The 144,179-nt window shown below is 30.5% G+C and overlaps 2 protein-coding genes, 1 long non-coding RNA gene and 1 pseudogene across 8 annotated transcripts; 3 read left to right on the top strand and 1 right to left on the bottom strand.

Moving 5' to 3' along the window:
• Nucleotides 1-12,364: 12,364 nt before the first annotated feature.
• LOC142322776 (uncharacterized) lies at nucleotides 12,365-15,036 on the top strand. The gene is made up of 3 exons (XM_075361852.1): nucleotides 12,365-12,585; nucleotides 13,903-14,055; nucleotides 14,842-15,036. The coding sequence occupies exons 2-3, from the start codon at nucleotides 13,906-13,908 to the stop codon at nucleotides 15,034-15,036; spliced, it is 345 nt and encodes a 114-aa protein (XP_075217967.1). The 5' UTR covers nucleotides 12,365-12,585; nucleotides 13,903-13,905.
• Nucleotides 15,037-38,621: 23,585 nt separating this feature from the next.
• On the top strand, nucleotides 38,622-49,708 carry LOC142323282 (ras-related protein Ral-a-like; annotated as a pseudogene).
• An 18,865-nt stretch (nucleotides 49,709-68,573) lies between these two features.
• LOC142324160 (uncharacterized) lies at nucleotides 68,574-79,638 on the bottom strand. Its single transcript, XR_012756230.1, has 3 exons — nucleotides 78,426-79,638; nucleotides 75,914-76,324; nucleotides 68,574-68,765 (listed from the first exon to the last, which is right to left on the bottom strand). It is a non-coding gene; the product is annotated as an uncharacterized LOC142324160 (long non-coding RNA).
• LOC142324159 (uncharacterized) lies at nucleotides 77,567-139,752 on the top strand. 6 transcript variants are annotated; one of them, XM_075364875.1, is made up of 5 exons: nucleotides 80,166-80,454; nucleotides 94,492-94,675; nucleotides 105,375-105,503; nucleotides 109,456-109,584; nucleotides 137,822-139,750. In XM_075364875.1, exons 3-5 carry the CDS (start codon nucleotides 105,426-105,428, stop codon nucleotides 137,924-137,926), a joined length of 312 nt encoding a protein of 103 aa, XP_075220990.1. In that variant the 5' UTR covers nucleotides 80,166-80,454; nucleotides 94,492-94,675; nucleotides 105,375-105,425; the 3' UTR covers nucleotides 137,927-139,750. The 6 variants fall into 6 exon arrangements, with proteins under 6 accessions (XP_075220993.1, XP_075220990.1, XP_075220989.1 ...); XM_075364879.1 differs by lacking the exon at nucleotides 94,492-94,675 and adding an exon at nucleotides 133,189-133,259 and having other exon boundaries at nucleotides 80,167-80,454; nucleotides 137,822-139,752; XM_075364878.1 differs by lacking the exons at nucleotides 80,166-80,454; nucleotides 94,492-94,675 and adding an exon at nucleotides 77,567-77,588.
• The last annotated feature ends 4,427 nt before the right edge of the window (nucleotides 139,753-144,179 follow it).

Genomic DNA, 144,179 nt, shown 5'->3' with positions numbered 1-144,179 from the left:
AGAGGCAATTTCTTAATTAAATGCAGCTTTTAAATCTGGTTCATGTAGGATATATGTTTATTTTTATATATATATTTATTTTATTTGATATTTATTATTTTACATAAGTTTTTTCTTAAATTGTTTTGATAGGTGTTACTCAAATTGAAGGTTAGAGCATTTTTATATCTAATTACAGTTTAAAAATTTTTTTTTTCTCTTATTTGAAATATTTTAAATTTTGAATACCCCTTTGCTTTCCCCAATCAACGTTCAGCCAGCCACCTGCTTCAAAGAAGATGCATGCTTGCATGTTAGTTTAATTTTTTCAAACCAGGGTCAGCTGATTTTAGAGGTGCCATAATAAATTATTTCACTTTATTCGCTAATTTTTTTATTAAAAAAATTAACTTGCAAAATTAACCATTTTTTTGTGGTAAAATCTTAAGTAGAATGTGAAAAAATTCATCTAGCATAACACTGTAATCCAAATTACTTCAAGATTTAATCATTTTTATGTGTAATATATTTGCCTTGCATATTAAAAAGGCATGAACTGACCCTGGTTTTTAGTGTGTAATTATTTTATCTTTCACATATTTTGAAATTGTGGGGGAAATAAGTGATTGGTGTAAATAAAGTGTGAAATTAAAGTGCGATCAAGATCAAAGTGTGAAATTAACGTTATCTTCCTCACTACAAAAATTTACATACTATAAATAAAAATGAGACTAGAAATAATACAGATTACCAGATTACATTCCACATCTCATCAACTCTTCACTTCATGCTGCATCCTATTTCTTCAGAGTACCAGATCGACCGATTTTTTCAGCTGCTCGATGGATTTGATCTTTGGATTAGTCGTGGCGATAAATGTAAAGCTGTGTTGCCAAATGGTAAAATATTAAGGTACTACTAACTCTTTACTACACCATATAATTTCATGATAATACTAGTATTTATTAAGAGTCCATCAGTTTATGTAATGTTTAGCTTCAGTTAGAGCAACCAACTAATGGAGCTACTCACTCTGTGAATTCAAACAGCCATTATCACGGCATTAGCCCACTGTGGCTAGTCTAGTGGTTAACTCGTCATTCCAAGTCAAGAGTTCTAAGGTTCAAATCCTAGTAAAGGCGTTTAAATGGATTTGAATACTAGATTGTGGATATTAGTGTACTTTCATGGTAGGGTTTCAATTAACCACACACTTCAGGAGTGGTCGACATGACACTGAACAAAACTACACTTAATTTGCATTCATACATACCATCCTCTGAAGTAATACCTAATGGTGGTTCCAGAGGCTAAACAGAAAAAGAGGGTCAGGCCATTAGTTTAGACTCCAGTTTACATCATTGATAGGTAACTTTCTCTTTTGATACAGCAGTTACTTTTATTTTTTAAATATTTTATTTGAAATATAAACCACCAAAATACAGTAATTAGATAAGTTAAACTTGCCATATTAATTTCCACCGACTGTTTTTTGCAGTACCCTGCATCTCCAGTATGTATTAAATTCTATTTTTATTACATTAAAAGTTATTTGTTTTAATGATATCACTTTTTTATGATAAATTATAATGTTATCTATTGTGAAATTTTAAATGATGATATGAACATAAATAGGGTATACAACGTATCCTATTCTACAGGTACAACGTATACCAAAATGAAACGACTAGCACTAGGTAGGGAATCTTGGAGAGCTCCATCAAAAACCAGTAAAATGACAGAAGACAAAAAATGAACATAAATGTACTTGTGAAAATATTTATAATTTACACAAAAATAATACAAATAAATTAAAAAGGATAAGATAGAATTTAATAGCAAGTGAAGGTGCAAGATACTGCACAAACTGGTTATTGGAAATAAATAAGGTAAGTATAAATAATCTAATTACTGTGTTTAGGTGGTTTATATTTCATATAATGTTATTTATATATACATATATATATTTATATATATATATTTATACATTTTTTTATGAATTTTGTTAGTTACAGCAATGAAAATTTATAAGCTTATTATGTACATTTCTTGGCTTACGATATTTCAAGACGGCTGTTCATATTTTTTAACCTTTCTAATAGTATTTTGAGTATTTATCAGTTAACAGTACATCATTTGATTTTTTTTCATCATTGTTAATAAAATTGAAATGCAACATTTACTTATATATTAACTCAATTATTCTTTTATAATGTAAAGAATAGCCATGAAAAGCAACTGATTTTGTTTCATAGTGTAAAATAAATGAAATAAGAATCAAATTATTGTCGTGACAGTCATCTTTTCACTTAGATACCCCCAAACTTTTAATCATAATAAAAATGAATTTTATGTATGTTAACAGATAGAGAATGGGTTTTGATAGATGAAACAAAGCAATATCTTCATTTAACGTATTATTTTAATAGAACATATACTGTGTAAAAATTTACAAGTGGTTTCACAAGTTATTTCTTTTTTGACATGGAAATTCTGTATAGCTTTTCTTGTGACCCTACTTAGCTAGCGATTCTATTTCTGTAAAAAATGCCTATGTAAATACTTCTACCTCAGGTTAAATATTTAAGGAGTAAAAATGGACCCCGTAATCATCCTAATAAATATTTTTGTTAGAAAAAGTTCAATGCTACCATACATGAAATAAATTTAATAACTAAAACAAAGCTATATTAATTTCACAACCGCTAATTGAATTTGTCTTACTTTCTTTTGTTTCAGGTAACTCAACGGTTCATTTAATATTCTAAGGGAGAGCTGCCATGTAAGTGGCCCTCCTTACATTGTGGTACCCCCTTTTATTGTAGTTTAATTTTCTACTAAAGGTACTTACTTTTGTTATTATTGTTTAATATTATAAATTTTCATGTTAAAAATAAGTTGTGTAGTTTTTAAGTTGATAGTATAATATTCTTATAAAATTGCGGTAGGTGCCTTGTCCCAGTAGGGTCCCCTGATAGGAACTTTCCTGTAGGGAATTTTTTATGTCTATTTTTGTGTATGTGTATGTTTCTGTTTCAGGTTTAACATAAATTTTACATTAAAATTACTTAGATAAGCAGTGTAAATTAAGTTTTATGAAAATAGATATAAATTTTGTATATGCTGTGTATGTTTTTTCAGGTACAATGTAGATATTATTTTATTATTAGTTAGTTAGGTCGCGTCCGCGATCCCAATCCCTAATAGGGTCCTCCCTAAGGGGGAGGTTTTTTAGTCGGTGAGAGCCCGACACTACCGTCTGTTGCGGGCACAGACGGTGGCTGATACAGCTTTTTCCTCCTCCTACGCAAAACAAAAAAAAAAAAAAAAAAAAAAAAATTAACAGTTCATATTACGTGCATTACTAATCTTTTTGCAAAGTGATTTTGAGTTGTAGGTGCTGTACTGAGAGTATTTTTAAATTCATGGAAGCTGTGACAAAAAGAATGGTTACCGATTCTCAAATGTAATATTGAAAGCGGAAAATGATTATGGAAGATAAAGAAAATTTCAGTTAAACTGACTATCAACGTAGTTTCAAATCTGGATTGAATAAAAAGTAAGTACCATAAATGTCTAACATAATTTTTAAAATGCAGCAAAATATAAAAAAAAAACGACTATAATTTAGATACATACCATTTATTTACCAATAAATGCAAAATCAGTGTCATACCAATATTTCAAAAAAGTTAATATTTTTGTGTATTCATTTATAATTTGTTTAAATTAGCTAAGTTTTTGTTATTCAAATACAGATGAATTGTAATATATTCAATACAGTTTTTAAACGATTAAATCATTGGAACTAAATTTTTAAAATAAGTTGACAATTGTTTTCTCACTTTTACCATGTTTTGTCACTTTCTCTAAATAAAAACCAACAACAGTCATCAATCATTGTAGCATCCCATCTTCCTTGGTAGTGATGCTGACGGAAACAGTCTCCCTGCTCATCACTGACAAAGCACAAATTTTCAGGAAAAAAGTCTAGGTGAGACTGTAGGAAATGAATTTTTAATGACATCCTACGTACAAAATATTTGTAGTTTTTAAACAGTTTATTAACTATAAACATAGTATTCATGTTTTCTGTTGCCTAATAAATACAAACTGTCTCTGAAGAACTTCCATGCAGCTAATGCATGATAAACAGCAGGGCTCGTCATTTCCTGTTCAACCGTTCAGTTACTGAGCACGATATAAAAATAACATGAGGCACCCAGATTTTATCTTGATCCCTGAGTGCGAAACCAAAATTAACAGGCAGTTTTTATTGATTCATAAAAAAGTTTTTCTTTGAGATTTATGCGTACATTTACCTCTAATGTAACAATAATTGTCTTGATGATTTGAGCATTCACCAACTTTTACAGAGGCCATGTAGCAAATAAAAATGAGAAAAAAATCTCTTCAGTATTATAAAGAATTTATGAAAATATAGCAAAACACTAATAACTGTGTGAACACAACAAACAGTATAGACAATAGAAGCTAGACTGAATAAAATTTTAAGCTCTGTAATAGACAACAACAGATGTCTGTATGATATCATATATATCTACTTCCATGATGCAATGTAAACATAATTTATTTATTTTTTCTTTATTAGGCATGTGTGCGTACTGTTTAAAAGTAAAAATACAGAAACTATTCTTAATTGTAACGAGTAGTCCATCAAAATGAATTTATTATAAAAAAACATTACAAATTTATGATTTATGTCAAACCTTTACATAGTAGCACAATTTCAATGGCATATTGGAGATGAGCACCCAAATTACAGTGAGGAAAGTTGTGTAACATGTTAGATACAAATTTTGCATCGACAGTGTTATTTCAACGTTTGACAATATGTTTAAATTTAAACAATGTTTTATTTAAATTTAATTATTTAAAACAAATAATTTTTATTAACTATTTTACATCTGCAATGATATTAGATTATAAGAATTAATTACATTTTTAGTAAGTAGAAGCAAAGAATATAATGCGCTAACACCAATCAGCTATGCATAATCTAATTACATGTACCTTCATTTAATGCTAGTAAAAGAGTAATCGATGAAACACATGATGTTACTGTTCCCAACTGTGAGGTACATTTCGCGAATCATCTTCTGTGACGTAGCAGAAGTTGTAACTTCGGTTATTGAATTACATAATCTGTCATAATTACAATGCAGTGATGAATATAAAGCGCAAAAGAGGTAAGAGGTACAATTGCTTTCTATTTCATTAAGAATAATGATTTTCATACGCGACCAGTCCCAGTAGTGAATGGAGCGAAGGTGTTGCTTGTAGAGCTGAAAGATTTCCTGCCTTCATGTTTTAAAATAAATATCTAAATATCAATCCGGTTTAAGTAATTATTGATTACAAACCATTGTTTAACTGTTCTTCTGCAATGTTAGGGCAAATTAATAAAAACTCCCAAGTTTCACTTTAGTAAAAAAATCATGACTACGTCGCTCATAATATTAGTATAAACATGAGATTATAATCTACAGATTTTAGTTTCACTGTATGCTTGGTCACAAAAAATGATTACAAAACACATCTCACAGTTGGAAACTGCAATATCATCATGTCTTTCATCAATTGCTCCTTTACCACTAAACAGAATGGATAAGTGGTTGAACAAGTCATTACATTGGAAATTCCTGATCTGCGACTTCTGGGCTATACAAGTCATACCATATAAAGTTGATTTCTTTAAATTTATGATGACACTATACAACCAGTCAATGTGATGAACAGAGTGAAAGGACCAATTTCAGGGCTGAATATCAGCTGTAGTTAAGTCAGCTTCGTGCTGGTATGCAATAATTTTTGTGGGAAAGGCATCAGGAAAACCATTAAAATATCCATTTTCCTCAGAAAGCCTAACTATTGATGTTCAGTTTTTATTAAGAATGTTCAGCGTTTTTTTGGAAATAGATATGTCATGTCAGGTTATCTGTTGAGTTATGACTCCTTCAGAGACATAAAAATATTAATTATTATAGTGAACTAGATTCCTTGAGTCTATTAGAATCCCTTATTCCCCAAATAGATTCCACGAATATCGATTACATCTTTGAGCTTTGTCTTTGATAAAATTCTGGATTTATCTCTTAGGCTGAGGCAATAGCTACTTTCTTAATGGCCCCTTAACAGAGTGATATCTGTCTGCTTATGAGACTTATATCGCAGGCAAATTATTATATTAAAAGCACAACAGACTAAACTTAGATGTCTTGATGAAATTATTTACACTTCTTATAATTTAATTCACCAAATTTCTTCATAACAAAAAGCATAAAGTTAAATTTTATAATTTTAAGGCGGATTAAATTATGTGTTAACTAAATATTGGTAAACAAAAAATTATACTAATACAACTTACAGACTTTGTTACTTATTTGTAATTTAATCATAACTAAACTGGTAAGTTTTCTATTTCAGCAATGTCAGATGGAGGACTTTTATCCCAGAATTTAATCATAAATAGAATTGTCATTTTCATCAAATTAGATTGGGGAGGAAACTATAGGGTGAGTTTTCAATTTAATTATTACAATGTATAAAACATGCAATAAGTAAAGCGGTAACATCAATGTACATTTAAGAATGTCCATCAGCTCTTACGGAAGGGAAGACATGTGTAAGGAAAGATGAGAAGGGCTCTAGCAAGAAGAAAAAAAAGTTTCATAGGTTTTTTAAGTTGAAGCATTTAAAAGAATTAGGAAAACTTGGGATTAACTCATCTTCATGATTCTACTAATCTTTATTTATTTTATTATAATATTTAAGGCTTAGCTCTATGTAGGGCTTATGAATGTAATTAAATTCCATTGTATGAATAACAATTTGTCTTTAAAATCAATACAATATTAGTAATGAAGCGATTAATTTGGATAACATCTAAAGTTCCAGGTTAACTCTTTCAAATTACTTCATATAAGAGGTGAAGCATATTGTGGCAGGTTTTAATGTATCTACCAAAGAGATTAACGATCTGTTTAATTTTCATGAGAAAGTTTTTTATGTTTTTTGGGGTAAGAGTGACATCTCTACTTTCACTGTTGGGAAATGATATTTATAACCACCGATATTCTTATGCAGAATTTACAAAATTTGCTAGAGCATTAAGAGAAATTTGCTAGAGCAAAGTGTTACGAGAATAAAGCTCACACAGACGAAAACCCTTTAAATCATTAATTCACTTTCAGGTGTGATTTTTAATTGCAACTTACCTGCAAATTACGGTAGTAAATAATTTACTTTATCCACTAAAAATTTGTGTATTTGCACTTACATGTAGTTTCTGCCTTAACTTAAAATTATGTTTTAATAAAAAAATTATTCACTAGATGGATTGTAACCATCTAACATAACATTGCAGATAGAATGTCCAGAATTCCCATTAATGATACAGATACTATTTTTGTTGTCCGTAAAGCAAAACGTCTGGGTTCTTTATTTGATAAATTCTTGTGGGATGATAAAATTGATTTTGTTTAACAAAATGGAGTGAACCGTTTTACTCTGAAGAACCTTTACAAAACACTAAGCTTGTAATCATTATGAATACATATTATGATTAAATATTTTCGCGTATAATGTGTAATATCCAGTTTTTGGACTTCCTAAAAACATGAGCTTTTAAGAGAAAAAAAAATGGGCTTTTAGATCATTAGCGATGCATACTTTATGAGAAAGGTAACTGTACAATCAGTTTATTTTACAATTAAAAGATTTACTTTTTCAAAAACAATATTGTTCTGTTGATGAATTAAAAAAAGGACAAACATATGATTTATCTGCGATCACTTCAACATGTACAGATATAAGTATATGCTTGAAACAATTTTCAGTTAATTATTTTGTAGTAACATATTATTGATGTATTTAAATTAATATTATTTCATGTGTTTGATTAAATAATTAAAATGAACTTGAAATACAACTATAATTTTTTTCAAATTTTATATTTATTCAGATCAGAAAAAAAAACATTTATTTATAAAGTAGCAAGTTAGATTAAATAATTTGTTATAATAAAAAAATCACCCTTACCAACAATTCATATTATATCACTAGGGCTTTGGGTTATTCGACATTCCTCAGGAGACATATTTTTTTGTAATTTAAAACGTTAAAATTAAAAACGTAAATAAAAAATTATACACTACAGTAACCTACCTACGCGGGTCATTGTATAGGGAAATAAGTTAGGCAACTTGATAATTATTAATTTAAATAGAAAATCGTCTTCAAATTTGATATGTTCCTTTATTAATTTATTGTTATTACAATAATGTTTTGAGATTGCTAGTTTTATAATAATCGGTGGAAAAATCGAATATTTTAATAAAATTATTTGTAATTATTTTTATAATAATTAGTTGTAATTATGTTTATAATAATTAGTTGTAATTATGTTTATTTTATAAAATGTGATTAGCAATATTTGGATTTATCGAAACAGCCTTTCTTTATATTATTAATATGTTCTTTAGCTCTAATAGAAAAATAATGGTTGGTCATAACAATATATTCAAGAGGGAGGTTTACACGTTTGAAACTATTGGCTATAGTTTGAAACGTGTAGTTTCAAAAAAAAAAAAAGGCAAGTTGGCTACTTGCCCTTTTTTTTTTTGAAATTGACATTACACCCACGGGGTTGTTGTAGTGGCGATCTTCACAAATCAGCTGATTTCGAAGCCGCGAGTTCCAACATTCAAATCCTAGTAAAGACGGTTAGTTTAATACAGATTTGAATACTAGATCGCGGATACCGGTGTTCTTTGGTGGTTGGATTTCAATTAACCACACATCTCAGAAATGGTCGACCTAAAACTGAACTAGACTACACTCACATATCATCCTCAGAAGTAATACCCGACTGTCATTCCCAGAAGCTAAATTTGATAAAAAGAAGAAAAAAAGGAATTGAAATCAAGTTGTATACAGAGTGTATAAAAAAGTTCTCCCGGGATTTTCATAACATATTCTACACCTTAAATTTATGGAAAATTTCATATAAATGTATGCCCTAAAATGCTTCGTTTGTGAGTAACGGCTAATAACAGATTTCACTCAGACTTCAGCAACCCCGGTGAAACAGGTCATACTGAAATTTTTTGGACATTGATTACGGGGCAGAACTAGTGATTTCAATGGTTTTTTATCTTAAAAATTAAATAAAATACCTAGCAATTGTTAGCAATTGTTCTTCTATCTCTGTATTTGAACCCTAATTTTTTTTAAATGCTGAACATTTTATTCCAGTCTACGTTATCGAATGGCTTTTCTAGGTCTATAAATCCCAAGTATGTTGGTTTCTTTTTCTTTAATCTTTCTTCTACTATTAATCTGAGGCCTAAAATTGCATCCCTTGTCCCTATACTTTTCCTGAAACCAAATCTGTCTTCTCCTAACACTTCTTCCACTCTCCTCTCAATTCTACTGTATAGAATTCTAGTTAAGATTTTAGATGCATGACTAGTTAAACTAATTGTTCTGTTTTCTTCACATTTATCTGCCCCTGCTTTCTTTGGTATCATGACTATAACACTCTTTTTGAAGTCTGACGGAACTTCCCCTTTTTCATAACTATTATACACCAGTTGTATAATCTATCAATCGCTTCCTCACCTGCACTGCGCAGGAATTCTACAGGTATTCCGTCTATTCCAGGAGGTTTTCTGCCATTTAAATCTTTTAATGCTCTCTTAACTTCAGATCTCAGTATTGTTTCTCCCATTTCATCCTCCTCAACTTCCTCTTCTTCCTCTATAACATCATTTTCTAATTCATTTCCTCCGTATAACTCTTCAATATATTCCACCCATCTTTCCTTTTCGTATTATATATTGGTGTACCATCTTTGTTTAACACATTTTAAGATTTTAATTTATGTACCCCAAAATTTACCTTAACTTTCCTGTATGCTCTGTCTATTTGACCAATGTTCATTTCTCTTTCCACTTCTGAACACTTTTCTTTAATCCAATCTTCTTTCCCTAGTTTGCACTTCCTGTATATAGCATTTCTTAATTGTCGTTAGTTCCTTTTACTTTCTTCATCACTAGCATTCTTATATTTTCTACGTTCATCCACCAGCTGCAATATATCGTCCGAAACCCAAGGTTTTCTACCAGTTCTCTTTATTCCGCCTAAGTTCACTTCTACTGATTTAAGAATTTTCTTTTTAACATTCTCCCATTCTTCTTCTACATTTTCTACCTTGTCTTTTTTACTCAAACCTCTTGCGATGTCCTCCTCAAAAATCTTCTTTACCTCCTCTTCCTTAAGCTTCTCTAAATTCCACCGATTCATCTGACACCTTTTCTTCAGGTTTTTAAATCCCAATTTACATTTCATTATCACCAGATTATGGTCGCTATCAATGTCTGCTCCAGGGTAAGTTTTGCAGTCAACGAGTTGATTTCTAAATCTTTGCTTAACCATGATATAATCTATCTGATACCTTGCAGTATCGCCTGGCTTTTTCCAAGTGTATATTCTTCTATTATGATTTTTAAATTGGGTGTTGGCAATTATTAAATTATACTTCGTGCAAAACTCTATAAGTTGGTCCCCTCTTTCATTTCTTTTGCCCAGCCTGTATTCACCCACTATATTTCCTTCCTTGCCTTTTCCAATGCTTGCATTCCAATCTCCAACTATTATTAAATTTTCATCTCCTTTTATGTGTTTAATTGCTTCATCAATCTCTTCGTATACACACTCTACCTCACCATCATCATGGGCGCTTGTAGGCATATAGACGTTAAGAATCGTTGTCGGTTTAGGTTTTGATTTTATCCGTATTACAATGACAATTGTATTACAATGAGTATCGCTATGCATTTTGAAATATTCTACTCTCTTCCCTATCTTCTTGTTCATTATGAAACCTACTCCTGCCAGCCCATTATTTGAAGCTGAGTTAATTATTCTAAAATCACCTAACCAAAAGTCGCCTTCCTCTTCCCACCGAACCTCACTACTTCCTACTACATCCACATTTATCCTATCCATTTCCCTTTTTAAATTTTCTAGCCTACCAACCTTTTTTAAACTTCTAACATTCCACGCTCCGACTTGTAGAATGTTATTTTTTAATTTTCTGATGACCCCTTCCTTAGTAGTCCCCACCCAGAGATCCGAACGGGGGACTAGTTGACCTCCGGAATATTTTACCCAGGAAGGCGCCTCCATCATTGCTATATGAAAATGCAGAGATCCACATTTTCTTGGAAAAAAAGCAGCTGTAGTTTTCCATTGCTTTCAGCTGCGCAGTACTCAGAGTACTGAGTGATGTTGATATGGCCGTTTAAGTCATCCTTACTCCCACCCCTAACAACTACTGAAAGAGCTGCTGCCCTCTTTCAGGAATCATTCCTTAGTCTGGCTCTCAGCAGGTACCTCTCCGATATGGTTGCACCTTCGGTCCAGCTAATCTATATCACTGAGCACTCAAGCCCCCTCACCAACGGCAAGGTCTCATGATTCATAGAGGAGGAATAAATATATATTAATTTATTTATTTAGTGTATGGCTGCAACATGCAACACCAATTACAGTAAAAAATTACAAACAAACATTCAACAAATTAATATAAGCTACTGATTCTGGAATTGTCATCAGGAAATCTTCAGGATTCCCTTCATAAGTTGTCCTAGAGCAAACTTCTGTAATGTGTTTAACAGTATAATTTTCACCACACTCACAAAGTGGTGTCGGTGTTTTACCCCATTTATACAGGAAATAGGCGCATCTACCATGCTGAGTTTGTACTCTGTTTAGCGTTGACCAAGTCTTATGTGGCAAGTCAAAACCCGGCGCTTTTTAGTATTACATGGGATTTCGTTAGTCTGCTCTGTGGTCCCGTTTTCTCCTGGTCAGCCATCAGGACCTCCTGTGACTCCTCAAATGATCTACATTTTGTTGTTAGCACCCAGTCATCGGCCTTTTAAGCCGATGGGGAAGCGTGACACTTCTATTTTACTAGCATTTGGTTGGAGGCGCAATCTCCGGAAGTACTTTTCCAGTTTCTCCAGGTCAGCCATCAGGACCTTCTCCGACTCGTCAAACAATCTATATTTTGTTGTTAGCACCCAGTCATCGGCGTAGCCATGCATTTTAGATCTTGTCTCTGGCATGTCTGCAACACAGAAGCTGAAATGAGAGGCACAAGTACCGATCCTTGTGGCAGGTCGTTCTTGAGTTTCCTGGGTGAGCTTATATCGGATCCCATGATCCGACATACATCGATAAATCGAATTGATGCGATACAACAAAAACTAAAAATGACGTAGTAATTAACCTAGTAACCTAGACGTAGTAACCTATTTAATATTGAATATATTAGAAAAAAAGAAGGTAAGAAAAGTTTAGTTATTTTTTTGTGAAATAATGGGTCCGAGTGATATTGTAGACTGTGGTGTATGATTACGAACACCCCAATAGCACAGTAGTATAACTGATATGCATTCCTACCATGTGCTGTCACTGTTTACACCCTCGGTTATATATATATATATATATGAAATCTATTCTGTGATCTGTGTGGTGTTTGGTAGTCATTAAAATTATTTTTACAGAGTGAAAGATGTATGTATTATTTACGTGTCGTAAGTATATTAATATAACTAAATATAATATAGTAAACTTTATAATAACAGATTTAATAATTAATCATATTTGGATACCCAGAAGGTAAGAAATCGCTATGTTACTTTTTGTGAAATTACGGAAGCTCACCCGGAACGGAGTCAGAGCATTAGCAAACGGGAAATTAGTCGTGAACACCAAGAGAGAGATATTTAGAATTATTCTGTAGGCGAAATAGTTTGAAGTATTCTCAAACAAGTATAATTAAAGCATTAAACATATTTATGGAAATAGGCAGATTTCGATGTGCTTGTGTTTTTTCAGTTGAAATCATATCCTACATATAAATTATATTTTTGATTAAATTTGATGTACTTGTGATTGTTCAATTATGTAAAAGGTAGTTGTAGAAGGTTCTCATAAACTTTCTATAAGAAGAGATAATCTCATATTTTTATGTTAAATTTTTAACTTTTCCACAATGGCTTCTTTGTACCACAGAAAATTAATGCAGTCTGGCTTTACCAGAAACACTGTAATAAATTTAGATGTTAAGTTAATCGAATGCTGCTCCTGAATATTTCATGCAAAAAATCTGTAATGTGTTTATTAATGGTTGGTTTGGTTGATAATGGCATATGAGAGTCTGCAGTTTTACAAGTTTTCATGTCTAATGTGACAAAGTTATAACTAGGGTCAGGTTAGGACACTCACTTTTGACTCGCATTCTTCTAATAGTTCATGTTATATATCCTTATTTTATGTTACTGGCTTCTTAACTCATTAATTATGTTTTTCTTCTGACAATTTTTTGATTGTCTAAAAATTAAATTTTTGTTTTTAATACAACTGAATTGACTTCCACTAGTACTTTAAAAACATGCAATAATCCTTGTTTAATTTAGCATCATAGTCTATATACATAGCATATAGTCTATATTTAGGTTTTCTTTTGCAAAAAATTGTATCAATATAGGTAATAAAAAACCATCACCTCTACTGTTATTGCCTACTCATAAAGATTTTTTGGAGATTTAGAAATTCAGTTATACCATAAAACTCTGGTTTTCATGTTGTCTTAGTTATAAATATAAATTATATGTATAGCAAATCATTTCCATACATAACTGATGCATTTTAGTGCTTTAAAACCCAGTTTTACACATAACATATCTTAAATTATCTTTAACAATATATGTAGTTCCAAGCTCTTAACTTCATCAGATGTTATGTTTCAGTAATATTTCATTTAACATGCTTATTTTAAGTCACACTTTTGTAGTAGGATATTAATATATATTTATATTTTTTTTGCAGAGTATGGATGCACAAACTAACGATTCAGTTTTGGAAGAAAATCCATTATCCTTGCCCATTAAAAAAGAAGACATGCATGAAACTGGGCAACAAGAATATTTGTTTGTACATCTTGCCAAGACTGATGATGATAAATTGACAATTTTTAAACAAGTAACCTATTTTCTTCTTTATTTTGGCTTAAGTGAAAAACATAAAAGCTAGTTATTGTAAGACTTTTCAATTTTTCTGTTCGTAAAGATATTTTTATTTACTGTTTTTAGCCCACATATTATTGAGCATTCATGTCTAACAAGAGATATTTTCATTTATAGTGTAAAAAACCTTTATTAGTGGAGTATAGGGGGTTAAATAGCTTTGTTTAACAAATTGCATCTAACATTCTATGGTAGATAAATTTTGTACAACAATACGTAACAAATAAAATACAGTGAGCAGATGCCTCATGCCTTAAACAAAGGTGACTAATTAATTTTATACCCATATTTAACATTGTTTATATAAATGTTTAAAAGAGTACAAAGCTATCCTTGCCTTTATGAAGCATGTTCAGTTACAAGAAACTTTGTTATAGGTTTCAATAATCCTTATTCTATGTCACTGCAATTTTTGTTTCCAAACAAGGTTGATGTGCTTCTTTATATTTGCACCAGCAACCTGTATCTTTTACCAAACAATTTAGATTGTGCAAACATTTTTCTATTGATCTATTAATTTAATGCCAATGCCTCCAATATTTCCCTTTTCTTGCACTATCATGTGTGATTATATACTGCAAATTCCAGTTGAATATTATTGTAGATGTACTCACACAGATGAGTTATTTCTATGAAAATCAATTTATTTTATAATTGTAAGAAAAATAGATATATTATTAATAGATGTTAATTATATAAAGATAATAAATTATTATTATTATTACTTTATATTTTGCTGCAGAGTATGGATGCACAAACTGATAGTTCATTTTTTGATGAAGATCCATTATCTTCCAGTATTAAACAAGAAATCAAGCATGAAACAGAGCGAACAGTACATTTGATTGCTCCTGTTGCTATGATAGATGATAAACTGACAACATCTAGACAAGTAAGATATTTTCATTTACTATTTGATGGTTTACCTAATATTTAGCATTCTAAATAATATCTAATAATTAGTTATTTTGATTAAAAGCTTAAAAAAAGTGATACCAAAGTGTATGTGAAATGATAAAACAGTATTTGTAGGATTGAGAAGTCACACGTCACTCCAAAAGCTACGAAAACTCGTGGCTTTTGATAAAGAATAACCATTCCGAGTGAGATTTTATATGAGGTTTCTTGTTTCTATCTTTATAGTGTCAAAATATGCTGTTTCTCATCACATAACAAACCTACTGAAATGCAGCTGATATATTCTTGCAAGTAAATTTATAATCTTTTCACAGAAACCAGTTTTATAAAGAACATTATTGTCCTCAGAGAAACTACTTCATTGTGTCTCTTATGATACTGTAAATGTGGCACAGCTAGAAAAAATTGTTTGTTTATCTCCCAACAGACAGGATGTTGCATTATTGCTGTGAAAAATCCATAAAATCAATAAACGTAAGAAATATTGTACTTATTAATACCATTCCTATTGGTCTTTGGTAACAGCCATGAGCCTACTATTCCAAAATCTGTACTTCTTGTATAGTTTTTAGCGTGGTATTTATGAGTTTTCTGAGGGTTCCTTGGAATTTTTTAATGTGGTTTTATGCCATTTCTCTAGGGTTTTTCAGTACTCATTGATTGGAATCTTTTTTTCATGTGTATTAAATTATAATCTGTAATTATAATAAAATGATTATTCAATAGAAATATGACTATTGCATGATATAAATCTGAAAATTAGTAGAATATATTGAAATGCTACTATTTTTTAGCAAAGTATCAGCTTTCTCAAAACAAAGTTAATTTCTTAGAGTTTCTTTTCACAGAGAATTGAATTCATATTTAAATGGTAGTATAAATTAAATTTGTGCTTAAATAGTTGGCAGCTCACAAACATCCACTAGAAACTGTTGAAACCATTCCCAGTATTGAATTCTCTTTGCACAGTCTCTGGCCAATAACCTTTGAATCGCTTTATATGGGACAAGACTGAGCTTATTACAAATTGCCTTGTTGCAGCTGTTTTTCTGTTAAGCTAACTTTTGCACGGATTTGTTAAGACTACATCACATAGTAGTCGATACGTCTTCATCGAGTACTTATGGTCTACCACTTCACTCATATTTCTTTACTGATCCAATCTCCCCAAAGTCTTCGATTAGTGTTCTTACGCCATATCGATTAGGAACCAGTGTACCTGGAAATCTAATAAAATACTAATCTTTCATTGTCTGTATATACCCATTATGCTTATGAAGATGTATTAAATGAGAAATATTCACTGTTCAGTGTGCACATGGAAAGACAGCCTCAATCATTTAAATACAATGAACAAACAGTGACAAGAAAGAGTCGTATCTTCTTTAGTTGACACATATTCTTGTCACAACATCCTGATCGGGTCATGGAAGCTAACTGCATTCAATACAGAATTACAAACCTTTGTAGAAAACATTATTCATATTAACACAGAATAAAATCCCTCAACCTATAATCATTTTTATGTAGGTGTGTAGATACTTTTCGAATACACTGGATTATGAACTTCCTGTTAGAGCTCGCGCTTTAGAATGGTATATTTTCAAGTTAGATGGTAGCAATGAATTTAATTTAAAGAATGTGATAACTTCTGAATATTTTGTCTACAAAGATGCTAATCATGTTACTCAAAATTTTGTCACTAAAATAGCTGTGAAAAAATGCGTGAGTTCTTTGTGTGAGTTGTAAGGGTGAAAAAAATTCTCTCTCCTTCTTTAAAACGCAATCAACGTAGTGATTGATTTGCCCTCTTAACCAATTTTAGAGATCTTAGCAAAGAAATTTATATAATTTATTTATAAAGAGATCCTTTCATCATTACTCGAAATTTGATCAATATTGATTGTTGAAGAAAAATAAGTAACTTCATAATCTACTAATTTTTTCTAAATGATGTGGTATTGAATTTGGATCTCAGGTGTTAAATTACATGCTAAGATGCATTTTATGATGCGTTTTATCACATTTTATCACACATTTACAGATGTGTTTTATCACATTGTCTGGCCAAAATTGTGCAAGAGTTTTTCCCAAACCTTGACACAATGAACTGTAGCTTTGATACTACAACAAATCCACAATTAACTCGAAGTGATGTTTACTTTTTTTTTGTCTTTAGTCACTTGACTGGTCTGATGTAGCTCTCCAAGTTTCCCTTTGTAGTGCTAGTAGTTTCATTTCAGTATACCCCCTACATCCTACATCCCTAACAATTTGTTTTACATATTCCAAATGTTGTCTGCCTACACAATTTTTTCCTTCTACCTGTACGTCCAATATTAAAGCGACTATTCCAGGTTGTCTTAATATGAGGCCTATAAGTCTGTCTCTTCTTTTAGCTATATTTTTCCAAATTCTTCTTTCTTCATCTATTTGCCGCAACACCTCTTCATTTGTCACTTTATCCAGCCATTTGATTTTTAACATTCTCCTATAGCACCCCATTTCAAAAGCTTCTAATCTTTTTTCTCACTTCCATATAAAGCAACACTCCAAATGTATACTATAAAAAATCTTTTCCTGTAATTTATATCAATTTTTAATGTAAACAAATTATATTTCTGACTGAAGGCACGTTTCGCCTGTGCTATTCGGCATTTTATGTCGCTCCTGCTTTGTCAATCTTTGTAATTCTACTTTCCAAATAACAAAATTCTTCTACCTCCATAATCTTTTCTCCTCCTATTTTCACATTCAGTGGTCCATCTTCGTTATTTCTACTACATTTCATTTCTTTCGTTTTGTTGTTTATTTTCTTGTGGTAGTTCTTGCATAGGACTTCATCCGTGCCGTCTTCCATTATCATTGTTGCTGTTTGGTTCCTGTAAATGTTAGCAGTCATTCTTCTATCTGTATTTGAACCCTAATTTTTTAAATTGCGGAACATTTTATTCCAGTCTACATTATCGAATGGCTTTTTTAGGTCTATAAATTCCAAGTATGTTGGTTTATTTTTCTTTAATCTTCTTCTACTAGTAATCTGAAGCCTAAAATTACGTCACTTGTCCCTATACTTTTCCTGAAACCAACTGGTCTTCTAACACTTCTTCCACTCTCCTCTCAATTCTTCTGTACAGAATTCTTGTTAAGATTTTTGGTGCATAACCAGTTAAGCTAATTGTTCTGTATTCTTCACATTTATCTGCTCCTGGTTTCTTTGGTATCATGACTATAACACTTTTTTTGAAGTCTGACGGAACTTCCCCTTTTGCATAAATATTACACACCAGTTTGTATAATCTATCAATCGCTTCCTCACCTGCACTGCGCAGTAATTCTACAGGTAAATAGCCTATTCCAGTAGCCTTTGTGCTATTCAAATCTTTTAATGCTTTCTTAAATTCAGATCTCAGTATTGTTTCTCCCCTTTCATCCTCTTCTTCTTTCATCCTAAAATTGCTTCCCTTGTCTCTATACTTTTCCTGAAACCAAATTGGTCTTCTCCTAACACTTCTTCCACTCTCCTCTCAATTCTTCTGTATAGAATTCTAATTAAGATTTTTGATGCATGACTAGTTAAACTAATTGTTCTGTATTCTTCACATTTATCTGCCCCTGCTTTCTTTGGTATCATGACTATAACACTTTTTTTGAAGTCTGACGGAAATTCCCGTTTTTCATAAATATTACACACCAGTTTGTATAATCCATAACACCATTTTCCGCTGTATAACTCTTCGATATATTCCACTCGCCTATCGACTTTACCTTTCGTATTATAAATCTGTGTACCATCTTTGTTTAACACATTATTGGATTTTAATTTTTGTACCCCAAAATTTTCCTTAACTTTCCTGTATGCTCCATCTATTTTACCATGTTCGTTTCTCTTTCCACTTCTGAACACGTTTGTTTAATCCACTCTTCTTTCGCTAGTTTGCACTTACTGTTTGTTGTATTTCTTAATTGTCGATAGTTCCTTTTACTTTCTTCATCACTAGCATTCTTATATTTTCTACGTTCATCCATCAGTTGCAATATATCGTCTAAAACCCAAGGATTTTTACCAGTTCTCTTTTTCCACCTAAGTTCAGCTTCTGCTGATTTAAGAATTTCCTATTCAAGTTTACCCATTATTCTACATTTCCTGCCTTATATTTTTTATTGACACCTCTTGCGATGTCCTTTTCAAAAATTCTTTACCTCCTCTTCCTCAACCTTCTCTAAATTCCACCGATTCATCTGACACCTTTTCTTCAGGCTTTTAAACCCCAATCTACATTTCATTATCACTAAATTATGGTCGTTATCAATGTCTGCTCCAGGGTAAGTTTTGCAGTTAGCGAGTTGATTTTTAAATCTTTGCTTAACCATGATAGATTCTATCTGATACCTTGCAGTATCGTCTGGCTTTTTCCATGTGTATTTTCTTCTACTATGATTTTTAAACTGAATGTTGGCAATTACTAAATTATACTTTGTGCAAAACTCTATAAGTCAGTCCCCTCTTTCATTCCTTTTGCCCAGCCCGTATTCACCAACTATATTTCCTTCCTTGCCTTTTCCTTTCTTCATATACACTACATCATCATCATGGGCGCTTGTAGGCATATAGACATTAACAATCGTTGTCGGTTTAAGTTTTGATTTTATCCTTATTACAATGATTCTATCGCTTTGCATTTTGAAATACTCTACTCTCTTCCCTATCTTCTTGTTCATTACGAAACCTACATCTGCCTGCCCATTATTTGAAGCTGAGTTAATTATTCTAAAATCACCAGACCAGACGTCGTTTTTCCTCTTCCCATCGAACCTCGCTAATTCCTACTACATCTACATTTATCCTATCCATTTCCCTCTTTAGTTTTCTAACTTACCAACCTTTTTGACTTCTAACATTTCACGCCCCATTTTCATGATCAATTAATATAATTTTGGATCTTCAGTATATGACTCTTTCATTATTAACTTGATTCACCCATCCAGTACTAAACCTATTTTCTCTTATTTTTCATTTCATTCAGTTCTTCCAGCGGATGAAAATCTAATAAAAATGATAAACCGATCTTATTACTCTTGTTTGATTTTTTAAGAACAAATGTAATGACTTTATCTGGGGATGAGTTTGGAAAATATTTACACTTATTGCCAGGTTTCTATTTTCAGTTAATATTAACAAAACTAAACTACAGTAATTTTTTTTTTTATTTGCCATTATAAAATTGTCTGTTGTCAGACCAGTTTTAGTTTGTATGCTATGTAGCATGTAGTTTGGGGATTGTTAAATTTTGTTCCTTATATTTTAACTGTTTGTACTAATGAAATTTCTATTTTTGCTACTTTGAAACAAATATATTGTGCTTCCTTAAATATGAACATAAGATATTTAATATTAAAGTATAAAGTTGTCAATTTGTAGATTTGTCAATTCCGATAGATTTTTAACTTAACAGTTAAATTTTTTTTTTTATCTTATTGAAGAAATTATCGATGATGTGGAGGAAAGAATTACTGAAAGTAGTTTACAGACATCAAATTGTGTGGTTTGCAATAAATTAAAATATAATTGCATTTGTGATAATGTCATCGATGAAGAATATGATGATTTTAACAGTTTTTCTTTTAAAAAAAGTGCTTGCAAATTACAGAAAAACGTGTTAAAGAAAGGAATGTTATATCTTTTCATCTTCCTATTCACACATGTGTTCTTTGTCAGGAGTCTTTCACTCGGAGATCTATATTATAGTCACACTTATCTATTCATGTTGTAAAAAAAAACTTAAAATATAATTTTTCTAAAAAAACGTTTATTCGACGCAGTAAGTTAAAAACACATATCTCTACTAATACAAATGAGAAAGTTTTGTAAAAAAACTTTTAATGAAAGCTCTAATTAAAAAACACATCTCTCTGTTCATAATGGTGAGAAGAAATTTACTTGTAATTTTTGTAAGAAAACATTTTGTCACAGGGATAGTTTAAAAAGACATCTCTATTCATACGGGTTAGAAAATTTCATTTGTAATTTTTATCTAGAAAGTTTTACTGAAAAGTCAAATTAGGTTACAAAGTGGTATAAATTGTCTCTGTTACAGGATCTTTGCAGTTTGTGGCTAATTTTTTCTTTTTACATTATTGTATATACTACTCTAAACTAATTAGTTTATAAACAAGATCATTTGGAACCATTTATGTTATATATGTACATTCTGTTAATAAAGCTTTGAAATAACTTGCATATTACATAATTCGTATTTTCTTTATTTCCGGTTGTCTAAAAAGTACTGAGCCTTTGGAATCCAAAATGTAGAATACATTTATTGTTTTTGAAAAATTACATTTTGAGACTACCTGGACCATATTTTTTGATAACCTTCTTCCATTTTTCTGTCAACACCATAAATCCTACACTATAGAACTTCTAAGTTTTCCGTTCTTAAAATTGAGTTACAAGGTTTTCAAAGGCCTTTTTTGAAACTAATTTAACACCATTCAGGGAATTATTGCAGAGACTGAAACAAGTGCTATGCTACCGGTGTAGGTCCAGGCTATATGATGGACGCATCAAAATCTCCCAGTCAAGTTCTTGCAATTGTTGATAGGTTGTTAAAGATATCGCTTTCTGGCGGTTATCAGTATGGTGTATGACATCCTTTCTATTTACTAATTCTGGCCGTTTTTTTTTTTTATTGATAAGTGCAGTCACACTAAATGCCAACAGTACAGGTTTGAGTCTATCATACTGCTTGGTAGCACCAGACTGTGAGACACGATGGCCTTCCAGTTACACCTAACACAACATAATCTTCCTGGCCATCAGTGTGGGCTTTGTCACAGACTATGGAGTTTCTCCTTGCTTCAGTCACAATCTTTTTCACCATTGTGTTCTTAGGTGATCCACTTTTCATCACTGATGATCATCTGGCTTCAGAAATGGCTCAGTTTTATTACGTTTCAGTAGAGATTCACAAATAGAAATTTAATTGAGTAAAGTTTTCTCAGTCAGATCATGTGGTACTCAAATGTCAAGCTTCTTTTTGTAACCAGCTTTCTCTGATTGGACTAACAGTGTTTGGTGATGGGTGTTAGGCCACTGACAATGTCATGAAGGCTCGCATGGCTAGACTTTTACCAGAATATCACTCACTTTTTCTGTGATTTTGTTGTTGGTCTTCGACTGCAAGGAGCATCTTGGACATAACAATTTCCAAAACAAAAGCGACTGAACAATCTTTTGGCTGTTGTGTTTGATGACATATCTTGCCCATAAACAGCACAAGTTTCTTCACGGTTCTGCGCAGCATTTGCATCTTTATCGAAATAAAATTGTAAGATCTCATCAGTTTTGCTGAACATCCACTGATTTTCATAGCACAATACCTTACGTCCAAGTATAAGAATTGCAACATTTTTTGCACATCTAGTAGCTTCAACTGCCAGCTGTCAAATAACATTCGGCCTGACTCACTGCAACTCATATACCCTGAGATTTAGGACATTAAACTATATAGTGTGCAAAACATTCATTACTTTTTAGACTTCCTATTATTAATACATAACAAATGAAAACTACAAGTTTAAGACATTGTTACTAAGATGTTCATTAAGTTAAGAGTATATTAGAAGTAATTGTGAAAGAATATTAAAAACTGTATCCAAATATATGTATAATTATAAAATAGCATGAGAGTCATTTATAAAAAACTTCTAAAAATACCTGATGAAGATTAATTTGAAATTAAGGAAATTTGTATACATGTCTTTCTTACAATGTAAGTGAGCACTAAGAAAGAATTCTGTTAAATTTTGAGTTTAAAGGTTCAAATTGAGTTAAATGTAATTTATTATTTTTAGAATTTTTCTTACCTCTACTTGATTTTTGGTGTGTGTGTGTGTGTGTGTGTAATCTTCATGTGAATATCAAAAGTGCAGGCAGTATATGGCATGGCAGCCCAACAAATACAGCTACTGCCACTCTTATTGTATGTACGATGTGATTGGCTTTACCAGCCTCTGGTTACTTGACTAAAAAACATAATGTTTTAAAAAATAATTGTCTATTTCACAGAATGCGATACAAAAAAAAAAAAATATATTAAAAAACCTGTGTATTTTTATTAAAATTTTTAAAACGCCTTGACTTTAGAATAAGTTGTACGATACATACATATATTGTGTTTTTTGACCCTAAAACGTACAAATTTACAGAAAAAAACCCAATACCCTATCTTTGACATGATCATTTTACTTCACCTTTCAATATAGCTGTTCTAGCCATATTTGTCGGAAAAGTAATATTTATTTATAAAATAATGTTAAGCTAAAAACATAAAAAAAGGCCATTGTTGAAAACTTGTAAGTAGATTTCTTCACATAATTTAATTCAACTTTGATAGCTAAGATACTTTCTAATAGTATTTTATCTTAATCAAATCCCCATAAAGAGATGGGGGAAAAACTTGAATTTTATTATATCAATATATTCTGAAATACTGGCAGAGCAGGTACTACATATCTTATCAAAGGAATTTTATGTTTACATATGCACAAATTGATATCTGTTTCTATCTTTAATTTTTACTATTAAAATTCATAAAAACTATTGTTTAAATTTTTGCGCTAAATGAATGTTTACAAAGTTCATATTATATTAAATATATATATGTATTTATATAAATAATATCAATCTAAAAATCAATGTGATATTTGACATTCCATTTCATTGACCAGTGCCTCATAATTATTAGATCAGTATGATGATATTCTGTTCGTAAACACTCAACAGGATGCTCATCAGCGAGTTGAGATGTATATTTTATGTCTTCTGACACATTTTGATACTTTGATATTATTTGATACATTTTAATATTATAATATTTATTGTCAAAAATGATTCGCAAATATATATGGTAACTGAAAAATGATTCTGTCCTGCAAGCTACTCTTTTAAGAATGGAAACCTCTCAGTAGTGCAATACAAAAGTTCTTACCTGATACGTAGTATTTTAGCTTAATGTCATTACGAAGATTCAAAGTTGCTTGCCTCAGTTCTTACTTGAACAAGCTCTGCAAGGTGTGCACACATTCCTATTGTACTAGGTGAATAAAAGGGTCCATTAAAAAAACCATTGGCTTGATGACTATTGACTATTGATGGCTATGAACTTTTTTTAGAATTTGAAAAATTGTATGCCTATTTAAATTAAATGTCGCCTACCATTTTTTTATATATTTAAGTATATATATATATTTTTTTTTTTTTTTTTTAATCGATGTTGTGGAGAAATACCATTTATGTACCCCCACGTGGTGGAGGAGTGTTGGACTCACATGGGTTCGGCTAGATGTTATAGAGCCTATGAATGCCTGCACCCTACCGCCGACTAAAACTCCGGTTTCACTGTTCCTTTCCACCCAGAGCCGGTTTTGCAATTAAGTATATCACAACACCGGGGGTGACAAGATAGGGGGGCTTAGCAGTCCTGTAGCTTCATCGCTGCCCCCACCTGCACAAGCGTGGACAGATGGCGACTCCACTGAAGGCTGTCCCTCACCGCCTCACCTTCTGGCTCTTGACGCTGCTTCTGACAGCTACATTATTCTGACTGTTTCTTCTTGGGCTGTTTTAGTTCACTGCTTGCTCTAATTAACTATAGTTTAATCAATAATCTAGATAATATAATGACTTCTACCAACTGTACTCACTTTAGCTAATATTCACATACTACATCGCTATTTACCTTCCTTTTGGACATTGGTTTCACTTGCAACTTGCTCAGAGGCTACTGGAGTCCCCTCGCTTCATCTACCACCCATGCATGTAAACACAAACGAGCGGCAACTGCATGAGGGGCTGTCTTTCACTCCCTTGCGACACCTGACCCGGCTGCCAGGGTTCTGTTGTATATTCAACTCGCTTGTCATCTAACTCTTCTTGCCTCATCATTTTCTTTCTGTTGTAACACTCTACAGACAAAATTAGCCACAGCTGCAAATCGGTCGCTTCACATCACATTGTCAGGATTAATTTGCCCTGTTACTGGTGTGTACTCACATCTTTCCTTCTCCCATCTACTACAGGAAAAGATGATGTATTCTGATGTTTCTGTTTCATTGCAGTACCGACACTCTGTACTATCTGTTCTGTGTCTTGCAAACAAGTACGCTCTGAAGGAGCTGTGGCCGGTTAGGAACTGTGTAAGCCAGTAGTAATTTATCTCGCCAAATTCTCTCCCGATTCACGGTCCAATCTCACATATTAATCGTCTTGTGTATTTATTTTTACACGAAACAGTCCACCCTATCTGCCACTTGTCTAATACCTCACGATATGTCTCTTCTTTACTCATATCATCATCTATCTTCACCTGTGAATCAGCCAACTGCTGCAGCAGAAACACTCTGGCAACCACAAGTAAAAGCCTCTGTGAACACCGAGGAGTAGGCACATGTAATTCTCTGAGCTATCCTCCTTTGTACTCCCTCCAGCTGTGGTCTGTTATGATCATACCTCAGAGATCTGTACCATACCGGTACACCATACAGCAAATTTCCTGCAGATATATTTGAATCAGTTTTCTCAGGTATGCAGGGACATTGACTTTTTTTCAACACCTTGAATATAGCCTTCCAACTGAGAGAATATAATATATTGTGGCCATCTACCAATATGACTACTGGGATTTGACACGTACACAGAGTACCTTTCATTGCATTATCGACAGTTTTCATCACCTCTTTTACAGCATCAATCGCTGATCTCCTCGACCGGAAACCAAATTGCCATTGACTAAGGGCACCTCTCTCTTCAATGTAATTCCTCAGCCTGGCCTCTAACATTCGCTCTAATAACTTGCAAAGATTTTTAACTAAACAGATCGGTCTATATGGTACTGCGCTCTCCAGCGCCCCAGGTTTCTGTATTAAGACCAGTTGTGATGTCTTCCAAGAAGTAGGGATAAAATCACCCTTTGTCATTTTATTCATTACGTCTAGAATAGTAACTGGAGCTTCCTCTACCAGGATCCGGACGACTTCAACCGAAATGCCAGCCGGACCCGTACTCTTATGCAGCTTCATTTTTTTACCTGCAGTCTTAAGCTCCTGCATGGTAAACAGCGGTATAATGTCAGCTAGTATTTCTTCTCTGAAAGGCTCTGTTTGTTTCAGAAAGAGCTTCCTGACGTATTCACATACCTTATCCTTCACGATCACCAGTAAACTGTCAACCTAATCTTTCTGATACCAACTGGTAGCCTTTCCCCCACAGATCTCTGTCAATGTCCTCGTGTAGTTCCTTCCAACATTTGGTCTTGGCTTTTTTAATAGCTGATGCATACACGGTTCTGGCTTTAGCATACTCCTTTTTTGCACTGTTTGGTTATAATAAAGAGTAGAAAAAGACGAAACAATTGTAAAACTGAAACGAGTAAAAGATTGATGAGCCTTATCTAGCCTTTACTTTTAAATTGATGTATAAGAAATCAAAAGAAAAATTAAGATCATGAAAGCTGTTTTTTTAAATATTTTTATTGTGTATTTTCCATAGGATCTTTTCTGCCCTGCCAAAAACTCTACAGCAGGGAGGAAGCTTCGGCCTTGCACTGGGAAATACAAAATAATTTCTTTAATACACGTTTTAACACTTTTTTAGAGATTTACTCATACAATGCTTCTTAAAAACTACATTGTTTTATTTTGTGATGTAGAATTATCACAAAAGATGTACAACACTTTTCCCTTCAAAGTTAAGACGACAGGTGGTTTAGCAAAGCAGAAGAAATTTCTGGCTGCCTGGTGAGGGGGTAAAAATATTTTTTTTTGGTTCAACCGACGGCTCTTGAATAATATATTTTCCATTTGGAGTTAAGTGGTCTCATTTGTTCCACTCTTTGGTAACAATGTTTATCCCCAGCTGGGCTGTCCCGTTCGCAAAGAAAACACATGTACCTAGTATAGCCTAACTGCATGCCTAACAAAATAGCTGTAACTTTCAAATCACCACATATGTTTCAATTATGTTTTTTTATAATTTATTTTTTCAAGAACATCTTTCATCACATTGTATGTCTTTCAAATTAATACCATAAGCAATTGGTATCGAAGGATATTTATTACCGTTGTGTAGTAGAACCGCTCTTAAACTGTACTTGGATGAATCTATGAAAAGGCGCCAGTCCTCAGGTTTATGAACTTGTCCTCAGTGTGACATAAGCTCATCAATGTTTATCCAGTAAACTGAATTAATTTCATCAATAAACTATTAAAACAATTCTTTTTGTCAGTTTCGAAAACCCGAAATATTAGTATTTTTTTGAAGTAGATTCCAACCTTGCAGTCTTGATCCTAACAATTCAGCTTGATTTTTTGATAAGTTTAAGTCCCTAACAGAGTCGTTTAATTTACCTTGTGATATAAGATGTGGTATCGGAAGGTAATTCAAAATCAAAATCATTGTTGTCTTCTTCAGTACTGCCTGATTCTTCATCGCTGCTTTCAAAATATACATTCACAGGTGGCTCAGGAAATTGAATAATTTCACAGTGAGGCACAGGCCTAATTGCAGATTGCAATGAACGATATTTTACAGTATGTTTAGATTTTAGAAATGTTATGTAAAAAGTAGTGTTTTTTTTACTTGATTTTTTTTTTTGTTTAAATGATTTTTTAAAATAATGAATTTTATAAATTTAAAATTTCTCAAATAAAAGAATCAGTCAAAGATGATGTATTTAACTCGATGTTAAATAATGTAGATGTTGATATAATTGATGAAATTAGTATAATTAATGGAATTGTTGGTGCTATACAAATTGTTGATTTTATAATTATTCATTTTATTAAAAATCCTGTAGTTGGAGGTATACCTCTTATTGATAATGATGAAATTATTAGGGATGTTTTTGTTAAATTTGTTTGAGTATTGATTTGGTTTAAAAAATTGATATTATTTTTTTTTGAACGTGTTTATTATAGTTAAGTTGATTATGGTGTATATAATTAATAGAAGAATAAATTGTTGTTTTGAAATTATTAATGAAAAGATTATTACTGGTGAATTTGAGATTGATGAGTATGCTATTAATTTTTTTAGTGATGTTTGTTTTATTCCTGAGATTGGTGCCATAATTATTGATATTATTATTAGTTTAATTCTGGTTATTTGGGTTGCAATAATTGTGGGAATGATTTTTTGTATAGTTATCATTATTATACATATTTCTCATCTTATTATTTGCATAATTCTTGGTACTCATAGGTGAAATGGGATTATACTTATTTTTATTAAAATTCTCATTATTATTAAAATTCTTTCATTAATGGGGCAGTTAATGATAGCATTAATAATTATTGAGGTTATTATAATTGATGAGGATATTCTTTGAATAATTAAATATTTTATAGATTGTTCATTTATTTTATTTCTTTTTTTTAAAAGGGGTAGAAAAGAAATTAAATTGATTTCTATAGATATTCATGAGAATATTATTCTGTTGGAGGATATTGTTATGATAATTCTTACGGTTATTGTTGTGATAAATATTGTTTTTGATAAATTTATTTTAATTAAAAAGAGAATTTATTCATCGATGGGGTATGAACCCATAAGCTTAGTTTAGCTTATCTTTTTGTAAAAGGATGTGTGATGCATTAAGAATTTTGATTTCCTCAGTTTCAGTTTAATTCTGGATTTTACAATTTAGCATGAGTGAGGTTTCACTTAATTTACTTCATCAAAGTAATCCTTTAATCAGGCATCTTGCTTGAGTATAAAAATCAATTGTTTTTTATCCTTTTTTTTTATATATCATTTTTTTTTTATACGGTACATTATTTGCTTATTTGTTTTTTTTTAATTTTTTTGCATTTATTTTGCAAATTTTTGCAATTTTTGATTTTTGAGTTTAATTTTTCAACAAAAATTTTTTCGTTATAATAAGATATTTATATTATATCATTCAATTGATTAATTATTATCATTTAATTGATTAATTATTATAAAAGAAGGCCACGGAGATGGATTGTTGATTACCATATATAATATATATATTATAATATAACTATCTTTTTTCTTTTTTGTAACATAATAATTAATCAAATAATGTACCGTATAAAAAAAAAATGATATATAAAAAAAAAGGATAAAAAACAATTGATTTTTATACTCAAGCAAGATGCCTGATTAAAGGATTACTTTGATGAAGTAAATTAAGTGAAACCTCACTCATGCTAAATTGTAAAATCCAGAATTAAACTGAAACTGAGGAAATCAAAATTCTTAATGCATCACACATCCTTTTACAAAAAGATAAGCTAAACTAAGCTTATGGGTTCATACCCCATCGATGAATAAATTCTCTTTTTAATTAAAATAAATTTATCAAAAACAATATTTATCACAACAATAACCGTAAGAATTATCATAACAATATCCTCCAACAGAATAATATTCTCATGAATATCTATAGAAATCAATTTAATTTCTTTTCTACCCCTTTTAAAAAAAAGAAATAAAATAAATGAACAATCTATAAAATATTTAATTATTCAAAGAATATCCTCATCAATTATAATAACCTCAATAATTATTAATGCTATCATTAACTGCCCCATTAATGAAAGAATTTTAATAATAATGAGAATTTTAATAAAAATAAGTATAATCCCATTTCACCTATGAGTACCAAGAATTATGCAAATAATAAGATGAGAAATATGTATAATAATGATAACTATACAAAAAACTCTCTCTCTCTCTAGAGGTTTGAGAAAACCTCTAAGCATATTTTAATTTAAGTTTACAAGCATCTACTAATTAGCATAGCTTTACAATTAATAACAAATTTTCAAGAGGAAAAAATACATTTCAACATTATGGTAACAGCCAAGAATTAATTAGAAACAGCAAACCTCCTGTTGAAGTTCAGCTATGCTTCTTTCCACTGCCTCCTGTTGCTGACAAATATCTTCATCTGAAGATTCTTCACATTCTTCTCTGAATCCATGATGTACAACATGATGTTTTGGTGACAAAGGCTTGTGGCTCTGGAACGACAATAAAATATTTGCACATTCATTCTGGTTTAAAAAAATAAATTATCAATTACAAGGTGAAATATAGATATAAGAAGAATTAAATACCACACAATCCTTAATTTCTATTAGATCATCACTAAAGGAACAAAGATACAGATGAGTGAGTAGTGATTGGCGCTTCTCGTTTTCATTGTATTATGAAACTCAAGAAGCATTTTGTGATATTAAAAACAAACACATTATTTTTATGAGTACTTCAGCAATATTGAGACTGATAAAGTGAGTTCTAGAAGAATTTTTATAGTGATATAATTGTAAATCAGATTTTTATAATTAGTATACCTGATTCAAAATCTGTTGTTTTCCCATTACCTAGTTTATATGTTCACAACTAATACACACACACTCACTATATGGTCCCTTATATATATGGTTCCACTATATGGAACGTGGTGAAAGTAAAGAACTATATGGTCTGACAAAGGAGATAATTTAAAATATTTTTAGTTTATGAAAAAAGTGTGCAAAAGAGTAGCAAATGAAATTTTCCCCTGGGAGTCTTTAGAAAAAAGGAGCAAAGAATTTTAAAGGAAGCATTGCTTAAGGCAATTAAGAACATTACTTCCTGTAACCACACAAAAAGCAACCACAAGAAATAGAAACATAGGCATGAACGATTTTGTTAAGAGTATCATACCAAGTTTCTCCTTACCAAAGATAAAAATTACAACTTTTCTTCCTGTATTAAATTTCATAACCAGAGAATACTCTATATAGAATATTAAATTTAGCAGGAAAAATCTAGCGTTTACCAAAAAATTGAAAAGCCTAATACCTACAAAGATAACTTCTCATCTTTGGGAATTAAAATGTAAAAATGATAATTTTATCCATGTTTACATAGATAAAATTTGCATTTTAATAATAAATTCTGAGCTCTAAATATAACATATAATAATTGAATTTTTTGTTCCTAGCAATAATAAGAATGGTTTTGTTAAAATGATGTGTCTCATCTTCAAAATGGTTCAAAAGCCTGGAAATTACCATGACGTAGAGGAGCTTCTTAGATGAAAATAAAAGTTGATAATGATGATAGATTTGGTAGTCAAGAATCAAGTATGTTGAGGAAACCAAAAATTATTAATATAACCATCAATCAATCCATTTATGTAAGGCATATTATCTTTGAATCAATCTATTGAAAGATATAGTAGAAGCTCAATGATAAAGTTGGTGATGATTGTACAACTGATAAACTGAGGGTATGGAAATCAAATTAAATAGCATTTAACTTGCAACATTAAAATGTTTCTATATGAGATTATAAAAACTCCATTCCATAAACTTACACAATTAGCACTTACAATAATTAACACTGATTCTATTGTTTTTGCTATAGTTTTTTTTTCAAGGGATGAGGTATTTAGAATCAATTTTAATGAATATGCAACAACCTATATTCTGATTTTTTAATTAGTCCTTTACATGTAAACACTATTGGCGACAAATAATTCCTGTTATTTCCTTTGTATATTCATCTCCAAAATAAAATCATAAATTAAAGCGGTCAAATTTTTCACTGTAATATTAAGCAAAAAAATAAAATCTTCCTGTTAAGGCTAACATGTACTTCATTGTTTACATTTTTTTTATTATTATTTTACTGAACCAGCAATCCAAAATTATTAACAGTATTGTGAATTAGCATTTTAGTTATTTAGTAATGGATGATGTATGTTTTTTGAGAACTACAATCTCTCCAAATTCATTCATAGAAAGCAGTAGTTGTTTTATAGAATTTGTTTTTACTTACAGCTTTGTGAGCTGTAAGTAAAAACAATGAGAACAAATAAATTTCAATATTACCTTCCATGATAAAATAATATTAAGCATGTTGTGAAATAATAATTACTTGTTATTATGCACCTTCAATAAAAAATCTTTAAGGATATTAAAAAAAATTATCTTGTTCCTCTTTTAAAATAAAATGTTTATGAAATAAGTTATACTAATATTTTAAAATTAGTACGATTATTAAATGAAGAGTTAAATAAAGTTCGTAGGTACAAATATGTATTAAGATATACAAGTTCAGAAACAATAAAAAAAAGTAGTGTAACCAAACAGGTATAAGTTTAATTTTATTGCTAGTAAAATATTTTTGTCATTAGCAAAAGAGTATATAAAAAAATGAAAAAAGACTATGTCATTCATTTAACAGAAAATCAAGAGGTTTTTATAAACCATTGGCGAATCCATACACAAAATTCCTAACAAAGAAAAATTTTTAATTAATATACTTTATGAAAGAACAAAAAATTGCATAAAAGATACATAACTTAATACCTATCAGAATACAAAAAATTTCCCATACAAATAAACTGCTGTAGTTGTCAATTATCATTATCCTAATGGTTTAAAAAATTTAATTTTTCCACTGGCTGCTTTACTTTTCCCCTCATTATTAAATACTTTTACAGAGATCTCTGCTTTATCATAACATTTATATGGAGACTTAAATTAAAAATATAGGTTTTTTTTTTGTCTTCAGTCATTTGACTGGTTTAATGCAGCTCTCCAAGATTCCCTATCTAGTGCTAGTCGTTTCATTTCAGTATACCCTCTACATCCTACATCCCTAACAATTTGTTTTACATATTCCAAACGTGGCCTGCCTACACAATTTTTTCCTTCTACCTGTCCTTCCAATATTAAAGCGACTATTCCAGGATGCCTTAGTATGTGGCCTATAAGTCTGTCTCTTCTTTTAACTATATTTTTCCAAATGTTTCTTTCTTCATCTATTTGCCGCAATACCTCTTCATTTGTCACTTTATCCACCCATCTGATTTTTAACATTCTCCTATAGCACCACATTTTAAAAGCTTCTAATCTTTTCTTCTCAGATACTCCGATCGTCCAAGTTTCACTTCCATATAAAGCGACACTCCAAACATACACTTTCAAAAATCTTTTCCTGACATTTCAATTAATTTTTGATGTAAACAAATTATATTTCTTACTGAAGAATCACCAAAGATGCAAAAAAAATTATGATTTTGACCAGAGGAGGGCTAACTAGATTAGAAGTTAATTTTTTTAAATGGGACACATTTGCACCTCGAATTTGGATTCTAGAGACAATGATACATAAGTCTTGTCAGAATCATTTTTCCATAAAGTGGAATCTAACCTCTAAATAACCTTCGAACTTTACCTTTCTTTTCTTTTCTTTTTCCTGTTCAGCCTCCGGTAACTACCGTTTAGATAATACTTCAGAGGATGAATGAGAATGATATTCAAACTTTACCTAGTCCTGAATTCCTTTCAAAAACTCTTTTAAGCACCAAAAACTTTATATTTACAAAACTTTTTAATGTTTTCTATGCAAACACTATAAATAAATAGGATGTATCATTAAGCTCACCCGGGAATTTTGTAACCTATTCTGCATGTGAAAATAATGGAAAAATTCATACAAACATATGTCCTAAAACGGATTGTTTGCAAGTTACGGCTTGTGCAAAATTTCACTCGATTTCAGCTACCCAGGTGAAATTAGATCGTATTGAAATTTTTAGGACATTAATTAAGGGACGTAATTAGTGATTTCTTATGGTTTTTAACGTGAAAAAACTGTACTTATTTACAACAGAGAAATACACTGATGTGGTATACATTTTGGCTGTCTGTAATGGTAATGCTACAGCTGCAGCAGTAGAATATGAAATAAGTTTTCCGAATGAAGCCGATCGTCCAAGTTTCACTTCCATATAAAGCGACACTCCAAACATACACTTTCAAAAATCTTTTCCTGACATTTAAATTAATTTTTGATGTAAACAAATTATATTTCTTACTGAAGAAATATTCGTTTAGCTTGTGCTAATGATATGCATCATTAACTGCTAGTTCCATGTAAAGATTAAAAAGTAACGGAGATAGGGAACATGCTTGTCAGACTCCCTTTCTTATTACGGCTTCTTTCTTATGTTCTTTAATTGTTACTGTTGCTGTTTGGTTCCTGTACATGTTAGCAACTGTTCTTTTATCTCTGTATTTGAACCCTAATTTTTTTTAAATGCTGAACATTTTATTCCAGTCTACGTTATCAAATGCCTTTTCTAGGTCTATAAACGCCAAGTATGTCGGTTTGTTTTTCTTTAATCTTCGTTCTACTATTAATCTGAGGCCTAAAATTGCTTCCCTTGTCCCTATACTTTTCCTGAAACCAAATCGGTCTTCTCCTAACACTTCTTCCACTCTCCTCTCAATTCTTCTGTATAGAATTCTAGTTAAGATTTTTAATGCATGACTAGTTAAACTAATTGTTCTGTATTCTTCACATTTATCTGCCTCTGCTTTCTTTGGTATCATGACTATAACACTTTTTTTGAAGTCTGATGGAAATTCCCCTTTTTCATAAATATTACACACCAGTTTGTATAATCTATCATCGCTTCCTCACCTGCACTGCGCAGTAATTCTACAGGTATTCCGTCTATTCCAGGAGCCTTTCTGCCATTTAAATCTTTTAATGCTCTCTTAAATTCAGATCTCATTATAGTTTCTCCCATTTCATCCTCGTCAACTTCCTCTTCTTCCTCTATAATACTATTTTCTAATTCATTTCCTCCGTATAACTCTTCAATATATTCCACCCATCTATCAACTTTACCTTTCGTATTACATATTGGTGTACCATCTTTGTTTAACACATTATTAGATGTTAATTTATATACCCCAAAATTTTCCTTAACTTTCCTGTATGCTCCGTCTATTTTACCAATGTTCATTTCTCTTTCCATTTCTGAACACTCTTCTTTAATCCACTCTTCTTTCGCCAGTTTGCACTTCCTGTTTATAGCATTTCTTAATTGCCGATAGTTCCTTTTACTTTCTTCATCACTAGCATTCTTATATTTTCTACGTTCATCCATCAGCTGCAATATATCGTCTGAAACCCAAGGTTTTCTGCCAGTTCTCTTTATTCCGCCTAAGTTTGCTTCTGCTGATTTAAGAATTTCTTTTTTAACATTCTCCCATTCCTCTTCTACATTTTCTACCTTATCTTTTTTACTCATACCTCTTGCGATGTCCTCCTCAAAGATCTTCTTTACCTCCTCTTCCTCAAGCTTCTTTAAATTCCACCGATTCATCTGACACCTTTTCTTCAGGTTTTTAAACCCCAATCTACATTTCATTATCACCAAATTATGGTCGCTATCAATGTCTGCTCCAGGGTAAGTTTTGCAGTCAACGAGTTGATTTCTAAATCTTTGCTTAACCATGATATAATCTATCTGATACCTTGCAGTATCGCCTGGCTTTTTCCAAGTGTGTATTCTTCTAAAATGATTTTTAAATTGGGTGTTGGCAATTACTAAATTATACTTCGTGCAAAACTCTATAAGTCAGTCCCCTCTTTCATTCCTTTTGCCCAGCCCGTATTCACCCACTATATTTCCTTCCTTGCCTTTTCTAATGCTTGCATTCCAATCTCCAACTATTATTCAATTTTCATCTCCTTTTATGTGTTTAATTGCTTCATCAATCTCTTCATATACACACTCTACCTCATCATCATCATGGGCGCTTGTAGGCATATAGACATTAACAATCGTTGTCGGTTTAGGTTTTGATTTTATCCTTATTACATTGAGGGTTGTAAGGTTCAGTTAACCGTGCATTTTTCCGCAGTTTATTTTATTAACTCTCAAGAAAAATCTATGATTAAAAAATGTTGTGGCACATTCTCATAAAGTCTTTGCCATGATCCTGCCTCTGTTCTGCCTACTTGATGCCAGTTAATAATAACATAAAATCAATGAATTCTAGATGAAAAGTTCGAATTTTAAGTGACAAAGCCTAGTGACAATATCATAACAATTTTTTTTTTTTTTGTAACTTATTTAATGGAAAATTATAAGCAGAAGAAGCCATTTGGCATTCTCAGAGGTTAGACGTGGGAAAGGAGCACCTGATAATGTCAGAGTATATCTGGGTATAAGCAATTTTTCATGCAGTGCAACTTTACAAACTTCAATTGCCCTAAAGGTTGTCATCAGGAAGGGTACCGGCCATAAAATCCTGCCAAATTGCTTCTGCATAACCCAAAAGACAGGATGAAAAGAAAAAAAATGGAAATAAGAGTGCATATTTTTCATTGTTTTATTGTTCCAGACTCTTTTCAGTATATTAAAACATCATATTTAATCAAAACTAATGCCAGTTTTTCTTATTAAAATATTTTATTTCACGTTTAATATCACGTTTAACGATTAAAATTATTCCAGTTCCTAACAGGGAAAAGTGAATAACAAATACACTTCAACATTATAACACACCATGCTGTACATCATGATAAAAATTGAGTATTTTGGTCTCAAACATCTATTGTGGAGAGGGAAGCAAGTTGGAAATTTTCATTATTAAAATACAGCGTTTAGAACTATATTTCAGTCATTTCACAATGCAACGAACAACATGTGAAACGACCGTAATTTGTTTGCAGTTATTTTTTTCTTTATCTGTAAAAAGTCTTTTTTTTAATTAACTGTTTATTATTAGGTTAAATTAAAGTTGTTTTTTTTTTTTTGTTTTTGAACTCTAGTGAAATTAATATTGAATCAATCCAGTTATTTGTCAAGAAATTAATTATTTTATTTTGTCTGTATTTACAGCTTAGATCTTGTTATTTCTTTAATTTAATAATCTAACTATTATCAACGTATCTTTAGTGTAGGGGACCAATACCTTGCTTTGTCTGCCAATACTTATTAAAAAATCATGATGTTGGTACCACCATGTAAACTCAGTCAGATACGATAATACAGCAACCTGGAGGGCTATATTAAATCTGCAATTTGGAACACCCCAAAACCTCAAGGTAGGTATGTTAGTAGACAGCAGTATGTTGTGCAGGTAGTTGGAAATCAATGTCATGTTACAATTTACTAGATGGTTAAAACTGTATGGTTAAACTAGATGGTTTATCATGTTTTACACACGATAAAGTACAGTTTACCAGGCAACTGTGTGGATAATCATGTTAATCTTACGCATAGATATTCAGATGGATCATCAAACTAGTAAAGGTAACCCGTGAAGATGGAAAACAAGTCTGAACTGTTATAAATAAACAGAGGTAAGACTGAAGCAGTCCAACCTCTGTTTGTAAAATGATGAACACAGTATCAAAGTACGAGAAGATACACAAAATCATTTTGCAACAGAGAACGATTATAGATGATTGCAAATATTGATCAAACTTTAGTGAAATATTGGACAATACCTGTGTTCAGACATGAAATCAAGTAATGATTTCTTCTTTATTTAAAATTATTATTTTATCACTTATTATATCTTACACCTATCACTTAATTTTGTTACATTGTAATACTGGTCTAATTAATTAAGTTTTACTGTGATTTCTCTTAATATATCCAGGTAAATGTTGGAACAATTTTTTTTTATCTGTGGAATATCATATCTCTTTCTTTTTTCTGTTTAGCCTCCCAAACCACCGTAAGGTATTACTTCAGAGGATATTTATGAGTGTAAATGAAGTGTAGTCTTGTAAGTCTCAAGTTAAACATTCCTGAGATGTGTGGTTAATTGAAATCCATGTAAAGTAATTCCCTTTACTAGGATTTGAATCTTAGAACTCTCAACTTTGAAATCAGCTGATTTGCAATGACGAGTTCATAGAGTATCATATATATCCATCCTGTATGTGATCTATATAATATGTTATGTAATGATTACAATAAAAGAATTATTTTAGTTGACAACTACATTAAAGAACTTGTGTAATAAAATATTTAGTCGATGTTAATGGATACATACCCATACTTATAGATAAAATGTTATATAAAAAAACACATTTAACATGAAATATTTAATGTTATATATAGATTGGTTGTAAAGTAACTATTTTAAATTCCTAATAGTTTTATATTTAATAATATATTATAATGAAACAGTTTTGTTCTGTTTCTTAGAACTTACTTGGGTAGAAATAGAACAGTACCTGTTTATCGGAGAATATGCTCAACAATGCTTTATATCACTTCAGCTAATGCAGTTAGCCTTCCACTATGAAGTGCATTTAATGATATGAGTTCACCAATGGTAGCTGCACCACTCATCAAATCTTGCTGTATTTGATCCTAAGAATATTACGAACTGCCATGTAAAGCCAATATGATCTGTAGAACAGATCATAAAACGACCCAGATGCCAACCCTCTACATCCAGGTTGTGAGGTTGTATAAAAGGTGTGGGGTATATTCATAGGGTTTACTTGAACCTGAAGTCATACCCTGCAAAATTTTCTTAAGGAAGTGGATGTAGAAGTTTTATTAAATTTTTAATTCTTAGTAGAGTGTTGATATGAATTTGACGCATTCTGATCAATATTCCACTGTAGAGTTCATGCTGAAATGCTTTGTCATTCTCAAAAATTACAGTCATGAGAAATGCTGGTGCTGATGTTATGTATTAATAAAATAGGTGATCTCTTATATTGTAAACATCTCTTATATTATAGCAAATTAAAATATGGAGGTAATTTACAACCTTTCTGTATACCGATAAAACTTCATAAAGATTTTTTGTGTGTAACTTTCAAAACTACACACAAACAAAAAGATTTACATTATAAGACAAATCAATAAAACACTGTTGATCAAACAACCCATAAACCCATGAGTATAAAATTAAATTACAGTACCTGTAGTTAATATTACATGGACAGACTGAGTGTATATTTTCAAAATACAAGGGACATGCACAAAAAACATTACTTCATATAAATGAAGTAATATATATTACTTAAATATATATATATAGATATATTTAAAACAGGTGTCCTAGACCTCCCCCGTCCTCCTTTTCTAAAATTGAAGGAAGTGATTTTTCTGGAAGATGCAAAAAAAAAATTATGATTTTGACCAGAGGAGGGCTAACTAGATTAGAAGTTAATTTTTTTAAATGGGACACATTTGCACCTCGAATTTGGATTCTAGAGACAATGATACATAAGTCTTGTCAGAAACATTTTTCCTTAAAGTGGAATCTAACCTCTAAATAACCTTTTCTTTTTCCTGTTTAGCCTCTGGTAACTACCGTTTAGATAATACTTCAGAGGATGAATGAGAATGATATTCAAACTTTACCTAGTCCTGAATTCCTTTCAAAAACTCTTTTAAGCACCAAAAACTTTTTAATGTTTACAAAACATATTTAATGTTTTTACATTAAATTTACAAAACTTTTTAATGTTTTCTATGCAAACACTATAAATAAATAGGATGTATCATTAAGCTCACCCGGGAATTTTAATGAATAGTAGTGAACATATAAAGTTAAAATTTTATGTTTAATAATTATAATCGATATGATAAACTACCTGTTTTTTCTTTAATTATCAGAACATATTTATTAAGTGAAATAGAATATGGAATTTAGAATCGAAATTCAAAAAATATATCTTGTATGAAAATTTTAAAAGTTTACATGCTTCAATTTTGGTCCCTCCTCTTATGAAATTTTTTACTAAAATTTATCTTCAGTCCATTTTTATCACAAAAGATTGTCACTGTAAGTTGAGTTAGGGATATCCATAAAAAATTTCAGTGAAGGTTCTATAATATTTCATAATTGTACTATTGTTCACAATTATATTATTGTTGAATTATATTATATTGAATGGACATGTATCAAAATATTAAGCCGAGTCTAATCACATGAGTATACAAGTTATGTGAGAAAAATAATGAGATTGGTAACACTGCGAGCAATCTGGCAACACTGTGTCTACCGGTCTGTGCTAGACTGGTTTGTTCATCCCTTTCACATGCTCAGTTCGAGTTTCAACTCCGTTCAGCCAACACATTATCTTTGACAGCACCATCAGTAAAGTTGTGTTTTTGTTGTGTTACAAAACGGAGCATCGGATTTTAGAGCAACATTGTGCAATCAAGTTTTTTGTTAAACTTGGGGAATCCACGAGTTTGACCTTTGAAAAGTTGAAACAGACCTATGGGAACATTGCTTATCAAGAGCATAACTTTTCCGCTGGCACAAATCATTTTTGGAAGGCTTAGAACACGTTGAAGGATCAATCTTGCTCAGGGAGACCTTCAGCTTCAAAATCTGACGAAAACATTGAGCGTGTGAGATCAGACCGTCGTTTAACAATAAAAATGATAAGTGAACGGTTAAATTTAAACACTTTCCCCGTACATCAAATTTTGACAGACGATTTGGACATGCGAAAGGTTTGTGCAAAATTGGTGCTGAAAAATCTCACAACAGAACAGAAGGACAATCGAAGAAACGTGTGTGTTGATCTTCTTGAGAGGATTGACAATGACCAAGAATTCTTCAATCGTGTAATCACAGGTGATGATTACTGGATATTTGAGTACGATCCTGAAACAAAGCGAAGAGTGGCACACTCTGTCATCTCCTCGACCAAAAAAAATGCCTAATGAGCAAATCAAACATTAAAACCGTGCTGATTTGCTTTTTTCACAGTAGGGGTGTCGTGCATAAAGAATTTCTCCTCCTGGACAAACTGTCAACCTAATGTTTTACAAAGTTGTCCTTGTAAGGCTCGGGAAAAGAGTGATTCATGTGAGACCAGACATTGCATACAAGTGGATGCTTCATCATGACACGCCCCATGTCACACAGCCATTTCCATCAGGGAAGTTTTGACCTCAAAACGCATTCCCACGGTTCCTCAATCCCCCTATTCACCTGATTTGAGTTCTTGTGACTTTTTCCTTTTCCCGAAATTGAAACATGTCTTAAAAGGATGTCATTTTGGAACTCTGAAGAACATTCAAAAGACTGTTACCGACCAGTTATAAGCCTTACCGGTTGAAGCCTTCCACCACTACTACCAGGAGTGGGAACAACGACTCCACCAGCATAAAGCTGCCCAAGGAACTACTTTGAAGGGGATAATATTATTGTTTGAAAAAAATAAAAACTTTGTGGTAAGTAAAAAGTCAGTCTGATTACTTGTATCATACACCTCGTATATTATAAGTTAATTATAATTGTTTTCTAATTTTTTTATTGCAGTTATATATGTTAATCTTCCATAAATTAGTACGTTTCATTCTTATTTTATTTATGTCATAATACCGGCCCAGGGATTGGGGATTGAACTCAGTACCTTTTTTATTTTATCTATACAGTCTACAAATTATCAACATTTGTTTTACGCACTAAACATTATTCTACAATTACATCAACAAATAACAGAAACAAAAAAGAAATAGACACTTAAAAATTTATAAAACATTAATTCTAACAAAACTTTTAAGTTAGGCGGGTGCTGGGTCCACCAGCCAGAGCACTTAAAGCTTGGCGAGGTGTGGCTGGAAGGTAGTGTCCGTGCCCAACAGCTCTCTTGATGGGCTGACCGGGCCTGCTGCTGTGGTGGGGATGTTGGCATCTGCCAGGAGGTTCCACATTGCACCGGCCAGGGAACTTTTTCCTTAACAGATTTGTAAATGTATTGCATTCAGTTGTGCATAAAAAATTAATTTTTTTTTATTTTATTAAATCATTTATTATTACTCTGAAAACTAATTTATAAAACGTATGCTGTATGCTAATATAATTGTATCAATAAATTTAATTATACAGTTTAATGTATAAATAATTTTATTCTTTTTAATAATTAATAAATTTTGTGTGTTAATAGTTTGTTGAAGATTATGAACCCACAAAAGCTGATTCGTACAGAAAGAAAGTTGTATTGGATGGAGAAGAAGTTCAAATCGATATATTAGATACAGCAGGGCAAGAAGATTATGCTGCGATCAGGTTAGCATTGAATTACTGCAATGAACGTAAAAACTTTATTTCAAGTTGTATGTAATTTAAAAAATATTTTTTTTTTTAATGCCATTTGGTTCACTTGTAAGTACAACGTAATTTACGAGATTATACAGACAGTAACTAGATTGTAGTTATTATTTGTAATAATAAATAAATAAATGAATGGATGGATGAATGGACAATACAGTGTCCATAAAGTCTATCCATGATTACAAACATTTATTACAAAAAAACTATTAACAGTTAACAGCTGTATGGTTTGTGAAAGAAAGAAAAATTACCAAGTTTTTTTTTACCACGTCAGTAAACTTCAACATGTGCACCTTTTGTTGCTTGTCCAACAGATAATCAATTTCACACCATGTGTTGGTCAGCATTTCTTCGGTAACACTAGCAACAGCTTCAGTTATTCTTCATCTCAGTGTGTCCAGATCTGGTGCAGGTGTTGCATAGACCTCAGACCTTAACATAACCTCAGAGGAAAAAGTCTAAGGGAGTTATGTCTGCTGATCATGGTGGCCAGAGAGTGGGACCGTTGTGCCCAACCCATCTGTCAGGAAATGATTCATTCAGAAATCTCAAACTGGTAAACCTCAATGTGGTGGTGCACCATACTGCTGGAAAACCACCCTTGGTTGAGTCAGTTAGTTGAGGTATAGCTTATAGGTGTTGCAGCATATCCAGGTAAATGTTAGCTGTTATTGATTGCTTAATGAAAGAGAAGGGCCCAGTGATTCTATTGTACGTTAAACTGCACCACACATTCACTTAAGGGGAATATCTCATTTTTTCCCCGGTAAAGTATGGATTTTCTGAACCCCATATTTTCACATTATGCTGTTACTTCTCAGAGATATGGAAAGTGGCCTCGTCTGGAAAACACACGTTGCAGGTGCTCATTGTTGTTATCAATCCGTTGCAAAATCTTGGTCACAAAGACGGCACAAAATCTACAGCCGTAATCTGGTTATAGATGTTACAGTATCTGAACTTTATATGCGTACAACCTTAGTTTCTTTGTAAAATTTTGTGCACTGTTGACCGGGGAATCCCTAGTTCATGAGATGCATGATGAGTATTTGGAAGGGCTATGTAAAAATGCTTGTTGCACAACCTCTACCTTCTCTTCATTAACAGATGGCTGCCTTGTTCACAGAAGGTCGACTGCACTTCCATTCTCCTTAAACTTTGCATACCATGTAACAATACTCTTGCTATCAGGTGCTGGTCGTCTGTACTCCCTTCTAAAATTTCACTGCGCAGTAATCTGTGATACCACAACACACATTGCGCTTTCTCGTGGATTGACGCAATTTTACAAAAAAATTGATCACATTGCCCTTTACTCTGCTTCTACCTGCAACAAACCAGTATTTATAATTTTTTCTTTCTTTTGTCACAACCGCACAGATGTAACTCTAATAGTTTTTGTGTAATCATTGTTTTTATAAGTTCATTTGATATTCAAACCAAAGAAAAAATTTATATACAGTAAAATTCCTGTAACTTGAATACCTATAACTCAAAAGTTTCTACAACTCAAAATTTATTCTAATTCCCAGCCGTATTGTACTATGTTATTCAGAAATATAATTCCTTCTTCAGCAGAAATCCTATAAGTCGAAGTAAAAAATTTGATTAGTTTATTACTAAAAATAAAATAAAAAAATACTATGCGATAAAAAAAAAAGGATCAATTAACATACAGTCAAAAGGGAAGCGAAATCTTATACATCAGGCATCAGTATTCATTGAAACTCGTTTATTGTAAGAAGTGTTGGTCAGGTGTCTTTATAGCTGTCTCAACTCGTATGCATAGTTTTCATACGTTTGTTTAGGTTTTTTGCTACTGTAAACAAGGGTGTTCTTATTTTTTCCTTACCTTGCAAGATTTTTTTAATTTACATATAAAATTGTTATCAATCATTATATTGTGGCTTGGAAAAGCTTATGATTATTATTTGTTCTATTTGTTGTCCTTCCAAAATCTATAAAAAATACCCGTGGAATGTAAATCACAACTGTCCCATTAAGATGGGGTTCAGATGGACTTTCATGAACTCTGTTAGCTAGTTCAGAGGGAAACAGTATAGGACATTCAAGATGTCCGGGCCTACAACGAAGGCAAAGACTGAGTTAATAAATTACTGATTTAAATGTCTACGGGCATTTACATAGGTGGCATCCCAATGAGGCCAGGCTTATTACTATGAGATGTAAAAAGTCAGAGGACAATAGACGACACCTGTTAAAGCCCATCAGGGCTAGGAATGGGGAAAGTTGGCGACCGGAATGTCACTACAGGGTTGGGATGCCCCATTAAAATGGAGAAAATGTCCTTGTTTAAAGTTTTAAATAATTATATTGGCTTTCGTTTTCATCTGGAAACTGAAACTGTAAAATGCATCCTGAATGAATAAGTAACAAAAATCTATTTTTCTTTGAGATGAAGCAGCCTACTGATAAATATATCTCAAAAATTACTATCTGATGAATTTCCACATAAACAGAATACCAGCAATTTAATTTGTGTAAAAAAAAAAAAAAATACAAATACAAAATACAAATTGAATTAACATAGCCCTTTTCAAGTTAACTTTTTCTTTAAAAGCATTTTTCTTTAACCTTTCTTTTAATTTTGCCATACCACAAAATTAAAAGAAAAATACATAGATATATAGTACACAGTAAACAGGTACACAGATATGGTTGCTGCAAAAATATATAAGTCGACTATTTGTATGAGGTCATTCAAATACAAACCGAAATTTGTTTACATAGCTGTTTTTATATTAGATAAAATTACAAATAAATTACTGTACTTTTCTATATAATTTCTTCAACAGAAATACATTTCTCCACTGGGTAGGTAGCTTCCTGATTCATCTATCAAAAAAAAAAAAAGATAAGCTGCCCCAACAACTAGTTGTGCACATAACGCTTGATTGCAGTATTGTCTTTGAATATTTCCTCTCCTAAAGCCCATTTCAGGAAACCAAACATATGGAAATCATACAGTGACAAGTTGGAACTCTACGGTGAGTGTTTAAGATTTCAATGAAATTTAGCAAGTTTATTGCAAATCTGAGTTGCTGTCTGCGGCTGTATATTGTCATGGAGAAGGAGGCCTTGTGAATTAGTTGCCAATATCATTTGTTGTGATAAGCAGCTCTGATGTCATCCAATCACTGGAAGAAGTATGCCGCATTTACTGCCATTCTTTCATCTAGGAATTCAATTAGCAACAACATTTTGAGTCCCAAAAGACAGTTTCCAGAACTTCTCCAGCTGACAAGCGTTTTTGACTTTGATCAGTGCATCCTGCCCACTTTTTTGACAAATGGTCTGAATGTTGCCATCATTGACGCTGGTATGCAGATGATGTTTGGGATTTTCATTCTCCACTGCATCACAGCCACTTAAAATTTTTTAACCCAATCAAACACTTCTCTGAACTGTGCCTGGAGTCTATTCAGAAATTTTCAGAGGAATTGACATCTTCATTTGTAAGAAATCTGTTAAACCATTTGTGACCTTGTGGCTTCTGAGTTACTTTGACGAAGGAGAGGCATTTTTGGACTATATTGTGACCTGCAATGAAATGTGGGTTCACTACATCCCGGAAAACAAAAAACAGTATGGATTTGGGAAAAAAGTCAAAAACGCTTGTTAGCCGGAAAAGTTCTGGAAACTGTCTTTTGGGACTCAACAGATTTGTTGAATCTGTAAGAATTCTTTTATAATTTGTTATGCAATGGATGATGGTATCTCCTGCTCAGACATTCTGCTACGATGTGGAAACATGATCTACAGGTGTGGCTGGGCAGTTGCTCCCCTCCACACATATCCAGTTAATTACCTGCAGCATCCCACTATATTCACTGCTGTTCCTCAGTCCATGTGGCAAAATTCCGGTTTATATTTGAATGACCCTCATAAATTTGTGGTTAATAAAATTTTGTATTTAATCACTGATATATGAGAACAGTTTGCAGTTGGAAGAGTATGATTTTGTGTATTTTTTTAATTATATGAACTATATGTTATGTCTTGATTAAAAACTGTGATTTAATCTACGATCTAGAATACTACTATTTTAAAAATTACACAGTAAAATGTATAATTTAACACATTTTACTGTGTTAAAATTACACAGTATTAGAGTTTACTGCTCATCTAATAATGCGATTATCTGGATATTTTAGGATTAAATCTTTGAGTTCAATAAACACTTCGGTAAAAGATTCATTTTGATCTGCCAAATTATTCTGAGAGTTTACTGAATGTCTGAGTAAATACATTTATTCAAATCTACGTGCACATATTTTGATTTAAGTACAGATAAAATAATAATATTAGAAAACTTCATTTTTAAGTCAATTAAAAAATTATTTATTTTTTAGTCTATATGGCAAGTAAATCCTTTTAACTTGCATCCCATACAGTCATATGTCATACCTAAGATATTTTATTAAACATGCTCAGTTTTAGTGAAAACATTATTTGTTTTGAGGGAGGTGAAGTGATGCAGATTTATTTATTTTTATTAAAAAAGAATGTTGTATTTCATTGTTTATTGTTATTTCTTTTTTTAATTAAAATTTTCCTGCAGTTTGTAACTGCGTGATGTTTTTGTGTTTTAGGGATAATTATTTTCGCAGCGGTGAAGGTTTCCTGTGTGTGTTTTCAATTACAGAAGATGAAAGTTTTCAAGCGACACAAGATTTCAGGTAAGAATTTTATTTGATTTGATTTATCATTTTCATGGGAAAATTAATATATACTGAGTATTCTACTAATTCAATTCAGGTGAATCCAGACCATTCAGTCTCCAAGTTTTGAAACCTGAGTAAGGTTCTCCATCAAAAATTAAGAGGGACATCTTTCAGGAAACATGGGTGGGCCTCTAGATAAGGTTGAAGTTTAGAAAAATACATCTGTATGAATTGGTAGATTACTTCGTCGCTCATCCACTAGATAAAGTATGGTAAGCGATACCAAAAATGTATTTCTACTTGTATAAAGGTGGAACAGTGTGTGTAACTACATGCTTTTTTGCATTAAGCATCGTACTTCTATAATGCTATGATGTTAAATTGTAGCCAATGTGTTTTAACCGATGGTAGAGAACGATGTGGATGCTTGTATACAGATTCAAATTCCTTTCTCCATACTGAAAACGTAATATGCTTAATTTATAACAGTATACCACTGTACCTTTTAAATGCACACCGCATTTGCAAAGTACAGAATTCTTATAGCAATTATCCGTCTAGAATTTTTTTTTTTGTATTAGTAATTGAAATTTAATGTAATTATATGATTTAAAATCAGTTTGTATGATGGATTGTATATGTTGATAAATGTGTTAAAATATTTATTTTGAATGAATTAATTTTCAGTTGAATTTTAATTTCATTTCAGGGAACAAATATTGCGTGTAAAAAATGATGAAAGTATACCATTTTTGTTAGTCGGTAATAAAGGTGATTTAGATGAAAAACGAAAAGTTACATTGGCCGATGCACAAAGTCGTGCTCAACAGTGGGGTGTACCTTATGTCGAAACATCAGCTAAAACAAGAGAGAATGTTGATAAGGTTAGTTTTTTTTTATGTGTAATTTTAGATAGATAAGAAGCTGTAATGAATCCATCAAATTATAATAAACAGAAATACAGTAAACCATTTTTATTTGAATTTAACTTTGCAAGGTTACATCTGGATTATCAGAAATCTGGATAACTAGAAAATGAAAAAAAAAAACTTTTTTTACAGGGTGGTCATATCATTCTAATGTTTAATAAAAGTATGAAAATATAAAAAAGTAAATGTATTTCAATAAAATTAAAAAAATACTTAAAAACAGATACAATGTAATAAAAAACAGATACAGTATTTCATTACAAAAATCTAACAAGTAGAAATCTTTAAATAAAAAAATAAGAATTTATAAAAATTGTCTTAAGAGAAATTAAAATTTACTTCCCTACTGTTTTTATAAAAAGTCATTAAAAAAACTTATTTAAAAAAAAAATGAGGAAAACTTATTAATAAAAGAAAGAATTATTCAAATGTTGCTGATCGTCTTATTATACGTCAGCATTAAAATAATGAATATAGAAAACAATTTTAAAATAAATAATAAAATACAAGGTCTGTTAAAAAATGAAAGAGAATTTCTGAATTATGCACACTTATCTTGTCAGTTAAGTTGATCTTTTTTCTGTGTGTTATAGTAATGTCAGCGGATATACTTGTTAATTTTCAGCCAGCTGCAATGTGTTGTCTGAAGAGTGAAATAACAAGATATACTTACTGTGTTGGGTGATTTTTTTTGTATAGCAAATTTTGAATCAGAAATTTTGTGTTCAAAACGGAATTAAGTGCAACAAAGATAAAATTTTAAAGGCCTTTGGCAATGAATTTATCACTTGTAAAAATGCTTTCAGAAAGTCTGAGAAGATATCAAAGTTAATATGAAGTCTGGGGCATCCTAGCACATCAATCATTGATGAAAATGTTGAAAAAGTTAGAGTTTGTGCTTGCTAATCACAGAATTGCCATTGGAGGAGAGGTTGCTGAAGAAATAAGAATTTGATATGGGTCATGTGAAGCAATTTTTACTAATGTTTTGAAGATGAAGTGGGTGGCAGCCAAATTTGTTTCAAAACTGCTAAATTTTCAGTAAAAACCGCATTGCATAATCATCGCTGAACAAATGTTTACTACATCACTGATGACCCAGACATCCTCAAACACATCATAACTGGTGAAAAAAGGCTCTATTACATGACACCAGGAGATCGCATAACACCAATTTTACATGTGAGTAATAGTCGTTCATGAATCGTGAGGATTTTTAGCATTCCATGTTCGACAGGTTTGGCTGTTAATGTAGCCATCCAAATTAAAACTGTTTCTTGTCGCTGAAATAAACACGATCCAAAATTTCAATATCGTCATCAACAAGAGAACGAAACTGGCAACAATACTGTAAACATTTTCTGTGGTCTACTTCTTTCAGTTCTTGAACGACACCGATGCAATAAGCATGTGATTGTAGTTTTTCACCGGCCCTGAAAGCTGTAGTTAGTGAAAACCCATCCTGTGAAGAGATAACTTTCTGAATTATTTTCTGGGTGAGCAAGTCAAATATGTTTTTTCACATCCTCCAGAACTGTTAACAGTGACGGTTGACCTGTGCTTTTCCAATCGTGTTAATTCCTAGTCTCACGAAATTTATTAATCATATGCACTATTGTTGACTTATTAGGAACTGAAGAATTGGGAAATTTTGTCCGAAACTTGTCTTTTCTTCATAAGATTTACACGCACAATAAACACACATTCGTCCTTGGAAAATGCCATAGTTGACAAAATAGAGACAAATTTATACCGGTGTAGCACTAGCGCATAAGAAAAACATTTCAACCGTTACAAACTGCTAACCTTGTGTGTAATGTTGCCAACTGACATGTAGGGAGAAATAAAATTTACCTATGCGTGACTTCTACCTTCTTAATCTTACGGTTGTGTACTTTTTGAAAAACCCATTACTTTTGCACCTCCTTGTATGGGTTTAATCTGACTATATCAAAATGATTCTTACTATGTGCTTGTACCCCTTTTCCTTTTATTTGTGAGATAATGTTTTGTTTTTTTTATTTTTTTTTTCAGGTATTTTTTGATCTAATGAGAGAAATAAGATCAAGAAAAATGGAAGATGAGTAACAATAGAGGAAAAGATAAAAGCAAATGAAAGAAATTAAAGTGTGCTATTTTGTAAATAGAAAAAAAACAAATTTTTTTTTGAAATTGAAGAATAAAAATAAGGATTAAGTATGGACTTATTTGCTAATGTTTATAATTTATATATTATTATTACACACATAAAAAAAAATATATTATAATTTTCAGTGAAACAAAATAATTATTAACAAATAATTATTATTATTATTCTTATTATATATATCTGCTGGGTATTTATTTATTTTTAAAAATTTTAATTTTACAGTGCGCGCTTGTATTATTGTCTCATTTTAGAATTAAATTATTACATTAGTTAAGTATATAATTATATAAATTTTTTTATTTAATTTATTTTTGTTTTGGTTCTTTTTTTACGTGATTGTGCTTGATGGTATGTATGATATTTAATTAAGAAATTGTCTGTCGAAGGAAAAAAAGTTTTATATTATAAATAATGTATATACAGTATAAATTGAGTTGTGTACGAACAACTTATTCTAATAAAATTAATCGTATTATAAAACTGCTGTTTGTAATAAAAAAAAAAAGATTTTTATTATGCGCTTTATAAGGAAAACTCTAAAAACCAAACTGAATTTTACTGTTCTTTAAGTCGCTTCAGTAAAAAAAATTGTTTTTCTTTTTAATTTGCTAGTATGTATATATGTAGGTTGCCCTTATGTACTGTAAACCCTTTTTACCTATAATTTAAATCTCCCCACACACTCTCTCTCTCTCATTGATCAATTCTAAATACTCTAAGGAGTATTTAGAGTTGATCAATTAAGGAAGATTTTTTTTTTACCTTAACGGAATCAAGGTTTTTTTATCCAGATTTCATAAATCGTGAAATTTTATTAAAAACTTAGGTTTTATAATAGATTATTTTGTCGCTAAACAACTTGAAATTGTAGTTTTAAATAAAGTAATAAAAAGCAAAAGCAAATGTTCTTATTGAATTCTGTATTTTTTTAATGTAATGCAAAATTTTTTTGACTTTGGCACAAAACAATTAGTGTAAATTTCAGTTTATAATATGCTTTACTATATAAATAAAATTTACTTCCTTTTGAAGGTTGTTTTGGAGAATTTTAGTAAGTTGGTTTTTAAGTTAAATTATTAATAATATTAATTAAGTTAAATTATTTGTAATGATATTGCTGATAAGTTTTAGGCTTACACCATAAAGGGCTTTGGCAGCTCTCTGAAGTAAATTTATATGAGTATAACAAACTTAGAGTATTAGATAAGAGATTATATATACTTGAGTCCGTTTTAAGGAGATATTGTGCCAATTACTCCCTTTATATCTGTCAATCTGTTTTATTCTTCTTTAAATTAAAAAAAAAATTTGCTTGTCACTGCCATTTTGTTTTATTTTACAAATCTACTGATAACGAGTCACAAGAAGAGCTGTGAACATACTGGAGTAGCAGCCAAACATAAAAAATATAACAAAATATATGCACTACTATTAACATTGGCTTGACATACCTCAATCTAGTGTATGAAAATGGTTCACGTGAATGTTTCATTATTTTACTACCTTCTGTCATCATTATTATTTTCCACACCACCACCTGGTCTTAAAATAAATTCATCAGTTGCATTCTTCATTACTCCATCTTTTCCTGGTAATCACTTTTTATTTTTTCTACATGACTGAAATAAAACCGACCCGATTTTCTTTAGACATAGTTGTTATTCCTCCCTAAAGAAATTACTGTAATTTTATCATAATTAATTGTTAGCTGATTGAATGTAATATTTTAATTTAGCCTGATATAATCTATTGTTTTGAGGTCACACGTATATGTAGAAAGGAGCACTAGTCTACGACCAATTGTGGTCGTAAACATTTATAGATGCAAAATGTTCTTACTTTCTGTTTTTATTTTTTCAATTAAATTATATAATGGGTATTTTTTCCATTAACCACCTTTTAAAATTAATACTGTATGTTTGAATTTCCAACAGTGGTGGCCCATTCTTTAAATATTAATTTCCTTTTGTTTATGAATCCTTATCCTTAGATATTAGGTGTGATCGATTTAATCACTTTGCCGACAGATTTTGAAATTGAAGATAAAATATTGTACAGTTTTCTGATTTTAAATTTTTTGTAAGTACCTAAATCTCATATTTACAACATCATATGTCTTCAGTCGTTTGACTGGTTTGATGTAGCTCTCCAAGCTTCCCTATCTAGTGCTAGTAGTTTCATTTTGGTATACCATGCATCCTACATCGCTAACAAATTGTTTTCTGTATTCCAAACATTGCCTGCCTGCAAAATTTTTCCCATCTACCTGTCCCTCCAATATAAAAGTGACTATTCCAGGATGCCGTTAGATGTGGCCTGTAAGTGTCTCTTTTTTTAGCTAGATTTTCCAAATCCTTCATCAATTTGCCACAAATTCTCTTCATTTGTCACTTTATCATCCAACTGTTCAGCATTCTCCTAGTGCCGCATTTCAAAAACTTCTAATTTTTTTCTTCTTAGGTACTGCGATTGTTGATTTTTCACTTCCATATAAAGCTACGTGCCAAACATATGCTTTCAAAAATGTTTTCCTGATGTTTAAATTAATTTTTGATGTAAACAAATTATATTTCTTATTGAAAGCTCGTTTTGCCTGTGCTATTCGGCATTTTATGCCCCTCCTGCTTTGGCCATCTTTAGTAATTATACGTCCCAAATAAAAACTTCTGTCTCCATAATCTTTTCTCGTCCTGTTTTTATACTCAGTGGTCTACCTACTTTATTTCTACTACATTTCATTACTTTTGTTTTGTTCTTTTTTATTTTTACGCGGTAGTTCTTGCATATGACTTTACCTATGGCATTCATGTTTTTTCTGTCTTAAATAAAAATTACTTATTATTTCTTTCATTTCATATCTATCAAAGCCATATTTATTATTATGCTTTTACGGCCAACATGGGACCACTTAAGTCAATTTTAGTTGGATCTTTTCTGAGAAAAGCGTGTTATTTTACTCTTTCGAGCTGCCCAGTATTTCTTCATCCGTTCAGATCTTGCTTTCTTTTCTTCATCCGTAAACACCCTCTTCGTTGTATTTTGTCGTTTGCCTGTCTCAAAGCCATATATTATAGCATTTTTATGCTTTGAGAATTTTCTGTTTTTCCCTGATGTCAATAGAATTTTATGTTTATTGTACAGAGGATTCTTTTACTATAAATTTGATTGTTGATATTGAAATGTTACAGTAATTTAACATTTCATTTGATATTCTTATTAGAAAGAAAACAAAAGCTTTTTTTTACCTTTGTTATAATACATATTATGTGTAAAACAAGATTTTTTTACCTATTACAAATAGTGTTTTCATTCACTCGACATTGCACTTCGCTTAAAATCAAAAATGATAACACGTAAAAAATATAACAAATTTTATTCACCATAAAACAAATTTATATGAAAATACAGTACTGTGTACAATAGAAAAATCAGTGACTGGACCAGTGTTAGAAATTTATGGTTTGCACATGTGCTGTAGGACTCTTCATCTTCTTCACTATTTTAGAGTTCTTCTGACTATATATCAGTAATTGGTTATGATTTTATTTTTTTAGTTGTGTTTGGTGTTTTCATTTGTTTTTTAATGTGAGAATATTTTATAGAATTTTCAGTATTAATGTAGTAGGCGATCAACCACTGTAGTTAGTTATTTACTTCTTAGATGATGCCACTGAAATGCTATGTAAAGAAATAAGAAAATATAATTTAACTTAACTTAATCTATGCTCACTAGATTAAGTTTAGTTAATTATATTTATAATTTCATTTATTTATTTCTTTTTTCAATGTAGCATTTCCATGCCACTGAAAAAAAATTTTTTAAATTTTCAAATAACTGATAAAAATTTTTACATTTTTTTCTTAATAAGTGATGTACTGTATATCATTATTATTGCTTATTTTTGGGGGTTTTTCCCCATTCTGTGCGTGTATGTGTTTGTACATTTGTGTATGAATGTAATTGAAAGTGTGTAATTATTATAATCATTATTAATAAATAAAAAATTTAAAAAATGAACAAGAAATATTGGATTTATATATGGACTTTTAGTAATTATTATTACAATATGTATAATCATAACAACATGTTCAATCGCCGTGCCTGGTTTCATTTTATTAGTTTACAATCATAAATTATAATTATAATATTTATTATAAGTAAGTGTAATAGGTATTATTATTTTAATAGTTTTAATATTATTATTGTTATTATTATTGCGTAGTAAACATTATTATCATGCGTGTTAATTTACAAGATGCTACTCAAAATTTCCTGTTTTTTTTTTCAATAAAACAAAATACATTAACGGCTTAATATTTTTAACTCCTCATTAATGATTATCCTTTTAAAAATTAATATTTTTTGTCAGTACGTATTATGGAATATGATGAATTCCTTTTTCTTTCCTTAATGTTGGCGGCTTCTTCGTATATTTTATATTAATTTTTTTATTCGATATCCTTTTTTATTAATTTTTTTTTGAGAGGAAGTTTTACATTTTTACAAAAAATTAATAGGAAAACTACTATTTTGTATTTGTCTGAAAGTCGGATGAGTTTCAAAGTATAAATTTAAAAAAAATTAACAATTGCCGAAATATAATATTACTGTATGGGATTAACTGATACTTAATCTTTAAAATTTATCACTTTCAGTAAATATTATTAAATTATGCTTGTAATATGGAATAATAATCACTGTAATGTGTGGTGCACTGTGTTGGCATTGCCAACTAACAGTGCACCACATTCTTGCGGATTGTTATCTGTTATGCGGCATTACATCGCAAGTTTAACCTAGGGGCTAACATACAAACAATTTTAGGGGATAATGAAACAAATTTATCTATGTTTTATGATTTCGTAGGGCCATCCGTTTTCATTAAAAAATTTTAATTACTGTGTTTAAGCTATTTATTTGCCGTAAAGCAAATGGTAATTTTATTATCTTAATTTTTCATTTTAAGATATATTTTAATTGTTTTTAAAGATTTTTTTTTAATTAATTTTTTAAAACAAAGTCATTGTATTCAGACAAAGATAATGCGTAAAAACGTTTTTCACCTCCCCCCCCCGCAAAAAAAGAAAAGAAAGTAATATGGAATGTTTGTAGACTATTTCTGTTACATGACAGAAATTTTAATTTGGGGTTTAACATCAGAAGTATTTTAGGGAACGATATGACTATTTCATTGAATGTCTTATGATTTCTTAAGGCCAAAGATTTGATTACTCGTACGGTCTTTTTCGTCTCTTTATACCATTTGATGTATGCCAGATGGTATCTTTGTTCTGAGGTGTTAAGATTTTCATGGTTGCTAGTCACCCATTGTGAATTACATACCAAAAGAACAAAAACATAATCTTTTATTAATATGAAATTGAAAATTACAGACACTTAAAATATTCAAGAATAAAAAATAGTAAATTAATATTGCTACCTGAAAAATGTAGAATGTATATAAACGAATCTAAAAGAAAGTGAAAGAAGATAAAATTATAAATCCATGTTAGTGTTTACTTCTACATCGTATTTCATGAAACTTTAAATAGGAACAAGTTGTTTCCCACAAGCAAGGAGCTGACAGTGAGAACTCGCATATTACAGAGCTACTTTCTTTGATTTTTCATTCTTTAGCACCTCAATTAAGAAATTATTTCCTTATACATAAAATTTCCAAAATCAATCGGTTTAAAATAATGACGAAAGACTTGATAAAATGGTTATACAAATTAAATTGTAGCTGATAAACAATTAAATTTGAAATTTATGGGATGGTAAATTAAGAGAATGGGCTATCCTGTTTGAAAATTCAACCGGGATTGGTGCAGTAGTTCATGGAACAAGCTACATAGAAAGAAGACTCAAAAAATATTATCTTTTTCAATTCTCACTACAAAAATTTAGTAAATAAAAATTCACCATCATATTTGAATAAAATTTATGAATTTTGATCCAAAAATTTTCTTATTTTTTAGCTTCAAAATTTTATGCATATAAATTGTGCACCATCAGTAGTTTTAGTTGAGAAAATGAAGAGCTGAGATTTGTTGTAACATTTAATAGCAATTAGTATATATTAGTTTTTTTAACTCAATCCTGTTTTATGGCAGCACTGTCATATTTTTCTATAATTTATTACTGCATATATTAGCATATTATGCTTTTTATTCATCCTTCATTCAGTGTGTTTTATCGACAAAAGTGTAAGTGATTCTGTGAAATTCTGTTAACTGAGGTTTTCCTGTATTTAAATAATAAATTTGTTAATCTTAAAAAAAAATCGATAATTTTTTTAATTTGTTTTAGAATAATTTGTTATTTGTAGAAAGTTCTGAAAAAATTACTTGAAAAAACATAAAACTTTAAAGGTGAGTTACATTCTTTTAAAAACATTTTTTAAAAGAAGTTCATATTATTTACTGTTTGTATTCTTACTGTAACAATCTATTAAAAACAAAAAAAAACAGATTTTTGTAAAAGAATTGCTTTATGACAAAGGGCACTAGGAAAGTTTTGTAATAAAACTTTATTTTTTATGAAAATAATTTCCACTACACATTATACACTTCTCCATCCTTCAAAACCAGTCTTCAAAGAAACCGTGTCGTTTTGTCAGAGATCTGGGCACATTCGTTGTCCCATGTCCTTAGGATATTATCATTGTTTGTAAAATGTCTCCCTTTCAGTCTGCCACATGGAGCGAGGTCAGGACTGCAGGAAGGGTAATCTAACAGTTTTATTCCAGTACTAGTCAAATACTTGGAGCATTATCATGGTGAAAAAAAACGTTATATCTATCCTTGAGTTTGGATGCAGATTATTAAGAGCTTGACAACGCGAAGGCGTTCCTCATTATATCACTTCCCTGTAACTGTTACAAGTTTCCAACACAACTGCTCTAAATCTCCTGTCATATTAAAAAAAAGCCACATTCCCTTCATTGATCTGGATTTTTGAACAGCCATGAGGTTCTACTCATCTTCGAACACTCGCACTTCATTCTGAGCCTCGATCGGAAGCATAATAGAAAAGCCAAGTTTTGTCACTTATCACAAAACTGTTCACATACGGCGATATCATTTTTAAACTTTATCAGCATTTTACAGCACCATGAAACACATTGTGCCATCTGATCATCGTCAAGTTATGTGGCATCCAAAGGCTACAAAGCTTTCTAATTTGCTGATCTCGCAGAATAGCATGACCTGATGGTGCTTTAATGGCAGGACTCACATCTATACGTCTTAAGCATTTTTTGTACTGTAGTAATGTTTCTTTCACTCGTAGACAAAGATGGTCAACTTCTTTGCATCCTCAAGGTTAAAATTTTCTCTTTCAAACTCTTGGTACACCTAAATTTTGTTTTAAAATGAAAATAATCTTCTCCAAGCTCAGGAGTCATTTGCTCAAAAAACTCATCTACACTTACATGCAAAATTGCCTGGTATTCAGTTTTTGACCACGACGACATCACTACCTCTTTTCAGTAACAGCTAAAAAGCAAATGACACTTGAGCAGCTGCAGTGCAGATTGAGAACTATCTAAATGCACAGTAACTTGTAACTGCCTGTTATGATCTGTTCCATTGTATTGTAAAACTTTCCTGGTGTACCTAGAATGTATACATTTACATTATCCATGTAGAGTATACTTCAGGGAGATTTGTTATTATTACCTGTAAAACTTTTATTTTTCTGGCTATATAATTTTACTGTATATTCCATAAAGTAAAATTGGGTCCCATTGTTAATTGGGTCAAATTTTTCATGTCGTAGTTTTTTTGAAATCTTGTTTCATCAACCAAACTACCAAACAAAGGCATTATTTTAGCATTAAAAATTATGGAAGTGTGTGTGTGTATATATATATATAAAGACTGTATGTCATCGACCTGCTTTTAGCTTGATATCTCCAAACTGGATTGATTGTTTTAGATGAAATTTAGTATGATAATATATATAAGGGGCATTGATGTCATTTAATTTTGGTCATAATCAGTCAAAAGAACAGAAATCAAAATTTTTTTGGGTCCATTATCCCAAAATTTTACTGAAAAGCGTAAGTAATTTTTTTCCATATAATTTTATGCCTCTTAAATAGTTGAGATACTTTCTTATGGTGTTTGGTCATATTCAAATTCCCTTAAATGAATGGGGGTTATATTTTTCTGGACTTGGTCATATTCTTTTACTGTTTAATGATTCTATTAGATTAGTATATCATTTAGGTGATTTCATTCGAGGATAGAGGATAATAAGTTTATTTTTTTTTTAAAGACTGGATGATGTCATTTAAGCTTGGTTACAATCGGTCAAGGGGGTGAGGATATATGATCAGCAATGGGTGTTATATCTCTTGGCTAGCATTTGACTAATTTTAAACACTAGTATTCATGTTAATTTTATAATTATTTCTATTGATTGAGTAAATGGTAACCATTTTTATGTCAATTGGCTTATAATTTACAGTAATTTTAAGTTTGTAGAACAATTTTTCTTATATGTTGATTCAATTTTAGCGATCTGGATATCCCAGGTATTAAATTTCAATTAAGCTTGTAACCATATTTTTATTTGAATTTAAACCTAGATTTTCTTTATAAAATAGTGATCATCAGTAACGTTAAGGTAATAACTTAATTCTATTGGAATTTGATTCATTTTGATAAGGGGATATAGAAAAATTTTTCAAACTACTAAGATTTTATACGGTTAGATATAAGTAAAGAAATTTATACATTATAAGATAAAAATAAATGTAATTAAAGGCTTTGTTAATTATTTAAATTTAAAGTTGGTGTGCATTGTTGTATTACAAGGTATTGATAATATTCTTTCTGTTATTTGAACTATTAGAAAAGAAAATAAGAAGGAAAATTTACTGGAATGTGTATTATTTTATTTACTCTAATAATCCTTATTCCTACATTACTGAGAATCATAACTTATGTTGAGTTATAATATCTTTATGCTTGTTTCTTTGTCATGATAACAAAAAAATATATAGTGTTCTTTCAGCCTTGTATTTCTTGTGATCACTTCGTTTTTCACAGGGCAAAAAACATTTTTGCAGATTTTTAAATAAAACCTTTATTATATTTTGACCTTTTTTTTAAATTTGCATCAAATAAAAGAGTTGTTTTTAATTTGGCGTTGATTTATATAAATTTAAATTGTTAAAGTAGTATTTTGTTTAACTTCATGTAATTTAAAATAAATAAATATATATGAAGAATGCAGGGAAAAATCCTTATAGGTAATTTTTCAGGAGACCGTTTTTAAGTAGATTTTTTGATGAAAGATAAAACTTAACAGATACTATTCATCTCTGATGTAATAATAATAAAGTCTCAGTTGTTTTTTATGTCTCTTAGTGCGGAAATATATTACACTGTTCCAGTGGATTTTTTGAAAAAAAAAAATTATGGCCTAACCCCAATTTTTACTGGGGAACATGATAAGTTCAGGACCTAAGTTCTTTCTGTGCATTATACTGGATAACACTAGGAAAAATAATACAAATGGATTTTTATTAAAAAAAGTTATGAGCTTTATTACCAAATTCAATTAAATATTATCAAAAAAATAAAATATTTTTATACGTGAAGCAGATTATTGAAAAATTCTTGAATTTTAGGCCCGTAGAACATCGTCAAGACTTTGTTGATTTGAACATCTTCATTATACTTTGGTTTTGAAATTGGTATGTCACCTAATGGAGAAACAAAAGATGGCTATTAATATTTATCAATCATAAGGAAATGTGTTCTAAATGTGTATAGTGGTCCGTGTAACACAAAGCTGCCAGGTTGCAGTTGCTCATCCTCATATGTTTTTGAGGTAGATTTTTCAAATTAGCAGCTTCTACTGTAAATTTTTTCTTTTGATTTTTAAATTTCTTTAGCCGAAAGTTTCATCTCTTGCCTGCCAGTTTTTGCTAATAGTTGCTAAAAAAAAAAATGGAAACAATAATTTACTCGTCTTGCACTTTTAGTGTTGTAATCAAAATATTGAATGATTTTCATACAACAATTCCATCTTTTCTATAAATTCATCAATTTACATATTTATATTAAAATGATTACGTTTTCTTTTAAATTTCAATTCTTTAAAAGCAAGGTTAAAGAATCGTATACTATTTGGATCTTTTAATTTTTCATATGCAATTTTAAAACTAGGATACATCTTTTCAAGTTTATTCAATCTATCTTCTAGAATTCTATATTGAACATGAACAATGTAATATTTTATTTTTGTCTAAAATTACAAGACAATTGTCACTTTCATCGTGCGGATAAAGCGACGATAAATAAATTAATAATTTTTAGTTATACTTATTTTTGAATAAAAAATAAATATTTGAATAATTATAAATGTATTATTTCGTTTATTTTAGTATAACTAAATATTATGAATAATTAATAATTATTTAAATGTTAAAATTATAAACAAAACGCGGTCAATTTAATTCACGTTCAACTCGTAATTTCTTTATTAGAAGTTGAATTTGAAATACGCGCGTAGCTCGACTGTGAGGAGAACTCGAGCAAGCGATCGGCTTATTTCGGGCGAGTTCGTTGCTCCTCGCCGTCCTGCCACGAGACACAAGTTTAACAGGACGGGTGGAGCAGTTAGATAGTCATCTGTTAGGAAAACATCTCGCAAAACTCCGTATACTTACATACGCTGTACATCAGTGGTTCCCAAACTTTTCCGAGTCGCCGCGCCCTTTTCAATTAAAATTTTACCATGGTGCCGTACTCTAAATAAAAGTATGACTACTCGTAAATAAGAGATAAAAATAAATAAAACTCGTGTACTTTATTTTTTTTACTTTATTAACGTTAAATTAATCATTATAAACGTCTTGGTTTAATTAATTATGAAGCTTTTACAATATTTCGCGGCGCCGTAGTGAAAAGGACAGGGCATCGCGGCGCACAGTCTGGTAATCACCGCAGTACATTGTCACAGTTAGATAGTTAACAGCGCGGTAAACCGGCCGTCAGCATACGTGCACAGCAATATGTCGACCGCTACGTCATAGGGAATGTTTATTTAGACGTGCTACAACTATACGTTTTCCCGCAATTCCACCGAATCGAACAGGAAAGTAACGTTGCTGTAATGTTTTTTACAAGACGGTTCGCCCCCCCCCCCCCACCACTTTAGCCTAGGCGTTCGACCGCTTTCGATGAAAAATTTCTAATCGTTGGATCGGTAGGGCCTCCGAAAAGCCCAGATTTGACGACCCTAGACTTTTTTCTACGGGCATACGTTAAAAACGTTATCTATAATGAAAAAAATTAGCGATGTACTACATTTAAGACATTTTATTTTTGAATAAAGGATTAACATGAAGAAGAAGAAAGGGCATAGTAAATCGTTAATATTTAATAATACTTAATAAATATATGCAATTTTTTTAAATAATTTAATAAGTTGAAAAAAGTACGACACAAAAGTTGTGTAATATAATCATAACAACTTCCTAATTATATAATTAGAAAAAAGATTTACCAAAAAAGTAATGTTTAGAAGGAAATTCCAATTTCCTTCTGAAGTGTTTTTTTTTTTTAATTGGTGAATTGATAAAATTTAAAATTAAGAAATTTTAATGCGATTTCAAGAAACAAAATAACATATGTTTGTGTAAACAGTAAATCACAATTCCTGTTTTAATCAATCTCTCGCAACTTGTGTAATTACAATATATCTTTTATTTTCATTATTCTCTTTTATCTTAAAATAAAATTATTATGGAATATTTTTTTGTTTTAAGTAAAAAACAGAAGTTAAGAATTAAGAAGGAAATTTTACTCATAATAATGTTAAAGAAGGGGTACAGATATTTAGTAGAATAAAAAGCTTGTGTTAGAATACCTCATATCTCTTTTATAAAAGGAATAAAGGACCCTCAAATTGAAAAGGAAACACCAAATTCAAATTTAAAACTGTTTGAAGAAGAATGCTAATAGTGTAAATATTTTTAGCTTATAGACATAAACAATATAAATACGCTACGCACTGTAAATTTTTAGCGAACGAAAAATCGATAAGTGAAATTTTCTATTAATTTGGTATTTAACACATCAATATTTTTCTCAAATTTACAGCCAAAATGCCACTTCCAAATTTTGGCGCCCCGACCAAATGTCCGGGTTGCCCGCCCAGGAATATGAAAACGATTTAGTTGTTTTTTCAGTTCTGATCAGAAGATGGCGGAAAGCAAGGGCTCTTTGATTGCCAAATCTGTCCAAAAACACGCTGGTAGGGCGAAAGAGTAGTTAATTAGTAAAAATTAATAAGAATTTTTTCTCTGTACATAGAAATTTAAATTAAGCACCATCGGACTATAGTGTTTTTAAGCGGACATTTTATTAAGTTATCTGATAATACTAAAAAAATATTATCTGTATTGACATTTTATTATTTATACGGTTAAATCAAATACGGCTTTTAAGCACATTGTGCTTAAAATCCGTGCACTATATTCTTGAATGTGATAAAGTTTAGAATTAGATTATTATCCTGCTTCCTGCTATTCTATTTGATTCATTTTTTTGGTTCTTTTATCGTACAGAAAGATTTAACCATGGCCTTGAAAAGGCCTAGAAAAACATTTTCTGGAGCAGCACCCCTTACTAATTTTAATTACGAGCCGCTACTTTTTGATATCTTATCGCCTATCCAATTCATAGTTGAGAATCTGAGCGTGGTGGGTAGAATTGAGATGACAATTTTGTGTTTCAAGGGTGTAATCAATAATTTTTATTCGAACACTTTCGATACGTATCCCCATATGAGTAAAAAGCACTGATCTCTATATAACTGAATAGGGGATCCTTACGGCGTAAACTACAAAGTTTTCAATGTTGAAGCATACTTCAGCGCCGCAGAATGAGCGGCTGTGAACTAAATAAAACCATTGTACGCTTGCGCGACTATAATCGTAATGGTAAGGATGTTTATTTTACTAAAGTCAGATAACCAAAAGAACGGTCATTTACGCAACACAAGCAGAAATTTACGGACAGTTATAGAAATTTTATATAGAGATCAGTGTTCAAAATACATAAGCACTTCTATGCATCGGTTTAAAACGTGGTTTTATCTCTACTCTTACTTACCTTTGCGCATGCACAGTTTCATTATATTTAGTTCTACCACTCATTATATGGCGCTAGTTTATGCTTCAACTTTTACAAACTTCAATATATGTTTTCCAGTTATATAATGATTAGTAGTAAAAAGGTAAGTAACGGAATTGAATTTACTCGTCAAGTGGTAAACTCGTCATCGTAATTCATTTGTTTAACAGCAGAGGTTCGCTGAAGGCTCAGAAGTTCTAATCCTAGTAAAAGTAGTTTTACTTTTAAAAGAATTTGAAAAATAGAGGATACAAATATTTCTATATATGAGGCAGTAATCGTGTTCATTTTTTCAAAATTCGTTAAAGTGGTAGTGGGATATTGTGAAAAAAACAATTTCGATTTTTTTTTTCGGAGGCATTTTAAAGAGAACATTATGAAAGAAAATTTATTACCTACAATTCATATACAAATAATTTAAAAAAAATCTTCCCAAAAAATCAACTCCTCCCTCTTAAAATTGAAATAGGTTTTTTTGCTCTATCTGCCTTTGGAGATAGAATCTTAATATTAAATTTATCAATTTCAAATTCCCCTATCGCATCTAGTAGAAACTACAGCTTTGAAATTTTTCCCACATTTAAATACAACTTTATCACATCAGCTTATACTTTTTCATATTACTAAATTTAAATTTTCTAAAACTATTTATCAGTTTTTTGGAATTGTTAGCATCATTATACTAAGACTGAAAAAGATTACATGTCAAAAAAAGTATAACTAGCTGTACTAATACACTACATAGTTCCTCAGAAAATTTCATTTTCCAAGTTGAATGGTTCTCATGAAAAGGGTACAGAAAGTTTAAAAAATCTAATTTATGGAAAACGTGAATTAAAAGCGGCTGCTTATCTTGTTTTAGTGTATCCCTTCACCATATGACTGGTCATTTGGATTATCCTCTTCAGGAACAACAAATTATCTGCCAAATCTTTAACACAGGCTTAACAACTTTGGCTATAGCAAGTGGTACTGGTTTTTTTACAAGCACAATTTGCACCCTACCCTACATATACTTTTTTTCTTTAATTTCCAGGACCACCGTTAGGTATTGCTTCAGAGGATGAGATGAATGATTTGTAGCGTGTGTGAAAATGCCATGCCTGACCGGAATTCGAATCCAGGACTTCCAGATGAAAGGCTGAGGCGCTACCACTCGCACCACGGAGGCTACCCTATATTTTTGCTTTATTACACTACACCAAGTTTTTCAATAACTAGAGCACATTTTAAATAAATAAAAATTAGTAAAGTCTCAGTATTATGTTCTAAGTAGCAGCTGTGCAGATAAAAAAATATGAGTTTTTTTATATTTTGAATATATTTTTGGACATAATATGAGTTAATTCAATTCATATAAATTAAACTGAGAATCCAAAAACAATTCATATAATTGAAAATTGATTTTTACAACCAAAATTGTCGTGCCTGTTCCCCTTAAGCATAAAATATCTCTCTCTCATATTACATACACAGACAGATATATTTGAGTAGTATACAGAAACACATTTGGTTGTTATCTATCTCGAACTGCATAGTCCCCTGTTCCGTGTCCAGTTGTCTGACATGCAAATAGTTGTTAATGGAAACTACAAGATATTCACTAATTCCATGCACCCTTGTGCCTCAACCGCCACGGACCAAGGGCTATTAAAAACACACCTGACCCCATTTCACTTTGTTTTGTGTTAACTCTTAACCTCAACATATTTATCACAACTACATCCTAAATTATGTTTTATTTATCCAGTTTTTTACCTTCTACATGTTACAAAGTTTAATCATAAAATTAACTAAACGTAGATTATTTAATATGTGACCCTAGCTAACATAGTTTTTCAAAACTGTCACAAATTTGATCATCTCTTATTCATCTTAACACCTTTTCAGTTTGGATTTATCTAGTATTAGACTTACCTTATTATAAACGTTTTCCTGTAATTACACATTTCAAAGGTATCTATTTTTTTCCTCTTTTTATCTATTTACCTTTCACTATCATGAACTGCTACACTACATACAAATAATTTAAAGAATCTCCTTTTAATACTTAGGTCTATATTTGATTTCAGTAGAGTTCTTTTGGTCTACTGAGGTCTGAGTGACTACCCATTTCTTTGAAACCGGTGAAGCTCATATTTCACAGTAGAAGTACCTACATGTGGGCGATATCTATGTACAGAAAATAGTAGCAGCCTAGAAACTGGTTATAAACAAAGAAGTAAGGTATTATGCCAATGGCTGAAACCAAATTTAATAAACCAGTTTCTCCTACAGATTACCAAAGTTAAATAATATAAAGTTCTATCTCATTGGATGCTCTTGTAATTTTATTATTTATCGCAACAATTGACTTTTTTAATTGCTAGAGCAGTTTATATAACTAACAAAAAAAAACTTTCAGCTTTTTGGATGGTCCTTTATCCCGCTTATCTAAAAGTTGATTCAGAATCTGTCACTTTTCTTAAGTCTTTGTTCAGAATTATTTATTTTTTATATCAAATTAACAGGATATTCCATGAAAACAAAAAAAAAAATTAATAATAATACAATCTATAATAATAGAATTGCTGTAAGATAGTAGTACAAATATAAAATGTCTTCTTATAGTAATTAATCCTAGGATTTGTTTGCAGTAGTCTTCCTCCTCCAGACAGTTCTATCTTGTGCTAATTAAGGTTTTTCCACTTACATATTATACCCAATATCTTGTATGGTTTGTTCCATATACGCTAGCGAAAAAAAAAATATTTGCCAGCACTGAAGCATTTTTCAAATACAAGACATTACTAATAACAAATTTAATTTATTTATTCTCAACTGCAACATGAAAACGTATACACAAAAGACAAGTAATACAATATAATGCATTATATAAAATATAAAGCACTTAGGTAATTAATTTAGGTCGCACTGATATTTAATCACATTAATATGTAAATAAATTAATATTCCGATAAAGATATTACTGTAATTGCATATGAAAATATATTACCTGCAAAGCAAAAGCTTACAATTTTAATTAGAAAAACAGTAAAATAAAATAACTTCCTGCACACACCCAGTTTTCTTCAGTTATCTTTTTTCTCTCACATACACACTTAAACACACAACACAATATTGTTACCAACCAGGTATGAATATAAGTATATTAAGATCCCATTTAGATTTAAAATTGGTAACTTTCATGACTAAATTACCACTGAATACAACACTTCCACCTCATCGATTGCTAAGCAGAAATTCTATTCCTTTAAGTTAAATTTAAATTGATTCAGATTACAGGTGCTTCTTACATTACCAGGCAGTAAACTAAAGAACTTAGGTGTTAGAAAAAGAAAATTATTTTATACAGTATACAGTAAGGCCTAGGAACAGTAATATTTTCTGTAAAAATCTGCTAGTTATATAATAGCTTTCACCCTTAGCTATCACCACTCGGACATTACCACTTCTTTTGTAAAAGATTAGAAGCATCTTATAAAGAAAGAAATCTAATGGAAAACAAAGATATTTTCTAAAAAAAAAAAAAAGAAGTAAATAATGTTCTATCACACCACACATTACCTGTACAATAACTTCTTTCAAAATTATAATCAGATAAAAATAAGTGATGTAGACTAAGCCCCAGCAATGCAATCCATAATTTAATTTCGAATGAACTAGAAGCAAGTAAATTTGATTAAAAATATTTACTGGAAAAAACCTTTTTAATGCTTGAATTAAACTAATCATGATAATTCTGCATCATTCTATCATTCACGCACCAGTGCCGCTGATAACTTCATTAGATATTCTAACAAAGATTCATTACAAATATTAGTAGCATCACCTTCAACACAAACAACATTACTATCTACACATTCTTTAATAGTAGAAATACCAGCAATCATTGTTTAATTCGTTCATCAAAGTGAATGATAATTTTTTTATTGCTGCTTTCATCAATATCATCCAGTCTTCCTTCATTTAGTTTTTAACACAAATCTTGATCTGCATTAAATGGTAATTTCATTAAACATTTTTCCCAAGAACAATTTTCAGCATTGGTATCTGCACCAGAATCAATCAACAATTAAATAACGTCGATATCATCACCGCTAAAAAAATTACTTACTGCTAGCAGTAAGTAATATTGAATTTCCTACACGGTCATATGTTATATTAAGATCTGCACCCATTTCTAGTATTTATTTTATGAAATTTAAATTTCTTTTACTCTTCATAAATTTTAATATAGTGAAACATATCTTACATTTGTAGTCCCAATATTGTTAAACTTAAAATAGTATCTATATAAAATTGTCTCGCATGACTCCATCATATTTATAGCATGGAAAATATGTACAATTGGAAGAAAATTTCCTATATGAAGTAGAATTACTTTCAAACTGGCGTTGGAAGAATCTATAAACAATCGCCATTGTTTTGGTTTATGTTCACATTTCAGATTTCATAATTCCATCAACGTCTGTGGCAAAGGTCATATTAAACTTTGAAGAAACGAATGTAGTAAATGTTTTTCACAATTGCGATAAACAGATGTTTTGACGTTTCCCTGCAATAGATGCCTTTCCAGTAGTTTGGAAGGTAGGAGCTCTGCTTTTTTTTCAGTTCATGGTCATGTTGAAATTTTTTTTACATCAAGGCACAGCTCATCACAAGTGTGCTCCTCTAGAACAAACTGTCAATGAAGAGTACTATTACTATTACATAACTGTTCTTCGTAGGCTAAGAATTGCTGTTCGATGCAAGAAACTACAGCTTTGGGAAAATTCATCACGACAATATTCCAGCCCTTGCATCACAACTTACCCAGAGATTCTTGCCAAAACACAAGATCAAACTACTTCAGCAGACTCCTTAATCACCAGACATGGCTCCCTGTGATTTTTGGCTATGCACCTTCCTATGTTTAAAATTCTGCTTAGAGGAAAGAAGTCTTGAAGAACAGAGAAGAGATCAAAAGAAATGCAGCAAAATGACTTATCGGTTCACTTAAAATGACTTTGGAAAAAGCTTCCAACAATAAAAACATTGCTGGGATAAAACTGTTACATCAAAAGGAGTCTAATTTGAAGGGAAAAAAGTCACTGAACTATGTTAACTATTTTTGTTTTTATGAGCCAAGATTGGATATTTTTTGTTTACACCTTGTATTTTACTTCATCTGAATATAAATCTGAAGCAAGTCTAATTTTACGTTTGTTAGTATCTTTGGATATCATTCCTTTAGTCTAGTATCTTACCAGTCAGTGGTTATCAGATGATTATTTTACAACCTAAAGAATTACAAATTTACACAACACTAAATTAATGGCCACTAATTATGGCTAATGAAAAGTTTTTTATAAATAAAATAAGCAAGCTATGAATAATAAAATTGTTTTTATTTGTTGTTGATTAGGGCTTAATGAATACAAGTGCCCATGTGTTACTTATAGCATGTACAAGGGATAAAATAATTTCTCACACATAAGATATCACATGAGAACAGAACCGATTGAACTGATGATGATCTAAACTGATAAGTAATTTTTTTATAAAATCAAAATTATTTTCATAATCCTGTTAAGAATTCATATCATTAATAATTTTAACCGTATAAAAACAATCTTTAGAAGTTTGAAAACATTTGAACTTAGGTATAAAAAGCTGCATAAATAATAAAACGTATTAGAAAAAGGTTTATTTATTTATTTAAGTTGGTTCATTAAATTTACACAAACAAGGTTGTAAAATAAATAAAATGAATTTCAAATTTAGTCAACTGAAATTAACTTCCATGTATTTAGACTTTAAAAATTATGTTAAGAATATATTTAAAATTAACCGAAGTAAAATATTCCAACTGAGTAACTGGTTGGTGAAACTGGAATTTAATTAATGGCCATACCTGTAAAAGAAAAAAAATATATATATATATAACTGATTAATAATTATTTAAAAAACATATTTCAGTAAAAATGCTATTGAAAAACTAGCTTTTCTTCTTTTATACAGTCAATTCAGATGCTATACATGTAAAAAGATGATGCAAGGTTATAAAGCATGGTAATAACAACAAAGAATTGAATGATCCAAAAGTGAATGATGATTTTTAACAAAACAACCACAAATTGTAAAACTTTTTAACAGTATTTTGCTGTAGTTGAAGAAAGTGGAAAAAATTGAAAGATATATATGAGGGCCTTGCAGGCATAAGTCTTATTATGTTGCCGCATACTTTGCTTCATGTTGGCAAGTGCAGCAGTAGCCAGTTCAATGTCAATGTCAAAAACACATGGCTACCCCCGCATCCACCAATCTGGCCTTCCCCACCAAGCACTGGCAGCTATGTAAACAGCAATGCAGGAAGGTGAAAGCATTTACTCTTGAATTCCCACCAGGGGGAGAAGAAAAAGATGGAAAATGTTTCCTGACCAGCCCAATGTGGGGCTAGGAGATCTGCTGATGGGATGCCAACATCCCCACCTCAGCAACAGGCCTGGTCGGCCCACCAAGTCACTAGGAGCAGACGGCACATTTCTGCCCCCACCCTGCCAGGCTTCAAGCACTCTTGCTGGCAGCCTGACTAACAGGTTTACCAGCAGGAGCCGGCCCATCATGGGATCACCCAGCAGACGAACACATTCCCACTGGCCTAGCACAACAAAGCCTACTACAGCCAGGATACATAGTGGTGACAACAACAGATGCTGACCCAACACTGTGAGCCACACAGTATTGGAGAACAAACTGTCACTGAGGAGAAGCTCAGTCTGATTCCAATAAATGAGCTGCAACTCCCCACCAGCTGAACCAACCAACATCACCAGAGACCGGCAACTGAACTCAGCAGCCGTTTTCTGGGTTACCACATCAAATGCACAAATTGCACTTTTCAGGAACACCATTACAAAATCCCAAACACCCCTTTTCTGAGCTACAAGGTTGTTATAAGGACCGTGTGCCATCAGAGGAATCTGGCAACAATTACAAAGAATCAATTCATAGAAGGTATTTATAAAAAAGTGATACTACAACCCTATAATTCTTCATACATTAGAGATGAGCAATGAAGAGAAGAAAAAATAGGCAGACAGCTTGCAAAATTAAATTTATTAATAAGGTATGTTGATGAGCAGGATCAATATTAAAAATGACCATGGATATGATGAGCAGTAATTAGAAAGAATAGGATCGTCAAATGAAATCATGATATATATTTTCTTTTTCAAAGAGTATACAGCGAAAAGGTTTTTACAACCTGAGCATCAAAATCAAAAGAATGCTATATTCAGAATTTATTGAAACAAGTATTTAAATTTTTGGTAAAGAAGAATGTTAAATTATTTAAAAAAGGGAAGACATTATAATGGTAAAAAAAAAAAAAAAATGGGAATGGATAAGCTCCTTTTATTCAAAAAATTGTTAAAGTAAATGAGGTTATGTTAGAAAATAAAAACACCTTAACAATAAAGAAATCTATTTCAGTTAAATCTACTGTCCAGATTGTTATAATAATATGAAAAAATCATGCACTAACTGCATTAACCACAATTCAAACAACAAATAACATGTTAAGGCAACTATCACACACTGACAATTTTCATGGCAATAAAGTATAATCAATTCATCATAGCTTATTATGTACAATATGTGGTTGCGTACTCATTACACTGCTTTTTTACCAGTATTTGTTACATACATTCTATCTACAGGCAATGACTAACTGTGGAGGCTATTCAGAAAGTAACTTCTGATTCGTTAATAAAAAAACACAAACTGATAAATGAAAAACGATTTCTCATGTACATCTTACAACTACTTTTCTACATAACTGCCATCTGAATTAAGGCACTTTCATATCTGTAAACAAGTTGTAAAATATCCTCATCATAAAACTTTGCTGTCTGTGAATTAAGCAGGTAGTAACACTGTTTTTCAAATCATTATTTTCAAAATACTGTGTTGCTGATTTCTTTATTTTTGGGAAAAGGTGATAATCACTGGGAGCCAAATCGGGGCTGTACAGAGGATGGTTAAACAAATCCCACTTGAAATTGTCAATTTGGCGTTGAGTGTGCACTGCAGTATGCGGACAAGCGTTGTTGTGAAGAAAAACAATGCCTGAACTCAGCATGCTGTACAGTCCTTCTCAATTTCTGTAACAACTCATGATAAGTTTCAGCATTGTCATAACTCTTTACATAAAATCAACCAATATCACACCTTCACGATTCCAAAAAACTGATGCCATCAATTTTTAAGAAAAAAGTGTTTGACGTGTCTTTACGGGTTTTAGAGAACTGGTGCCCCCACTGTATTGATTAAGCTTTTGTTTCCATGTTAACAAATTTAACCAATGTCACATCACCTGTTACAATGAGGTCAAGGATTTCATCCTTCTCGTTACAGCAACGGTGAAGGAAGATTAGTGGGTGACCTCATTCTCTTTTTTGTGCGTTAGTCAGAAAGAAGCTTAAGCACCTAGCAAAGCACAAAATTTGTAAAGCCTAACATATCAGTTACAATTTTACAGCACTTTTGCAATATGCAAGGAAAAAATTCAGATAACTCTGTTATTGATGATTTTCTCAAATTTTCACATTGACAATAATAATTGCAGGTGCTTACAAGAAGTGCAGAGTTAATCACTTCTTTCATTGTCTTGAATGTTTCTTCAACCTTTTTAAAAACATATAGCACCACTGTCTTACTTCACTGTCACTCATGATATTCTTCCATATACTGCAGAAAATTCACGATGAATTTCAACATCTGACAAGTTTTTTGCATGAAGGAAATGGATGAGGTCCACACACACTTCACAATCAATGAGATTTTCTAAACAGCAGCCATTTTGAATGATAGTTTTACAAGAACAAACAAGAGAGCGATATTTCCAGTAACACTACTATAAAACCTCACTGAATTGGGTTATTCAACTGTACAAAGATAGAATCACTATCCCCATTCCTTCACTCAATACCAAGGACCAGAAGTTAATTTCTGAATAGCCCTCCCAGTTCAGCGAGATGAGATGAGCAATTATTTTTTTCTCTGTGAAATCTAATTTCTCATTGCACTTGGTGATATCAAGCAAAATCTCTTTCCAAGATTTTAAGCATTGTGTTCAGTTTGACTTTGCCAGTCATACAATTACATGAAATTGTGTAATGACAGTAACAATGAACGTGTTTATTGCACACTATGTACTGGAGAATTTTCTGTTGCACATAAAGGAAAGGGTGATATTGAAGACCATGTGAAAACAGCTAACCATAGGAGTGCTATTAATGGTACTGCTTCAGTAAACATGAGATTTTTTTTAAAGCCAAAAATGGGAATAACAATAAGAGTGATCTAGTGTGCTGTTAAAGAAGCTATAATTTCATACCACACTGCTAGACACAAACTCGGTTTCAAAACATCAGACTGCACATCTAAACCGGTTAAAAAGTTATATGACTCAAAATTTTCATCTGCTAGAACCAAAACCGAGGCAATTATTGTTTCACCATTTATTTGATATGTTGAGTTCTTTGGAAATTCATTAATTATGTAACAGTAATGATGGATAGCTCAAACAGAAGTGAAATAAAATTTGTTCCAATTTTGTACGATATTTCAGTCTGGAGGAGGGAATCAAGTTAAACTTTTAAATTTTGATGAAGTGTCAGGTGAAACTGCTCAAATTTAGACTCTGTATCTTTTGCAGTGTGTGAAAAAATACAAACTTGGAGAAAGGTTGATTTGTTATACTGCTGATAACACTAATAGTAATTTTGGTGGTGTGAGGAGAAGGAATGTGAAGAAAATGTGTTCAGAAAAGTTCAAAGTGATTTAGATAGACCTATTTTAGGAATTGGTTATTCAGCCTACATTGTACACAATTCAATACAAACACTCCTGGACGTAGAAGTTATTGTAATAAAAATTTATAAATATTTTCACATATATGCACTATAACTTATATTTTCACATATAACTTAAAGAATTCTGTGAATTTTTGGAAACAGATTACAAAAAGTACTATCTCATAGCAGTACGAGGTTCCTTAGTTTGATACCTGCAATAGAAAGAATTCTTTCCATTTTTGATAGCCTAAAATCATACTTATCTTGTCACAAATGCCCAAAATTATTATTTGATTTTTTTGGAAATCTAGAAAGTGAACTGCTTTTGAAATTTTTATATGGTACTCTACAATCGTTTAATAATATATTTCTGAAATTAAAAGCTAATTCTATCACAGCAACAGAAGCATTTCACACATATTCTGAATTAATTTGTCAACTTCAGGAAAGAAAAACCCACAGATTTATACCATCTTCTGCCAAAGAATTGCTATGCACTCTAAAAGAAAATGATGTTCAGGAACAAAAACAAAAATTCTTCTCAACCTTAGACAATTTTTATAATTCTGATATCGAATGCCTAGAGTTGTGGAAAGCCAGTTTTGACAAAGTTAATAAGTTTCAGTGGATAAAGTTACGAACTGAAATTGCCTGGTCTGATTTAGAAGAGTGCACAGGTTGTTAATGGAATTATAAAAGATTTTGTAACTATTGATGATCTATTTGATGAACTTACATGTTGAACCAGGTAATTCAAAACCAAAGGGTAGGTTGTGGTTCAAGTTCTGAAAAAGTACCAGATACTACTGAAAAGAAGTGGAAAGCAATTTTTAAGGTGTTTCAAAAGACTGATATTTCATGTTACAACATTTCTAAAATGGTGAGTTTGTGATGTCTTTGCCTGGGACATCTGCTCCAGTTGAGAGAATTTTTTCAATTACGGGGAATGTTTGGTCTGCAGAAAGGGGTAGACTTTCAGTATCTACTGTTAAACATCTGCTAAATGTTAAAATTAATTTAGAATTTTCTTGTTATGAATTTTATGATGTAATTAAAATAAACAAACCATTTTTGAAAAAAGTCATGTCTAATGAAAAATACAGCTGAATAAAAATAGTTTAATGTTTCAGTAAACTGTTAAAACTTTTAAGTAATTTCAAAAATATGTCCTGGGTTGGACCCAAAAAAATATGATAAGCCTATTTATACTTAATAATCTCATATACTGTCATATGACAGTTAACATACTCTCATATACTATCATATGACAGTATATAAGATTATAAAGATTTCTCTTATTGCTATAGAAAGACACAGATTTTGTCCAGTATTACTGTACCAGTGTGAAAAATTCTGCAGTATTTTAAAGCATAATCCTTTCAAAGTTCATAGATTGATAGCAATCGTACATATCACCTCCCTATGCTTCAAACTTCATCCTTTGGTAGTACCCCTTCTAATATATATTAATAATATGATTAATATATATATTTTGAGAAAACCACTGATCCACTACACTTGCTATCCATTAAATTTTGTGATTAGATTCTTTATGGTCAGACATTCTGTTTTCATTCTTGGTTTTTCAACCAAGATGAAAACATTGTAACACCTTCAACTGTCTGATTTCACGGGGAAAAATAAAATATCATAGCATGTGAATTGTTCTTCAAGAAATGTTCTATTTTCAGAAAAAATTAAAAATCATAATAGGTCTAATATATTTGGGTCCCCTTGCTCCTCCATGGGACTCTTGCAAGAGTCCCTAATCCCTTTAATTAAAAAACTCTAGTGCCCTTAAATACCAAGAATTAAAATATTTGATGTTTGAATCATTCTCTTTGAAAATAATTTCTCTCAAAAAATATTTAAAAAAAAGCCGGGAAAAGTTTGCATATCCCAGGTTAACACTTTACAGGATATTTAAATATTTAGAGTACTACTGTGAAAAGGGTCAAAATGCTCATTAAAAAATTTTGATTTACTTGATCAACTGATGTTTTTACATTAAAAATTATGCAGTGTTAAATGCATAAATTTTTAGTAAAACATTTCCATCCCAGTAGATTCCCTTAACCACATCATCAAAATTAATTTGATTTTATCATCAAAATTATTTTTATTTTAGAGTATAATTGCCAAAAAAAATTTTGGGTCCCATTTGACCCCCATCAGTCAACAGCTACTTCATAAAATATTTTGAATAATAGCCTGCAATTTGAAATCATCTCTGCTAAAAAGAATAGTCACAGATTCATAAATAATAACAATATTTACCTCCATCAAATCAGAAACAAAATGTTTTCATGTAATACAGTACAATACTTGGGCTTACAAGAAATAATGGTTGCATTGCCATTTTTAGTAAATTACTGGACCATTTAAAAACATTTCCCATCCATTTATTTAAAATATAATTAAAAAATGTTCTTTTACAGAAACAGTATTACTCTTGTTTGATGGATTTTTAAATAATAATTAATGAAAAATGAAAAAACCTGAATTTTCTGCATCTCTGTTCAACATATACATAAATGTAGGCTCATATAATTTTCATCACCTTTTGAATTGTGTTTATACGTAAATATTATTTCTAGTGTTTATAATTTTAAAAATACTGGCAAAGTATAACATGACTTTCCTGGCTATTAATAATAAAAATTAAAATAGTTAGAGCCAAAAAAAAAACATTATATATCTTTTAGAGTTGGGAATAAAATTTAAGGAAAGGTTTTCTAAAATTATTCATATATAGGTTAAGCTTAACAAAATTTACTTAAATAAAGTTTTCTCTAAATCTAACACCTTTTAATAACTCCTATAATAAGAAAAAACATTTTTTCAAAAAGACTTTTCTGCATTTTAGATCCAGGGTCTAATTTATAAAAAAATTATAGACATTTCTTGATGATCCTGTGTATGGTATATAAGTTTTAAAGATTTTTTGAAAACTGAAGGAAGTTGGAGCAAAAGAACAAAAACTTTCAATTTTAATTTACACAAAATCTCAATTTTAAGAGGTGGGGGTTGATTTTTAAAAAAGATCTTTTGGATTACTCATATATGCATTGTAGGTAATAAATTTACTTTAATACATTTTTCTCTAAAATGCCTTTGAAAAAAATCAAAATTGTTTTTATTGCAACCCCCATAATGAAATTAAAAAAAAAAATTATCAGTATATATAGAAGAAATATTTGACCTGATTTGAAGATCCATTTGATCAGTCCTGAGAAGTAAGGTCAAAAGCGCATAAGTAGATTTTTTTTGGTTTAGATCAACTAGTTGGATCCTAAAATGTAAAAATTCACAAAAAATCCTAAAAATGTAAAAATTTGCTTCATTTTCGACATGATCGCCATACCTTCTCTTTTAATAAAGTAATATAAACTTTATGATTTCTTTATTTTTATTTTTAACTTAATTAAATTAGTTTTAATTAAAAAGACTTGATCGCATTTTTTATTTTATGATTAATTGTTAATTTTTGAATACTCCTCTGTTTAAGGCTTTATCATGGATTCCCTCGATCCATTCAGGCAAGTGCTGGCGCTATTTATATTTCTTTTCTCTGTAGAATAGCTTATCTACCCATTGACACTCCAATCTGTAACTAAAATTCAAATGAATTGCTTTCTGAAATCTGTGATAGTATTTTGGTCCTGTTGTTGCAGGTACATTTCGCAGATATAAAGTGAATAAGAATATTGTTGGGTATGATATTCTCCTACAGAGAATTGCAGTTAATTCAGTTTTTCATAACTAATGACAGATAACTATCTTTCATTTATATGGCTTATGTTAGGATATTGAATTAGTAAATTATTACAGTACTCTTTCGGAATCAAAATGAAAGTAATTTTACCATTACTTGGACTTGAATGCAGCCCATAATATTGTGTAACAGCTGATCAGCAACAACACTGACGAAAAATGAAAAAACCTGAATTTTCTGCATCTCTGTTCAACATATAAATAAATGTAGGCGCATATAATTTTCATCACCTTTTGAATTGTGTTTATACGTAAATATTATTTCATGTGTTTATAATTTTAAAAATACTGGCAAAGTATAACATGACTTTCCTGGCTGTTAATAATAAAAATTAAAACAGTTATAGCCAAAAAAAAAAAAAACATTATATATCTTGTATCCGCATTAGTAAATCCTGTATCAGCAAGACAAAACTGTTTTGTTTGATAACAATTGGAAGTCTTGGGGTTTTTGATAAACTCCAGTACAGTTGTCATTTATACATTTTTTTTCAGAATGTAATAAAAAAAACTATAATCATGATACAACTCTGTGCTCTTCAATAGGAATATCATTAAAGTTAATTTCTGTTTTATATTTATTCTTGCATGGAAGGTGTGTGTACATAACTCTCTGTCTGCCAGTCTTTCTGAGTGTGATTTTAGTGCAAAGGAACAAGCAGTAAGAATGGCTAAACCGTTTTTAACTGCTTGCTTGTACTATGTTAGTCTCTAAATTAAATCGGCTAGACTTATTAATTTTTTTGAGTTCTAAAGCAGATTTTTTTTAATGTGCTGCATGTATATAACTTAATCTATTATTAATTGGCCTCAGAATAGTAACCTTTCCCTGCCTAATTTAATTGAGAATGTAGAATCAGGTTAGATAATGTAAAAGGCCTGATGTGAACTTGTAAAAAGATATTACTGTTAAGCGATAGATAAAACTTCTTATTTGAGAAGTAATAATGGTTATCTTTTCTTTATTATAATGTATAAAATTTTAATTTAAGTTGGATTTACATAAAGAAAACTTGTATGTACATGTCTGTGTATGTTTTTTTTTATATTTCAGGTCTATTACGTACATGTATTTTCAGGATGTGTAATTAATAAGTGTAGTGGTGAGTGTTATGATTAAGTTGCATATTATTTTTTAGTTACACTTAAAGTTACTGCTTAAGTACTAACTTAAGCAGTTATTTGCATAGTTTTTAGATATGGTACATATTAATTGAATAGCTAGTTAAATAAATCAACATCACTATAAAATTTAAATAAGATATTTTTTGAGTTATCAGTTTACATTTAATTATCATTTTTAAACAGGCCATCTATTCGTTAACTAAGCCATACTTATTTTTTATTTCATAAATGTAAAATTTGTAATTATTTCAGCTGTTTATGCTCATGAGATGTTTCTAAAACTTTCAAGTTATTTTGGAAATTTACATTTGATGATTTATTTTTAATGAAATATTTTATAACATTTTCAATTTTTTCTGTTTATTTTTAAATTTATTCATTTATCAAAAAATCTTCCCTTCACATGGTCTTATGGATCTAATCGCAATAAATAGTACTTGTTCCAAGTTAAAATATTTCCTTCATCATTTAAAGTAGAGATTACCTTGTTCAAGTTGAGACCTCTGTTAATATTAAACAGTAAAAATATATTTTTTATTTTAAGACTAGTAAAAGGTTTTGAGAGTATAATGTTTACACGTGCCTGCTTCTTAAGTTCTTTTATTCTAATAATATGTATTGTAGTATTACTAAAAGTGATTTGTAATTTTTAAAAATAGAAAAGTTAAGACAAAAGATTACATGATCGTATATTATAATAATATTACTATTACGATAATTAAAGTATTACTAGTAAAGTATGTAATGTTCAGATATATTTGAACAATAAGAAGTTTAACTAATTGCTAAGTAAAATAATTAAATACTTTATTTACTTATGTAGTTAAAGTTCTGAATGACTTCCAACATGAAATGTTTATAATAATTAATTAGCAGCGATGCTAACAACTTGTCTATTTCATGGATTAAGTTATAACTAATTAGTGATGTTGCAGGATGCACATCCAAATTCAGTTTGTATCCAGTTTAAAGTATCATTACTTTTCTATATTCATGTTACCAGTGTTCTTGAACTGGTCACAATTTAATTAATTGATTTACATAACAAATGTCAACCTGAAAATTGGTGGCTACCAAGGTGATCACTGTTTTATTGTAACTAAAAAATACGTTGCTGAATAATCTTAAATTTAAAAATATATAATTGTAGTTACATGAGCTAAGTAATTTATATTTCTTTAATATTAATATAGTATAAGGATTCATTTATTTAGTTCATATTATGTGAAATAATTACTATTGATTATAGTCATATGGCATATAGTTAGAGTAGATCTATCTATTGCACAGATACTGGAAATGATTCACACCATCGCTTTTGGTGATGGAAATAATATATTGCTTTCAATCTTAATGTAAATTAGTAATAAATTAAAGATTTGCAGGCTGGAAATTGTTTTATTTATAAAGCAATGTTAAAAAAAGGGTTAAATCTTTATTATTGTAATATTCTAGAATTACATTTATCATATAGTAGTAAGTAATGTGAAGATAACGAGCTTTCTCATTCATATCAACCATTCCTACCCTATCCGGCTTCAAATTGAGAAAAAGCTTTTTCAGATCTTCACAGTTTCAGAAACCTCCATGCCTGGGTCTGAATAGAGGCAGTATTGACCTCAGGATGTTCCCTAGAAACAAATTAGGAATTTCCTGTTCTTCAGAAAATAAATGATTTAATGTATGTAATTCTGCAGTATTTGCAATTCAATACTCCCAAGTAAGATGTTGTCAGGGAATACGAGTTATTTTACACTTGGTGACCTTCATGTAACAAACCACTGCATTATCCTCAACTGAATACACTGTGGATACTGAAAGATTCATATTTCCTTATGTATTAATAAAGCAAGAGTACTTTAACACTTAGTGCTGGGGGTATCAAAATGTGCCTGTTTGTAGAATGGTAGCCATTTTTGCTTATATTTGTAACTTCGTAAATTTAGAACTAAAAATAATATAAAATTTGTACTTAAAACAACATATAAAACCTCAACTCTTCTAGTTTCAAATGATATATAATATATACTTCTACCATTTATGAATAAAAAGATATAGCAGATTTTTGAAAGCCTGTTTTTAAATAAAAAATTTTTTTACATTCGGTTCACACTTAAACTATCACCAACACTAATATTTATTAAAATTACAGTAGGCCTACACCAAAATAGTTTTACTTTTTAAAAAATTTAATTTTTAGGTAATTTTTTTTAATGAAAAGTTTTAAAACAAGGATCTTTACATAAAGCGATTTTGCATTCACAACATTGAAATGATTTATCCTTTCTTGTCACTTTCCCATTTTCATTCAATCTTCATCACTTTGTAAATAAAAAAAAAACATCGACTGCATCATTATACGAATTGTTAGATGCCATTATAACTGTATAAAACGCGAACGTAAACAAACACGTAATTTCAACGATTGTAACTGCACGATACCAAATCGATTTTATAATAATCGATATTACCAAAAGCGCACTCCTTGCCTTATTTAGGTACTAAAATGTATACGAAAGTAGTGGACTTGAATAAATCCAATCTTTTTTTTTTTTTTTAAATCTTTTGACGTGGCTTGCTAGCAATAACAAGATGGCTGCATGTTGTGTGGAAACTTGTCTTTCTAAAATTATTTTAAATTCAGTCAGATTGAATGCTAATTGACTTACTTATAAATAAAGTATTATTTTAATAAAGCTGTAGTTTTACTATAACATTTAACGTATATTAAAGTGTTACGGGCCGTATACTCGTCCGTTTGACTGTGATGAGATTCGGCGTCCAAGTTCATCGCTCGGCTCTACCCTGCGTATTTGTTTTTACATTAGACTGTTGTTATTGTGGGTGAGTACGTTACGTTAATTGTACATAATTGTTTGAATTAGTTATTAAATAAGTGATTTTATTGCATCATATAAAAGAATTGTAAAGAACAAATATGGCTGATGCAATACATTCGTAGTTTTGGTCTGCTTGGACAGTGATATTTTTATAGATATATTTTTTTTTTAATTTTATTATTTTTCCTGGATTGTAATATGACTTGAGTTTTAAATTATTATTTTTTCGATTATTTAATTGTAATTAATGTAGTGAGATGGACCAAACGTAAATTTATTTTCTAGCCTAACACTATAAATTTAGTGCGAAGTGTGTATTGAGTAAAAGTTTTATTTATTTTATTCGGTTAATTATAAACTTCGTGTACATTAAGTGTTTGGTGTTTCTGCCGGTGTATTTTTCGTTTCGCTTTCGCGTTCTTTTCGTCTCAGTATTATTAGTTGTCAAGTTCGTGTATTCATTATTTATTTTGTTAAGCCCTGTTAGAAATTTATAAATCATTACTTAAAGCATAATACATTTATAAAGCAATAACTTGTAAAGAATTTATAATTTTTTTACATTTTTATCTTTTGCAACTTTAATGTCATTTACATGATTTTATGGTGAAATGATTTTACCTTACCAGAGTAAAAAAAAATATTATATTTTAATTAAATTCATTCTTATTTTGTTGTAAGAATAATTCATGTAATATAGTGGTGTATGCCTACTTGCTGACATTGTGCTACAGTACCTGTACGTAATGTTTTGCAGCAGTATGAATTTATTTCTGTTATTTTTAATCCTTGAAAATTCCATTGAAAATTATTTTAATAGTACATGCTAGTTTCTTCTACAAATTTTACATATTCCTGAATTTGTGTTGACCATTGTGCCCTTCAACTTTAACATGTTAATTTTTACATATATGATAATGAAGAGGTAGGTTGTTTAGAAGTATACAGACAATTATTTATATCTACGTAGAATATAAAATTTAATTTTTTCATGCTGTGTATATGTGTGCTTACTCGATCATTGTCAAAAATATAGTATAGATATAAATTTTAAGATATCTTAAAATCTTTTTTTCTCTCTTTTTTAAATATAAGTTTATGTATATTTTATTGTATTTAAATTATATATTTATTTATGTTTTCTATTTTACTTTATGCTGTAAACTCAAAATTAGTTATTAGTCAGATAGGAGTACACCTCGGACATTTTTGTTACCACTATATTTTTTTTAATAAAAAGGATTCTATTAGTTGAACATGAGTTACGGTTCACTTACCGACTTAAAAATTATTTGCTTGACTTTTTTGTGGTGTGGTTGGTATAAATTTAATTGTTACTATTTATCTTCTTGATTTAAGTTAACGTTACATTAGATTTTCTATTTTGTATGTATATATCAGGTGAACTTCTAATGTCATTACAATTAGAATCACTTTTACAGTTTGTCTGATGCCACGCCTTTTATGAATGTAATAACTTATAAAATTGTAAGCATTTTCCATAATAATTAACCGTTTGTCCAAACTAGAAAGTGCTGACTTTTGGAGTTCTCTACGAGTTGAAGAAAGATAGTTTCATAAAACGATTGTAATTATTGCTTTTTCTTAATGTATATGATTGTTTTGACTACTGATGGTATTAAATTGCATAACTAAAATTATTTAAATTCAAGAAATTTCTGTTGTAAAATATGGTAATTCTGAGCAATTGATCAACTTCAGTTTTTTTCATGTTAACATAGAAGATGTTTAGGATCTAAATGTCTGAAAGCATGTTTGGATAGCGGGTGACCCGTAAGTTCACACCATGTTAGTACTCTAGTCGATTAGTAATCAGTTTTTGGAGTTATTGAGATTTGTTCAGTTTACTGATTTGTTCTGTGTTGGGAGATTAGGGTTAAGGTTAGGAATAAACCGTAAACTAACCTTAATGGTCATTAGAGTCGAATCGAACTGTGATTCTGGTGTTGAAGATGACTGATTGTGTTTTTTGTAAGGTGACATCCATCATTCAAATGACTTATAGCATAGAAAATGTATTATAGTCTCTTTATAGTGACCATATTTCCATTTAAAAATAAATTCAGCCAAGCGTTATATGAATCCATTTAAGTATTGTCATACCTTGGTAATTTATCTCCAACCTCTCTTCAAAAAAGTGTAACCTTAACTCAACCTCATGACAGAATGGATTAGCATCTGAGCATGTATCGATGATTCACAGAACTGGTTGCTGATCGGTTAGACTACTGTGATAACACGCTGCTGACTTTAAAATTGCACAAGTCACCTGCTGACCAAACCTGCTTTCCAACATTTAGATTTTTTTCTCCTGATACTAAGCATATTTCCTATGATATATTAAAGTATGAAAAGAATTAAATTGATCTAGTAATTGCGCAAAATTACTTAAAATAAACTTTCCATTCTAAATTCTAATGCACGTTGAATCATTAAAACTATAAATTTTCATTTAATAATAGTAGATGATTTTTAAAACAAAAGTATGTTTATAAAGTTTCTGCATTCAAAATAGAATAAATCAAAATATGTGTGTGTTTCTTGAAAATAAAAATAAATATCGCGTTATAAGATAGATTAAAAATTTGTAAATAATAAATTACAGACTTTGCGTATAAAAATTCATAATTTCTCACTAGAAAATTTCTGTTTATCGAATCAGCATTTCATGATTATTTTATCTGCATTTAAGATAAAACAGATCTTCTGATTGTAAATGCTTTAGGATCTGTTTAGTGTGAGCAAAAAAGACCATTTATATCTTGGGAAAAATTTCTATTTCATTGAATATACTACTGTAATTTTACTAATATTATAACAAAGTAGCCGAATATTTCCAAATCATATGCTGTGTCTGAATATTTTGAAGTTATTCGGTTTGTTAAATTTATGTTTTCTATTTGTTGTAATTTAAACAGAATTAAATAAATTTTAATTATATGTTCATTTGGTTTTGTTGTTCAGTCAGAAACGATCTTCCCTGTTGTTCACAACCCTTCTCCCCCCAAAAAAGGCAATACATATATGCATTAGTTTATGATTACAGCTAAGACATATTTTCAGTTCTGTTAATTGACCACCACTGTTTTATAACTTACAACAAATATTAGTCTGCCATTAATTAGTATGCAACTGCACATTTACTCGCCACACACCTTTCTACACCTCCATCTCTCATGGTCGTCACTTACATCCGACACCGTATATTTGTAGTGATTTTTCTTTAGGTCAAATGTTAACATTTTGCATAAAAACAATACAACTATTTTTCGTTTTTATTAGCTCACGATTACTCCACGACTTATTATTTAAAACGATTAACTCCACTCTCTGATCGAACTAGTACAGTATTATTCATTTACAACAATGCACTTTGAAATAGAAAGGACCAGCCAGAACACGCTTAACTATTAAATTCTGCCGGTGTATGTGTATTATAAAAAATAGTAGGGAACAGCTAACAGAACCTGTCCCTTATTTTTTACGGTTTGTAATATATATTATTTAAAAAACAGTACATGTTACACCTTTTTGGGTCGAATGAATCGAGTCTTTTGACGGGATATTACACTTAATAACAAGTAAATATGAACTCCGTTAAATGACGTGATCCGCATTTCTCCGTAGTTACGACGTTCCGTCAAATGACGGGAACAGCACTCTAAGTGTTAAACTACAATGATTTGTGATTTTTAGACATGATGGTGAGGAATAATTGCATTATTTAATAAATAGGGGGTCTTAATTATAAAATGGCCGCCACATATCTGTTTCTAGAAGTAACAGTTATTACCGATAATTAATATCAATCAACTAATTAAAATACTATTACTAATAATAATAATAGTATCAGTGTTAATTAAGTATTTAAACATTTCACATATATAAACATACAAATATTTAACTTGATCGGTAAGTAAAGTATTTAATTATTATGTTTAATTAAATTCCCTGTTATAAAAACATATTCAAACGTTACATTAAATTTTACAAAATAGCCAATTTGGTAACTACCCCTAGTAATTACCTCTTAAGTAAGGGATGAATAAAATACCGAATTTACCGTCAACAGTTATTAATAAAAAGAAGGATTAACACAGTTTAATTTCATTTCATTAGATTATAATATAAAATTATTTATCTACGAAAACAAATATCTTTTTAGAAACACCTTAAATAAATAATTATATAATACAATTTAATGGAAAGTTGTGTTTACATATCGGTCTTACGTAAAAGTTATAAAAATTCCTCAAATAAATTTTTTTTAAATATTAGGCATAGAGAATTTAGATTGTCAAAATGTCTCTGCTACAAAACGGTCTAATTTTTACTTCCTTGTACGAAGTAAAGGAAGTATTGTAATCGCGAAAAGTGTCTGTTTTCAGATTTCAACGGAAATATCCATTTTCATCATCCCCGATTTCATTTTGACTAGTTTCGGCGTGACTTCTGTACGTCTCGTATAACTCAAAAACGATTAGCCGTAGGATGTTGAAATTTTTGGGTTTAGAACAGTTGTAACATCTAATTGCGGACCTCTCGTTTTGATTGCAATCAAGCGGACCAAAAATGTACAAAACAGCCCGAAATCCAATTTTTATTTGGATTTTTGAGGTTTCTTAATTGCAGTAATAAGTCCTCATCGAGAGCTTGTCAACGATATATCATAAGCGGTATTTATTTTCATCGGTTTCATAGTTATAGCTCAATAAAATTTTAATTAATGAAATATTTGGATCTTACAAAGGGAAGGCACATCGGTTCAAATCTGATTTCATATACATATTTTTTTATTTATTTAAATATATTGATTTATTAATAATTATTAATCTCGGATTGTAATAATAGTTTTAAAATAAATAATGATTCAATAATAACAAAAAACTATATATGAAAAATATATATATGAAAAAAATCGGAAGTTATTAATGAAGTAAGATTTTATGTAATTTTCATTTAAAAAAATATGTATATGTAATATAATAGGCGTACAAAGAAGTCATGTGGTGTCCACATTAGATATTTCCTGTATGACACAAGTACATCAGGGAGGCTTCATGGAGAAAATCTGAAGTTTTTAATCGAAAGAGTACCATAACTTAGAGAAATACAAAAAACTATTTTAAAGTTAAAAAAAAAATTAATTAAATCTTTGAACGGGTGGGGGTGGATTTTTTCTTTACCTTCTGTTCACTAAGGATCACGTTTCCAAAATTTTGATCTCTTTTGCTTTCCAAAATGTCACATTTCTTCGGTCCATCTATTCAGGTTTATACCTTCTTTTTCTTTTTCACTAGAAACGTAGATTTTCAAATCAATTTTCTAAATTTATCTCTGTCTTTATACAGATCATTATAATGTTTATTATTTTTAAATCTGTTTATTTTTCTTTAAACCGGGCTCTGTTTATGTAGAGATTAAATAGGGTTTAGTCAAGCACCGATTCCGGTGGCGTCTCGTACTTGAAATTACTGGGGGTGCTGCTCCAGAAAAACCTTTTCTGGACCTTTTCAAGGCCGTGGTCAAATTTTTATGGAAATTAAAAGAACCGACAAAAATGAATCGAATAGAATAGCTGGAAGCAGGATATTAATCTAATTCTACACTTTACCGGTTTTTTAAGCACAGCACATTCTGCTTTAAAAATCGTATTCGGTTTAACCGAATTATTAATAAAATGTCAATACGGATAATATTTTTTAGTATTATTAGATAATAACTTAATAAAATGTCGGTTTAAAAACACTGCAGTCTAACGGTACTTAATTTAAATTTCTATTACATAGAAACAAATACGTAATTATTTTTTACTAATTACCTTCTCTTTTGCCCTTCCAGCGTATTTTTGGACGGTTGTGGCGATCAAAGAGTTCTTGCTTTACACAATCTTCTGATCGCTACTGAAAAACAACTAAACCGCTTTCGTATTCCTTCTACCGACTAAACTAGAAAAGGGAACGAACGTGGAACGTTCCACACACACGCGGAGTAAAAACAAAACTACCTTCTACCGACACGCAAGGGTCAGAACTGCGGGAGCGACAGTGCTTTCTCTCCCTCAAAGCATCGTTCAGCGTTCTTTACGCGCATGCGTAGAATAGCCAAACAGTACGCCGCTGTAACTGTGAAGCTCACAGTTTCATATAAAGATTTTTGTATGTTTTCATACACGCGCAGTTTGTTTACTTGAATTCTATAAGCTAACCGAATAAGATATACATGAAAAATTGATGATTTTTGACATCGAAGTAACTTAACTAGGAAGATTTCCTTCAATTTTAACGCGATTCAATATAATTGTGTCAAGAATGCTTAACTTTTGAAAAGATTTAAATAAAACCTCTTTCTGCAATTCTAAATTATTTTATCAGAGCAAAGGTATTTAACTTTTCGCTGAAAAATAATAAAATAACAAACTGTAGTAAATCGTAAAGATACCGTAATAGATTTAGACAGATCTTAGAACTAATAATATGATTCGACACCCCCCTCAATTTATTTTGTATATAATCGCATAATTGAGGGTATAAATTAAAATAAAGGACTGTATAAATTTTATAATTGAATTTATTCATACGTATAAGAAATTTTACACCGCAATAGATTCATTAAATAAAAAGTCGAACTTTAAATTCACTTCTTTGATTTTTCTCCTGTTCTTTCTATTTTTATTAAAACATTCCTTTCTTGATTGTAATTAGCTTAAATTGTATGACACCCTACCATGTAATGCATAGAAAATTGAAATACGGCATCTATTTTAATGACAATTGAACACCTACCGCAAAAAAGTTGACAACACAGTTGTAGGATTTTCCTGTCACGCGGATTTTCTCTGATGCACGGCTTACGCACACAACTTAATTTGAAATATTTATCATTTTATTTAAATATAATATTTTTTGTTTATTTAATTCGATGATTCTAACTAGAGTGCGCGCGCATACAGTGTATTATTCGCGCGTGTTAGGCGGTACTAGCGGTTACTTTAGATAATTTTTATACTTTAAACATAATTCATTTATTTAATTCTACCGCTCTCTCTCTCTCTCTCTCTCTATATATATATATACTACTGCTGCATCAGAACATTTTGTAAGTAATATTGTTTCCTTAATTCATCATGTTCAAATTTTATTTTATCACTAGGATCCCTCGTCCGCGCTATATGCATAATTTGGCATATGAAAATATTACTACCAAATCGAATGTCGAATTTATGCCAATTACGAGAATGGCTTACCCTGATGATGTAAATTCTTAGTTCGGGAACTAAAAATATACAGAATGTTACTCTGTACAGCCGCAAATTTCTAAACTGTCGTCATTTCCTATAATTTTATTATCAAATTAATTTATTTTTACGTATATTATGGCGCTAATACAAACTGATATTTTATAGACGACGAATTAAATTTAGTAAATCAAATAATTACTGTTTGAAGTCGATATTAACATAGACATTAAATCTTGGTAAAGGAAGTTATAGATTTTTATCTATAAGGTTTTTATTTAATGATTTACATAGCAGTGAAATTGATGAGATTTAAACTGCGGTTAAGTTTCCAGGTGTCATAAGAAAGTTACAGGTAAAATTTCGTAATGACTGATTCATTCGTTTTTGCGGTTATCGGGAACAAACGAAACGCACGGCGTCAATATATGTATAGATTGAGGTTAATTATATTTTTTTTTTTTGCTGTTAACGTATATTTTTCAACAGTAAAGGATTTAAATTTTTTGCCGTTATTTAAAATATTTCCTTGATATTTTACTACAAAGTATGTGATTATTTTTTCCTAATGTGTCAGAAAATAAAATCTATTTATGGATTATATTTAACTACACTTCTGTAAATGATTCTGATAGCGGTTTATTTATTATATATATATTTTTTTTATAATTTTTATCTTCAAATTATATTTTATAAACATTACGTTTAATTTAAATATATTAGAATTAAGATTCATTATTAATTATTTTATCCGATCCTTTTATTTTTAATTTTAAGATCGATTGACGAATTAGTTAAATGTATTTTATTTGAAAAATATATTCACGTCGGTATAAATTGAATGTAAAATATTCCAATGGAATATAAAAATTCATATTTCAATGATATGCACAGGTTAGTTCATTTTTTACCAGCGACTGAAATATCAAACATACAGCTCTCTACAATTTTAATATATTTATAATTAGAACATACGTACAGAGTGTTGCAGGACGTATTCCCCGAACTCCAGAAACTGATTCAGGACACCAAAAGATGCAAAAACGTTCAAACCGACTTAAGTCCTGCTTTGCTTTGTTTTCCTTCTGGACGCAATTTTGTGGTTTTCAACAAAAAAAATCACTTCTTAGGAACTGGTTAACCTACAATAATTAAATTTGGAAAATTTAATTTTTTATTCTACACAATAAAAAATTTTGATAACATCAACTTCAAAGATTTCAAAATGGAGCCATCTTAATTTTTAATTCTTCCATATCTTTGTAATTAATTGTTTGATAAAATTTTTACTTATTACAAAATTTATTAAGCATTTTATGCTGAACAAAATGGCACTTCACTTGTCATGGAAAAGATACCACCGTATTACAATTTGTCGGTAAGAGAATTTATTGGCCAGCGGGTCGGAAGACGTCGTATAGCTGATCATGTGACGATACATAAAAGTACATTCGCGTGCGCGGTTTTATATTTTTTTAATTTTAATTTAAAGCAGAAATTTAAAAAAATCGAATATTGTAATTAACAATAAAAATGTAATGTCGCCGCGACCGTTTCACAGAAAGCGTACTTCCTTGCTACATAATACACCAAAGGTTTTGGGTTCGATTCCAGAAGATATCTGAAGAATTTTCCACAACTAGACTGTAACTTCTTCAATAGCTAATCATCAAAGAAAAATAACAACTACAAATTATTATAGATTATAAAAACGATTAACGAGTGATACATAAGGATGTAATGTGTGCGCGCTCACACACACACAGTGAGAGAGAGATTTATTTTTTATTAATACTATCAAAAAGTAATGTGTGAAGTTTATTCTATATCCACCACCGACAATTGTTTAGCCAGGTTTCATACATTAAAAAAAAATTAACAGGTCTTGAATTCAATTCTTGTCTTACAACGATCTTTTCAATAATTACAATCGAAATAATGGCCACAAAGGATTTAAAAAAATAAATGCATCGGTGATGAAAACGTTTGCAATGTTAATTTTATATTTTTGGTTCGTTATAATTTTATAAAATACTGTAGTAATATATGGGATGCATGTAAGTTGTAACTGTGTAACCTTGAACGGTTGTATGTAGTCGAAATGAGGAAGGGGGGACCTCCCTTCCTCATACAACGTACTAGGTTGCTAGGAAACCGATCGGTTTCCTAGCAACCAGAGTTGCCAGACTTACAAATACACCAACCAGAGTTGCCAGACTTACAAATATACATTACCAGATAGACAGCGGTCAAAGACTTTGTTATTATGTCTTCCGCGCTACTAAAACAAATATTCAATTAACGCGTCAAAATGCATCTATTAACAAACTTGAATCGACAGCATATCAACGTTCAATTATTATTTTTTTTTTTTTTTTTAGCATGTTAAAAATACAAAGACTGACTGGGATTCGACACCTTTATTTTAAAACGGATTATTTTTATAAACACAAGGGTCAACATTGTATTAATCTTTCATATTATACGTATTTTAAAGTTTATGTAATTTAACATTACATATTGTGTAGGGGGCTTGATGATGATCGTAAAATAATAATAATAATAATGAAAATTATTTTATATTGAAACGGTTTTTTATACTTTTTTGCATTTGAGAAACACAAAACATTTGCTTAGATTTAATACATAATTTACTACGCAAATAAGAATCATAATGTTAGTATATCATTTTTTTCATAATTCACATATACTTCACACTCACACATTTACACTCCAATAAAAGTTATGAATTATTATAAAGCTAATCGTCGATTTTTCTTTCTCGCCATAATATCTAAAATTTCATCAGGATTAACAGTAATATCTCTACATGTAATCTATTATATCTCTAAAAGAAGCACAAAGACCGACATCATATTCATATCAATAATATTGCAATTCCTTTTGTATGCGTTTGTAATACAAACATCTCTTGTTTTGTGTTTGTTTTTTCTGTATCTGAATATGACTGGAAATGTCATTACTAGAAAAGAGAAACCGAACGAATCGTCGGTAAAGTTGAATTTCATTTTATTTATTATATATAAACTATTTTATCATCGTGTTTTCTATTTGCTTAAGATTTGAAATTTTTTTTCAAAATTCAATTTGATTATAAACACGAATTTTCCTCAGTAACGATGGATTTATAATTAAAAACTTGCGCTTTACAAGTTCAAGAACGTTCACGATCGTAATTCTTCAACTTGCAGAAATCTGATGATTGCAATTTACATGTCCTCGGAACAGGTTTTGCATTCGTTTCTTTTGGTAACGGCACATTTCACAGAAGGTTCTCTATTTTTCTTGTCTTCCGGTCGTTGTCTGTGCTTCATTGTTTCCTAGGATCCCTCCAATAATTGTTTTCGATGACCGAGGTAAAGTAACAACTTGCAGAAGAGTTTCCGGCCAGGGTATAACTAGATCTTTCATGAAATTTGTCCTTGTCATTTATTTTTGCGGTATTAAAATTTACAATGCGTGAAAAATGCCAGATTTTTTTTTGTGGGATTTGAACCCAAAACCTTCCCGATGAGTTAAAAAGAGCAATACTTACGCATCGTTTATTTTATAATTGAACATTTTTAATCATTTTAATTTTTCGATATCAAATAAATTTTTTATAAAGTAGGAAAATATACGGCTCTATAGTTTTAATTACTTTTATTATTTTGATTTTGTACGTGAAACGATTTAAATAATTCGATTAAGCTATCTCTCTACAAGAGTGAATGATTGTTTTAGCACTTTCCGACAAGACACGGCGCAGTACCGACATCGACAAGAATATTTTCACGTTACAAGTTTTAACTTAGTTGTTGTCTACCAGTTTCAGTGATTTTTTTTGTTTTACTACCCGACATTATTTTTTATTATAGTTTATTTCTATTATCGTCATTAAACTTATCCCACAAGCAGGGCTTACTATAAGTTCGATTAATGTTACTACATCGTATTTAAAATTAGCCATATTTTAGAGAAAAATTGGAGACGCAACCGGTACAAAACAACGAACTGAGACGACACCATACCGACGCCTACATGTCGGTCATTGTGAAAGGTATTCCTGAGTTTAAGTTAATTCTTACGACCGCCGACAAAGTGTCGGTAAGTGTGAAAACAGCCATTGCCTGTAAAAAGATTCTTTAATTTTATACTACAAATTCATTACAAAATTTGTTGATAAGCAATGGCTCCCAAATTTTGCCGAATTGCGGCGCCCTTTTTCAGTTAAAACTTTTCCACGGCGCCATACCCTAAGTAAAATAATGACTACTCGTGAGTAAGAGATAAAAATAAATTAAACTCGTGTATCTTCATTACTTAACATTTTCTTTTTTCTTTATTAACGTTAAATTAATAATTATAAATGTCTTGGTTCAATTAATTATGAAGCTTTTACAATATTTCGAAGGGCGCCGCGGCGTCAGGTTTGGGAATCGCTGGTCGATAAGGTTTCTAACAAAAAGGTTTCGGTTACCGTCAATACGAAATTGGAAAATTATTCTCGATTAATTTTTCCTCATCGAGAAACAATTATTTCCATTTAAAAAGTTTTACTAGCTGTTTTAGCATTAGTTGCCGTTACATTCAACGCGTATAAAAGAAATTTCTTCTACTAAAATAACAGTTTGTTCAAAATATTGTCATATGCAAAATTAATATTAAATATTGTTTCAACCGTGTTTACATTTACGTCTGCTATTTTGTCCCGATTTGGTTGAAAACAGCTCGGTCAGTTATGTATTATTTTTAAAATACTTTTTAAAAAAACATTTCTATAAATAGGCCAAAAATGTCAAATCTTGGCTTCGTAATAGTTATATCTATATGTAGCGATATCATTTCTGTTTCTAATTTTATCTTTTTTTATTTAGTCTGAAACAAATAAATTAGACGTTGAAATGGATTTTATTAGAATTCCTTTTTTTTCAGTAAAAGAAGACTGATCGGTGAATCATAAACGTAAGACCGCATGATATAAGGTCGGTTATAGTTTATTTTAAATGCGTTAAAGTAGCTTGTTCCCCTCCTTTCTTATATTTTAAATGGAAGAGTACTCGGATGAAATATCAAAACATTAATATAGTATTGAGGTATATTATTTGAACAGCAGGTATTTTCTTAGCGGTTTCCACATCGTTGAGGTAACGAAATAATAATTTAAAAAAAATCATGAGTATGCTCAGAGCAGAGAATGAAATAGCATTCGATCGCGTTGCAAATAAGTTTTTAATTTATATATCGCATCGACTATGTTTATATAATAATATTAACAAACAAACGAAACAAAATACACACCTGGGCTGTTTAAAAATTGGCCTCTAACTGTTGAAAATGTTTTGCAGATTATTTCGACTAAGCGGTACGGTCAGGAATGTCTCTAATCCTGTTGCACGACTGTCTGCCATCATCCGTTCTGTAGGGTGCCGGCAAAGCATCGGGTAAAGGCTGAAACTTGTCGTGCGCTCCCGTCAACCGTTACGAATATTGTACGATTAGTATTTTCTCCGGCAGAAGGAAGAACAGAGATCTGTCAGTGACTTTTTTTGGTCGATTTCATAAGAAAGCTAACTATTGTAATGATACCGTGGTTCGACTTTCGGAAAATTTCGACATATCTTCGCGTTTCACATCCTCCAGACTCCAAAACCACCCGGTTAAAAATGTTGCGCGCGCGCACACGCACACACACTTCACTTTCTTGTTGACACGATAATTTCCGTAATTTTGCGCCAATCGCTTTCAAATTTATACGTAAAATATAACCACCCAAACTCTCGGTCGAGTTTGTTAACGGGCAAAATCGGACCGTGGGACTGGAATTGGGGGCGCTTTTTTGAAAAAATAATACCTTTCTTATTAAGTAAAATATCGAATTCGTTTAAAGTTTCTACTATTCTTCGGGTAAGGACCTAGAACACCTAAGTAAAGTCTTTTGATATCACCGACCGTTGGCCCAGGGGGTGGAAAAAATGGGGTTTCGAAGACAAAAAAAATCGTACCTCCTTTAATAGGCACAGTGTCGAATAGGTTTAAAGCGGTAATTAGTTGTATAAACGTACCTAAAACTTTTGTCCTAAACAATTTTTGATATGACCTACCCTTACGGCAAGGGATGATCAAAATATTGCTGGAACTGTAACAAGATGGAGCTTGCCGTACGCTAAACATGTGAAACTTTTTTCACATGTACCTACTTAGCACCGGTGAAATCTACTACCGCCTTCCGGCGTCTCGAAAGGAATTTTTTGTCATGAAATGTAGACGTTAGTGTGCACTGAATTGTCACGATAAGTTTGGTAGTTACCGAACAATAAACACAAATAAATAACATTTACGTAAAAAATTTAAATATAAGGAAATAAACTCGTAAAATAAGAGCGTTACATTACGAAATTGACAAGTAAAATTCAAAAAATTACAATTAAATAATGAATAAACGTTATAATTAATTATTTTTTGGCATTTAGGGGTAGCGTGATAGATCCTTTCAGCTGTCAAAGAATTTATTTAACATATTAAAACATTTCTATTTTATTACAGATTTTTATTTTCTTTTAAAAGTATACGCAATTTCAAATTTTTAATTTCGGTTTATATTTTTGATTATTCATTTCGATGATAATTCATGAAAAACAGTCGTGTGTCTTTCAAATATTACTCGCTACGCTCTTAAAAGTTACAGATAACTTCGATCAAGCTTTTTTTGAATGTTTAGGATGAGAAACAACTTGAAGAGGTAACCGCATTCGTATGATTTGACATGTGATTTTTTTTCAGGGAAATCTTCATGTTTTCTTCAAATCCGATCATCCTGAATTACCCCTCACAGGCGATTGAAAACTTATTTATTCAATTTCAAAAATCGGATAAAAGCTTTAGGAAAAAAATTTGTAATTCTGAAGTAAATACCATCGTGAATGCATAAGAGTGAAAGCATGATGTTTTGAACATATTCATTAAGGTATGTTAAACATATAATAATAAAAATAAATTTTTTGTTAACTTTTTCTTTTTAAATACTATTAGTAACTGGGGAAACTCGAATTTTAGCCCGATCGATGAACTGGAACTTTTACAAAAAAAATTTTATCGGTAAATTTTCATCTTCAATTTGTGAGAAAACTCTTTGTCGTTGAATTAAGAGAGAATTCTTAATAATTTTTTGTTAATTTTGTAAAGGTATTCCCTTAAGATTACGATGAACTGTAATCTTGTACTCCATGTTGCGCTTTAAAAGTAGGTCTGATATTACAGAGTGACAAATGCGCAAAGTCGTAAAGTTTCATCGATAAGATAAATCGACGAGTAAGGTTATCTATCTAATTTGAAATATTAAAAAAAATTGTACCGTTTAAAAATTGATTATCGGTATCTCTCTCTTTTTCCTGTTTAACCTCCGGTAACTACCGTTTAGATCATTCTTCAGAGGATGATATTATGAGTGTAAATGAAGTGTAGTCTTGCACATTCTCAGTTCGACCGTTCCTGAGATGTGTGGTTAATTGAAACCCGACCGCCAAAGAACACCGGTATCCACGATCTAGTATTCAAATCCGTGTAAAAATAACCGGCTTTACTAGGACTTGAACGCTGTAACTCTCGACTTTCCAAATCAGCTGATTTGGGAAGACGCGTTAACCGCTAGACCGACCCGATGGGTTGATTATCGGTATCTAATATTTCGTATCGCGTTGTTTTAGTCTCGTTTATACTGAGAATCTTTACTTCCTTATTCGAAGTAATAAGGAACCGCGAGAAATTTCTGTTTTCAGATTTCAACGGAACAATCCATTCTGATCATCCCTGAATCCATTTTTACTAGTTTCGGTGCGATGTCTGTACGTACATACGTCCGTATATATCTCGTATAATTTAAAAGTCATTAGCCGTAGAATGTTGAAATTTTGGATTTAGGGCTGTTATAGTATCTTTGGCACCTCTGCTTTTGATTGCAATCGACTAAATTAAAAAAGCCCAAAATCTAAAAAAAAAAAAAAAAATAGGATTTTGGACTTTTTCTTAACTGCAGTAACAACCCCTCGTCGAGAGCTTTTCAACAATATATCATAACCGGTACTATTTTCGGTTGGTTCCAGTTACAGCCAAATACAATTTTAATTAATATAATATTTGGATCTTACAAGAAGGCACATCGGTTCGAATCCGTAATTACGTATATTTTATTTTCATTTTTTAATTTTAAATATATTGATTTATTATTCCTCCTCTATGAATCATGAGACCTTGCCGTCGATGAGGGGGCTTGAGTGCTCAGGGATACAGAGTAGCTGGACCGAAGGTGCAACCATATCGGAGAGGTATCTGTTGAGAGCCAGACTAAGGAATGATTCCTGAAAGAGGGCAGCAGCTCTTTCAGTAGTTGTTAGGGGCGGGAGTCAGAACGACTTAAACGGCCATATCAACATCACTCAGTCCTCTGAGTACTGCGCAGCTGAAAGCAATGGAAAACTACAGCTGCTTTTTCTTTCAAGAAAATGTGGCTCTCTGCGTTTTCATATAGCAATGATGGAGGCGCCTTCCTCGGTAAAATATTCCGGAGGTAAACTAGTCCCCGACCGGGTGGGGACTACAAAGGAATGGGTAACCAGAAAATTAAAAAATAACATTCTACGAGTCGGAGCGTGGAATGTTAGAAGTTTAAAAAAGGTTGGTAAGTTAGAAAATTTAAAAAGAGAAATGGATAGGATAAATGTAGATGTAGGCAGGCCACGTTTGGAATATGTAAAACAAATTGTTAGGGATGTTGGATGTAGAGAGTATACTGAAATGAAACGACTAGCACTAGATAGGGAATCTTGGAGAGCTGCATCAAACCAGTCAAATGACTGAAGACAAAAAAAAAGGAAAAAAAAGATTTATTATTATTTCAATAATATGTTTGTATTCATATAAAATGTTTACAATCAGAGGTTAAAAAATATTAATAAATCAATATATTTAAATTAATGAAATAAAAAATAAAAATACGTGTGTGAAGTCGGATTCGAACCGATGTGTGCACGGTTACGGACTCGACACGTTGTCATTTGCACCACTTATCTACTTGAGCGACGCGAAACAAATGTGTTTTATTGATAGTTTCGTTTATTTTTCTAAAATATTTAATTCTTTTGTTTTGTAGTTTTGTTTCGTTTAATACCTAATAAAATCCGTCACATTTTTAAATATATATATATTTTTTTTTAATAAACTTCGAAATTCTTTTGTTTCTGTGCAGATTATTCATACTTTTACTCGGAATCAAATTCTCTACAAATTTTGTTTAAAACCTTAATGCGTTTTTATCACCGATTTAACAACGTTATTTTACACCAAACGTAAAATAGTGTTTTTTTCAACTCCGATCTTTTGTTTATTACCCCAGATTTCTCAAATACTAACTAAAAAATACAGTTATAAGACCTTTTTTCTTTTTCCTGTTTAGCCTCCGGTAACTACCGTTTAGATAATACTTCACAGGATGAATGAGGATGATATGAATGAGTGTAAATGAAGTGTAGTCTTGTACATTCTCAGTTCGACCGTTCCTGAGATGTGTGGTTAATTGAAACCCAACCACCAAAGAACACCGGTATCCACGATCTAGCATTCAAATCCTTGTAAAAATAACCGAATTTACTAGGACTTGAACGCTGGAACTCTAAGCTTTCCAAATCAGCTGATTTGGGAAGACGTGTTCACCACTAGACCAACCCGGTGGGTACAGTTATAAGACCTACCTTTTTTCAGGTCAGATTTCATATAAAACCGCAAAAGTTCCCTCTTAATTTGGATCCCAGTATTATAGTATAGCTTAATTTGATGGAAGGCACATAAATAAGGGTGAAACCTTTCGCCAGCCGACGTTTGTTAACGAAGCCGTTTCCGAACCTATAGTTGTACAAATTTTCTTCTTTATTTTCATCGGTATTTCACGTCCTAAATGTTTGTTATATACTTCGTGAATCACTCTGTATTAAAGAGGTAACTGATATGCGGAACGCTAGAACTATATCGAATGCTTTTCTTTTAATACAATATTCTGGAAATATATTTTTCTTAATTTGAAACCAGCAAGCCGAGTCTTTTGTCTATTTTGTGCCTGTAGCGTCGGAACAAATCCTGAAAGTTTGTGATATTTTTCGTGAATATCTCTTCTGTACATTCCTGTCTTGTAACTTCTCTAACGTTTATTTTCTTGTGCTATTTTTTTGATTTAATTTCCTGATATCTCAAAACGTAAAGAAAATTCAATTTCAACCCTCACTCCCACCATCTAACCGAAAGTAAAACCCGTATTTTTCTTCGAAAATTGTGTAAAAAATAGATTTTTGAAATTCAGATTAATTGTTTAAATACAAACGCACGAAAAAATGTCGACATATCTACATGAAATATAAAAGATTACTAAAAAATGATTCACAATTTCAGTATTAAAGATTATTTTGACCATATCTTTCAGTATACGTTGAACGGGAAGCAGCTAAATAGTGTTTTTTGTTGTTTTTAATTAGGATCATTTAAAATTTCACGAACAGAATAATATTGTTCCTGTAAAATAAATTTTTTTATCGCATTTTAAATAAATCGGTTAAAAGATTTTTCAAATGAGATTGGCAATTTTTTAAAACGATAACATAATAAGGCCGCCCTTTCTCGTAAATAAACCCGCCCTTTCTCGAGTTATAAACGAAAACAGCTCCGTTGTCTGTTTTGGTAAAAGTGGATATTGTTATTTTTTTAATTATAAGTGACCGTTCTTTTGAACAAAAATTGCACATAGAATGCAGAAAAATTAAAAATATAGATTAAGAGATGTAAAATCTAAACTGAGTTTCCGATCTCTAGAATAGCGTTTTTTCTTATATTAAAATTATATTAGTCCTTTATTTTTTCTAAATGTATTTAACACTTGAATTAATAATTAAGAGTATTCTGTACCTATCCGTTGTGTCAAGACTCATTTTTTATGTTACGATGTAGATATTAAAATATTTCTAAACTTTTTTAACCTATTAGCGTGAAATAAAAAGTTTTTATAATGAAATTATCGTCTTACTAGATTTTCTTTCTGAAGTTGTATTAACTGTATCTTAAAATTATTCATTTACTGCCAAAGTTAACAAAGTTTGCGAATAATTTTTCTTAGATATAATAAAAATATCAACATTTGAAGAGGCATAGTAATATGACTTTAATGAATTAATTTTTGAAAACCACAATGTCGAACAATATTAAGTCCGTAATCTAAGGAGACCTTGTAAACGTTTTCAATGCGGCCAGTAACAAACCTCTTAATCCATTTTAGCACCTAGTGAATGTGCTTAGTACTTCCGGGTGATTCAAAAAGGACCGTAACTCTAAAAGCTTATAAAAGTCTATTTAGATAACTTACAGATTTAAGTTTCTATTCTTCTGTAAAATAATCTCCTACACTAATATTAATAATTAAGAGTAATATTTTCTATAAAAGTAATGATGTTTATTAATTAGACGATCCATTTGGCGATCGTAATGAACATTTTGAATCGGTATATCGATATTTAAAATATATATTCGTCTTTTGTAAGGACAGGAAACTATTTCATTTCTCATTCTATATTCCCTAGTAAGCCTGAAAAAAGGATTTTTTATTGAAATTTTTTTGTATTTGTTCGGTCAAGAGTTTTGTATATACATAAAATTATTGATGAACAAGTATAGAACTGTAAGAGATATATAATATAGTGTCTAAAACTCTTTTTATAATTACCCTGCCGCTTGTGCTAAAAAAAATCAGTTAAAACTCTGACAGTAGTTAAAACAAAGACGCAAACGCTATTGTATGTAACCAATTCAAGGACAAGTATTATAAAAAAACTACGTAACAGAAAGGCTTGTACATGACCACTGTTCGTGTCGGCAAGACAGAGGATGTAAAAAACAGGCCATCGTTAAAGATAAATCATTTATTTTAAGATTAATATTTGCTTTGTTTTTGTTTGAAAAAGCGTTTGTTTAAATCAAAGTTTATATATTTAAAATAAAGTAACAAAATAATCTGAATTATGTTGCTAAATTTTTTTAACTAAAATTTTTAATTTATCGACTTTAAATATGTTTTATTTATAAATATTTATATGAACAGTAAAGGAAAACCACAACTGATAATTTTTTATTACGATTAAATTTATGAAATGTTTTTGTGTTTTGGTCAAAATGGATTTACAGCAGTTAAAATGAATATAACGATTTTAAAAACCGTTTTTGTTTATAAATCGAGTAAATTTAATGTTTAAATGCAATTTTTATTTATATTTTCTCTTAAATTCACAGTTCAATAAGAACGAATTCACTAAACAACTTTTTATTTTATTTTTATTTCGGTATTATAAAGTAATATTCATTTTGGTATCCGTAAAAAAATAAGTAATATCTCATTTTCCCGTGTAAATTAGATTATTAAAAGCAATTTCTTTCAAAAATTGTTTTGCGATAATATTTTTAATTAAACTAAAAAATCATCAATTCTGAAGATCGACCAAAATAAAAATATCAGATCTATAGTTATAAAATTTTGAAATAAGTTATCTCCCATTTAGTTGATTTTCCATTTTAACAACATTAAATAGTTTCACATAAAAAATGGAAAATAATATTATTAAAAAAATATTTTATGAGCATAAAAAAAATTATCGGTGATTCGATACCGAACCCCACGAATAGCAAAAGGAGTCGTTACCGTAGAGCCACACACGCTACACAAAGACTTGTGTCAGTTGCACTTCATAAGATGTGTCCCCTGTTTGTTTGTTTAGTTTTTCATTCATTATTTTGAATTTTATCTTAATTAACAATCGATTTCAATACTCTTAAGAATCAATAGACTTGTATAAAATATTTATTTTTATTAAGGATTATTAAAAAAAAAAATTTAATATTTTTAATAAATATTACGACTTTATCAGTGCCAAATAATACTAATTAATATTGAAAGTGAATAATCATTCATAAATATTCGATTGTTAACTCGTTTAATCATTATCATGTATTTAAGATTTTGTAAAATTTTTGTACGACTAAAAACTTTTGTCCCAAAATCCCTTACTTAAATGTTCAAATAACCCGGTAGAAAATGAGATTTTGTGACGAGCGTATACGCATGCGCGCCGAATACTGAGCGCAATGCTACACCTTGTTACTTTCATCATGGTGTGAACGTTTGTCTAAGACCTTTGTGTGGGAGGGGTTTATATTATAATATAAGTATTATTTATTTGGTGGTGTTCACTTTTGTTTATCTGACCAAGTAAGTAATTTTATACCATTCTAACATAAATTAATGGAATTTAAGTAGATTTTTTTTTATGATAAATTTGTCATTACTAATGCTGTACGGTTAATTGATATACAATGTAATCATTTCTTAAAACATTACTGTGTTAATTAGTCTTAAGTTAGCGAGCGTAGGTTAATTCGTTAAATTATGTTTATAATATAATAGTTATATCGGGCGATATTGACAATAATCCAAAGGTTTGCTGTTTATAGTTATAGATATAAATTAACTTAACCTAAGCTCGCTAACCTCGACCAATTAACATAAATGTTTTGATTATTTAAATAATAAATAATTGCAATAATTACTGAATTTATAATTTAAATACTCAAAACATTTAACAGTAATGACGTATACGATAAAAAAACATTAGGTTGGATAACATTGCATAAGTTCCACGATTATCTTTCTATTTATTGAAAATAATAATACTTATTTTCTTATTTATATTCTACGATACTAATAAATAAGAACAGTGGATAGTTGACAGTTTTGCAGTAGACTCTTGAAGTTTTCAATTAGGTTATAATTACAATAGGACCTCCATTGCTCGTTACCCGTTAATTCATCTCGTTCAATAATTCGTCATCCCTCTGGAAAAATTTGTGATTTTTATTTTAGAGGTACAATACTGATACACAAAAGAAAATTAAATTTTTAATTACTAATAAAAAGTACACCATCTGTTAGGCCTACAGCATAAAAGTTCACTTAATTGACTGATGTTTTTATATGAGCCTATTGTACATTATGTATAAATTACAGTAATCATGTGAGAAAAGAACTGATAAAATTACTTTACATATTTTTCATTCATATAAACATTTTCATTTGGGCACTATTATTTGATAAGTTTTTTTCATATTTCTTACACAGTATAGTACTTTATTTTCTTTAAAACACATGAACTAATATATTCACCAACAGTTCCAATAGTCCAAACTGAAAAACCAATAAAAATTCTAAAAAACATGAAGCAAAGTAACCTGACCGTCTCCTTTCTACCACTAACCATCCTCTACCGTCTTCCTGTTCAGGAGTCGACTTAACTATATCCATTTCAACAGACACACTTGCCTGTTGCTTGTCAGCTGCCTTAACACCATTTACCTCAGTCGATTTCCCTTTAACATCTATACCAGTGACCACCGTCTCTGTATCCTTACTGCCAGGGGCAACATATCAAAGAACACCTGTATCTTCGATCTAGTATTCAAATCTGTTTAAAAGTAAACTGCCTTTACTAGGACTTGAACGCTGGAACTCTCGACTTCCAAATCAGCTGATTTGGGAAGACACGTTTACCACTAGACTAACTCGGTGGTTCGCTCAACAACACCTAGGATTTGTCTAATTAGCACACACAAAGATCATCTGCTTGACATCATCAAGGACATCAGGATATGAGAACAAATCGTACTCGCTGGTACAGATACGACATGAAGCAGTTATGACATGACAGTAACTGAGTAAGGAAATAAGTCTACCTCACAGCTGTTTCTCATTGGTTCCAAATGAAATTATTAGACGGTTTATGTTTTTAAATCGTATTAACATATTTTAGAATGTGGTTGAAATAAATAACAACTATATAAACTTTTTTTTTTAATGCAAGTAGATACCTATAATCTGTTTGTTCAGGACAATGAATAAATGTTTACAACTGTCTTGAAGGAGAAACCTCAACGGCAAAAGTTAATTCTTATTTACATCATACTTCTCATAAAAGGATTTACTTCTTAAAGATCTTGAATTTTAAAAAAGGTCAATTGGATATAAATGTCAAAGATTAACTGTCAGAACATTTGGATGACTGTTGAGTTTTGGTTAAAAAATTGAGATTTCTTCTGTAACTATAGGTATCTTGAATCATGTACATTGTTATTTGTATTGTACAAAGTTGTAAGGAAATAAAGTCTACCTCACAGCTGTTTCTCATCGGTGCCAATGACATTATTAGGTGGTTTATTGCAATGTGATGATGTGTAAAACTTTGTATTGTATACATAATATAATTATATTAGATCCTGTTAATATTTCTGCCATAAGTCCAGATCAAATTTTCGATGGCTTTGTAAATAATCTTGTTCAGAGATAATTTTGAGTTTCAATTTAGAATCCAGTACATTTGACAAAATTTAGTAGTATTCAGTTGTTCCTTTTTTTCCAAATGTGAGCCTTTTGTCAAGGTAAATACCAAAGCATTTTGGTATTCACTAAAATGCTTTGGTGAACACTTTAGTTGCTGCTTTGAAAATGCATAACTAAAATGTGTACTTTTAATTTTCATTAGACTTTATTTGTCACAACTTCTGCCACGCTTCAATGTTGTTAAACTCTTCTTGAAGGTGCTGTGAACTTGTGAATTACTTTTACACACTACAAGCAAATCGCTTATAAATATGCTATTTTAGTGTTGTGAGAACAAGCGTATTGGAAGTGCGTGTAGAATACACTTCCTTGAGCATTGCCTACAGTTACGGAAAATATTAGAGATAATTCAGTCTCGAATGTAATCTTGAAATATCTATTACTTAAAAAAAAACTGATAATGTAGATGTCGGATTAATTTTATAAAGGCCAGCATGTTACACTTCTTAAGAGTTGGCAGATATCAAGAAGAACAAGCAGAGCAGAATTTTTTGTCTGAAGCTGTGAATATTAGGGAAAATTTGATGAATCTGTTGGTTGAATGGTACTATGATCTGTTTGAAAGCCGATCATATCATACTGATATGATGTTATAAGAGAATTAGCATTAGTTATGCAAAAGCAAAAATTCTACTCGTTTATTAAAGACAGAATAAAATAATCTTATGCTGTCTGATTGTATATGTGATTTTTCACTCGTCATATTAATTATATGTGCATGCCAACAATCTGGAAGTTTTTTAAACAACTTTCAAATTAAAAGTCCTTTTGGATGGTATTTGGGATAAATTTAATACATATTCTTAGAATTAACCTTCACTTCGACAAAGCAATACTTGTTGACACTTACTATCTCTTTTAAGAGATCTAATCCGTGCTTAATTCCTTTGGGCAACCAAGTTACAAGGTCGTGGGATTTTTGTACAGAAATTAAAAAAAAAAAACATTTAAATGACAATTTTTTGAATATACATTTTGTACAATGTTATTATACTGTCCAAATTTAAAACCCTCTGTACTATCATACTGTTGAAATCTAACATTAATTTGGTGTAAAACATGTTTATATTTATACTACAATAGTTCTCATGTGTATCTGTATATGTAATAAGACACAGATCAATGACAACAATTTTTGTTGAAGAGAAAAATCATAACAATTATTTAGAAGGATGATGCGCATTCAAAAGTCAATAGACTTGGCATGTGTTGTTATAGTCATCATGGTTATTATCAATAAACAAGAAAAATGGGTCGCTCTACAGTAGTTTTTAAATGTTACAATCTTTTTTTTTTTGTAATAATGATCAATTTTTAGTTATATGTTTATGACAATAAAACAATTACTGTCGTTTTCATTCAATCATTTATTCTTGATCTGTATACCGACTGGTAGAGATTGATTTGTTTTTGCAGTCAATAGGAAGTATAAAGTTTGTAGGAAATGTTTATTATGTCTACATATTTCCTCTATAAAGTTTAATATCAAATCTTGGCACTCCCTCAAAGTCAGATTGAGCTTTTAAGATAGAAAATTGGGCTGTCTGATCATTAACTGGTGTTTATAAGTGAAATTAAATATCCTTGTGTTTATATTTATGGATGTGCAATCTTTACTAAAAACAATTGTCACTTATTCTTAAAAAAATAACAATATCCACCTAAACTGAACCATATAACAGTACTGTTTTCGCGTAACTTGACATGGTACTTCAGATTACAAGAAAGGGGCCTTTGTGTGCTTCTGAATTCCTGAATCATTTGAAAAAATCTTCCAGCAATTTATTTAAAATACAATTCAACATTTGTTTTATGGAAACAACTTTCCGTTGTTGATGAATTTTTAAATAATACTAATTAAAAAAAAATCTCAATTTATCTGGATTCCGATTAACATGTATTTAATTTTCAATAGTGCCCTCTAAATTGTGAATTATCATTTTGTGACTTTTTATTTTTAAATATTTACCTTAACATTATTTCATGTGTTTTTATAAAAAATTTGTATAGACTTTAAACACATCTTTTTTTATCGTATAATCTGTTTTATTATTACTAATTTATTTTATGATGACATAATATAATTATATAATGGTATTATTAAGTTACATTCAGAATAAAAAAAGACTATTTGTCGAATAATAATTAGTTTTTCAAATTTTTATAAGGTTTTTTTTTATCTTATTTAAAGGAGTCTGAGATCTCATTAAATGATGAAGTTTCACCACAGATTAATCTTAATATGAAAATCATTGAACGTGAAATAAATGATTTACACACTGTGAAGACAGAAGAAGAGATGGAATTTTATCCGGGTCATGTAAGTATTTATAATTATTGGATATTATAACAAACATGGGTTAATCTCTTGTTAATTTCATTTCTGTGTGTGTATGCGTGCACGCGTGTGTTCTGTTATAAAAAAAATTGTTTTTAATTCTCTTTCTATTTAATTAATATCGACTTATTAAGTTGTGTGTGAATGATAAACGGTTAATGTTTGAGGGCAAAAGTGTTGTTTTTAAACTTCAGTGATATCTGAAATGCGTGTATTTTTAACTTTTTCATAGAGTTATCATTTTAATAAGCTCTGGGTAAACGGTTGTTATTTGTAATGGCTTTTCATATTTGAATATTTATCAAGTTAGTAATAAAAACCTAACCTGATGCAGATTCAACAGAGTTGTGACATATAATTTTATTATTGAAATAAAAATAAAATAAAATTTAATTCTGTATTTACATTAGGAAAACTTAACATATTTACCATATTAAATGATATTTTAAGTTATGAGCTAACTTATAAGTTATGAGTAATGATATAAGTTATAAGCTGCTCTGTGGAGCTGATGCAGCAATGCTAAAGAAATCATACTAGAGTCACCTGGTGCAAAATGTTGTCAATAATTTCAGTTTTTTGTTGTGAACATTTGCCTTCAGTTATTGATAGTGCAATTTCAAAAATATGATAGTAGCGCAGAGGGTTTTATATTTGTACAGTATTATAATGTTATTAAAAGTTTATATTCAAAAATAATCATTTAAAACTTTTTCTAATTTTTGTAACCCTGTAACTTGGTTGCCCAAAGGGATTAAACACATGTTAGGTCTCTTATAAGAGACTAGATGTCTAACCAGAACCTGGACCATTCGAGGCTCAGGTCAGCCCATGCGAATCCCAGAGCCAACTCGGGGGCCACCTCAAGGTCTACCTCATGGCTGTAGACATCGCTTCAATTGCCATTCCCAATTTTCCAGGGGGACTGGTGTCCTGGACATCTGTAGATTTTCCTTTGGTTGTCGTTTCCATCTACCCAGGTGACTCCATATCCTAGACTCCCGCACTGTATGTTATTCTCATGGTTATGAGAATAATACTGATTAATAATAGTTACAGTATTCAGGCTTCACAGAAATCTGAAAAAGGAACTAAATTACAATAGGTAGAATAATGGGAACTATAGTAACTAAAGTACACACACCTTTGACGATGAAAAATTCTTAACTTATTTCTTTTTAAGGGCAGAAATATAATAATGAAGTAAAAGGATTAGTTTATTTTTTCCTTAATGAGTATCTTTAATTCATAACTTCACCCACCTTGGGGGCGAAGTTAAGTTATATCTTAACTTACAAGGGAGTTAGGGCCTCGGGTGATGGTTTAAAAGCTTCTCTGGGATAACATGAATGTATCCTGCAAATTTGAAAGTAATTGCTATTTTGTTTTTTTATCATTTTAGACGTTAACCAAATTTTCAATATTGTTGTTAGTGTAGCAATATTTTATATAAATATTTTCATCAACACTTTTATTATTTATAGGTATCAACATGCTTTTATTATTAGATTTAAAATTTTGCTTTTTATAACTATTATCAATTAATGACATGTTATATCCATTTTTTATTGTAATAACTTTAATCTAGTTTTTTTTTTATTATTATGTGTGTAATGTATGCTCTATTTAACATGTTTGTAAATTTATTATTAATTTTATGCGCCCAAGGATGATTTGAATTTTTGTTAATAGTTATTTTATTAGTTGTTGGTTTTTTATATACATGTGTTATAATTTTATTACGTTTACTAATTTCTGTCAACATCTAAAAAAAAATTTTTTCTGTATTTGTCAGTTTCGAATGTAAATTTTAAATTATTATAAGAATTAAGTTTTTTAAAATTATTAACTGTTCATTATTTATAATAGGTTCATAGATTACCAAAATATAAATATCATCCACGTATCAAACCCGTGTTCGAATTTTATAAATATGGGTAATACCATATACTATTCTACTCTCAAATTCCTGTAAATAAATTTTGTTCATAACGGCCAATGATGGAAATCCCATGGGTAAAGTATTATCTGGCGTGTAAAAATTTGTTGTTAAACTCAATTATTTGTAAAAGTGCTGTCATCTACTGCAGCTTTGGTTAATATGTACCTTTATAAGTTTATTATTTATAATATATATATTCTCCATTTGAATTTTGAAAATCGGATGATTGTGTGCAAAGATATTATAACAGCACCACATTGCATCTCCTAAAACAGCGCCCTAGGGGCGTCCTGTTTGTTACCAGTGATGGTAATAATTGGTCTAGCCTCCCATGAGGTGCTCATATATCTCATCACTCTAGCCTCACACGCAGTCCTCGCTGGAAGTCCCATGGCTAAACAGAAATTTTATTACTGTAACAAAAATTTGTTGTTACAGAAATTTTTTTTTAATTTTACTCGTATTATTTTTTTAATATTATTCAATTGACCGATATGAATCATTCATTTCAAACCCAGGTCACACAGTGACATCTCTGTCACTGTTCATTAATTCAATTCTCTCAGTTCATTAATTCAATTCATTAAAGTTTGTGCTTGAACCCATAAATCTCCACTACTACATACACATACTCATATTTTTTTTTGTTGAGATTGTTCATATACCATCTAATTCATAAATTACCTACAATGTGAACTTTGATCGTCATAACGTTCTTGTTTAGTTAGTTTTAATTATTATTGCTTTACATCCATTCTCAAAAATAAATATTTTCTGGATCTATGGAAAATAGCTGAAACCAATCAAACTAGGTAAACCATCTAATGATATAACATCGTATCGACTGATAAGCTTGCGAGGTGTGTGGCAGTAATGGACCTGCTAGACTCAAACAACGTAATAATTTTTTGAAGTACTTTCTATAATTTTGCAATTTTCTTTGTTGTTAAGAGCTAATTTTCCATTTTTATCATCAAGCAAAGGCTGAGTAATTGGTATTTGATTTTTTTTTCAATTTCTGTAAGTGTGGTAAATGTTTAACATCATTTATTTATTTAATTCAGATAAATGGGCATGAAACCATAAAAAGATCATAAGTACATAAAGTAGAAGATCTGTCATCATTTTTGTTAGTAGATTTAAAAGAAATATTTGGAATCATTAGATAAAGATTCCTCAACTTTAACAGTATAATTAAAAATTAAATCTTTGTGACTAAAAATTTTACATATACATTGTTGTTAAATAGTCTTAATAATAAGTAGATCTATATTATTTTTGAAGCTTATGGAAATTTTTCTTATTAATAACTGTGATAATAAGTTCACTATAGAACCGCTTTGATAATTACATTTTTGTATAAGTATATTTGGTACATGACAAAAAAATTTCTGTATTGGTGATTAATATCAAATCCCAGTCAGGCATGGCATATGCTGCAAAATTCAGCTTCCATGTTCCATGCACAAACTTAAATATTACCAGGCAGTACAAAAAATAAATAAATATTATTTACTATCAAACTCTCATTTAGTAAATGTTGAACGTTACAAAATTTATATTTTTATATCTGGTAAGAATTTATGTAAATCTTATATTTATATTTATAAGATTAGAATTCAAAATTGTAGGTAACGTTTTCTCTAAGATAAATGATGTTTATTATGATAAAAAATTTCACCATAACCAGTATTAACATCAGTGTCAGTAAGATTAGAAAAAACAAAATCATGAGAATTACCGCAAGAGTTTTAACAAATTATTTGATTGTTAATTTGTAGAAAAATATGAAAGGTGAATAGCAGCATTTTTTGATAACATTTAGCAAAACCTGGCATATTAAAGTCGCCTAATAATATTAGTAATAATTTAACTGTGATTGCACTATTTATGTGTGTTAAGCGAATTAAGAGATACAATTATTTTTATTTTATAAATTATACAAAAAAATCACATTTACTTTGAAGCATTCATGTTTGCTTTTTATTACAGCAAGCAGATTTACTGCAACTGGAAGTGGAACTGCTTGATATTAGTAATGGTGATATCATAAAAGATCTTTTAGCGATTGAAGAGACTGACTTGGTTAAATCAGAAAATTTAAAAGTTGAAAATGAAATGGTAAGAGTGTTAGATTTTGCGTACAGTGGAACACCAATTATCCAGATGGACCTTTGCAAGGCCAAATCTGGATAATTGAAAAGGACAATTTAAAAAAGTTTTATCATATAACACTTCACATATCATTCAGTTTAATGTGTAAGATACTATGTAAATAAAAAATACATAAAAAAAAATTAAATGTATTTTAGTAAAATTAAAAAGAAATTTGGAACATATGTACCATGTAAGAAAAAAGAGATTCAGTAATACGGTTAAAGAAAATAGTGTGTAGACATTTGCTTTTATAATTAGTTTTACAAAGGCCAAAACACACATTTATATTTTTGCTAAATGACTTGGAAAAATTAAATTAAAATTTCTGTAAAAGTAACATCAATAAAAAACATTTGTATTGCAGCGAAGATTTATTTGAATAGTGTTTAAATTTTTTAAATAATGTATTGGTTTTTTTAAGTTGTCTAGTCTGGATTTAAGCAGTGCAATTAGTTGGACATCTGGAAAATTGGTGTCCCACTGATATCTTTTAGTCATCAACTCCTATGGTCATTAGCCCCAAATTTTCATTATTATTATTATTATTTTCATCAACATTTTTTTGTTATATAAGTGCTTTATTACAAACACTGCACATTGGTCTTTCTTCGCCGGTTAACAAATATAAATTTCTTATTCGTGTTTGACCAATTGTAAGTCTGGTCACCACCTCTTGTTCTCAGCGAGTTTTAATTCACGTGCCTCTTCCATTTATATGAAAAAGTTTTAACTGCATTTAGTTTTGTATTTAATCTTCTCCATTTATTACTCTACCTGTTTCTTATAGTATTAGACAATTTTTAACATCGGCCACTCGTACAGGAAATATATCAAAGTTATCACAGACTATTGCTGTACTGGCAGCTTCATCTGCGCTTTCATTTCTTGCAATGCCAACATTTCCTGAAGTTCATACAAATACACATCGCTGTCCTCATCGATTTAAAATATATAAAATGGACAGGATGTTTGCAATAAGAACATCCTTAATGTTCTTGTCCCTGTTTAGCCTCCAGTAATTACCATTCAGATAATACTTCAGAGGATGATATGTACGAGTGTAAATGAAGATTAGTGTTGTACAGTCTCAATTCGACCATTCCTAAGGTGTGTGGTTAATTGAAATCCAACCACCAAAGAACACTGGTATCCACGATCTAATATACAAGTCCGTGTAAAAATAACGACTTTACTAGGACTTCAACGCTGGAACCCCTCTACTATCAAACCAGCTGATATAGGAAGATGTGTTCACCACTAGACCAACTCAGGTGGGATAATGTTCTTGTTCCGAATTGCAGTAAGTGCACTTAACGAAACGAAACATATAAGCACCATCTCTTCGCGGAAATGTTCAGAGTAGTGAACAGATTGCTGTATGGCAATAACTTCTGCCGTTTAAACACTAAAAATTTTTGGCAGTTTCCATTAATGGACTTTTCCATTTACATATATGGGGCATCCAACACCATGTTTGGTTTTAGAACAGACAGTTTAAATTACTATACATTATTTGTAACTACTGATGGTTGATAGAAATTCCTGTCAGTTGATTACTGCTTGCTTGTCTTTTTTTTGCCCAAGGTATAAACCTCCCTAAAAAAATTAAGAATCTTTAAAATAAAAAAAATACTGTGTTGCCACCGGTATATTCTCTGATATATTCAATATATTTTAATAGATTTGTATATATGATTTTATTATTCTTTTTTTTTTCTTTGACTGATGAATCAATTCGTCAAACGTTGGACGAATTGATAGGAAATAGATAATCGAATAGTTGTAAGAAATAGATAATTGTGTTTATCACTTTTTCAATTGTGTTTTTAAGTATTCTTTGTGAAATATGTTTATAATACATAAATTGTGATTTTTATGTGGTATAAATAAATAACATTTTGTCCTTAATGTAAACAATTTCAGAATTATGTACTATAACATCCACTTAAATATTTAAGCAGATTGATTATTGATTAATTTCGAAATGTACATTAGAAATTATTTATTTTTTAATTTAATAAACAAAGTTACACAGAAAACAGGTTGTTTCTTTATTTTAATCGTATACCATTTCTTTCCATAAAAGCAAATCAATTGTATTATAGTGCGGACTGGATGCAAGTTTATTATTTATCTTGTAATAGTTATGATGATAAACACTAAATCAAATCTTCCCAACCTGCATACTGAAAGTGGTACTAATGTGTGTCAACAGGTTTGGGGGTTTGAATCTGAGGTTGGTTTTGAATTTTTTATTTATAAGTGCCTGCAATTATTTGTCAACCTGTCTGTTTAATATTTTGAAATTTTTTATATCGACATCATTTAAATATGATGTGCAACCTTACTCTTTCTATTTAAAATTGTATTGTTCCAACCATGGGAGTTTGAGCAGTGGTGGATTTCTAAATATGCTAGCTAGGCTGTAGCCTATTGTGGCAAATTTTCAAAGGCAGTAATGGGCTGCCTGAAACCGAGTCAGGCCCCGGACACTTGTTGGGATATAAGGTGGTTACCGTAGATTTAAGCTCATCAAGCACTACTACTATCTCCCTCCATTCGGTCTCTACAACTGGAAATAATCGTTTCATCTTCTCAATCGCCATTTCACCCAGGAAGAGGAGCTCTTATTCATGATAACGATTTAATAACCCACCTTATGCATAATGAAGAGAAAAATTATATTTGTAACTTTTGTCAGAAATCTTTTAATCAGAGTTCTAATTTAAAATTACATTTAAATAATCATACCCAAGAGAAAAGTTATATTTGTAACTTTTGTCAGAAGTCATTTAATCATAAAATCACTTTTAAAGACGCATATTAATATATATACAAAAGAGAAAAATTATGTTTGCAACTTTTGTCAGAAGACTTTTAATCAAAGTTCTAATTTAAAATTACATTTAAATATTCATACAAAAGAGAAAAATTATATTTGTAACTTTTGTCAAAAGTCATTTAATCATAACAGCAGTTTAAGGACACATATTAATATTCATACAAAAGAAAGAAATTATGTTTGAAAATTCTGCCAAAAGGCTTTTAATCATCTTTCGAATTTAAAGAAGCATATTAATTTACACACCAAAGAAAAAATTTGTTTGTAACATTTGTCAAAAATCTTTAATGAGAGTTATACTTTAAAAAATTACTTCTTTTTGTTGTAATGATGTTGTTTCTAAGGCAGAGATTATGTGCGTTCTCAATATTGTACAAAATAAGTTATACTTAAGTTTACGTGAAGATATTGGTGCAACTTTTACTTTTCCTGATAGTTGTATAGTGTCAAAATTCCAGCTTGGAGCTATTAAATGATGTCATCAATTCCTGTACTGTACTTTGATGGCATTCTGCAAATACACTGGACTAATAATGACAAAATATTTTTCAAGTAAATATTAGTAACGTTTGTTTTCTGTACAAAATAAGTTGTGATCATACATATATTTTTTGTTAAATTGAAATCTGTTTATTTTAGAATTTTTATGCAAACCAAGTTATTAAATATTGTTTTCTTTTTACTTGGCAAAATAATGTAGGCTAGTTTTTGTGAAAAAGTTTAGCAATCTTATGTAGAAGCCAATTATTTCTAAAAATGTCTTTAGTTAGTTTTTATTTCTTATCTATGTTACTTTTAGTTACTGTGATCATTTTTATGCAAGAAACTTGTTAAATTTTTTTTGTACTTCAGTGTAATTTACTGAAACAATTTATCACAAAAAATGGTGTAATTTTAAATGTATATTGTAAAAAAATCAATAAAAAATAAACTTTAAGAATGAATGTAATAATAAATAATGAAAGGTACGAGTTGGGCAGCTATAGGGATGGTAGAGGCTGCAAAAAAATAAAATGTTTATTTTTTTTCAGAGTAAACTGTGATAGCATACCATTATGAGAGTCAGGAAATTTTTATCAAGGTCAGTATAATAAGTCAGGGAAAACAAACCTTAAAATTCAGTGGGAATCCTGTTTATAAACATTTTTACAATCCTTCTTCTTAGAGATCCTTTTTAATTGCTTTTTATCTAATTTACTTTGGGTTTTTTTCAGCAGAAATCTGTTAATTTTTAAAGCACAAAATAATATTTCAAAATTGTTGCTATCAGTGTAGGTATACAATTTACAATATTAGGTACTTTTCTTTTAACATAAGGGGGGGCCCACTTGCTTTTTTATTTGTGGATTTTTGCTTCTTTCTGTTACACAGTAAATACCTTGGTTTAATTGAGTTTAGGTTGGATGAGGAAATGTAACTGACGATTCAGAATACCGAACTTTGTATCGTATTACCATTGCGTTAACCTTGTCTAATTACATAAACCCGCGATCGATGTGATTTTTAGTTTTTGATAATTGATTATGTATTTTTTAGCGCTGAATAGAAAATAACCTTCATTTTTGTTTCATCATGTCAGGATTGCAAATTTCAATATTATCAAAAAGATTAAAAATTACAAAAATGTGATACAATAAAGTAGACATTTTTTTTTTAATAATAAATTAATGTAATATATATAATATTCTATTTTATATGCTTGTTTGGCTTATATTATGCATTCTTAGAGCTAAACAGTTGAGTGGTCTGAAGAGGGGGGCAGGTGGGGTCATTGACCCCTAAATTTCTAATGAAAATTGCCATAAAATAAGCCTAATTTCTATTATAGTGGTTAATTTTTATGAGGTATGTAGTGCCTTAGGAAACCACTCCCCCTCTTCACCTACCTTTCATGATAAAGTATGTAACTTTTATTCCAAGTGTCGAACTTTCTTTGGACGGCTTATACTCTGCTTTGCGCTTTTCCTTCTATGTTCTCTATAGGGTTCATCTTGGTGTAACAGCCAGGCAGTAGTCTGCCATCATTATAGTAATCCATTTTCCTTGATATGTCCTTTCCATTTCTTTCATGTCCTGATGAAATTTCTCACCCGTCTCTTCACGTCTCGTCACAAACGGCACCCAGATTTTCAGGAAAATAGTTCACATGTGAATTTAGGAAGTGAACCTTCAAGCACACAGAACAGCCTAAATTTTTGTACTTCTGCAGCATGCTCGAGCGGTTGATTTGAAGTTCAGATTCTTCTTATTGGCCAGAAACTTGGTTAGTACTTCTTTAAATTCACCCCCAAACTTCTTTTACTGCAACTTCATTTGTTTGTCAAAATTACCTTGTTTGAGAAGATTTCTAATGTCAGGACCAGCAAAGACATGCTGTTTATTTAGCATTTTATAAGACGGGAAATTTGTCGCAGATCTATTTACAACATTTACCTTCTTTTGGTAAGGCTTTGACCAAGCCTAACTTGATACGCAGAGTTGGAAGAACTTTATTCTGAACCGGTCTACGTACATCGGTGCAGAAGACTAATTCCTCCTTCTGAAAAATGTGTAAGAAAATCCTTTTCTCTATACCTGAACCAGGAAAGTAATGTGCCAGCTGCTAGTAGGTTCTTCACTTTAATCTTCAAACCAAGCAATTCTGAATTTTCTTTGATCAGATGTAATTCTCGAACCAAATCATTTAGTTCAGACTGTGAATAAAACTCTGGTGCATAGCTATCTCCAGGTTCATACACCTTGACATTATCTTCATTTAAATCGCTTGTGGAACCATCTGTTTCAGTTTAATTTTCTGATGGAATTGGCACTGGTATGTCTGGACCATGTGGAACCAGACATAAAGCGTATGGCATATTTGGATAAACGATTCTTTTTTATTCTTTAAATTGAAACCATGAACACCAGTTCAAACAAAAGTAACAATCGTCGGTGTAATTTTGTGACTCCATTAAAACTCCAAGTCTGTACGCTTCTTGTTCCCTTTGACCATCATCTAAGTCCTTCAACACATGTGCAGCAAACTTATTGGGATGCCCAAGTTTTGCCTTGATCTCCTATTTTCACCTGAAATATGACAGGTACACTTGTCAATCGAAACTTGTTATTTTTTTTTTTTTGCCTTTTCACCATTAACTCATCACAAATGTAACGAAAAGAATCTGCAGCCTCTTGAAGCCATTTAGAGAACGGAAAGTTTGCTTATGGTCTGGAAACATATTTTCCACTGACAAAAACAGCAGTGGCGGATAGCTGCCAATAAAGTATTACATCTTGTTAAGTGTTATCGCAACCTGTTGACCAAGCTCTTCTTCCACTGTCTTGTCATCTTCAACCCAACCCCCCCCCCCCCAACCATTCTCTTCAGACCACTAATCTGTTTAGCTATATAAATGCATAGTAAAGGCCAAAAAAATGAATATGTTTTTTTTTATTTTTTAATAAAAAAATAATGTTTTATGTCTATTTTATAGTATCACATTTTCAACTTTTTACAAATTTTGAAATTTGCAATTTGTGAAAAATTCTGACATGATAGAAAAAATGAAGATTATTTTTGGATTCAGTGTTAAAAAAATACTTAGGAATTAATTGTGTCAGTAGTTAAAAAATATTCCTCTACATCCCAAATTTTGCAGGTCTGTGTTATATATACAAATTTGATACAATTTATTTATAAAAAAAGCAATAATTAAACTAAACACAATAATAAAATTTGAAAAACCAGAAACTAGTGAAAATCAAATGGCCTCTGTTAATACAGAAATACTTAATACTTTTTCAGGACAATGTTAAGTTTTTAACAGCTTTTCTTTTACGATTGATGTTTCTGTTTTGTTTTTTTTATTACATTGTTGTCTGACAGGGCCGTGCATGTTTGTAAGTAAGATTTCTTCTTGTGATTTTATTTTTAAGATTTTTATAATCTGTACAATCTAATGTATTACTTTAATGCAATCTAACCAAAATAATAAATGAAAAAAGCAGTTTGATTTTTTTAAAACGGGTTGGTTGTAGATTTCTGTCATATTATGTATATGGATAAGTAGATATGAGTTATAAGCTGAAATACTTGGTTGCTATTTACTTTATAATTAAAAATAATACAATATAAAAATTGTTGTTTTAGGTCTCTCTGATTATATGTTTATGGATAGGTACATTAATGTTATTTTGTGATAGAATAATAGTGGAATTAAAATTGCTGGAAAATGATTAATGTTCAGTAATGACACCAATTTATATAATATCAATGAAATATTAGCAGTTTATAATTTGTACAGTCAAATACTTCAAAAGAATAAATAAAAAGTTGGGGATAGATTATTTTCTTTTTAAAAATGGATGTTTAGACATAACTTCCCTTCAGCCAAAATTGTTGTCAAAGATCTCTCTCATATTATATACATAAACAGATCATGAACAGAGTTCAGTAATACATTTCGTTGCTATTTATTTTATAAAGTACTAGCTGGCCGTCTAGCCAGAAGCTGGACCCTCTGGACTCGGGTCAGCCCAGGCGAATCCAGAGCCAACTCTGGGTCAATTCTTTTAGTTGGTTCTCAAGTGATGCAATAACAAACAAACAAACTTTATATATATATATATATATACACATTTCCGAATAATCATGTCAATTTGTTAGATTGACAGTGTACCCTGATGCATGTAAAAAGTTAGCCTTCAACATACTAACAAAGTCCATGTTTGAATTTTGAAAATCTGATGACTTTCCAGAGATATTAGAGAAGCACACCATTTCACTTACCAAAACAGCACGCCGTTTGTTACCAGTTAATGGTGATGATTCATCATCATCATAACTTATTCCAACCTGTTCTGCAATTTCAGATACTCTCAACCTGATCGTCTTCAAGAATGCCTCAAATCGCACGAGTGTTTTTGTCTGTAATGCTGGTCCGAGGACGGTGATCGTGTTCTTGATTTTCCACTTGTTTTCGTTCTTCTTTGAACTCTTTATGCCAGGCAAACACAAGAGTCCTTGACAATTTTTGGTCCCTGAACTGTGCAGTCAATATATGAAAAATTTCCAACGCTTAAACTTCATGAGCAAGAAATTTTATAATTATACATTGCACGGTGGAAGGGTGCACCTATTGCTGCTACATTGTGAGCGTTACTGACGAATTGGTTGGAAGTGTGGAATGGCTGGCTCTCCCCACTCATAATGACTCCACCCAAGCATACTAGAAGCACAGGCCCAGTCCTACCAACCGTAGATCCTCTGGAACAAAAATCCCGTTTATATTTGATTTACCCTCGTATTTTATTTAACGTAAATTTAATTCTATTATGTTTGTAATATTATTCCTTTGATCGATTCGAATAATTCAGTTCAGTTCCAGATCATAAAGTGATAGAGACTGGTAGTTCACAATTCATTAATTCAGTTCATTGAAGTTTGTGCTTCAACCGGCAAATCTCCACTTTTACATATATATTAGAGATTTTTCAGAAAATATATTAGAGAGCGCAATAAAAGAAAACAAATAACACAAAGAAATAATAAAACGAACATCAACTCAACTCAGGAACAATGAAAACAAATGCACGGTATCAGCTGTTACGAAGGATAGAATAGAGAATCAATATGCTACTAGTGCTTCAGTGTTAAATTAGAATAAATATGGAACTAGACTCACACATTGCAGTAACTCATCAAGAATAAAGCAGATCAGTTCATAATAACAAATTACTTGCAATTACTAGCAAAAAAGTGGATGATGAGTTATTTCTTCAAGGGCAATTTTTATTAAGGTAGTTAATGACAAGTTATCTCTTCAAAAACTGGTAAGGGGTTAATGATTATTAATCATGAAAATAATGTTTTTATTGATTTGGGTGACTTAATACCGAAAGCAAATTTGACACGATATCTGAAGAGAGCGTAGAAAAATTTGGGTCTGATTAGGTTCCCCACGCTTAACACGACATTAGTCAGGTGTAGAGAACTTTTCTTGTATTTGACATTAAAAAAAAAATGATTTATTTTGTCCCAGATATGTTTAGTTCTTGCAAGATATAATTGCGAATAAGATATTAGACAAATGAAACATCACTGGTAAACAAAAATTGGGCTATGTAAAAATAGTTTGATAGAAGTTACATGTAATCAATATTTACTTATTGTTTGCATATTACAAAGATAAAACAATTTGCTTTGCTTTATATTTAAAAAAATTAACATAATTTCTTATAAATTGTTTTAATTCAGTCACTGTTTTTGTTGACACATTCAACGCAGACAAAGACTGCCCTAGATACTGGCTCCTTATAAATAGGGGCTCTGCACTTGTTAGTGTACCTGTTCTTTCTTTTAGGGCAGTACTTGCACTTTGGAGGCTTTTGATCGTTAGGTTCAGCAGGCTAATTTTAAACATTGTAGGCAAGGTCTACAATGTAATTTTTTGTTTTGCGGGAATAGTCAGTGTTTTGATTTGTACTCTTTTCAGCAGTTGATTTTTCACTAACTCTTTTCCAAGGTCCATCAAAATCATTTTTTCTTCTTATATTCACATGTATGTTTTGAAAATAATCAGAGCATTGATAGCACTGACATTTAGCATACCATTAAAAATAGTAAACGGCCATTTCAACCGACAACCGAATGATTCATGATACACAATATTCAGTTTTTAGACGATCGCTGATCCACCTTTAGTAACATTACAATAAGTTATAATTTCGGGTTTCAGAGCATGTCCACTACTTTCATACCATGGAGAATAGGAAGTACAAGAACAAGTTTCTTTTCTTTCTTATCCAGAATGCAAGAAACTATGGAACAATAATTTGGGGGATTTGATAAAGCAAATATAGATGAACATCTGGGATTTTTTGAAACGTTGAGAAGCTCTCCTGGAATTTCCCGTTTATCTTTGCAGAGAATCCAAATTATCGTAAATCCGTGATTGGCATAGAGATTGTTTACTAAAGGTGTAGAGGTGAAAAAATTATCCATAGTCGCATTTCTTCCTGTACCATCTATTTCACTGACACAGAGTTTGACTACATTTGATACGGATAAAGGGGGGCTGTCTTTAAGTTGTTGACCTGTATATCTCTGTATGTATTTGTCTAGATGGTTCTTCAGTCTACGGTAGCATAGATTTTATTCTGTATCAACACAGTTTACTCTTCATATACACTAAATTTACAGCGTCCTCTGAAGACCTGCATCATCACGTCAACCGTGACACTTTTTCCTACACTGTATCTTTCACTACATGTTTTTACAAATCCATCAAAAATATTACGAATAGGGGCTAAATTATCAATCTTTTTTCATTCAACGTGTATAGAGTAATCATTAAATCTCAGTGCTTGCGGTAGCAAACGAAATCTTTACTGGAACATAGTGGCAGTAAATATTTCAGTTGCTGTTACATCTACAGCTCAAAGATCATTTAATTCAATGCGATTCTTTTTTTAACTCCAATGATATACATTAACCCTAAAGATACAGCTAATTCTGTTTCATTAGTTAAATAACAGTCCTGTACACCTCTTGAATATTTTATATTCATTTTAGTCCAATTTCTGGTTTGTAAAATTTATGATTTCATGCATCATTGAATCCAGACAAAAGTGTTTCCAGCACTCCATAGTTATTTTGTTGTCTTTTGCTACTACTCTTGCTAGTTTAGTAATGTTTTAAGAATGAGCATCAACTAACTGCCACGACTACAGCTCTTATAATTTTGGAGAAATTCCTAGGACGGTTTCATCCTTTTCCCAGTAGAGCAGAAATGGCGTATAAAAAGGTGAGGTTTTTTCTCACAACCTGACTAATGGCTGGTTAACCAAATGACATTTTTGATTATTAAAATTATGCAATATAATCACAAAAAAAAATTGTAAATTCATTGACCTCTTTGCTGAACAGCTACCTCATGTGACATTTTTAAAAACAGCCACAGCTTAAGAAAGATGAAGTCTGAAAAATTGTTTATAACCTCTTTTTTTTTTAAATTTGCATTTCATTTACATTAATACAATTAGATTTTTGGGCTTAAAATTGTATTTATCAAAGTAATTATTTATTTTGATAAGTTACCCAATTTGATAAAGTATTTATTATTCAACAAAGGTAAAAAATGAAAGTTTTCCAAAAAAAATATAATCAAGTCATCTATAAGCTGGTAATATAAGTTGGTCTGAGATATATTCAAGTAAACAAAAATCAAATCCACTAAAAGAGAAATTAAATTTATTAAACTAACAAAGAGAAGTCAAAGTATTAATTAAGGAGCTCTGTAATATTATTAAAGGTTTTCAATGATGTGAAAACGAGACTTTAAATAAAGACTTGGAAAAAATCACAAGTTATTACAGCATTAAAAATAGTGCTACACTGGTTGCAATAAAAGAATGAGTTCTTTGTAATTTAATGATAGTAAAAAAAATTTATATTTTCTATTTAAAAAAAAGACAAGCCGCAGCCTGCCCCGATCCAGTCTCCTTAGGTTACAAAGCTTTGATCACTAACCTGGCCTTGGGCCAGACAGTCCAACTACTTTTACACCTAAGCAGACCCCCCGTCACCAAGGTGACGTCGATGTAACTTTCCCCCAGTTCAGAACAGAAAGGTGGCGGTTCTGCCTTGTTAAGCTTGTAGAGGTTCCTGGCATCAATGAACTGTGCGACACTGGGGCCAGCGAGTGGTGAACCCCAGGCGGAAGACTGCGTTAGCAACCAGCATTCTTGATGCCCGGGAGATCGTTCAGAATCTTCGCCAAGCCATCGGCGTACTCCTTGTGACTCGCACAACGGTGAACTACTCGTCAGAAAACTGAGGCGAACTCTTCGTCCCGGCGAAATATACCATATTTCGCTCGTTAATATTAGTACAAAGATTAGTTTCTCCGCGCCAAGCTTATTTTTTTGTTTAATTACAATAATTGAGTAATTATTCAAAAATACAAAGTATCTTAAAAAGAAATGAACACAAATAGTACGAAATGTGCACGAGTTGAAAAAGTAATAGGAAAAATAAAATATATACATAAATACGTACAGCCAATGGTAGATGTATCTTTTGCCAGCATATGCGTATACTGTTTTTAAAAATGTAATCTAATCGGTCTACTTATTATAAAACTACGCCAATAATATTTTTGTTTTGCTTTATTTTATTAAACGTGTTGAAGGTTCATCTAATAGATAAATGCGATTGTTTGTGAATCTGTCTGTTTGCAACAGCATTATACGAGAACCAACCGACCGATCACTTTAGTTCAGTCTGGAATATAACATTGAAATATCAATTACTTAAAAAACAACTGAAAAGGTACATGCTGACTAATTTTAAAAGAGTCGGTGTGACACACTTAATCTAAAGGCTTGGCAGATATCAAGAAAACCGGGAGAGCAAACGTTTTTTTGTCTAAAACTATCTGAATATTAGCAAAGTCTCTATAAATCTGTTCGATGATACTATGATCTGTTTGAAAGCCAAAACGGTAGTCGGATAGTTTGTTTTGTTGTAAAAAGGTTCTTCTATATCTGAAAAAGACAGGATCGGTATTCAAGATCGACATTAGGCCAATTCATTAAACATAGTTATTTTTTATAAATCATCAATAAAATAAATATCTTTCTCCAATCTTATCTGTTTTAACGTAATTTAGGATAAAAAGTAAATAAAATTGATTAAATTTTCCTAGCTTCTTTAAATTCAAATTTCCATTATCAGAAGAATACGAGATCGACTTTAGATGAATTCATTAAACATAATTGTTTATATATCATCAATAAAACTAAATATTTCTCTTTCAATCTTACTTTTTTTAACGTAATTAAATTTAACTTCATTTTTTCACATAGGGGGTAAACGTATCCTGCAAATTTGAAAGTAATCGGTCGGTTGGTTCTTGCATGATGTGATAATAAACAAACATACAAACTTTTATATATATATAAATTTCCGAATAACCGTGATCTGTTAGATCGAGAGTGTACCGGATGCATGCAAAAGCTAGCCTTCAACTTTCTAAAAAATACTCTGTTTGAATTTTGAAAATCGGATGACTGTAGAGCACCCATTGTACCTTCCAAAAAAGCGGCACAGTGGCATCCCGTTTTATCAGTTGATGGTGATGATTGGTCTAGCTTCCTGTGAGGAGCTTGCGCACCTCACCACTCTAGCCTCACACACAGCCCCAACGGGAATCCCATTATTGTTAAAAAAATTTATTTAATGTGGAGTTAATTCTATTATTTTTTTATATTATTCATTTGATTGATTCGAATCATTCAGTTCAAACCCAGTCCACACTGTGATACCCACCGGGTTGGTCTAGTGGTTAACGCGTCTTCCCAAATCAGCTGATTTGGAAGTCGAGAGTTACAGCGTTCAAGTCCTAGTAAAGCCAGTTAGTTTTACACGGATTTGAATATTAGATCGTGGATACCGGTGTTCTTTGGTGGTTGGGTTTCAATTTTCCACACATCTCAGGAATGGTCGAACTGAGAACGTACAAGACTACACTTCATTTACACTCATACATATCATCCTCTGAAGAATTATCTAAATGGTAGTTACCGGAGGCTAAACAGGAAAAAAGATTCCACACAGTGATAGACACTCGCAGTTCACAGTTAATTAATTCAGTTCATTAAAGTGCGTGCTTCGCTCAGCAAATCTCCACTACTATACATATAATTTTTTTTCGAGATGAAATACATCTAAAAACCTTCTCGGTTATGCCAAGAAACATGGATAAACAAATTTGGTCGTAACTGATTGAGTAGTTACTTTGAGTAGTATCCCGAACAAAAAAAAAAACCTCTTCATCTTTTTTATAATAGTATAGATAGAGTACAGTATCTTGCATCTCTTACAGTATTTTAAATGCAATTAAAAAAACTTTTGAAGAACTAATATTACTCTATCGATGCATTTTTAAATAATACAAATAAAAAAAACTTAAAGTTCTGCATCCTTCACAGTGTGTATATAAATGTCCTCAATTACTTTTTGTTAATGCCTTCTGATTTGAAGCTCATGACTTTTTCTTTTTCTTTCTAGCCTCCGGAACCACCATTAATTATTACATCAGAGAATGAATGAGGATGATATATATGAATGTTAAGTGATGTGTAGTCTTGTACAGTCTCAGGTCGACCGTTCCTGAGGTGTGTGGTTAACTCAAAACCCGACCACCAAAGAACACCAGTATCCACAATCTAGTATTCAAATCTGTATAACAGTAACTCTCTTTACTAGGATTTGAACCTTAGAACTCTTGACTTCAAAATTAGCTGATTTGCGATGACGAGTTTGAAAAAGAAGTTGCTACTAGTAACTTCTTTTTTGAACTTTTTTTCAATGTCACTACTAGTGACTTCTTTTGATTTGTGATGACGAGTTCACCGCTAGACCAACCGTTGGTCTAGCGGTGAACTCGTCATGACTTGAAAGCTCATGACTGCTACACCATACGTCCAACAATGGACATGTTTCAAAGCAGCAGCTTACTGAGCAGTTCGTAAACTCCAACAATTCATTTGCTGCATTATATTAAAATTTCTTACCATTCATAACAACGGTTTAAAGAAACCGTCTGCAAAATTTTTCATTCTTTGTCTTGCACAACAAATAAGAGACAAAAGAGATCACATTGGCGGCTGCTGCAACTGCACCAGTTGTATAATTTTCATTGCGAGGACTATTGTATTTGATAGAGACTTTGCATTGCCATCAACGTTTAACACGCGGTGAGACAAAGCATAAAATGGCAAACATTGAAGTTAATGTTTGAAACAAATTTGAGATCAATGTTACATTTGTACATTTCTTATTATAACCCGAATGTATTCTGAAAATTTAAGTAAATTTTTATTTTATTAAACTTATTTAACTGTTACGTGAATGAAAAATTATTTATTAAGTCTGTTGTGCAATATCATATGTGTGTGTGTGTGTGTGTATATATATATATATTTTTTTTTTCATCATTATAACCAGATATCGTTTGTATTGAAATATACAATTACATGTGTTGGCGTCACTGTTTAGTAGATTGGGATCATTTGTTTATAAGCGTTGTTAAAGTGAAATTTGTATTGTAATATCAGTATTATTTATTTGTGTTCACTTTTGTTGACCAAGTAAGTAATTTTATACCATTCTAACATAAATTAATAGAATTTAAGTTTGAATTTTTTGTGTTTATGAACTGAGTGTAGCTTTAACTTGTGATGAAAATTTATTTAAGTTCGACGTAAAATCGTTTATTTAAGCAGCACATTAAAAAATTATTATATCGTGGGCATATTATTACTAGTCGTTTTTTAATTAGTAATTTAGGCAATTAAGCAGTTTGTTCCACCTTAACTTTTGTATCGTATACGTTATTACTCAACGTGGTGTAAGGCAAGGTTAGCCTGCGTAGGTTAACCCACCGGGTTGGTCTATTGAACGCATCTTCCCAAATCAGCTGATTTGGAAGTGGAGAGTTCCAGCGTTCAAGTCCTAGTAAAGCCAGCTATTTTTACACGGACTTGAATACTAGATCGTGGATACCGGTGTTCTTTGGTGGTTGGTTTTCAATTAACCACAATTCTCAGGTATGGTCGGACTGAGAATGTACAAGACTACACTCATACACATCATCCTCTGAAGTATTACCTAAACGGTAGTTACCGGAGGCTAAACAGGAAAAAAAAGAAAGAAAAGCTTGCGTAGGTTAAATTTCGTTGAATTATATTTATAAAATAAATAAATAACAGTGGTAATATAATGGTTATATTGGATGATATTAACTATAACCCAAAAGTTTGCTGTTTATAATTATAGATATAAATTAACCAAATTTAACCTCCGAATCTTAAGTCACTCTGAGGTCAGAGCGTAAAAAGTAACAACTTTTTACTTGTCTAGAAAATAAACTCCATAACTGCAGTCTGCATATCTAACCTTTAATGATTTTACATCAGATTTTCTTCTTTTTTTGTCTAGAATCCAAGCAAAACATTCAGTTCAAAAAATTCTGAGGTAGTTGATATTCACTTCCCTTTTCAGAAACAACTCAACAGAGGCATTTCCTTTCATTTTTGTCAGTGCTGTTCTATTTATTGTATATGTAGCAGAAAGGACTGCTTCATTACTTCACCCCTAAGCAATTTGGGTAAGTTGAGTGCAAATGCAACCAGGATCTTGCCACCTCACAAATGATTCTGTTTTCTTTCTCAGCTACTCTAGATTGTTGTGGAGTATTAGATCATAAAATGTTAACACTTGCATTAATTTTTCCAAGCCTGATTCAACTATAGCAAAGTGTTGTTTTATTAGATGGACATTCATTTGATTTATGCCATATAATTTGCTTTTACAACAAATAAGTCCCACTTAACAATTTTTAGAGAGATGACCTAATTTTCTACAACAAAAACATTTCTTGCCATTGTGATTAGCCTTAGCATGACTCCCTTTTGCTAAAGTTTGATCTAGAAGCATGCTTCCTGGGTTGACTGACAATCAACCTTGAGTTAAAGATGTTTCGTATCATAATCCCAACTCATATTTAAAAGTAGTTTTGCAATTCAGACCGTGTCTTCTGTTGGCAAGTCATGCCATGTGATGTAAATGGGGTAAAACACATGAGGCAATGTTTATTAAAGCCTTGCGCACGCCATTCTCATATATTGTTTTGCCTAGGAGTATCATTTCATTTGAAGTTCACTGTACTTTGCAAGAGGAGTGTCAGATTTATTTTAATTTCAACCATACTTTGTGGGCAGTAGGATGTAACTCTACCCAATAAAAAATTTCTATCTAGAGAAAGAATAATTCTTTCTTGACTATTCTTCTTTTTTCTATTTGCTATGATCCATTCACCAGTTTCTTCTGATAATCAACACTTCCAGTCTCAGGCTTTTCAAAGGTTCTGTTAACAACTTGAACAAAAATATGTTGCTCTAAACATGTCTGCACAATAATATGCCCATTAGTTTTTCAATTTTGTTTTCTTCTGATGTCTGTAAATATTCCATGATTTCCAACTAGATGTAGAAAAAAAACACCCCATCGCTTGATAACCGTAAACTTATATTTACAACAATATAAAGGAAAAACCTCCACGTCAATTTTCCATCTAATGTGTTTACCGAAAATTGCCTGCTCACCTACTATATTTGGTAAAACTCGCTAAAAAAAATCTGAGATCGGTTACAAAAAACTATTTCTTTAATTTTTGATTGTGAGATCCATGTAATCCTTACAGGGATCACTTGATAAATTTTAATATTATTTACAAAGTATTCTTATATATAAAAAAAAAAAAAGTTATATTTATAACCCTTAAGGAAACTACCTATGTACATCTCTTAACTACTACTGCTATTATTACTTACATCATACTATGTTATAAAAAACTATTTACAGAAAACAATAACATTTCATTATATCTATCATTTAATTATGAATTTTGTTATAAATAATTCAATACAGATTTGTTTACACAAAATCATGATCACAACAACGTTTCAATCAAAAGTTTTATGAGATAACAAAATTAGTTAACAGCTGAAGCAATTAAGATAAAATAAAGCTTCATACACATAACATTTTGTCATTACCCTTTTGATAGTTTTTGTTGAGGTTTCTCTGTCTTCTGTCTGCATCTTTATTTTTTAGTAGCCACTGCAGCTCTGTCTTGCTGTTTTGATGACTTCTTACCTTCAGTGTTGATAAGCCTATATACTGTTGCAGTCTCTTTTGTAGCTCCATCTTGACTGACTTAAATTTGCATATCATTGTTAAAAATTTGTAAAAAAAAATGTAAAGTCAATTCTTCCCTAAATATTTTGGTTCTCATTGGAAGTTTATTACTTTCTTTAGTACACAGATAAAAGTAATCGATGCTGAACCACTCCCTTGTCTTAGTTCTGTTTTAATTTCTAATTCTTCTGACAATTTTACATCTGATTTTGTGTTTAGAATAGTCTGTCTGTTTAGTAATGTTAATTATGTTGAGATCCTTACCAAATACTAGAACATTAAATAAGGAAGTTCTATAGATCGAGTTGTATGCCTTTCTGAGATCTATGAAGACAATTACTTAATTTTTATGCCTTGCCATTTTTTCTCCTTATTATTGTTTTAAGGGTTGTGTTTTGTTGTGCATATGATCATACTTTTCTGAATCCTTCATGTTCTCCCAGTTATTAAGTCTATGATTAATTCAATTCTATTTTGAAGTACTTTTCAAAGTATTTTATTTGTCAAAGGTAAGAGGAAAATCCCTTTGTGGTTGTTTACTTCTGTTTCATCTTTTTGTTTGTGTAGTAGATCTATTAATACATTTTTCTAATTTTCATGGGATTTTTCAGTTTTCCATATCTCTTCTAGCAAGTTCTTCAGTATTTTCTTGGGTTTTTCATGATTCTTTCCATAATTCCATATTTTTCAAGCTATCACCTGCTATCTTGTTATTTAATTTCTGGCAAATTTTGTCTATTTTCATTTAATAATTTTTTTTTAAATTTTGCAGTTTATGTTGTTAGATTTTGGAATTGAAATCTTATCTTCTTGGTAGTGTAATAATTTTTCAAAGTACTTGCTGGAATTTTACAGTTGTCTTTGTTGTTATGGCCTATGCTATCAAATAATACAGCTAAGTCTTTAATAGAAGATACCTTTTGTATTGCAGTATTATTTTGTATTATTCAGTTGCACAATATATCGGCATTTGCAAACCTTCAAAATTGAGTATGAAATCAATTTTCTTTTTGTAATTTAAAAGAAATACTAAAAGAAAAAAAAACTAAAAAAAGAAAGATGTGAGTAGCTTATGAATAAACTGTCATTTATAAATACTATGAAAATTAGAGAACCGAAGTGCATGCCTTGTCTTACTCCACATCTAGCATAAATAGACTTAGAAATAAAATTATCAGTTTTAACATAGGGAATTCTGTTTGTACAAAAGGAATATTTTATGGGAAAAACACATCGTTGTAATCATTGAAACAATTTGAACAAGATGACTATATTTTGAAAATAAAGTATTTAATATTAAGCTTTTTATTGAGGTCAGAAAGTTATAAAAATATTCTTCCAAAAGTACAGCCGCAACTAGTAGTTTGCATGTATCCTGTTTGTTATAATAACCAGGGACACACAGTCATGGTTTAATAATGCCTTTCGTACAGTTTTATCAGACTACTTTATACTTCGTTGACATTAATATTATTATTATTATCATTATCACATTATTATTATTGTTATCATTATCATCATCATCATTATTATTCGCAATATTTCTGCCAAAGACTCATCTGTGTAAAAAGAATAACAAATTTAAAGACATTAAAATCATATCAGTAAACATTGTACAATTTAATATAATGGTGAAATTTAAAAAAAAAATATGTAAACGCAGTTGCAAGCAACCACTTTTTCTTAAAGCCACTGTTTGATTTCAGCTTTCCTTCAGTTGTTGTGGTAACGTTATTATTTACAACTTATTTACACACTCCACAAAGTACAGAATGAAAGAATATTCATACCTTACTTTTTTCACATTAAAGCGCTTTCGGGCATAAGCCTTTTTTTTTTCTTTCTTTTCTTTTTCCTGTTTAGCCTCTGGTAACTACCGTTTAGATAATTCTTCAGAGGATGAATGAGGATGATATGTATGAGTGTAAATGAAGTGTAGTCTTGTACATTCTCAGTTCGACTGTTCCTGAGATGTGTGGTTAATTGAAACCCAACCACCAAAGAACACCGGTATCCACGATCTAGTATTCAAATCCGTGTAAAAATAACTGGCTTTACTAGGACTTTAACGCTGTAACTCTCGACTTCAAAATCAGATGATTTGGGAAGACGCGTTAACCACTAGACCAACCAGGTGGGTTTCGGGCATAAGCCTGTCTTCAGTAATGTTTACTGAATTTACACATAGGTAACATTTGTTAAAATTTGTTCAGTCAATAAAAATTTCGTTTTAAAAATTTTAATGTTATTAAAATTTACTTTAATTTGCGATCTTATGTTAACATATTACTGTACTGATTATCTAATTTATATAAAATTGCTTATAAATTATAAATTACCAACTTAAATAATATTTATAAGAATATCCCTAGTGAATTCTGTCTGCAGATTCATTAAGCTGAATTTACATTTGCGTCTGGTTTAAAAGTATCTAATTGTACAGTGTTAAAGTGTACAGTGTATATTAAGAGAACAAACAACTCTCCCTGTTTTATTATAGGTTATTCAACTTCAATGTATGCACCTTTTGTAGCTTGGCAGATGTCTAGAACAATAATCTAACTCTTGGCAGATGTTTAGGAGCATCTGCGGCATTATTAGACATATGAGTAGTATAGAAACCTCGGGTTCAACTGTCATTTTGCTTTCTATGAAAGTAGTGATTATTTGGAATTGAACCCGATGTCATGTTTTTTAGATGAACATGTGTTTGTAGTTAAATTTATGAGCTGAAAGAGTGGATTTACTGCAAAATATATAGCCAAACATGGATTTGAGATGTCCCCCAAAATTACAGTAAATAACCAACAATCAAATGAAGTTTGAACCTGAAGGTCTCTTTTCACGGGTTTATTAGATACATTAAAGAACGGCTACTCACAATGATGAATGTGTGTTCACGTTAAATTTACATGTTAAAACAGTTAATTTATTGAAAAATTCATAGTAAAACAATTGTTTTATTCATTGAATAGTTTGATGCTGTCATGGGGATTCCCCCGTCTCTATTAATAATGATTTCTCAACTATAAAGGGAACCACTGTTTTATTATTATATTCTCATCGAATCCAATCTTTCATTTAACTGCAATCACCATGATTAGGTGCAAATTGTATTATGATATTTGGTCATCATTACTTTCAGCGATTGTGTAATATATCATTGATTATTATTTAATGTCTATAATGTCAGTTTAAACTTCAAAATCATTGTTAGTTCCTTATCTCGAAAATGGTGTGTCCTAGGCCAATTCTAACACGATTTTGAATGGGTACTTTCCAACTTCCTGGAGCAATAGCTGCTAGTTTCATGCGTTTAGGTCCAACCATTCTCAAGATATGCTTTTTCTTACAATATTTTTTGTATTTGATGATGAAATAAAATAAAAATATGTTTTTATTATCTAGCAGTCAACAGGTTAACAGTTCTAATCACTTTTAAATTTATTACTATGTTTTGAAAAAATCTGTCATCATTACTTTAAGCGAAAGCGGGATGATATGTGATAAAAGTTGTGGATTGTTTATTTTTGTATTGTTGAGATAGCTAATGACATTATCTTATGTATATTATACATAAAAAATTGATATTTATTATATTAAATAATGATTTATAAAAAAGGGCGTATCTTGAAAAGGGTGCGTCCTACACAATCTTTGATGCGATTTTGAAAACCTTAACGGTTTAAAAGAGTACTTTCCAGAACAATAGGTCCTAGTTTCATGCATCTAGGTCCAACCGTTCCCGAGATACTTGCGCTAGTAGAATTCGCTAATGTCAGTTCACCTCAAACCTATTTCATTATCAGTTTTTAAAATAATCTTCTTTATAGTATATGTTCCTTCAGATTTGCAAGGCTAAAATAATTTCATATAAAACCGGAAAAAAACAGTAAATGCTGAACAAACTCTATAATGCTATATTGAACCCGACGTTGAATGTGAACGTGTTCAGTGTAGCAAACGTGAATAGCATAATATTTATACTCATCATTAGCTTTTTGTTTATTTAAAATTACAAGGCAATTATCACTTTCATCATGTGGGAAATGTGTGATGACAAATATGGTGTGGGCATGGATTTTTACATTACCATTTCGTTAATTTGCAACTTGCGTTTTAAATTCTCATCTCCAAGTCTATTATTTTCTATATATTACAACTTTGAATGCAGCTAAATATTATCGTTTTGATATGAAAGTCTTTGATGAAATAATCTTTCATATCACATTTATCATAAAACTCTTTTGATAGCCATGAAGCAATATCGAGTAATAATAATATTTTATAAACATACGTGTACCAGTAGTAATTGTAATAGTTTTATTTTATTATCACCCGTAATCTCATAAAAAGCCGATCCAGGATTCATTTAATTCTTTAGATTGTTTTTTTTTTTGTAACAAATTATCAAACTGTTTCCCTTCATCATGATATAACTTTGTCGCATTAAAAAAAGGGCCGATGAGATTTAATGTAATAATAGTTCTTTAGATTGACTCACCTTAACATTCTTCTTTTACTGTTGCTGTGATTTGCAACTTATTAAACGTTTTTTTCATATAACATCTAACTTTTATATGTACCAGAAATTAGTAAATCTAATTGATTTTTATTACATTTTAGACTAACTTCATATATAGTGTTTGACTCATCGGAATTCTGAGTAGCCAAAGTTTCTGAATAATAATCGATTGCGGAATCCTGATTGCGGCTTTTCTATTATAAAACTCAATTAATTTTTTTGAATGAAATCAGCTTTAATGGACATTCCCCTTCTAAAAATAATAATATATTAAATCATCTAATTCTTGTTTTAAACTATCAATGTCGATTGCTGTATCAAAATGATTGCCTTTCCTTTTAAATTTAAGATCATGGCATGCATAATTGAAAAATTTAATACTGTTTGGCTCTTTTACTTTTCGATATAGGATTTCATAATCGGGATCTTTTTTTAATTTAAAAGAATCATAGAATAATATACGAATCGTCTGGTTGTATCTATAATTACAATACAATTATCTTCATTATCGTGTGTAAATGGTACTGCCATAGTTTTATGTCTCTGCTTTATTGTTTAATCTATCATTTTCAAACATATGATTTGAATATTCATGCACAGTTGTTTTCTTTTTCGATTTGATGTAATCAATCCTCGATATTTTCAAGTTCTTTTAATTTTGCTTGTAACCGAGTGTTACACTCAGATATATGCATCTTGATATAACTTAAAATTTTTGATGAAAAAATCTATTAAATTTTATTACATTTAATATAAAACTTGGGGATATCCAGGAAGCTATTGATAGTATTAAATTATCACAAACCTTTTATGACATTCATAAGACATTCTCTTATTACATTCCTCTTATGATTTCACAGTTTGACCAGTGACTTTAGACATTTCCACAGCAGCCGGAATTCCGGCTGAGATCAGTGTTGTAGTTGATATATGCAACAAATATTTATTACCATTCATTGTTTAATATGAACTATTTTATTGTAATTTCAACTGTATGTAAAACATAAATTATTTATAAACCTCATTTATAGTTCAAAAATGATTTTGTAATTTACTTATTACAACAGTAATTATAGGTACTTAGTATTAACACCACCACAGCTATAGCTTTATTTAAAAACAAAGTAGTCAATCGGATTTCGGTGGAAAATGGGCCGAAAATAGAGTTTAATATAAATAAATATTTATTTTATAAATATAATTTAATCAAACTTAATCTACGCTCGCTAACCTTGACTAATTAACATCGTAATTTTTTGAGTATTTATTTAATAAATTCAGTAATTATTGCAATTTGATTATTTAAATAATAAATAATTGTAATTACTGAATTTATTAAAAAAATTAGGGTGTTAATTAAGTCAAGGTTAGCGAGCGTAGGTTAAGTTTGGTTAAATTATATTTATAAAATAAATAAATATAAGTAACCATTTATATTCTGTTTTGAATCTGTTTCAGCCCATTTTCCACCGAAATCTGATTGACTACTTTGTTTTTAAATAAAGCTATAGCTGCGGTGGCGTTAATACGTGAGTACCATAATTATATATTAAAATGATCTCATGTTTACAGATTGCAGATATTTTAGAAAAATATGATGATTCTACATACAATATATCTGAATATCTTACATTGTTATATTCAAAATTACATGAAACTGTAAATGTTATTGATTATAAACTTAAATGTAAAAATAAAACTAAATATAAATTATATTGAACATGGAAAAATTGTCCAAGTTTACTATACATAATTTTCAATATAAAAACACAGCGTCAAATATATTGCATAATATTGCTTTTGAATTGGTATATCGGAAAGAAAATTTAGAAAACGAAAGAAATCCTCTTTTAAAAAGAAGTTTATGTTTAATGTAAATCAAAATGATTATGTGTATGAAATGGTAGTTGAATTATATAAAAATTTAAAACCTATAATAAACTTTTTTATAATAAATATTCTTTATATATTAGATTATAAACAATTATATTCATATATCCAAATTTGTATAAAGAAATTTACAGTTCTAACCATATAATGCACCTACATAAACTATCAAGTTTTGTATATAACCAGTTTCTGATTGAATTAGCATACGTCTTAATGCCAAAGGGTACCGTTTTTATTTTACTAAACTAGTTCAGCCTACCTTTCCAGTAAACTTTAATCAATCGCTAAATTTTTTCATGTGTATATACTTCTCTGAATCTGTTAACAAGATAACAGGTTTTATTTTTTGGAGATGGTTAAGTATTATTATCATCAGTAAGGTGGAGGAAATGTGACAGAAGTTTGGCTCTTATGGGATAATTTTTTTTCAAATCCAAGAGTTGTAAAAAGGGATTTGTGTCATAAATTTGAATTTTTGGCTTCCAAACAATTGCTGATAGCATATATACAGCTGCAAATAAAAGCATCTTATAATTATCAGTCTTTTTCCACAGGTGAAACCTCAAAAACCGGTTTAGTATTTTTTTTTAAACAAATTTTTGACATGAAGATTAGTCTGCTTCATAGAATATCAACTAATTTATTCGTAAAAAATCTAAATAATGAATACATTGAATAATATATTGTTAGGGTCATCAATTGGAAAGTTTATTCCTGGAGTTCCAGTAAATATTTGAGCATTACAAAGCTTTGTGGTAACATCGTATGTCAACCATTCTAAACCCAATGTTTTGTCTCTTTTTTTTGGCAACAGATATTCAAGGTCTTTTACTTATTTGAACAGGAGGCTGTAAATCCTGTCCCTTATCATGCTCATTATCGGTAATATCCCCAAGAAAAAGAGCAACTAACATCAGCCATGTACACAGAACCCTTCTTTAGTTATACTCGTTGCAATGCCAGTAGAGCCTGTCAAACTTTCTGGAGAAATCACGTTGTGGAATCGTCTTCAACTATTCGGTACAAGCCCTTCGGGTGGCTGGAATTTCATAGACAAAGCAGACATCCTATCGTCATCGAAATTTACAATGCAATCGCTGAGTTGAACCATCACGACACACAAGTGAGTTTCTGTTGGATCTCTAGCCATGAGGGGATTCTGGGTAATGAATGTGCAGATTCCGCTGCTATAAAGACGCATTTAGTCAACCCTCTTTCACTACTATTGTTACTACATCCTAATTTATTAACTGTGTAAAACTCACACTTTGCGCAAAGCGGCTAGATGACTGGATTGCTACAGTAGACAAGTGTGAGGGCAAAATGTTGTTTTTAAACTTCAGTGATATCTGAAATACATGTATTTTAACTTGTCGATAAGTTGTTTAAGTTTAACTTGTTCTCATTTTAATAAACTCTGGGTAATCGGTTGTTAATTGTATTCACTTGTCATATTTCAATATTTATCAGATCAGTAATTAAAACTTGACCTGATACAGATTAAAGACAGTTGTGACATAATTTTATTAATGAAATGAAATTAATTATGTATTTACATTAGGAAAAGTTAACTATCATATTTACCATATTATTACAAAAGATATTTGAAGTTAGTGCCCTGCAGAGCTAATGCAGCAACGCTAAAGTAATCATACTGAGAAACACCTGATGCAAAATGTTATCAGTGTAAACGTTCGTTTTTAGTTATCGATAGTGCAATTTCAAAAGTATGATAGTGTAGAAGGTTTTATATTTGTATAGTATTATAATGTTATAAAAAGTATATATTCAAAAATAGTAATTTAAAAGTTTTTTTAACTTCTGCATAAAATTCCCATATTCTTGTAAGGTAAAAGGATTAATCTATTTTTTTCTCAATGAATATGTTTAATTTACAACTTCACCCACCTTGGGGGCGAAGAAATAATGAATATTTTTAATATCTTAATCTTCAAAGGAGTTAGGGCCTCTGTTGATGGATTAAAACCTTCTCTGAGATAACCTTCCTGCAAATTTAAAAGTAATTGGTCAGTTGGTTCTCTGGTTCTTGCATGATGCATTAACAAACAGACAATAATATATATATATATATATATATATATATATATATATATATATATATATATTATTTTTTATTTATTTAATCAACCAAAGTACAGAATAAATAAAGTAGGATGACTTAACTTATTATACTACAGCTGCATTATATATTCATCTCAAATTACATTACAAACTTCGTAAAATATAACATATCATGCATTTATTTATTTTATTTAAAATTTAAAACCTTTAATCTTTTTTTTAAACTTATTCAGTTAAATTAAAAATTAAAGAAAGTAGTAATTAGTAAAGTAGTTGGTGAAGTAAGTTCAGTTAAATGGACAACATGCATAATTAATTGCTTTACTTAAAATTATTTTTTTAATTTTAATTTGATTTTATGCCTTGATGTCATATTTTTAGATATGTTAAAATGTTTAAATGTTAATTTTAATTTTTCATATTTTAAATTTTGTTTAATTTTTAATTTAACCGAATAAGTTTAAAATAAAAATAAAAGGATTAAAGGTTTTAAATTTGAAATAAAATAAATAAATGCATGATATGTTATTATATTTTACGAAGTTTGTAATATAATTTGAGGTGAATATTTGCATATATAGTGGAATAAGGTAAGTTATTCTACTTTATTTATTCTGTACTTTGGTTAATCTAATAAAATAAATATATTTACATATAGTGCAGAGGAGTATAATTCTTAAAAGAATTGTTTAAAACAAAAAATTTATATATATATACATTTCTAAATAATTGTGTTCTGTTAGATTTTGAGTGTACTTTGTGCATGCAAAAGTTAGCCTTTAACCTTCTAACAAATACCCCATTTGAAAATCAAATGATTGTTTGCAGACATATTATAAGAACACAACTCTGCCCTCCCAAAACAGTACCTCAGGGACATCCCATTTGTTACCAGTTGATGGTAATGATTGGTCTAGCCTCCCACGAGGTGCGCTCATATATCTCACCACTCTAGCCTCACACGCAGTCCCCACGGAAAGCCCATTATTATTGTTAAACAGAAATTTTTTAAATTTATTTAATATTATTCTTATTATTTTTGTAATATTATTTAGTTGAATGATACAAATAATTCAGTTCAAACCTAACTCACACAGTGATAGAAACTCACAGTTTAATTAAATTCAAACTCTAATTCAATTCATTAGAGTTTGTGTTTCAACCGGCAAATCATATACTTATATACTCATATATATATATATATATTTTTTTTTTGAGATTGGTATAATATCTAAAATCTTCTTAGTTATGCTGAGAAATGTGGGTAAAAATCTGGTTTCATTGATCGAGTAGTTTTTTTTGTGTATCTCGAACAAACAAAAACCCTCTTCCTTTTTATATAATAGTATATAATAAATCTTTATGACTAAGAATATACTTTGTTCTTAAATAATTTTTGATAATAAGTAGATCCATATTGTTTTTGAAACCTATGGAAGTTTTTCTTATTAAAAATTGTGATAATGAGTTCACTAGAGAACCGCTTTGAAAATTACATATTTTTATGAATATTTTTGGTATGTACCAAAAATATTATAGTCATGTGACTAAAAATATTGAATAGTCATGACTATCAATATTTTGATAGTCATGTGACTATCAACAATATTATTTATTAATACATAGTTGCAATTCCTAAGCAAAGATTTCTATATCATGATCAATATCAAATCTCAGTCAGGTGAGATATTTTTCATATCCTGTAAAATTCCGTTTCTATGTTTCACACATGAGCTTCATGCTTATGTGGCGATATAAAAAATAATTATTATTTACGATCAAACTCTCATTAAGTAATTGGTGTATATTACAAAATGAGTTTTTTTATAATTTGGTAAGTATTTATGAGAAATAAGATAGAATTCAAAATCTTAGATAACGTTATCTGTGATGATGTTTGTGATAAATGAAAAATTTCACCATAAGCAATATTTACTCTAATGTCAGTTAGATGAGTAGCAGCATTTTTTGATAACGTTTAGCGAAACTTGGCATATTAAAGTCACCGAATAATAATAGTAAGCAAATTAGATATACAATTTATTTTTATTTAATAAATTTTACAAAAAATCATAAACATATTTACTTTATAACATTCATGTTTTGCTTTTTATTACAGCAAGTAAATTTACTACAACTGGAAGAGAAAGTGCTTGATATTAGTAATGGTGATATTGGAAAAGATCCGTTAGCAATTGAAGAGACTGACTTAGTTAAATCATAAAATTGAAAAGATGAAAATAAAGTGGTAAGGGTATTAGATTTTACATAGAGTGGAACACCAATTATTCAGATGGACCTTTGCAAGACCAAATTTGGATAATTGTAAAGGACAATTTAAAAAAGTTTCATCATATATACTGCAGATATCATTTTAATGTTTAATAGGTAAGACACTAAGTAAAAAAAATAAAAAAGTAAATGTATTTCCGTAAAATTAAGAAGAAATTTGGAACATATGTACAATGTAAGAAAAAAGAGATATAGTAATACGGTACAATGTGTAGAAATTTGCTTTTATAATTATTTTTACAGAGGCTGGTATCTATGTTTTTGCTAAATGAATACAAAAACATCAATTGAAAAACTCAGTAAAATAATTATCAATAAAAATAATTTACATTGAAGCAAAGATTTATTTTTTCAAATAATGTATTGTTTTTTTTTTTTAAATTGCCTAGTTTGGATTTAAGTAGTCCAGTTAGTTGAACATCTGGAAAATTGGCATCCTACTGTATTTTTCATTGTTATTACTTTATTTGTAAATTGTAAATTTTGGATTACATGCAGTTCATTTCTTAACTCATATATATACACATATATAAAAAATGTTTTTGGGTCCATGCCCATCTTTAATGATATTTTTTATTTAATAAATTCTTCTTTGTTTACATTTACACATTAATTTTAAGCTTTTTACATTTCATTTTTTTAAAATTGTTTGTTAATAAAATTAAAATATTTTAAAACTTTCAGAACAAATATTTTGTTCAGTCAAGAGAATGAAAACGTATTCCAATCTTATGATTAAAATTGATGTATGTATATATACACATTAATCAATTATATAATATATAAATATATTTATTTATTTATTTATTATCACATTTGGGTGTAACATTTAAGATCAGACTTTCTAAATTTTCTTCAAAGTAACTTTTACAAAAGTCAGATTGAGCCTCCACAGATTGTTCCACATATAGCTGTTGGCTATATGTGGAACAAACATGAGAAAATTGTCTGGTGAACTGAATCTAAACAAACTTCATAGCTTCATTTATCATCAAATCACACCTCACTAGATCACATCTAGAGTTGTAACTCAGGACCTAGTCTCACTACAGGTGAATGAGTTGTCTATATATATATATATATATATATATATATATACCATCATTTGTATGTTTACATAACTAATTTATCTCCTTGTTTTTTTTTCTTCAAAACATCCAATATTTAAATCCAGTAATTAAAATTGTAATTAGCTGCTATAATTTTGTTGAGCTCATGAACTAAGTATTGCATTTTCAAGGTTTCTCTTTACTGTATCTACTAGATTTATTACTATAGTTAAATTAATGTTTTTACTAACAACAAGGTCTTAAAAACCTTTGCTGCTGAAACTAAAATAAATTTGTAAAATAACATTAATACTTTTTTATTTTAAATGAATCAACAAAACTATATTTCTTTTAAAAATGTATAATGCTTGTATTGTATTGAATTTTGTATTATATATTTTAATGTATTTTGTTATTAAATAAATTAATAAATAAAGGTGACAGAAAAGTTAAATATTATTTGTTTATTGCTGACAAAATATACCTACATTTGTTATTCTCAATTGTGATATAACTTATATACATCACACTCTTTTTGAACTAGCATGAATAAGCTTGGTTCACTGCAAAATGACACACCAATTAGGTTGCTAATGGCAGCTTTAGAATATTATGGGCAGATGTAATTTTATGTATATGCATATTATTATAAATGTAATTATGTAAAATGTATAAATAATAATTTACTAATCGAATGTTAAGTGTATAAGTGCCCCTGATTTTAATATATATATATATATTTTAATTCTCTGATTGTTTTTTGTTTTTTAACATTATATGAGCTTCAGTAAGAAATATAATTTGTGTACATCAAAAATGAATTTAAATGTCAGGAAAAGATTTTTGAAAGTGTATGTTTGGAGTGTCGCTTTATATGGAAGTGAAACTTGGACAATCGGAGTATCTGAGAAGAAAAGATTAGAAGCTTTTGAAATGTGGTGCTATAGGAGAATGTTAAAAATCAGATGGGTGGATAAAGTGACAAATGAAGAGGTATTGCGGCAAATAGATGAAGAAAGTAGCATTTGGAAAAATATAGTTAAAAGAAGAGACAGACTTATAGGCCACATACTAAGGCATCCTGGAATAGTCGCTTTAATATTGGAAGGACAGGTAGAAGGGAATAATTGTGTAGGCAGGCCACGTTTGGAGTATGTAAAACAAATTGTTGGGGATGTAGGATGTAGAGGGTATACTGAAATGAAACGACTAGCACTAGATAGGGAATCTTGGAGAGCTGCATCAAACCAGTCAAATGACTGAAGACAAAAAAAAAGGTCGTAAAAAAAGGAAGTTAAAAATAAGCCAGACATAAGCTGTGTAACCCACTGAGTGGTGAACGCGTCTTTCCAAATCAGTTGAGTTGGAAGTCGAGAGTTCCTGTGTTCAAGTCCTTGTAAAGTCAGTTATTTTTACATGGATTTGAATACTAGATCGTGGATACCGGTGTTCTTTGGTGGTTGGGTTTCAATTAACCATACATCTCAGTAATGGCCGAACTGAGACTGTACAAGACTACACTTCATTTACACTCATATGAGTGTAAATATCCTCATTCATTCTCTGACGTATTATCTGAAAGGTAATTACTGGAGGCTAAACAGGAAAAAGAAAGAAGACATAAGCTATACTCGCTAACCTCGTGTTAAATACACAAATTATATATGATATTCTCTAACACTCTGGAGGCGATTAATCAAATTCACCGCATTCAGTATGCACTGATGGTAGAAGTTGAATAAAGATATTTAAAAAAAATTGAGCATTTTTGAACATTATCGTTCATCAATGCACTTAGCATATTCTTTATATCCTGATTGGCCCTTCCAAATTATAAAATGTGGAAAATTTGATTAATTTTTTTTATAAATGAGGGGAATTTGATTAATCGCCTCCAATATTAGAGATTAACATATATAATTTTTATATTTAACGTTAATTAGACGAGTTTAGCGAGCGTAGGTATGTTTTGCTTAAATTTAAACTTTTTTTTTTAGAAAGGTTTCTCATAAAAAATTATTTACCTTAGAGGTTGGTATTAGATGATTGTTTTTTTAATTATTATCGTTTCGACCCTCACCATAGGTTAACTGTGTTTGTCGACATATACCGGCGAAAGTCTGAATAAACAAATATTTCACTGACTTATTTGGTATGTGTCGACATTCAACGGAGAATATCGATATGTGCCATATATTGATTTTTCACAGTAACATTATATACTAAGCTTTTATTATGATGATTAGTCAAGAAATTAAATTGGTATTACGTAATAGATATATCCGCCGTACTGTGTGTGAAACTTCTATTTCTATTTGATTTGCTCATTCGACATCTTTTCGGTCAAGGAGATGACGGAGTGTGCCACTCTTCGCTTTGTTTCAGGATCGTACTCAAATATCCAGGATTCATCACCTGTGGTCACACGATTGAAGAATTCTTGGTCATTGTCAATCCTCTCAAGAAGATTAACGCACACGTTTCTTCGATTGTTCTTCTGTCCCGTTGTGAGGTTTTTTTGGCACCAATTTCGCATGTCCAAATCGTCTGTCAAAATTTGATGTACGGTGAAAGAGTCTAAATTTATCTGTTCACTCATCATCCTTATAGTTAAACGACGGTCTGATCTCACAAGAACCTACACACGCTCAACGTTTTCGTCAGATTTTGAAGTTTAAGGTCTCCCTGAGCGAGGTTGATCTTCAACGTGTTCTCGGCCTTCCAAAAATGATTTGTGCCAGCTGAAAACTTGTGCTCTTGATAAGCAATGTTCCCCATAGGCCTGTTTCAATTTTTCAAAGGTCACACTCGCGAATTGCAATAATAATTGATAAAAATATAGGTATAAAGGCAAATATATAATATTGAAAACATATATAGAATTGTAAGATAACGTAAAAAGCTCTTTCTTGAGATATTAACAGATCAGTATTATGTAAGCAAAGGAATCATTTATGCTGCTAAATTGCATGAAGTAAATAAATAAATGTTTGCTTTCAGGCTTTTATGCATGTTAAAAAAGCCGGCAACCAAGCACTCAGTTCATTTGTTTTGAACTTCAACTTGACTGATCAAACCAATTCTGAGGTATCGCTGTGAAATATATACACAAACATCTAGGAAAAATTATAAAACATTTTTTGTTATTGCAGCTTAAAATTGAGGGGCCGAACTGCAAAACTCATATTCTTCATCCTTTTCTGAAAATTATATTTTAATGGATTCTTGTATTCTATGTTGAAATCTACATTTCTTTAACGTCAATATAAAGCAAAACAAACACTATCCTATTTAATAATGAATATAAAATCTGGGTTACCGTCAAAAAACTCACATTCTCCTTAATGTCTGGCTGAAAAACTGATGTTCTCTTCGCCAACCAATGAGAGGCTTCGACTTTGATCACATGACATCAGCTGTTTTCAGCAAGCCTGTTGTTCAGGTAGTAGTGTTGCGAGTTAAAATATTTGTTTTTCATTTTATTTATGAAATTTTAATCTTCAAAAAGATTGTTATCCTTTCCTTTGACTGTAAAAAAGATCAACCTCTTCCCAACCTACCCGACCAGTCTAGTTATTACAGTAGACAGCTATATTTCAACAAAGTTTGTTTCGTTAAAGGACACTCAACTCGAAATCTAAGCTTACAAAATAAAATGCAACAGCCTGTGTTTGGACAGAAAATGAATACAGTAAAAGATCTGATGACATCTCATCCTTCTTTTTGATTGTTTGAATGCCACTAACCTTGAACCCTAGGGCACTGTTCGCCTTATAAGTGATGGGTGTGGAGAACAAAATAACAATTCTATTTTGACAACTATGATAGGTAATCGGTTATAAATTGCACCACCCCATATTGCAAAGCTGCAGATTGTATTTCCTATGACCGGGCATAGTTTCCTATCTCTGGGCTGAGTATTCAGAAATATCGAAAAAGGAGAATAAATATAAATATATAAATACGATGCTTTTTACGATAGAAATAAGATGAAAATAATTACAATGCAAACTTTTTTTAAAACATATAATATACCATGAGGTTGACTGAAGACTTGAGGTTGTGTTTTGTTCTGCCCTGCGATAGTACAATTTGTGATACGGTTTTATGTTTGTTAAAAAGGATTGTTTTACGTATTAAGATTATTTGGATGATGGACTATAACATGTTGCTGTGATTTTTGCGATTGGACCTGTTACACATAGGATACAATCTTTTTTTATATATTTTATTGTATATAGTATGTTACTATAGTATAGTTTTAATAAGAAAGAGATGTTTATTTGTTTACTGCATCGGCAGTAAACAACTTGTTTTGTTTGAACATTTAAATTAAATTGTTTCTTATCAGTGATTAATAATTTATTTTGACTTTAATAATAAACACTGCTCGAGGCATTCCAGAGGTCACCTGTGCGGAGTAGAAGGCCGCTCACCTTGTGGACTTCCTTCGAGAAGTCTGTTCCAGACTACTCCCCAAAAGATAGTTGGAAGAGGCCATGAAGAGAAAAGAATGTTATCGCTTTAGGAGACTGGCGTCGCAGGCGTATTACTACTCTATGAAAGATCTCTACACTGTCCGGTACAGAGAATATAGAAAACAGCGAACTCTACTTATTCGAGTCTCGAAAAGGGCGGCGGCTGAGGTGGACGCTGACTGTTGCGGGAGACCATAATCTATCTGATACCTTGCAGTATCGCCTGGCTTTTTCCAAGTGTATATTCTTCTAAAATGATTTTTAAATTGGGTGTTGGCAATTACTAAATTATACTTCATGCAAAACTCTATAAGTCAGTCCCCTCTTTCATTCCTTTTGCCCAGCCCGTATTCACCCACTATATTTCCTTCCTTGCCTTTTCCAATGCTTGCATTCCAATCTCCAACTATTATTAAATTTTCATCTCCTTTTATGTGTTTAATTGCTTCATCAATCTCTTCATATACACACTCTACCTCATCATCATCATGGGCGCTTGTAGGCATATAGACGTTAACAATCGTTGTCGGTTTAGGTTTTGATTTTATCCTTATTACATTGAGGGTTGTAAGGTTCAGTTAACCCTGCATTCTTCCGCAGTTTATTTTATTAACTCTCAAGAAAAATCTATGATTAAAAAATGTTGTCGCACATTCTC

This window comes from Lycorma delicatula, chromosome 4, assembly GCF_047948215.1.
Source record: "Lycorma delicatula isolate Av1 chromosome 4, ASM4794821v1, whole genome shotgun sequence".
In the NCBI taxonomy this organism is placed as follows: domain Eukaryota; kingdom Metazoa; phylum Arthropoda; class Insecta; order Hemiptera; family Fulgoridae; genus Lycorma; species Lycorma delicatula.
The sequence above is the reverse complement of the archived record's forward strand: the minus strand, read 5'-3'. Positions and strand labels throughout refer to the sequence as shown.

What these genes read in the sequence shown, in the direction of transcription:
- LOC142322776 (XM_075361852.1), top strand. Translation starts at nt 13,906, where the DNA reads ATGGATGCACAAACTAACGATTCAGTTTTGGAAGAAAATCCATTATCC. An exon ending in AATTGACAATTTTTAAACAA is followed by an intron (nt 14,056 to 14,841) that starts GTAACCTATTTT and finishes ATTTTGCTGCAG; the next exon opens with AGTATGGATGCACAAACTGA.
- LOC142324159 (XM_075364878.1), top strand. Translation starts at nt 105,426, where the DNA reads ATGAAAATCATTGAACGTGAAATAAATGATTTACACACTGTGAAGACA. An exon ending in TGGAATTTTATCCGGGTCAT is followed by an intron (nt 105,504 to 109,455) that starts GTAAGTATTTAT and finishes TTTTTATTACAG; the next exon opens with CAAGCAGATTTACTGCAACT. An exon ending in TAAAAGTTGAAAATGAAATG is followed by an intron (nt 109,585 to 137,821) that starts GTAAGAGTGTTA and finishes TTTTTATTACAG; the next exon opens with CAAGTAAATTTACTACAACT.